Here is a 144,179-nt window from a genome sequence, read left to right on the forward strand (position 1 = left end):
AAAAAATATAGTAATTCATTGATGTGAAAAATAAGAAATGTACTCTTACTCTTACTTTTACTTAAAGTAAATTTAAAAGCACGTACTTTTGGATACATAAGTACCTTTAAAAGCAAGTACTTTTTTACTCTTATACTCGAGTAACATGTCGGCTGAGCTACTTCCACTTGTAACGGAGTAAATTTTGACCAGTAGTATTTGTACTCTTACTCAAGTACTGGGGTTGAGGACTCTGTCCATCTCTGGAACCAGGTGATGGAGAATAAGAGAAGGAGAGAAAGAGAAGGAGAGAAAGAGAGGGGGATGATTTAGATGATCCATCCTCCACTTCCCCTTCATGCTCTGATACGATGAAGTCCCAGCGGGGGCCGTGTCTGGGACTCGCCACGGTGTCGACCAGTGCACCCCAGCAGGAGGACTGAACTTGTGTGTAGCCTTTCCAGCCCATAAAGAAAGTCTGCATCACGACCTCACGACCTCATGTTTGAGGCTGGAGCTGAAACATCCAGTGGAGAAACATCTGTATCAGTCCAGTCTCTTTAAATGAGCATCTCCAATAACGCTGTCAGACTCAAACACCCATGATGCAACTGTTCAGATGGAGGTTCAGGTATCCGTGGCTCGTCAGTAGCCCGGAGCTGTTAGCCTCGCTGCTTTGTAACTCCACCTCCCTTGTATCTTCAGATCTTCACACAGCTCCCTCTGGAGCCTCCAAAGGCTTTTTACAGCTGTGTTTCACATATGCAGCCAAGCCGTGCTCCGTATACCAGTGCAAACACACTCTGATGTGTAAGAGTTCCTCGTTTTAAGTTTCTGGGGCTGAGTCAGAGACAAACCTACGGTCAAGTGTGAAATGAGAAGGCAAAGATGACCAAGTAGGTCTGATAATCAAAAAAAATCATTATTTTATATTGTTGTAGTAAGTCAATATATGAGCTTGTAAAGTAAAGTTTAAGGCCTTTAAATCTGAAGTCATGGATTGAATTCTCATATCAGCCCAAGTCTTAACTTTATCATATTCTCTATCCTGTAGAGATACTATATTGAAATGCATTGTAATCCTCCCCTGGGGATGAATGAAGTATTCAGACTCTTAATAAGATGTTTCATATAAAACATATATGTCATCCTCACAGTGAGGGAGAGAGAGAGCTAAAGGATCAGCACAGTCATTAGACGTTATCCTGCAGGGATCATGCATGTCTGCACTAAGACTCACAGCCATCCATCCAGTAATAGTTGAGATGTGTCAGTAGTGTGTGGATCGTACTGACGTTGCCGTGTCGTCCTCTCATAACTTGGCTGAAAAGTCAGATCCCAGTCGGTTCGTCCTCTCACTTCCTGACTTGAGGTTTCCTGGTTGGGAAAACGTTGCTGAGATTTACAAAGAATTATCATTTTTATTGAGTGTTTTCATATGTGTTTAAGTTGAAACCACATTTTCCACAGCAGTTCATTCGCGCCAAGCCGTGAGTGGCTGTTTATAGATTCCCTATGATATATATCTTATTTAAGTGCCAGTGACATATCGCAGTGATAAAAACGCAGTGGAAGCATTCGGCCTTTCTCTCGCTCTCTCTCTGCTGCTGTTATTGTTGGGAGCGAACTGTCTGAAGGTCAAACCACAAACCCAGTAAGCCTCCATTGATTTACAGGGGACTCTCCTCTCATCCCTGGCTGTAATAGCTCCTGTAATAGCCACTTGTGAAGCAGATGCCGTCCAATTTATTTCTTTTTCGCGTACATACCGTGTTGCTTTTCCTCGTTTTGTGGCCTCCAGTCGTCAGAGGTTAATGATTTAACGACTGGGACCTTCTGAAAAACAGACACATATTCAAAATAGAGCTGTAATTCGGGCCACTAGTGTGCAGTTATTTCCCCCTAATTGTTTCCTGAACTTTGCCCCTGAGGTTTCCCCCTGACCCCGGCGTATCCTGACAAGGCGGCGCAGTGACAGACAGGACTTGGAGTAGAAGATGGAAGAGGGGAGTCCTGGGAGTGTGTGTTCATGTGTTCATGTGTGTATGTGTTCATGTGTGTGTGTGTGGAGTTTAGTTGTTCAGGTCCAGGTGGCACTAGTGAAGCCAAATGTGGCTCATTTCCCTCTGACACACGGTCCTCCATCACCTCCACACACACGTGAAGTCTGGACCCATTCAGACCGTTTCTGAACCTTTCAAGTGAAATCGTTCCCACAGCGGCGCCGTGACGTCGTTGTAACGCTCGATCCACCGAGGTCATATCAGGAGCTCCCACATTAAACGCCGCTGTGACGGATAAGCATTTGATTTGGATTTTGGCCGATCTGGGTTTTGACTCGACGACTTGATTTCCATCCCATCAATCTGTCCTCCGACTCGTTTCTCCATCACCAGTCTGCCCAGACAGCTTTCTGCTTCCAGCTCCTCCTGGAGATCCACAGGCTTTATCGATCCCCGAGGGCACGGCTGGTGTGTGTAGATATACGGTAAATATTTCAACACAAAGTTCAACTTTCCAGATTTTACCAAGTTAAAACTGTGGACATTTCCAGTTCAGTGAGTGTTTTGACCCATAAATTAAAGCAATCCAAAACGCTCTGGTGGACAAGTTGTGACCTGCACATTCACCACGCTATGAGATAATAACACAACGTTACCAGACAGAGTTGTTGTAGAGGTAAATACAGAGACTGCTTGCTGAAAAAGTGTCCCTGAAGGCAACACGTATCAGCGGTTTTGCATGAATTAACCTCTAAAACAACTCTGTCTGGTAACGTTCTGTTATTATCTCATAGCGTGGTGAATGTGCAGGTCACAACTTGTCCACCAGAGCGTTTTGGAGTGGTTGGATTGTGTATTTGATGAGTTTGATGAGGGAAGCCAAGAAATCCCATGAGCCTCCGTAGTGTAGCTCTGAGCAGCTCATGGCTCTGCTCCGCCATTCTAAAAACAGCTTGCACCGACAATTAAAGGTAACAAACCTACTACTATGACTATAGGGATTATGGCAATGGGCCAATTTGCCAAAATGTTGAACTATCCCTTTAATGCTGGTGTTGTGGCTGTAGAGACACTTTACCAGCTCAGTGAATAAATAAATACTGGACAGTTTTATCATCTCACACATGCACAGACTGAGGAATCAGAGGAAGTAGCTTCACTGCTCCATTTAAAGGTGTTACAAGGTAAAATGTTCGGAGACTATATGTTTGCATTTGTTTATTGGCTGTGTCACATTAACATACTAATAGAAATCATTGTATATTATTGTATACACGACGTACGGGTCTGACACTGATACCATCTTTAACATTATATCTGCATGACTGAGTTTAATTGCGTGGAGCTGGATGAAGGCTGCAGGCATCCAGCTCCTCTTCCCTCCGGCAGCAGCAAAATGTACGGGCCGAGTGGAGGAGCCGGAGCTCTGCGGCTTGAATGACAACAACATAAAAAGGGGATGTAAAGAGGTTATTGGGATGCCAGGTGTGTAACGGCCGGGGAGATACGTGACGAGTCGACGACGGGCCGGCGCTCGCTGGAAAACAAGATAACGGAATAAACAAGAACAGGAAAGAAAACCATGACGGACGAATACAGATCATATGTTAGAATTATGGTAAATGTCTAAATAAAATGCACACACACACACACACACACACACACAAACACACGCATACAAACACAGACTGTGAAGGTTTATTTTGTCTCTGTGTAGAGGATTTCCAGGACATTAGCAACCAGCCATGTCCCCGGCTGAGTGAATGTGACCCCCCACCTCCCAACAAGGTCACACGGCCTTTGATCGCTGCCAATGAGACGAAAAGCACAGCACGGTATATGGAAAACGCAACACAAGTACACGCACCAAACAAACACAAACACACACATGCATGCATCTGTCGAAACGAACATCACGGAAGTTACTGAAACGACCAAATCGTGTAAAAAAATTCACATGCTGCACAGAAAGCGAAGTGAAGCTTTCTCATTTGAGCGTATTGAGCTGTTTGTGGAAGTCCGGAGGCTCAGGAAGATCACATTCTGGAAGTGAAGGATGCTGGGAGGAGGGAGGGGGAAGAGGATCAGGTTATCTAAGATTGCTATTCAATACCATCCAACCAGCTAATTGTATTACTCTCCTCTCTTTGCCCCGGCTGTCGATACTCATCCTCAGTCAACAGCTCACCTTTTTTTTTTTTTTTACTACCTTTATCTCCTTTCTCCTCCGCTTTGCTCTCAACGCCTCTTCTCAGCTGTTTCGATTCTGCTGCGTCTCTCTCCTGTCCAGCATCTTCTGCGTCCTCCGATGCTCCGACCAGACCAAAGGATGGAGAGAGGAGGAGGGAGGAGGAGGGAGGAGGAGCAGCCAGGGCCGTTGCTAGGAATTCTGGGCCCCTTGAAAGAACATTGAAGTGCATTCCTCGCCACTTTTTTCTTAGACAATGTATTATTTTATCATTTATTATCATGCATTTTTCTGTTACTCTTTGTTCTTGACAGTGCCTGATGCAATATACCCAATTATTATTATAGAATGAATCGCCTTATTGTTTACAACTACGTCCGGGTAGAAAACCAGCATGAGAACAATAGTGACGGACGAGAGTTTCGCTATATCTCATTTTTCATGTCACTATATCGCCGTTGAGTTTAATCTGATGTTTGTAAAGTTTATAAAACCAATGAATGGACAAACATTACTATTTATGTGTGCACATTTTTGTAATTAGTCATGGTTATCATAGATTAGCTGGGCTAACGGTTACCTGTTTAACTTTAATAACTCAGTGACTCAATAAACGGTCCATGAAAAAATATTTTCTCCATTTTTCTCCTCGTTCGTTGCCTAGAAATCTAGCTGCACCCTAGCGGCAGCAAATATATTTGCTCCGTAGGTGGGTCTAGAAACGAGCCATACACCGTTTGTGTTCACCAATCACAGCGCTCTATCTGTTTAGAGAGTCGTTGGGCGGCTTAACGCGATGACGACATACTTGCAACGGTGAAAAACATGACAAGAAGATGGCTTTGGCTAAGGAATCGTTTGAATCGGCGTTGGCATCAACTTTGAAAGAATTAAACTTGTCATTTTCTTTAAAAGTTGAGCAAGAAACTGAACACTGAAGTCATTCATTTCGAAGAAGGATGTATTTGGTGTTTTGCCGACGGGATATGGGAAAAGTTGAATCTACGTCATCCTGCTCTTTGCTCTGATTGGTCGTAGCGCTACCCTATTGCGTGCAGAGGCAGTTTGAAAGACAGCCTTCATCCCGCCCCCTGGATTGAGCCGAGGTCTACCGGTCGTTATACATTTTAATGATATAGTCTGGCTTGTAAGGGCTAGTTCGTTAGCCTACTACTTTTCTCATTCAAAGTGCTTCAACGTGCTGATTTTCTACCTGGTAGTAGCCTAGTTGTAAACAACAAGGCGATTCGGACTATTGCTTGGAAAATAAACGGTATTTCATGAATATTACATGTTTTGTGGCTTTGTTTTGATGCTGATGCAGCATTTGTTTGAGTTTTAGTCAGGGTTATATAATAATTTAGTTATATCATAGATTAGGATACTATGGGCCCCTAGAATTGTCATCACCCAATTACGGCCCTGGGAGCAGCACTAAGTCTCCTTGATCCCTGGACATGAGACATGATGAGTGTGTGTGGGTGTGTGTGTGTGTGTGTGTGTGTGTGTGTGCACGTCACGACGGCGAGAGTGTGTCCGCCTGCAGGCCTGTTATGCAGATGCTTCTTTGTGTAAACAACCAGAACAATAATTGCTGTCCTCACATTTGAATATATTTGAATCACAATTCATGCATGCATCACGACAACAATGTGACAGCGTGAAACAAATCTACATCCTGCAAGGTAAAACTGCTGCTGCTGCTGCTCGATGCGCTCTCTCTCTCTCTCTCTCTGTCTTTCCAAGAGCAGCAGCGTCTCCGATAGACATCGAGATTTAACATCACACCATCAATATTCCATCAACATCACCTTTAAGTGAAGCCGCTCATCCATTTGGCTGATTATAGTGGGTCGACAAGGAGGAGCAGGTTAGAAAGCAGAGAAGAATAAAAACTACTTCTCTTGATTACAGTGACTCATAAATGTTTTTTTTATTGAAGGCAGAGACTCTGTTATTTCTTACAGGCAAGAGGAAGCTCTCAAGGCCGCCGTATAAATGACTCCGACTTGTCATTTTTAAAAGATTATATTATGTTCGGCAAATAACAAACGAGACAATTACGCAATAAAAGACGACTGTAACGTTTGAAGCACTCAGTGAGAGATAAGGGAATGAATAGATGAGAGGCGGTCGTCTATTAAAGTATAAATCAACATCAGGAGCTCGTTTCCTGTCGGCGTCATCTAGTTTTTTTTTCTTTTTTTATATTAAAATTATTATTTCTTTTGTTTCTTCAAACTGAGCTGAGTTCAAAGACACACTGTCATACTGAAGAGATTCACTTCATGTTCATTTAGCTCAACTTGGATCTGTCTTTTTTCCTCTGAACAAAGACTTTATGAGATATTTTTATGGATAGTGTGAGCAAAAGGAGAGATGAGTGTTTTTTCTTTTAATATTGTTTGAGGATATAGAAACAGACAAGGATTCATTATTAAACTATTGAATTGTTAAAGTGTCTTTAGTGCTGTACTTGATTAGTCTCAACCCAGTTGTAATCTGATAAACAGTAAATTCAGACAGATGTTTTCTAAAAGCTGCAGTGGAAACTTCTCAGTCACCTTTTCACCTCCAACCCGGGGAAACTGACTCCAAAACTAAATAATGAAATTAAATGAGAGGTTTAAAATGGACATTTTTTGCACTGAGTGTGTCGGTAAAAATGACTTGTATACACTCTGTAGCTGTGTAAATCCTCCCTGTCTCTCAGCTCTCAAGCTTCTCCTGCGTGGGAACATCTGGGTCATGTGCTGGGAGAGGTCACGCAGGTTTTTACAGCCTGCTGCCTCCACCGTGCAGCGACAGCAGGGGGTCGGGGGGCTGGACACGCTCCGACCACCAGCCATGTGGAGACAGAGACAGAGACAGAGATGAAGACAGGCCTTTTCTTTTCTTTTCTGTTCCTTTTCTTTTGTTTTTATGACTATGCTGCTGTCCAGGGACGTCACGCTGCACCTGCACGTCTCCGTCTCCTCAGGTATGAAAGGTGTTTAGTGTTTGGTGTGTGTCGGGTCACTGTGAACAATCTGAACCATCTCACGACCGTCCTGGGTCCGTCTGGTAAATCCACCCAACCTGTTATTTATGACACACATGGCAGTTTGTCCCATATATCAACAGTGATCTATGGGATGTATTATTATCACATATACACATCCAGATGAGCCTTTTTTCTGTCTGCATTCCGGTTCCCCTCCCTTCCTTCCTTCCTTCCTTCCTTCCTTCCTTCCCGTCGTCCTTACTCCTTCTTCCTTCCTTGAATGAATCTGTTCCCTCCCTCCATCTTTCTTTCCTTCCTTTTCCCTTCTTTCCACAATCCTTTCCCCCTTCCTTCTTTCCCTTCTTCCTTCCTATAATGAATCTGTTCCCTCTCTCCATCTTTCTTTCCTTCCTTTGTCCCTTCCTTCTTTCCACAATCTATTTTTCCTCCCTTCCTTACTTCCTTCCCTTCGTCCTTACTCCTTCCTTTTTGACCCAATTGACCCAATCTGTTCCCTCCCTCCATCCATCTTTCCTTCCTTTTCCCCTTCCTTCTTTCCTCCCATCTTTTCCTTTGTCCTTCCTTCCTTCCTTCCTTCCTTCCTTCCTTCCTTCCTTCCTTCCTTCCTTCCTTCCTTCCTTCCATGACCCAGGAGGACAACAGGAGGGTTAAAATGTTCCAGTGCATTTTAGCTTGGTGCTTTTATTTTGACGGAAAGGCCTGTCTCTCTTGCCCTGGATCCGGCTGCTTACCAAAAATGCGAGTCAACGGCCCCAGACCACATCCAGATAAGTTCATAATATACACTGTAAGAAATGACAACTAGGATGGATTAATTATTGTGGTATTTTCATATGTTCACAAAGTTTATTAAAACGGCATGTATAAAACCTCTTTGTTGTTTTATATTATTAATTTCAAGTTAATTTTAAACACGTCTCTTTCTGGAAAAGTGTCTCAGGCTATTAAATTCTACTAAAATGAGTCTATAAAATAAGCAAACATCCATAAATGTAACATATTTATGTGGACTAGTCATGTATGTCAACATGTGGCTTTGCTCCAATTTGAAATATGTTTCAAGTTAAAGTTTAACATGTGTTGTTTTTTATTTAATATGCGCATATGTTTCATAAATGTAAATTCAACATGTGTGTATTGTGGATCGGAGTCATAAGCAGCATACTTTACAATCAGTATTAACATTCATCAGACCTGATCATGTGTATCTGTGATTATGTGACCAGATGCCACCTGAACACCGCACAACAGCAGGTGTGAATCTCAGAGTGTTTATTTTATAAGATTGATTATGGTCTCCAGTTATTATTACATGAGTTGCATTGTGGGTCCTCCTCTATTTTATTGTTTTCAACTTAACAGGAGATAAAGAGAGAGTTTCTCCTTCGGCCTGATCAGCACATTCCTCATGGAGAGAGAGTTGGATGCGAAATGTGTTGTTCTGTCCAAAAACCACTCTTATCTCATGCGTAAAAGAGAGAGAAGAGGACGATAAACTCTGGAGGGATCTGGTGCACAGTTGTTGGGCAGTGAATAAACTTCTCACTCTGGTCTGCATTATTGTCCTGATTAGAGAAATAACCTCCAATAAAAATAAAAACATTAAAGAGGAAATTAAGAAAAGACGAGATACATATTGTGTGTCATGAGAAACAGATTTCTAATGAGCTTGGCCTTTTTTTCGCTTGTGAAAGCAGGAAACTGAGTCACGGTTTTAACAACGGTTATGGGCCTGCAGGGTTTTATGTGTGTGACACATGGTAAAAAAAAGAGAAACTAACACCCTCACAATGCAGGTATAAGGTTGACTGAGTCCTGTCACGGCTCAGTAAACTGAATTCAAACGCAGAACAATATAAGACAGAGGTTCAAATGGCTTCACCTTGACTGAAGGTCGTCAGCTAGAGAGGAGAGGAAGGGGGATGCACGAGGACGACGTGGTGGTGGTGGTGGTCAAGGTTCAGGTTGGAAACAGGAAGAAGGAAATGATAAAGCTGGACGGATAGAAAAGGAAAGCAAAGGGTGAAAATCTGTCAGCAAAAAAGTCTTGAAACCTGCAGCGTCGTCAGTTTGGGAGCTGATGAATGAAACTACTACGATATAAATAATGAGTGGGTTAATGTGGGGCAGGTTGAATCACCAAGGTTACTGCAGTTTATTCTGAAGGGGACATGCAAACATCCAAGAGTTGTGGAAGTCAAGAGGAACATTGATGCCAACAGGATTTATCAGGAATAGGGTTGCAAAATTCTGGGAATTTTCAAAATTGTAAACTTTCCATGGGAATTAACGGGAATATATGGGAATAAACGGGAATAAATCCCAAATTTACAAGTTCTTCTCACAAATAAATCTGTTGAAATGTCATGTTTTTTAATTGTATTATTATGCATGGATGTCTGTTTATGACAAAACAAAATATTTACATTTATGTTCGGATATTGTTTAAATTACCCCCAATTTCCAGTTAATTCCCATAATTCCCATGGAAAATTTCCAATTTGGAATATTTCCAAAATTCCTCATCTTAACTTCCCATGGAAAGTTTCTGGAAATTTACCGGAAATTTACTGGAAATTTTCTGCTCCTTTGCAACCCTAATCAGGAGCATTGATCATCTGGTTAAGGTGCATTCATTTTCGACGTTGAAACTTTGACTTCCTGGTTCTTTTCTTTGGGAACTTGAAGGTTCCTCTGGTCTACTGCAGGTCTGCGATTATAAATCATCTTCCTCCACATAAACAGAACTGAGCGAGGCCTTTCCTTTCACCTCGGGGTCGGTCCATTTATCGTGTGGTTTTTCTTCTGGGGACTCCATCTCCAACCACAATGAAGAAACAGTTTTAAATCTAAAACGAAACAATCGGTCCTTGTCGACCAATCAGAAACGACGAGCCATTGGAAAGTACCACTATACATGACTGAGGAGTTTAAATCTAGACCCTGGTAAGTTCAAATTTAACCAAAATACACCTGATTGCTTCTTTTTTCATTCATTTTTACTTCCCGGTTTATCCTTTCCTCCCTCTCAGGAATCTGTGTGATGTATTGTAAAAATGTCTGTGCTGTTAATTCCATCTCGGCTCTCTCTCTCTCTCTCTCAGCTCTCTGATGTCTGACGTCTGCCCGGCAACTTGGCATCCCAGATGAGCGTTTGGCTGCAGGTCATCTCTCTGCACACTGGAAACAAACGCTTTGAACATCCAAGCACAACAGATGAGAGAGAGAGAGAGAGAGAGAGAGAGAGAGAGAGAGAGGGAGAGAGAGAGGGAGAGAGAAGCTGCTTGATGGAAAAACTCTGCAGATTTTTGGACTCCCCTGCTTTGATTTTGTGCAGAGCTGTGTTTCCAATAAATTGCTCTTGAACTCAGACATAAAAATCTGGCTTTGTAAAGAACGCATAGTAAACATAAGTCAGAGAGGAGCATTACTCAGGGGGACACTCACCCCCCCCCCCCAACAAAAACAAGATCACTCCCTCTGGATCAGGAGGAGAAATTCGTCTCAGTGGATGCAAATGGAGGAGAAGTCATAAATTACTCACCAGCTTTAATTAGCCAAACTAATGGTGCTCAAAATGAGAAGAGACAAACCAAGCGATTTACAAATAACCTGTTTTTAAAAACAGTAAAGTTAAGAACAGATTTAACAGATTTTTGAAATCTCACAGGAAGTCATGTGATCACGTGCAGCGAAAAACAAAAAAGAAAAGGAAAAAGAATATGGGTGAACTGAAGAACAACACTTGAAGATTATTTGGACAAAAAAAAAAAAAAATCATTTGGGACAAGCCACAAATTGGACCACGCCCCCTTTATCGACTCTGTCAATCAAGATTTGTTTGAAAACGCTGATACAGGAATGTTTAGCGACAAAGCTAACGAGGTAGAAGAAGCTGCTGCCTTGGTGATTTGTGTCTTCCTGCGTGAGAAACTTCTAAAAAAAATGAAAAAAGAGAGAGACAAAGGTTTCTTCTTCTTGTTTATATCGATCTTGACAGAAGGAAGAAGAAGAAGCATCAAAACACAAAACAAAACAAAACACCAACATGGCCGCCGTATTTTCTGTCATGGCGGCTTAAGAATCCGTGTCGACTAATCTGATGCGTTCAAGATAAACTCGAAAGTAACAGAGAAGTTGTAACTCCAACTCAGAAATGTCTAGCCTCCAACATAGAGTTGACTCTACAGCTTTAACCCGGAGGAGAAAAAAACATGGATTCCCAAAGAAGTATGGCAAATTGTGTCTAATTGAAAGATGCATGAAAACATCTACAAATAACTTTTGATAAAGGGATACTTCACCCAAAATTCACCAATTTTCTACTCACCGTCATGCCAAGGAAGGGTTTGGAGAACTTTCTGAGTCATCAAAACGCTTTAGGAGTTCCAGGGGGGGTCCGGCTGGCAACGGGTTTTCATGGCGGCGGATAGAGTTCACTTTTGAATCGTTCAGAAAAAGTTAATGTGATCTCTGTTTTTATCCTTGTTGTAGCAGCAGCTCCCAGTGGCTGCATGAGATTTGCTGTGAGATGTTCTTCCGTGTTTACATCATACATCCAATGGTTTACAACGACGAACGAACATCTCGCAGCAAATCTAGCGCATGAGCACAAACATCAACAGAGGAGTATCAGTAAGTCAGAAGACTCTGAGATGATACCTGAATTTCTGAGTTTGATGCTGTTCAATCCTTTTTTTCACAACTCGGAACTCATTTTTTCTGAGTTGCGAGTTGTCTTGGGATGATTGGTCGTCACTCACAATCATCACTGCACGATAAATGCTGCCTGACAAAGCTGAGATCCATGAAGCTCGACTCTAAAATGAGTCGTGCCACTCAAAAAATCAGCAAAAAATCATACGGAGCATGGCTCAAAAATCTGGCAGACCTCATTCTTCTCAATACTGTACATAAGAAAGAAAAATATTGCTCAATGCAGGAAAACCACAGGAAGGAGAAACCACTACCATCACCATGTTTGAAAAAGTCTAAACCGTTGATTACAGCCTGAAACTGTGGAAAGTTCAGGGTCAAATAGAAAAACTTGGGAATTTTCGGGGGCTCAGGACGGAGGCACAGCAGCTGGCATCTATATTAGGTTTTACATGAGTATGTGATATATGGAGGGATATTTATGTGAAAAAAAGATGCTGCGTCCTGTAATAACGCTGTAACGAGGTCGGTTGAACGGCTCCATGGGATCATCTGCTTAAAAATCCATCTTTTACTTTTTCCTCTTTGAACCTCTGATATTTGATCTTAACATTCAGGGACGTTAAGGGAATCTCTCAGACTTAAATTTAAGAAAAAAAAAAATCCCCGACCATGAGTATGACAGCATAAAGACAGGCTGCCAGGAGGGAAAGTGCACGTTCCTCCTTCAGTTCTGGCTCGGCTCCAGCTTTTCAGCGCGGACTTTCTGTGTTTTTTTTTTATATTTGCAAACGATTTGTGCAGGAGGGGAGGGGGGAAGAAGCATCTCCTCCTCCTCCTCCTCCTCCTCCGCTTTGCGCTGAACGGGAACCATAATTCTTGTTTTTTAGATGTTGTGTAACCAGTCACAGGTGAAGTCCTGTCCTGTGTTTGGCAGTCGATTCAGAACATGTGGAGTCCACCTCGCTCATGCTGGGCCGTGACTTCATAACAGTGGCCGCTCCCCGACTCTTCTATCCGCCCCGGCCCGTCGCCTCCGCTGCACAGAAATAAGAAATCACTGGGTTTTTGAAACGTCACACTAGAGGCTTTAAAACTGCAGCACAGAGGCCTCTTGTCTTAACTGGACTTATCTGCGTCTAAACTGCACAACATCTGTATTTCATAAGAAGGAGAAGATGTTCATTCCCACAGTTTGGACACTTCCTGGTTTCCTTTAACTCTCAAGTCACATTTCTGAGTTAATCAAGACGTTATTTATCCTCAGCTGATCAGCAATAAATCACGTAGCTTCTGTCCCCAGCATCAAAACAGACACATATGATCAATTGTTTTTAATATTTAGTTATAATTATACAGAGACACACTGTCACTGTTTCATTGTTTTGACTCTGCACACACACATAACAGCCAGTATGAAACAATGAAAACGACTTAATTTGAGGCTGAATCAGAGGAAGAGTTGATGAGCTGTTGTTAAGTGTCACGACTTGAAAATGGCTGCAGTCAGAAAACAGCACCAACAGCTGAAAGTCATCGGTTTAAACTGTCTCCTGTTTTTAATTTCACATGCACAGGACAATAAACAGAGTCTCAGATAAACATGCAGACAGTGAAACTATTTATTTCATTGTTTGATTTTATATCGGCCACGCAGGCTTTTAGGAATCTGAATCGAACTCTGAGAAATGTTGATGTTAGTGTTGCAAATGTATACGAGACCTTCTGAGATCAGCGTTATGTTATGTGATCAGTCTCAGGTGTTGACACAAGTCATTTAACTTCACTTCCTCAAACTGTGTGGGAATGGGAAGCTTTTCTTTTCTTCTAAATCACAGTTTTCTGCTCTGCATCTGCACACAGATGTTCACTGAAGCACTTCAGCGACAGTGTCCTCGTTTCACCTCAACACTTGTGTTTTTTTTTTTATTCAAATAGAAATTTTCTTCTACTCAAACACATTTTACATCCATCCATTGTCTATACGACTTAATCCAGTGGTTCCCAACCGTTTTTGGCTCATGACCCCATTTTGATATCACAAATTTCTGGTGGCCATCAATCAAGATGCGCCAGTTCAGATATTTTCATATGCTGCATTTTATTTGAACTCGATTTATATTTGAGAAAGTGAAAGTATAGAATACAGTTGTTTAAGATTGTGTGTGTGGTGTTTTTAATCATAATTTAAAAAAGAATAATAATTAGTTAAAAAAATGTTTAAATTTTTAAAAATCAATTACTAGACATTTCAGGTGACCCCACGTGCGGTCCTGACCCCAAGGTTGAAAAACACTGACTTAAAGGAATAGTTCACCAAAAAATGAAATTCAGTCACTGTATTGAATTTTCCTGGGGCAATACATGACTGTTTAGGCTGTGAAAATGTCCTAAATGACGTAGTTTTGGGTAAAATCTGTACTATATCCCTTTAGGACACTTGGATTGCAGTGGACGAAGATTACAAGGTTTTTGTGTAGTTTTTTGGATGTTTTTGTGTCAGGCACTCTTGACTTTCATATAAGGATTTCGTTGGACTACGAACCGGCCTCCCGGGTCTCCAGATGCACTTTGAGGAATAAAAAACTACTGCGGAGTATTCATCAGCATGAATTTCATTTTTTGGTGAACTATTCCTTTAATCTGTGCAGGGTCAAGAAGAGGGGGCGGAGCCAATCCCAACTGACACAGGGCGAGGGCGGGTTACATCACGAGGCCACTTGTGGAGGCCAACAACACACACACACACACACACTACACTAGTGCATGTTTTTAGACTGAAAGAGGAGAGAACCAACATAGACACATAGAGGGGTTTCAGACAGACACGGTTCTGGTTCCCGAACCCAATTTTGGTTCAGAACTGGCTCAGAACCTGAAAAGTCGGTCCTCAACAGAACCAAAAATAGTTGTTTTTTCCTTGACAACAAGCAGGAAGGACGAGAAGGCAGTGACTGACAACATGGAGGAAAATAATTTTCAGTGGTTTGTTGAGGAAATGAAATGTTTGGTGCCAATTTGAGTTCAAGAAAAGCTAGAAAGCAGCACAGGAAAGACTCGAGGTAGCTGTAGTGTACGCTGAAGATAAGAAAAAACATGCAAACTCCACCCAGAAAGGCTCGAGGCTAACCACCAAGACGCCGTGTCACACCTGGCCAACATTTTCCAGACTCACAACACTGGTAAATTATTCTGCAAAGAAATAAAACACGTGTTCCAAACAACAACAATACACAGACATATGTATGCAGCTAAACATATGAGCGAGCAAGGGCAACAAGATGGAAGAAAGAAAGAAAGAAAGAAAGAAAGAAAGAAAGAAAGAAAGAAAGAAAGAAAGAAAGGTAACACTTTACAATAAGGGTCCCTTAATAGTACATAATTAAATATTAATTAACTGTTTACAGATATATTAACAATCATTATTATGAATTATTTAGGATTAGGAAACACATTAATTAATGTAGCCTATTAGTAAGCAGTTAATGTTTACTACTCAAAGTTAGTTAATAAATTACAGTATTAAGTAATAATAAAAGTTGAATAATGTAATTAGTTTTCATTATGTATGCATTACTCAGCATTAATTAACACATTAGTTTATATATTAATGCTTAATAATGTACTAACTAACGTTAATTATGGGACCCTTATTGTAAAGTGTTACCGAAAGAAAGATCTGGCCTTCAACAACCATCCACTCTCTTACTTAGATACAAGAACGTGATAACATGATTCATCCTTGACCTGCAGGAAAGTGTAGTCTCTTTATGAAAAGAAAAAGAAGAAGAAGAAGAAAGGACTTGTCATAATATAGAATTTAGCCGTCAACATTTCAGATGCTCGTCTGACTTCCTCTGATGTTTCACACTTTAAAACATCTTGAATCCAGAGAACGTGTGAAGGAGGCGTCAAGGACTTCAAAACAAAACAGAATGACAAAGGCGATTTCATCCTTTTTCATTGCAGACATCTAAAATAAATCATTACAACAACATCAGATTTAATGTATATGTTTTACAAAAGCTGATTTACACCTTTAACTTATCAGAAAATGTCACTTTACAGACTCAAAAATCATGTAGACGCTAATTTGTTGGGTGTAGTCAGGACGATGACGGACGTCCAGATGAAGACACATGAGTGTAATTATACAAAAACGACTTTTCATCTCAGAGCTCCAAGGACATTTTACACCAACACTGAGAAACATGTGCTTCACAGGACGGCGCCGTGTGTTTTTCTGCCTTTGTGCTGCTCGTCTTCATCAAGATTGTGTTTTATCCGTGACCTTGCACACTGACATGACATTTCCCTTTTTTTCGCTGACGAATCATACGCGGCAGGAAACGTGATACGTGCAGAGAGAGAAAGAAAGAAAAAAACAAAAACACAATACGAGTATCCAAAAACCGAAGAAGGCCCGCTGTCAGCAGCACATTATATCATTATATCAATAACACTACTAATGTGGGAGCTCACATCCAGAGGACGTGTTTCTATTCCTGGGCTGCTTCATCGGAGAGTTGTCGAGCTTCTCTGTTTCCACTGAATCTGACAATCAGAACGACATGGCCGCAGCGTGTCGATATCAATCATGGGTTTTCAATAGACGGCTTTAAAGAGGCCGAGGCTGCTCTGCTCCGTTCGCCTGAGCTCACACCGGGGCGATTATGGATCAAGTAAATGCTGGATTCAAAAGGATTTAAGCAGGTGAACGCCGTATCAAATCAAAAAGGGGGAGGCTGCAGGCCGGCGACAGAAGGGGGGAGTCAGAGGTGCTGCTGCAGGGCCGATCTCCAAGGAGGATGTAGGAAGTGGGAGAATTGATGTGTCCAAGGGATCGATACTGGAGAGCATTCAGATCTCAACAGTGTAACTAAATCATCCTGTGGCTTTTGCTGCTGCTGCTGCTTCAGGGGCAGCGGCCTCTGCACCCCCCAGCTTACGTGGAGAAAGAGGAAGTGAAGAAGACGAAGAAGAAGAGCGGATAAAAGCGGCGACAAACCAACGGCTTCATCGCCACGTTGTCTCTTGGATCGATATACATCAACACCGGTTTCCTTTAAGTGTAAAGGCTAAGTACCTCACTGAGCCACGGTGCTTAAACGACGTGCATTAGTGGTTTTGAAGTGGTCTCATCAGATTTATTATTATTATTATTAGTATTATTATTATTATTATGGTTATTCTGACCCCAGAATACAAAAAGTGTTTAATGGATACATCATGGTTCAAACTGCAGAACCACAACAAAGTCTCTTCAACAAAGTGCTGCTGCAGAGTGAAATATAAATGCAGCACGGTGACGGTGGATGGACTTGACTCTCTGCAGTTTATTAGTAACACAACAACCTGTGAAAGCTGAGCTGCACGTATGTCAGTGAAGGCACCACGCATCCTTCACTGTCCAACTCCCACAAGATCACATCACACATCACACAGCAGCAGCTGGTCTGAGCTCAGCTGAGTGAGTCGCCCTCTAGTGGCGCCCGATGGTCATGGAGCTGCAGCTCTAAACCGACTCAGGCTGCTGCCTTCTCTTAGATTTGACTTGTTATTATTAATTATGAGGATTATAAAGAAGAAGAAGGAGAATAAGAAGGAAAAAAAAGCATGAAAATAGGATTTTATGCAGCAGTTGAATCACATAATGGATAAAAGCTCAATAGAAAGTGGCCAGAAAAATAAAAACACCTGTTCTTCCTTTAGTCCATATGATTTATTTTAGTTGTGTGTGTTTCTCTCTCTCTCTCTCTGTGTGTGTTGACCTAGTTCTGGTTCCAGGTCCTGTTTGTGTTTTTTTTAAGTAGGGGAGGAGCAGAGTGTTTCTAATAATGTGACTCCCTCATTTACATAAATAAATTAGAAACACACACCTAAAAGAAAAACTGCTTAATGCACTTCTCTGTGCGCAGAGTTTAACATTTGTCACAGTGGGACATGGAGAAGGAAACTCCAGGACCTCCAGGATGGTGTTGTGTGGACTTTATGATATTATAATCCACATGTCCCTGTGAGTGTGTGTGTGGGTGTGTGTTTGCATGTGTAACAGCCTCCACAGCTCTTTGCTTTCCTTTTAAAATAGAACTTGTTGTTTTAAATAATAATTAACCAGTCTTTTACCTCTGATTTATTTATTTATATGTATTGCATTTGCATTTCTACCTGTAGGTTTATTAGGTTATTTAGAGTTATAGCTTAATTTTATATTCAGCTCTGCAATTCTCTAGATAGAGCTGTTATCTTTTTTTTATTTTGTTATTTTTTTATTGATGCAATGAATGACATGTGAATGCTGCAGTCTATCTATCTATCTATCTATCTATCTATCTATCTATCTATCTATCTATCTATCTATCTATCTATCTATCTATCTATCTATCTATCTATCTATCTATCTATCTATCTATCTATCTAGTGTTGATGATGATGATGATGATGTAGAGTGAGTCATCATCAGGTGCTGCAGGATCATGATGGACCTGGAGGTTTTTTTTTTAGGACTGAGATGGATCAAGTCTCAGGTTTCCTCTTAGAGTTCAATCACTTTTGTCCATATAGAGTAGAGTATAGACAATAAAGATATAAAACAAGGGGGTGGAGGGGTGGAGAGAGGGTGGGGTTGGAGTGGTTGGGGTGTGGAGGGTAATATTACTAAATGCGTCAGACATTCATATTATGTGTCCTTTATAATAAATATAAATCATTTTTATGCCGCTTTTTGCGATCGAGACCTCACGTGAGATTAAAGCGCGACAGAGTTAAAGAGAGAGAGAAAGAGAGAAAGAGAGAGAGAGAGAGAGAGAGAAAGAGAGAGAGAGAGAGAGAGAGAGAGAGAGAGAGAGAGGAGCAGGTTGTATGGTCTTACTGCAGGAGTATCAGGGGTAATAAAGTGGAGGGTGGACTTGCCCCCCCTCCTCTTTCTCCCTCTCCTCTCTCTTCTCTCTCTCTCCTCCGCAGTGCACTTGCAGCTGAGCAGCACTCCGGACAGGACGGTCTCCTCCTCCTCCTCCTCCTCCTCTCTTCAGACTCTAGTGCTGCTGCTGCTGGTGTTGGTACAGTAGTGAAGTGCACGCACGGACCGACAGACTCGTGACTGTGCGGACTCATTGATAAAAACCAGTGGTGCTGGGGATTAAAATGAGAACTCCTGCTGAGCGGCTCTCCTCCTCCTCCTCCTCCTCCTCTTCTTCCTCCACTTCTTCTTCTTCTTCCTCCTCCTCCTGCTCCTCTTCCTCCTCCACATAGCGCTGCCTCCTTCTCTTCTTCTGCACAAGATCTGTTTTATGTGACTCCAGCAGGCGACGCAGGATGACTACGACCTTATCGCTGGTGGTTTTGAGCGCCTTGGTGAGTAACGAGCCGGAGCTGAAATGTTGCTTTACTGTAATGTAGTGCTGCTGGGGAAACCTTCTCCATCACGACTGTTCAGGAGGAGTTTCTATTTTTCTTTCTTTTTTGTTTTAAATGATTTGTTAACTGCTCTCATGCACTTTGTTATTTTATTTTTGAAAATATTTCCTCCCACTCTTGTGTTTCTATATTGTTCCTGTTTAGGGGTTTAGATTTCTTACTAAAAACATTGAATTGGTATAATTTCTCCTATATATAAAAACCTTGCAGGGACTTTAGTGGTGAGTTTTTCTGGACCTCAGAGTTCATGTTCATGTGTGATGATGACTGTGATGTACATTACACATCATTGAGTGTGCTGCTGCTGCTGCTGCTGTGGTGTTTCCCTCTCTTTTGATAAAACATACAGGTGCTGCATGTTGCTAAACTGCAAATATACCCAAGTTGTGTTATATTGCCCCATTCAGCTCTGCATCCACACACACACTCATGGTCATGCATGCACACACAGACTTACTCACACCTCCCTGTTGGTTTGCATCCAGGGAGGAAAAGTTAGAAGGAGCTGTTTTTGATTTATTAAAAATTAAAATTTGCTTCACAATGGGCTGATTGACGCCTTAGTCCCAGATGTAATAGTATTAATTAAGCAAGAACTAATTTATTTCTATTTTCTAGTTAAATTTTTTTGTGTGGATAATTAGGGTTTTAAAATACGAAGAGATAAAGATGCTGCAGCTTATGGAAAACTAAATGGATTCATTAAATCCTTCATCCGACATGAGCTTGCGTCTGGTTGTGACATGAAGTCGCTGGCTCCTCTGATAATATGAAAAAGTTGATTATGGAGGAGGGAGGGAGGGTGATTAAAGCGGCCAGGGCTGCAGAGTGCAGGGGGGGGGGCAGGGGGGGCTCTGGTATGTTCACAGCAGCTGGTCTAATTGGGCTGTGCAGCAGCAGCTCAGTCATCATGTGAACAGCTCTGTGTGCATGTAGGAGAGGAGACGCTCTGTTATGACAGCTGGTTGACAGGGCGGCGACGGGCGGCTGCACTTTGCTGGAATTAAATTTAGAAATAAACTCTCAGATTGACCATGAAATTGAGGGAAGAGTAGAGAGCAGCTGGGTCACCATACGTTTGCTTTTTTGTTGTTGTTGCTGTTGTTGTTGTTATTACTGTGTGTGATGCTGCTGCTGCTGCTGCTGCTGCTGGTGAACACATTTTCCCGCTGTATTTGTCATTAATCTGTGTTTGAGCTGAGGGATCCTCCTGGGAGGTGTCACAGGAAGAGAGGAGCTCTCTCTACATACCAGAGGAGACTCCTCCGAGGTTATGGACTCCATCCAAAAGTCATTTTTGCAGAGAGAGTCACAGAGAGAGAGAGAGGCTGTGTCTTGTCTGTCTCTCACCCTGAAAATGCCACTAAAAATAAAATAAAAAACCTAGTGTGGTTTGTGCAAAAATGTGGAGATAACAGGTTGTAAAGTCGAGAGAGGAATTCACCTCGAGAGCAAGAAAAAAAAAAAGTGGAGCGAGAGAGAGAGCTGATGGCTGCTGAGTACATCTGTTTCTGAATGAAAGCAGGGATGGCACAGAGGGGAGGGGGAGGAGGAGAGAGGGATGAGAGAGAGAGAGAGAGAAGGAGAGAGAGAAAGAGAGAGAGGGAGAATGACAGAAAAGACTGAATTGATGTCTCAGCAAATGTGAATTAAGTGGGAAATGAGCTTTTTGCTTGTTACATAATAAAAGCCACAGGACGTGAAAGTGAAAGCGATTCAGTGTAACGATTTTCTTTGTTCTGAAACGTCTGGGTATGAATTCCTTTTATTTAACGCTGCTGTGCACACACACACACGCACACACACACTGAGCAGTGACACAAGCCTCTGTTGTGTATTTATTTATTTTTGCCAGTGAAGCTGCCTGGCGTTAATATCAGAGAGCACAGGAGTGACAAAACGCAACAAGGGAGGAAGCAGCAGAGTGATAACTGGTGGAGATTAGACAGGATTATATATTATAGACTAAATTACCACGTGTCAGGGGAGAGAGAGCAACACGGCACAGTGCACATGTTTACAGGCCGACAGCTTTGGCGGCTGCTGCAGGTACGAGAAGTGACATGAACATGTGCAAATTAGGAACCGGTGCCTCAGAAGAAGTCTTTTGATCTTATTCAAACCAAACCTTATTGCCTCAGCTGTGATTCCCCCGCCCCCCTGAGGAACTCAAATCTGTTCACGTCATGTGGACTCAAGAAGCAAATAAACAAACATCAACCAGGAGAAGCTTTGAAATTTAGCTTAAAGACTAAATAAGTTAGGATCAGACAAACAGATTTAACAATCACAGTGGTATAAACTTCATACCATGACCGGGAGACCGACAACACTACAAAGTACGACCATCACGACAGATTATTATCGACCACCCTCGGTCATCAGGGAGGTGTGACAAGAAACAAACTGTCAATAATGGCGACCATAGCGCTGTGTGCAATGGTAGCGATCTTTAGCTCGGACACTGGTGGTAGAGAGGAGAGTATGGGTTAATGTGAGTGTTAATGTTAACATTAAAGCAACTACAAAGAACTTTCAGTTTGTGTTGATTTTGGTGCCCCCTGTGGACAAAAGCGGTAGTGTTTTTCCGAAATGAAGACTGCATTTCCGATGAACTCTAGCGCGTATTATCTGGCTTGCACGTGCCATCGCTTCCGGTCTGAGTGCCGTGAATCGTATAGGTAAGGTATAGAGTTAGACTATTAAGAAATTATCTTATCTTTCCACCACAGTGCGTTTACATGCGCAGCTTAATCGAGCAATGCTCAAAATTCTGGATTTTGGTGTCTAATCGGACTTGTGTGAATGTGCTCTATATGTTTTATGTTTTTACCTGTCTGCAATGCAAATTTCCCTTTGGGGACAATAAAGTTGAAGTTTGAGTTTGAGTATACATGCCGGAGAAAGTTGAATTCCAATCACATCATCTGGGTGTCTTAATCGCAGTTGGAGAACTCCGATATTAGTCGGACTAATGCACTCAGTTGTCCAGTTGTAGTCGGATAAAGGCCATGATTCGGTTTTCTCAAGTGTCATGTAAACGTACTGACTGATGGCCTCATTTACCATTGTAGCTTAAACAGAGACAACTGCAGAAACCAGAGACTTTCTGCATATCCAGAGAAAAGTTCTTTGCGGTTGCTTTAATTTACATGAAGCTAGCTAACGTATAGCTTCACTGTGTGTAAACAACTTTGTCATCCTATTGGTCAACGTCCAGGTTCATGTTGTTGGAGATGCAAACTAGGACTTCCAAATGCTAGACTTTTTGACATCGTTCTCCAGTTCTGTTACATCGCACCTCCGTTCGTCAATCACGATGTTCATTATTGGATCTGACGCCGAAAATTTGTCAGTCTTGACAAAATCGTGTGGAAATCGTCCTGAATTTGTGACGTCATGAGCAGTCAAATCAGATGGAGAGATGAGGTCTGTATAGTTAGAGTCTTCACCTCATGGTCCCCATTTGGACATGAGGGCTCAGGAGTGTGTTATTCCCACAGCGGTCCTCACAAGTGCAGAAGTACGAACATATGTGTGTGTGTATGAGTGTGTGTGTGTGGACGTTCACATCCTCCTCTCACCTCTGGACAGTAATGAGGACGGGCATGTGTGTAATGTCTCGCACACATGATTTTATGGTTCCTGCCTCGGCTGGAGCATGTCGTCGGTTCACTATTAGAGCTGATGTGACTCCAGGTGGGGGAGGGAGGGGGGGGCAGGAGAGGGGGGGTAGAGGAGGGTTATTATAGCAGATTGCCTTGTTCAAAGTGTGTCTTAATATAGGTGGAGACAACATGATTTACGATGAGTCCTGATCGCCGCTGGATTTAAGGAACAACTCCGACACCTGGCAGCAATTTCCATCAATTTGTTTTTTTGCCGTGAATGTATCGAGCGGCCGTGTGTATATGTGTTGTTTATGTGTGTGTGTGTTGCTCTAATGCAGCTACTGTCCCTCCCCCCTCCCCCTCTGTGATCCAGGTGGCGTTGGTTTTGGCGTCTAAGACGGAGCGGGCGGTGCTGGAGCCCTGTGAGTCGGGGCAGTACACCGATGGTGGGGAGTGCTGCCAGGAGTGTCCGCCTGGGGAGGGGGTGCTGAAGAAGTGTGGGGCCACGCAGACCGTCTGCACCCAGTGTCTGGACAGTGAGTTTATTATTCCTTTATTTATTTTATTTATTTACTTTATTTTACAGGATAGCCCCTTGAGATGTGCCATCTCATTTTCGAGGGGGTCCATGTTATCAACGGAAATACAAACATACTTAGTACATTATTATATACAAAGAAAGTAAGCAGAACAAACAACAAACAAACAAACAAAAAAGAGAACAGACACATGATACAATATAAAGACACAGACGCCCATTCACACACACTCACACACTACAATGCTCTATCGATCCTGAATCCCCCCATACAACACTCCAGTAAAAAATAAAAATAAATAGATGAAATAAAATAAATACAGTAGTTGATTTGATTAGTTACACTTCATGTCAAAGGGGCCTTACATCACAGACAGGAGCAGGGTGTTTGAAGGTAGGTAAACAAAGCTGATTTAAAAAGATGTAGAGAGAATATTATATATTATATATATATATAAAATTATATATATCAGCTTCCTGTTGCTACATGTCAACTTGTTATGCAGTAAAAAAAAGTACAATGCATTCACTACAGACGACATAAGACAGTAAATAAAACAACTAAAGGGATAGTTCAACATTTTGGCAAATTGGCCCATTGCCATAATCCCTATAGTCTTAGAAGTAGGTTCGTTACCTTTAATTGTCGGTCAAATACACAATCCAACAACTCCAAAACGCTCTGGTGGACAAGTTGTGACCTGCACATTCACCACGCTATGAGATAATAACAGAACGTTACCAGACAGAGTTGTTTTAGAGGTAAATTCAGAAACTGCTCGCTGAAAAACTGTCCCTGAAGGCAACGCGCATCAGCGTTTGCATGATTTACCTCTAAAACAACTCTGTCTGGTAACGTTCTGTCATTATCTCATAGCGTGCTGAATGTGCAGGTCACAACTTGTCCACCACCAATTGTTGGATTGTGTATTTGATGAGGGAAACCAAGAAATCCCATGAGCCTCCGTAGCGTAGCTCTGAGCAGCTCACGGCTCTGCTCCGCCGTTCTAAAAATAGCTTGCACCGACAATTAAAGGTAACAAACTTACTACTATGACTATAGGGATTATGGCAACGGGCCAATTTGCCAAAATGTTGAGGAAGACAATTAAAAGTGCTCCACTGCTCATCAAGATGCTAAAATACCCAACAGATACAGATAAAAAACCTTTCAAAATAAAAGCAGCAGCCAATAAATACATAAATAAAGACTCTTTTGTTCATGACATGACTACATGTGACCCAGAATGAACTAGAACCAACCACAGGGATTTTCTTTCCAAACTCCCACAGCCCATAATTTGTTTTTCTTATTATATTAGCTCATAACGTATCTCTAATGTAATTACGGTAAGTGACTTATTTATTATTGATAACGTGATTATAACTCCGATATCATTTAAGTCACAGACTCACATGCTCTCGTATTCACATTGTTTGTTTAAAGAACCTCATTTTAAAACCTAAATATTCGCAACGGTCACATTAAAAATGACGACATATTACTTACAATACAAGTTTAGGAGCAAGTCCATTCACTTCAGAAATAAGATCCGACCTCATAATGGGACAAACATGACTCTTATAAACCGGTTTTAAACTCATTTTCTATTGAAATAATACTTTATATTACGCAATTTATTATTTATTTTGCTTCCACTTCCTTTGCTGCTGCTGTAAAACATCATTTTTCCTCTCACACACAGACCACAGACCCTCCTTAAAATCTGCTCACACACGAAGGTCAAAACATGTTTTATGTTTTCAGTGATTCGGGGGAACGGACCTCTGTAATAGACGAGAATAAAAAGCAAAAAAAAAACAAAAAACTTGACTTTGCAGAAACTGTGTCAAATGTAAAAAGGATTAAACTCAGTGTGGAAACAATCACAATCAGATCTATTCAGGTGTGAACTGTTGCACAGCTGTCGTCCTTCTCCTCACCACCACCGGTACGCTGCAGAGTTTCTGCACTTACATCATCTCTTTTATTTATTTATTCACTCTCTTTGCTTTTAATAGAAGCTCAGGGCCCTGGACTCTGAACTAAAAAGCAGATCATCAAAGCCAAAACAAACGGCTATTGTCCAATTTGATCATTTGTATGAAGTGTCTGTTTTCTCTTTGCTAAGAGTCCTGAGAAATAAGGCAGGAATTCATATGTTTGATGCTTGTAAGTGGGTCCAAATGTGTGTGTGTGTGTGCGTCCTTACGGCTCTGCTCAGGCTGCGAACCATTAGAGCAGAGCCGGGAGAGGAGCCAACACTGCAACACAGAAGAAGCAGGAGAAGAGACGAAGCTGTGGAGATCTTCCTGCAGCTCACTTTGCCCTTTAAGATGCTGCTCTCTAACTTTGTCAGCGCGCTAAGGAAACGTCAAAGTATAGGTCAGCAGCGTCACCACCGGAGGAGCTGCAAGACGAATGTGCCACACCTGCTGCTGCTCTCCCCGTCCTCTACCTCTCCGTCCTCTACCTCTCCTCCCCTCCTCCTCTTCTCTCCGTTCAACAGCTACATTGCTACTAATAACGTCGGAGTGAGGGCCGACACAGAGCAGAAATCCTCTCGCCTCTTTCAAACAATGAAGTCAGTGCGGTGCGGTGCTCTGTTGTGCAGTGATTGATTGCGTTAATCCATCTTGACAATGTAAACACAGAGCAAATGCTGCCTGTAAACAGGAAGTGCTGAGTCTTTTAACACCAAACGAAGACGAATGGATGTTGTTGATGAAGAGAAGAAAAGATGAAATTCTGGAGAATTTTTTTTGGCTGACAGAAAAAAAAAAATCAAATTCTCTGCTTATCCTTGAACTTGTGACCTTCTCTTTGCACAACAGATTCAGATCTCTGTGTTGTGTCAAGTTATTTAAAAAAAGGAGAAAAATCTTTTCACCTCTTTGAAGCTTTTATTACTCAGAGCTGCACCCAAAAAAAAGAAAAAAAAAAAGCCACAAAGTGCTGGAAGTTTAATTTCACATAAACCAACTCTGTCAAACCGAGTCAACGTTAGAAAAAGACGAGGCGTGAAATTCATAGGAATTGATGTCAATGCCCAAAAAGAAAAAAAAACAAGTGTCCATGCAGTGTTGTTAAAAATCCAGTCACACCACCTGAGGTAATTAAGACTCATCATCATCATCATCATCATCAAACAATGCACTTGATGGACTGGAGCAGGAAATTGGTCGGCGTAGACAGAGGAGTGGAGGTGTCTGGAGTCTGTGCAGAGCGTCTGGACTTTTTTAAAAAATCTTTTGCTTTGACGTCACACAGGATTTGTCTTTGTCCCACGTCATATATATTCCTGCAGTAAACGGTGGCAGGCGACGCGTCGGTGCTGAAAACCGCAGACTCATTCTTCCTATAATGTATAATATGATCCGGCCCCTTTGGCCATGTAAATGTGATTCTGTTTTATGTTATATTTATTTATTTATATAGCCTATTCCCTCCACCACCACCACCACCACTCCTCGTCGTGTCTCCTCTTTTCTCAGCCAGCAACTACTCTCCACCCTCCACCACCCACTCCAGCACCTTACCACCTCTCCTCCTCCTCCTCCTCCTCCTCTTCCCTGTTGCTATGACTCATCGTCTGTATTAGCGAATAAAATGGCATTAGAGAGCCAGGCACCAAAGGGCAAGATCTGCTCGTTCATCATGCATACTCTTACATCAGTGCATCTTTTACACATTTGATCCAGCTAATTAAAGCTTATTGAAAAAGCCTCTAACGGCGAAACTGCTACAGATGGGCGGCAAATTAAAGGGGAGCGAAAAAAAAAGAAAGAAAAAAGCTGCATAGAGGTGACAAGACGGCGTGAACCATCAGAGCAGCTTCAGTGACGACTCTCCGGGGCTCTGAACTCTGCAGGAGCGATGGGCAGAATTATCCTGACAGATTTTTCCCTCCACACTGCTGAGCTTTTGTGTTTAAACTCGTCCTTTTCATGCATTTTCACCAAAAAACAGACTTTTAAAAACACTGCTGGACTCGTTTTTAGTTTGAAATCTCTGGACGACAGAAACTCAGATCTTTTCAAACAATGACGTCGCTCCCCTGATTGGATCTTATCAGCCTAATCCACCAGTGTTGAAAACAACACGATGATGAATCACAAGCGTTGGTGACCTTGTTGTGTTTTCAGCAGCTGTTAAATTCTGTATTTGAACTCTGCAGCTCTTTGCTGTTACGTTTTTCTTTTGCAAATACAATAGCACGCAAAAGTTTGGGTGAACAGTTCAGCAAGTGGAAGATGAAATGATCTCCAAATGGCATAAAGTTACAGATGACACATTCCCTTTACATTTTAAACAATATAATTTTGTTTTTATTTTCATCTTTTACATTTTCAAAATGACAGGAGAGGAAAAGGGCCCTCAGCAAAGGTTTTGGCCACCCTGCATAGTTAGTAGCTATAGCCACAGTGTGTAAATAGTAAATATCTTGTCTGATACCTTGGTCAAAGTTATCTGAGAGCTCAAGTCTCCTGGGTTTCCCATTGTTTTACAGGCTTCTGCTTTGTTTCCCTTTTTCACTCTAAAACTATAGAAAACTAAAATAATACACTGATATTGGTAACGTTCTGTTATTATCTCATAGCGTGGTGAATGTGCAGGTCACAACTTGTCCACCAGAGCGTTTTGGAGTTGTTGGATTGTGTATTTGATGAGTTTGATGCAGGGAAACCAAGAAATCCCACGAGCCTCCGTAGCGTAACTCTGAGCAGCTCGCGGCTCTGCTCCGCCGTTCTAAAAATAGCTTGCACCGACAATTAAAGGGAACAAACCTACTGCTATGACTATAGGGATTATGGCAATGGGCCAATTTGCCAAAATGTTGAACTATCCCTTTAAAATATTGCAAAAGAGTGTTTCATGTTTAACTTTATGTCTTTTGGAGATGATTTCATCTTCCATTTGCTTAACTATTCACATTAACAGACATTTTGACCACTGCCTGAGACTGAGACGGTCTACTTCCTGTTTACAGCGGCTCAGTGCTTTTGATCGTGTTTTCAGGTGTTTGTTCGTCCGTGCAGAGATCGATTCAGCCTGGAAACGCTTTTTGATTTTCCAATTTCTTTTTTGAGGAGAGAAGTTGAGATCTGGTGGCTGAAGGTCACAGAATATGATTCACATCATTTTTCACACACACAGCCTGATCATCACCTCGCTGCACCGACGACAGCTGAGGAAGAGGTGTTGCTCTGCTCTTCCTCATCTGTCACACTGATGCAGGAGCATCGCAGCATCACTGACGTACGTCGTTGGTTTTCTACCTTCTACAAAACACGACCGGGTGTAAACTCAAACTCCTGTCGAAACATCAGCATTTATTCCTTTGGTGTGAAGTTTCACCTCTGATAAACTCGACGCTGGAGCTCAATTATCCAAGAGATTAGATAAAATCTTGATCGAAGATAGAGGGGGATTTATGTCGAGCGACGAGTGGCCACAGGACTTTGATTCACTGCCGTACAAATTGGGCTCAAAATACGATGAGATGTATAGAAGTGAATGAGATGTTGAGATGAGGGAGGGATGTTTGATTCTTATTCCCAACGGCCCCCCCCTCCTGATACAGCAGTTGGACCCTGACGTTGACCTTTCCTGAAAAACTCCACGTACAAACACATTTTCTAAAGTGCAGAAATGAATAATTGAAGAGCAAAATTCAACACGTCCATTTCCTGCTTCATGGTAAATATGGGTGAATCTTTATTTACCACAACCCCCTCCCTCCATTCCCCACTTCCTGCCAGAGTAGCACCACCACCGCCGCCCACCCTACTCTTCCTCCTCCTCCTCCTCTTCCTCCTCCTCCTCCTCTTCCTCCTGCTCCTCTGGCCTCTCAATCCTGGTTTGGGATGAGTGCCAGCGTCAGCAGCGTTGAAATATTTATCAGTCGCCCCCACTTTTCTCTGCCGTCCGGGGAGATGAGACGGAGCCCGGACCTGCCTCACTTAGTGAAGCGTTCAGAGAAAGCTGCCCCGCAAACTGTCTGAGGATCTGAGAGAGAGAGAGAGAGAGAGAAGGCAGCGTGGTGTTTAAGATGAGCCGTCTGGAACAACGCGCTCACTGGGGATTTACAGGAGGAACGAGAAAAGTAGAATCACAGCCTCGAGAATCACGTCCAACTCTGGATCATGTGGGATGGAAGAAACAGGAAGTGGAGATTTTCCCTCCTGCAGGTTCTGCTGCGGTCGAGGCAGAGGACGTTTCTTCCTTACATGGTCCTCCAACTTAGATCTCCGTATGTCCTGCCCTCAGATACCACCGGCCAGCGGTGTAGCAGATGTATTAGGCCACATAACGATAAGAAACATGTGGTTCAAGGTTGTGATTGGCGATGAGGATCTGTCCATGTTCAAGCACAAGAACGACTTGAGATTAGATTCATGAAGAGATCCTCGTTCAGGTTACGATGAGTAGAGCATCTCTCCACCTTCGTCACCGTTGTTACTGTAACAAATGATGTGGTTAAAGGTCCAGTGTGTAAAATGGGGTAAAAAACCATGACATCCAGCGTTCAAATTCTAGTTTGCAGCGCTCTCTCGCTCGCTCGCTCGCACTCACCCCTCCCTTCGGCAAAGTGACGGTGGCCTCCGAGGACAAAACTACTTGGAGCATGGAGCGATGAGATGAAGATCTAAACCATTTTACCACATGTCTGCTGTTTCCTCCTCCTCCTTCGTTGGTTTATTTATGAATGCAAAAATTGCGAAACTCACTCTCTGGTTGGCTGGATTTTCCGTTCAGGCTGCCGTACAAACATGGCGGCGCAAGATGGCGACACTCTCTAAAGCAAGACCCTTGCTATATATATATATAAAAGAAGAATTATAAGGCTACGAAAACCAAACAAATTTTTATTTTATAGCGATTATACACTTATACAAATATATTCGTGGATAGTTTATCCAGATTTTGCCAGTAAACCTTGACTATTATTACAGACTGGACCTTTAAAGTTGTGGCTCGTTCCTGGTCGGAAGAATCAGTTTCACACGGGAAACGATCGGAGCTCTGTTGTGTGGAAATCTGTGTTTTCACGACCCGTCCATTCACCCCCAACTTCATCCAGCTGCTCCACAGTAAAAAAACTACGTTCTTCAACTTCCTCCTCCTCCTCCTCCTCCTCCTCCGCTGCGGTTGCCACGGCCACTGGAGGTCGCCGGACAATAAAATGTAACTGCAGGTCACAATAAGGAAGGAAGTGAAGTTCTCCAACCTGACAGGGCAGAAAGGAAAAGTCGAACAGGAAGCAGCAGCAGCAAATGCTGATTGTTAAATTACAGCTCGCCTCCTAATAATAATAATAGCCTCGGTATGGTAATATCCTTAAAAAACACCTGTTTCAAATCTGGAGGGAAACTAAATGGACCGATGAAGCGCAGAGAGATAATTAAACACAGAAATGTCTCGTGTTTGAAAAGACAATAAAAGCTGTCGTGCAGTTTTTTTCCTAAACGCTGATCAAAAAAACAAAAAAAGGGGGGGGGGGGGAAGAATAAAAGACGAGAAACGTGCGGCTTCGCTAAAAGCTTACACCTAAAGTGCTGATTGTGAAGATCATTGGGCAGCTTCAAGGCCGTTTCAGAGCTACATTATTGATGACGCTAATGGGGCCAAAAACACATCAGGAGGGTCTTCACGGGGCTGAAGTGACACACACACAAACACACACACAGTCTGAGTGCATCATCCCCTGGTACGTGGACACACTTCCCTTTGACCAATGACCCTCCATCTGAACACTGAGCTGCAGCCGATCATCGCTCATCTGGGAATAATTAGAAAGAAGATCATATTTTATTCAGGACGACTCTCTCTACCTGACTCCTGATGGCTCGGCACTTTTTGTACACAAAGATGAAAGCAGTGACACACGCACACAAGTACACAAGTGCCCAGTGGTGGACAGTAACGGAGTAAATTTACTTGAGTACTGTACTTAAGTACATATCCAGAGGATTTGTACTTATTTGTACACTTTGGTACTTATTACTCTTACTTGAATACATTTCCAAGACAAATATTTTTACTTTTACTGGAGTTAATTTCTAGGAAGACTGAAAAGTACTTGTTACTTTCAGGTCTGCCCCCCCCTTTTTAAATACTAGTGGACACAAGCTGTGTTTGTCAAAGAAGGAAACCCTAACCCCTAAAAGCAGCACATCAGTGCAGCTGGTTTCAAAGAGTTAATTCTCAGAAACAAGAGTTAAAAGGTCCTTACATTCATTTAGAAAAAATTATAGTAATTCATTGATGTGAAAAGTAAGAAATTTACTCTTACTCTTACTCTTACTTAAGTAAATTTAAAAGCATGTACTTTTGGATACTTAAGTACCTTTAAAAGCAAGTACTTTTTTTACTCTTACTCGAGTAACATGTCGACTGAGCTACTTTTACTTGTAACGGAGTAAATCTTGACCAGTAGTATTTGTACTCTTACTCAAGTACTGGGGTCGAGTACTCTGTCCATCTCTGCAAGTGCCACACTTTGTGCATATGGTCACGTTTAGATGTGTTTACACACACAAGGTCTCATGCACGCGGTAACAAGGTAACAGAGGTGCAGAGGAAGCCTGAGTCATAATTGAACCGAATGAGGAGGAGGAGGAAAGAGCTTCGAGCCCGACTGCAAAGAAAAACAAAAGGCCTCAAGCTCACAAATTCAAATAATCATTTACCTCAGAGGTCTGTTGTTTGTCTGGCTGCTTCGTGGCTCGGCCGGTGACGCTGTCCTCCATCACCGCCGCCTGCAGACAGCAACGCCAGCGAGGGGCGATGAAAGAAAGAAAGAAGAAAGAGTAGAGAGAGAGAGAAACAAGCTCTGGATCTGACGTGTTTACCTGAGGAGGAAACTCACTTACATCCCCTTCTGTTGCATTTCCCTCCTCCCCCACTTCCACACAAGCTTTGATCACTTGGTTCGGACCGGACCACCCGCGTTAACAGGCGGTCTCTCTGATTGGCCGATGTCAAACAGTGTCGAGATCCATTCGAGCTCGTCGAGCCGCCAGCTGCTGCTCCACCGGCCTCCATCGTATCATCAGGGACTTTAAACAACGGCCGATTTTACGAAGGATGACGCTGGCGCTGTAGCTGTCAAATCTATAGTAGTCATTAAAGGGAAAGTCCAACATTTTGGCAAACTGGCTCATTGCCATAATCCCTATAGTCATAGCAGTAGGTTCCTTTAATTGTCGGTGCAAGTTATTTTTAGAATGGCGGAGCAGAGCCGTGAGCTGCTCAGAGCTACACTACGGAGGCTCATGGGATTTCTTGGTTTCCCTCATCAAACTCATCAAATACACAATCCAACAACTCCACAACGCTCTGGTGGACAAGTTGTGACCTGCACATTCACCACGCTATGAGATAATAACACAACGTTACCAGACAGAGTTGTTTCAGAGGTAAATGCAGAGACTGCTTGATGAAAAACTGTCCCTGAAGGCAACGCGCATCAGCGGTTTAGCATGAATTTCCCTCTAAAACAACTCTGTCTGGTTACGTTGTGTTATTATCTCATAGCGTGGTGAATGTGCAGGTCACAACTTGTCCACCAGAGCGTTTGGAGTTGTTGGATTGTGTATTTGATGAGTTTGATGAGGGAAACCAAGAAATCCCATGAGCCTCCGTAGCGTAGCTCTGAGCAGCTTACGGCTCTGCTCCGCCGTTCTAAAAATAGCTTGCACCGACAATTAAAGGTAACGAACCTACTGCTATGACTATAGGAATTATGGCAATGGGCCAATTTGCCAAAATGTTGAACTATCCTTTTAAAGTCCCTATTCCCTCCACCCGGCCCCCGCGCCTGTGTCATGTGACAGCCTCCGTCCCGTCGTCACCGCGCTGCTGTTTACGAGGCTTCGCTCTGTGCCAGTGTGTTTACGTGCCAGTTCCGCTTACAACGTTAAAAAAAAAAAGCTGAGAGCTGGGACATTGCTGCAGGGCTCTTCACACTGACAATATGCTGTTGCTCAACAAGACTCCCACTAAGCAGTTCTCATGGATCACACACACACACACACACACACACTGAAACACATGCATATACTCAGTCCCGATGAGTTTGCAGTGTTAACTCCCGGCATGTGTTTGTGAAACAGAGAGTGAAGCAGGTGATGGTGTTTGGTGTCGATTTAACGCATCACAAGATGTTTGGACATGTACTCCTGACTCACCATCGTGTGTTATGAAATGTTCGTGCTGGATGAATGAACATTGAGTTTCCAGCGAATGTTTTTCTGAGAGCAGCAGCAGCAGCAGCGACGGTTAAACCAGAACTGCAGCTCTTGCAAAGGTGACCGAATTCTCACGTTAAAGACGCCAACAAGAGAAAGAAAAAACCTGTAAAATGGAATTTGAAGAAAGAGAAGAGTGAGTTCATTTCATTCATGCACTCATGTAAGAAACCCCTTCCTCTCACTGTGTGCATAAATCAGCAGGCCTCCGATTATATCAGAAATAATTCTATATGAACAAGCTAATATTAATAGATGACTCTGTGCTCCCGGCATAATAAACTAACTTGAGGTCACTTCCTTTAGACACGAACTCTCCCGAGTCCTCGCGATGCAAATGTTCCTGAAGAGCAAAATCTGTACTGAAGTGTTTGAAGTCATTGAAAAGCAGCTCAGGCAATTAGTCGGCACAGCTTTTACCCTCACTCTCTTCAATAAGGCTCTCCACAACCGGGGCCTGTGGTCTACTATCTCACACACACACACACAAAATCAATATAATGCAATAGAGTTGTCTTTAAAATGGGTGTCTATTTGACACATGCATTGATTATTAAAAAGGCTCTAGAGCAGAGAGAGTGAGGACACGGACATTTGAACACATATTACAAAAGGAGCTAATGCACAACAACACCGTGATGCTCAACGTCGGTGCAGCACTTTGGATTTAGAAAACTAAACATGCTAAATGAACTAATAAGTACGATGCGGTGCGATGAGTTTGACATTTGAGGCTTGTGGAGATGAAATGTTTTGACAACTTGTATAGATGGATGGAAGTTTGATTAGCACGAAAGCCTGGAGCTGGATTCAAATGCAACACGGCGATGAAAAGTTCAAACATTTCACCTTTTTATTTAAATAATAAGTAATGCAGGAAAAAGGGCAGATGAGGGTGGTGATGGGAGCAAGAAGAGGAAGAAGAAGGCAAAGTCCAAAAACAGGAAGATGGGAAGAGCTAATTAGCAAGCTAACTGGCTAATAACTTAGATGGTGAATGTGATGTTTTACCTGCTAAACACCAGGAAGTTAACATGTGTTTATCAACAGTGCAGATGCACAATTAATTAATGAACAAACGATGTGTTTTAATAAAATCGGTAGCCCTTTAATTTACAGGCAGTAAATTACGTGATTATGTTAAGAAAGAGCCAAGAAATAACAATTAATTGCGTCATAATGTCTAGAAATAGCCTAGAAATAACAGTCAATTTCATAGTAATGCCAGGAAATAATGATTGATTGTGTAGAAATAGCCCTGAAATATCATTAAAAGCATGTGTAATCTTTTGCCTTAATGAAATACATGACATTAATATGTAATTGACTGTTATTCTTAGGCTATTTCCTGACATTACGCCATTAATGGCCTGTAAATTAAAGAGTTACCCAAAACTCCTCCACTTTCTTTAGCTTCATTATCATTACCTGCTAATGAGAGGCAGAAGCTGAGTGGGGTTTTTATTGATCCTCTATAAATATTCAACATACTGTATACTCCCCTTTATATAAATGTGTTTCATATTAGAACGAGCAAAAATAGTAATTATGATAAATGTGCAAGTTTGAATACATTTGGATTAAGTAATGGGAATAAAATATTGAGAAGCGCTGCAACAAATTGACTGAATTCGTCGCTCGTTCACGTCTTGTGTGTGGATGCACGTGCACGTCGCCGTGTGCACGAATGAGATTAAAGACCCACTCCCGTGAAAATCGTGTTTTCTGAGCTTTTCACATGTTCCTGTGGCATTTTTCTTGTGTTAGAGCACTTATCAGCAGAGAAGGAAGTGCAAAATTGCATTTCAGAGTTTTTCTGCCTTCAAACTGCTGTGAACCAATGGCAGACGCGAACTGGCAGTTTCAGGAAGACTGGAGTTGAGGGTGTCACAGCTCCAGGGGAGGGCACTAGTGCTACAAGCTCCCGCCCCGCTCTGCATCTGGCTCAGAGGTGAAAGCCTTCACAGCTCGGTGTAGCTGTCAAGGTATAATAGGTATAGCTCACCTGGTAGAGCAGCTTGCACTGTGAGCAAGGACTATGTTCCAGTCTGGGATCGAATCCCAGTGTGGAGTTTTACGCTAAACGCGCTGAATCTGTAATTGTACAATGTCCAGCTGTCAGCAAGCGGGGGGGTGGGGTGCGAGGAGGTGGCTGGGCGGGTGCAGAGCAGCGCAGTCTCCGCCCACCCCCCAGAGGTACATTGCTAATGTGCATGGCTAATGAGCTGGTTTTAAAATGGCCGAAAAGGGTCGCGGGAGTGGGACTTTAAAGCAGTTTACTCAGTGCAGCACAAACACAATGAGATCGATAGCGTAATGAGCACAGCAGGCTTCAGACTCGTGCACCCTCTCCCCCCTCAACAAGAGCACCTTTCTTGTCCTGCAGCACAACTCACTGAGATCCCAGCGGATCGATGCGTCCTCCCCTCCGATGGATGTGCAGTAAACATGATTAATGTCATTAGTCTCACTGTTTATCCCTCGTTCATCTCCTCATATTTCCTTCTCTCTCCGTCTTCTAACCTCTGGTTCTCGTCTTCTCCCCCCCTCTCTAATTTCCTCCGTCTCACTTCTCTGTCTCGTCCCCTTCGACCCCTTGTCCTCTGATCTGCAGGTGAGACCTTCTCGGAGAACTACAGCCACACGGAGCAGTGCCGGCCGTGCACGCAATGCACGGGCCTGATGCGGCTGGAGACGCCGTGCACCGACTCCAACGACGCCATCTGCGTCTGCAACTACGGCTTCTTCTTCAGCCTGATGTCGGGCAGCTGCGTGCCCTGCACCGTGTGTCCCGTGGGAGAGGGCGTGTACGCGCACTGCGAACACAACCACGACACGGTGTGCGAGCAGTGTCTGGACGACACCTTCTCGGACAGGGAGAGCTCCCTGGAGCCCTGCCTGCCCTGCGCCATCTGCGACGAAGAGACCGAGCTGCAGATGTCGGAGTGCTCGCCGACCCAGGACTCAGTCTGTCGCAGTAAGTCTTTTCTCCGAGCTCAACTCCACCTCACACCTGCAAGAGACACTGTGTTGGTCCGTTGAACAGATCAGCGGTGAAATCCTGAGGTCACATGATTGACAGGTATCCGTTCAGGTTGCTGTATATCTGCAGGAAAACCTGTGTGATAGTTCGCAATAGGAATGCATCGATGCATCAGCTGCACATCGGTATGGGCCGATATTCACCTCGTTGACTGACATCGGCCATCGGAAAACACTGGTGGCAGTCGCCGATGTTTATCTGTTGAGTGGCATTTTGTGCTGACTTGGAGGAGAAGCCTGTTTTAACACATGCATGTTCAATTTGTTAAAGTCAAGTGAGCGAAAGTGACGGTTGTGAGGGAGCAATGAAGATTTCTTGGTTTCCTTTACACAATACAGGAATAAATGACCGAGAAAAACACTGGTACCAGTATGCAACCGGCCAAGTTGTTATTGGTATCAGTATCAGCCCAGAACTTCACAATCGGTGCCTCCCTTGTTCGCAAAGGAACTATAATTGGGTTTTAGATTCAGATGATTGGACAAAAGAAGTTGTTTCAAGGTGTCAAACATTTTGGCAAATTGGCCCATTGCCATATTCCCTATAATCTTAGCAGTTGGTTCGTTACCTTTAATTGTTGGTGCAAGCTGTTTTTAGAACGGCGGAGCAGAGCAGCGAGCTGCTCAGAGCTACGCCACGGAGGCTCATGGGATTTCTTGGTTTATTGGTTAATTCAAGCAAAACCGCTGATGCACGTTGCCTTCAAGGACAGTTTTTCAGCAGCAGTCTCTGAATTTCCCTCTAAAACAACTCTGTCTGGTAACGTTCTGTTATTATCTCATAGCGTGGTGAATGTGCAGGTCACAACTTGTCCACCAGAGCGTTGTGGAGTTGTTGGATTGTGTATTTGATGAGTTTGATGAGGGAAACTATGAAATCCCATTAGCCTCCGTAGCGTAGCTCTGAGCAGCTCACGGCTCTGCTCCACCGTTCTAAAAATAGCTTGCAGACCTACTACCTACTCCTAAAACTATAGGGATTATGGCAATGGGCCAATTTGCCAAAATGTTGAACTATCCCTTTGAGTTGCAGTTCAGTTCTCAGCTCAAATGACATTGTCACACCAACTTTATAATCACAGGCCGACACACCTGAGTTTGTTACAGCTGCACTGAGAATCTTAAATGACCCCACCCTCCACCCCCCCCAGAGAACACGAGTGTTTCCAGACCAGAAAGTGCAACCGGCTGCCAGCAGCAGCAGCATCATCAGAGCCGCCGTGTTGGTTGGAGGTATCATATATGTCTCAGTTATATTTGAACCAGATAGCGGGAGGGGAGGCGACTCTCACATGTGTGTGTGTGTGTGTAAGGAAGCGGCGAGGTCAGAGGTCGGCGCTGGTTAGATTTTCAAATGGCAGTGAGTTGAAAGCTTTCGCATTAAAAGGTCAAAGTCGACTGCAGTGTCAACACGGAGACAAAGACTAATCAGCTCTCCCACGGAGCAGGAGGAGCAGGAGGAGGTGGTGAAGTGGAGCTGTTTGTGTCCATGAGCAGAGGCAGCTCGCATCTGAGGAAGTTGTAAATTGTCTCATGTCGGATGAGCCATGAAATCGACCTCGTCGGGGGTGTGTGGGGGGGGTTACAGGGCTCAGATCTAATGTCTTAGGTGTTAGTGTTCTCTGTTTCCTCTCTAAAAATCTGCCATCTATCCTGACGGCGGCCTCGGATGAGTCAGTCCAGCCCAGTCCTCGGTGCTTATACTCTTCCCAGAATCACAGCCTGGTTTCTGGAGAAGTTTGTGGTTCTGGTTTGTTCCTTGGAAACCTCGAAAAAACAAAAAAAAACCATTTGTATTTTTTTCTTTTTTAATGCAAACTCTGACCAGCGGCACTGCAATCATTGAGTGTTTAAATGCTTTTAAGGCATCTCTTTAATAGCTGGAGCGTTTGCTAATGTGGGGCCTTTTATTGATCTCCTCTGTGCATTATCATTTCTTAAATGAAGATTTTAATGACAGTGGTTAATAGCAGCGTTGGGATTAAGTGCCTGAGCTGCAGCAGCGTTTGTCTCTGGGAGGAGATTTCAGATAAAAAAAACAAACACCTGTCAACACCTTTGTGGACGTGCTAACTAACACACGGCGAGGTGGAGACGGACTGAGGGAAGATAAGAGGAAGAGGAAGAGCAGATGAGATGGAAGAAGGGCTAATGACTTCACACCGTTCCTCCCACATGAACCAGACACCAGTCGGAGTGTGACCTCTGCTCTGCTCAGCTCTGCGCTGCGTTCAAAATCGTGGGTCGTCGGGTCGAATTTAGCAAGAAAATTTTACCAGATTGGTTCAAAACAGTGAGATCACATCGTGGCAGCAAAGGTGATGTTTATACAGATAAAGTGTGTTTTTTTTACGGCTGAATGTGGATCCACAAAGACTGAAGCAGCTTTGTACAAAACATTCACAGCCCTTTTGACTTGTTGCAAAAGTTTTTAAAACTTGAGCACAGTAAATTCTTTGGTAACACTTTACTTGACGCCTATCTCTATAACGCATTATAACCATACTTACAGTATAATGAGTTATAATGCAGTTATAGCACTGTATAACTATAGTTATAAATACTCATAAATGATCATAATGCTTTATGACAATAATCATAACACACTATAAAGCCTTTTATCATGACTCATACAGTAAGGTCAGGTATTATAATACGTTATAATTGTTAGTAACTCGCTGACAATGCCCACATTGATAATGCATTATAAATATAGTTATAAGTTACAGTGTTATAATTTAGCTTATAAACGTGTATAACTATCATTATAAACAATCATAAGTCTTTATAACAATAAGCACAACACATCATAGAGCATTTTATATAGGCTATGTTATTATAATAGAGTTATAATGCTCTATGATGTGTTATGCTTATTGTTATAAAGCCTTATTATAATTTACGAGTGTTTATGATGATAGTTATACATGTTTATAAGCTTAATTATAACACATTCTAACTATATTTATAATGCATGATCAATGTGGGCATTGTCAGTGAGTTACTAACAGTTATAACATATTATATTACCTGACCATATAAGTCATGATTAAATACTTTATAGTGTGTTATGATTATTGTTATAAAGCATTCTGATCATTTATGAGTGTTTATAACTATAGTTATACAGTGCTATAACTGCATTATAAGTCTGGTTATAATGCGTTATAGAGATAGGCGTGAAGTAACGTGTTACCAATTCTTCTTCCTACGGTGGCCCTGAGAGCTCAAAAACACACATGCAAAGACACAAACACATGAGCTGCAGGATTCATACAACTAAAAAAGAGATGAACCTGACTCGACGGTTAAAGACTAAACCAAACCAAACCAAACAAAACGTCCATCCTTGTCGACACTTGCATCACGTAGCAGACAGAAACCATCGATCATGCAGCATTAAGTCTTCCTCCTCCTCCTGCTGCATGATCGAACAGGTTGGATGTTGATCTTGTGACGGGAGCTTGGCAGAAGTTTGCAGGAGGAGGCATAAATTTCGCACGGCAAGAAAAGTAGGAACGACTGGATTTCCCTGCTTCCTGCCAGCTCTGCCTTATTCCTCCTCTTCTCATCATCAGGCCTCAGACTCCTGCTCCTCGTATGTAAACAAGACTTTTTACTGAGCGGCCCAGACCTCTGCTGTTTCTCAGCGAGCGTAGAGGAGGGTCGTGTTTCCTCCGACAGACCCCTCACGGCTCGACTGACAGGACCGACGGCCGACCATCAAAGCATCAAGCTGCCCCCTTTAACACCCCCATCGTGTGTAATCTACAGAGATCTGATGTACAGTAGGGGCCTTTTGCCCGCCGGCGCCCACCCATGCTGCTGCTGCTGCTGCTGCTGCTCTCACCTCTGACCTGGCCTGAGCCGTAGCTGCTGTTGCTGTAGCTGCAGCGACGGTGGCACCATGAGTGACCTCAGTGTGAAAGAGGAGCCCTGTGGAGTCGTTGCACCAGCGGGGGCTTGTGGGTAAACGGCTGCAGCCCCCACATCTGCCACATGTGATGATGTTTCCACGGGTTTTCCATGTGCAACGGTGGTGGTGGTGGTGGTGGTCGACTCTGCACACAGACTTGTTGTTAGCAGCAAAGTCTGAGGAAAATAGATACACAGTGTTGTGCAAAAGTATGGGTTAAATTCAATGTCTGTTGAAGGGATAGTTCAACATTTTGGCAAATTGGCCCATTGCCATAATCCCTATAGTCATAGCAGTAGGTTTGTTACCTTTAATTGTCGGTGCAAGCTATTTTTAGAACGGTGGAGCAGAGCCACGAGCTGCTCAGAGCTACGCTACGGAGGCTCATGGGATTTCTTGGTTTCCCTCCTCAAATTCATCAAATACACAATCCAACAACTCCAAAACGCTCTGGTGGACAAGTTGTGACCTGCACATTCACCACGCTATGAGATAATAACAGAACGTTACCAGTTGTCTTAGAGGTAAATTCATGCAAAACCACTGATGCGCGTTGCCTTCAGGGACAGTTTTTCATCAAGCAGTCTCTGTATTTCCCTCTAAAACAACTCTGTCTGGTAACGTTCTGTTATTATCTCATAGCGTGGTGAATGTGCAGGTCACAACTTGTCCACCAGAGCGTTGTGGAGTTGTTTGATTGTGTATTTGATGAGTTTGATGAGGGAAACCAAGAAATCCCATGAGCCTCCGTAGCGTAGCTCTGAGCAGCTCACGGCTCTGCTCCGCTGTTCTAAAAATATCTTGCACCAACAATTAAAGGTAACAAACCTACTGCTATGACTATAGGGATTATGGCAATGGGCCAATTTGCCAAAATGTTAAACTATTCAACAGTTCAGCAAGTGGAAGATGGAAGTGAAAATGATCTCCAAAAGACATAAAGTTACAGATGATACATTCCCTTTATGTTTTAAACTATATCTTTATTTTTTCATCTTTTACATTTTCAAACTGACAGAAAAGGAAAAGTGCCCACAGCAAAGGTTTTGGCCACCCTGCATAGTTAGTAGCTATAGCCACAGTGTGTAAATAGTAAATATCTTGTCTGATACAGTACCTTGGTCAAAGTTATCTGAGAGCTCAAGTCTCCTGGGTTTCCCATTCTTTAGCAGGCTGCTGCTTTGTTTCCCTTTTTCACTCTGAAACTGTAGAAAACTTAAATAATACACTGATGATATTGATTAAAATATTGCAGAAGAGTGTTTCATGTTTAACTTTATGTCTTTTGGAGATCATTTCATCTTCCACTTGATAAACTATTTCACATTTGACAAACTTTTGCATCAGGCCACTGTATATTTTGAATTCCTCCTGCTCTGATTCCCTGTCTTCTACATCACCAGTTCACATCCAGCTGTCACCGAGTGTCAATTACACGATACAATGACAGAGACAGAAAAAGACAGAGGGAGAAACAGAGATAAAAACAGAGAGAGAGGGGGAGAGAGAGAGCTGCAGCAGCATATGTGCTGTGCTGGTATTCTATGCAGAGGGGTCGATACGAGTCCTGGGATTTCTTCTGCTCGTGCTCAGGTTTCGCTGAGTGACCTCTATGAGACACACACACACACACACACACACAATAATCTCTCACAGGCTTCGTCCTCTTCTCCTGCTCCTTCTACAGACACACAAACACTTTTTTTTCCTTTTTCTTTTAATCCGAAATCAATACAGCAGATAGCAGCAGGGCTATCACGGGCTCGTCCGCCTTCTCCCGCCAAGTTGCGTTTTAACTTGTGCATATTTCATTAAAACCCCAGACACGGGGCACATGTGTGAAGCTCTTTGATGTGAAATTGAAAACACTCTGTGCAGCTCTCATCTCATCGAAAAGGTCTCCACTCCACTCGCTCGCTCTCTCCGTCCAGTTTTTGGCCTCGGCAGAATGAGTTGCGTTTTTTTTTTGTTTTTTGTTTCTAAAAAGGTGCCGTTCAGGCTGCAGCTGAGTAGATCTGCACTAAAACGTGAAGTGTTGAGTGACTGTTTGAGTGTTTGTCCTCGAGAACAAGAGAAGGAAAGATAAAAAAAAAACACACACACACATAGATAAAGGCTGGCTTCTTTTTCTTTTTATTACCCCGCTCATCTCTCCCCCCTCCTCCTCCCTCCTCCCTCCTCCTCCTCTCTATCTCTTCCCACACTGGCCCTCGAGTGGCTGGGCTACCGGAGCGGTGGAAGGTGGCCAGTGTGCATTCAGCGCCTTCACCGCTGCAGTATAATTACTCCTGCTAATCAGAGCACTTTACAGCAGCTCCTCTGTTCATCTGCACCCCCTTCCTAACTCTCAACTCTCCCCCCTCCCCTCTCTGTCTGCCTCCCCCTCCTCTCCTCTATTAACCTCCCCTATAACAGAAGACAGAGCGCTCACTTGAATAATTTGTAGTGTGTGTCTGTCTCTGTGTGTGTGTGTGTGTGTGTGATGTGTGAGGAGGAAGACGGAGATAGAGGCCGGGCGGGCTGAGACAGAGGCAGAGTGTTCGGCGGCTGATAAAGAGGTCATTGTACATGTGCTGAGCCTGATAGTTGCTCATCTCTCTCCACCCCTGAACTGGCAGCAGCCAAGACATCAACCTCCGCACAGGACCCTGGGGTTAACTCCACCATAAAGACCTCAATGGCTCATAAAAATTAAATCTTTCTTTTTTTTTTCCCCCTCACACACCCTGCTAATAAACACACACGCACACACACATACATACTATACTACTATGCAACCCCATGCTCATATAAAACCCCGGGCTTAGTTTTCCCTCCTTGTTCATGAGTGTCTTAAACTCACTGAAGCCAAAATGAAATTGTTAAAGCTCCACCGCCGCCTATAAGATCCCAGATCTGCTCCAGCGGAGGAGGAGGAGGCACGCACGCAGCCTCTGGAGCCTCACACATGTTCGTTCTTCTCGTCTTCGTCCAGAGTTTTCTGCATCAGCCCAGAGAAACACATGAGTTGTAATAAAGACACAGCAGCTCTCTGTCTGTCTGTCTGTGGAGGGACTGATGCTGTGTCTCAATATGAATACTTCCATACTTAAACTAAGTGTTTTGAGTTGGTTCAAGGGGGTCCCCAAACTTTTCTTGAAATTTTACCACTTTTTTTCTAGAATTTTTACATTTTGCACTGAATTTTTTTCTAGAAATATTTAATTTTTTCCGGAAATTTCTCTAAAACGTTTCCAAAAATTCACGCCATTGGCCCCCAATTTGAACGTACATTGACTAAAAAAGGAGCGTTATTCAGTCTCAGAACAAATATTTGTGTATTTCTGGTGTTTGTTTCAAAATTTTTTGAAAAAGTTCAATGGGAGGGGGTCCGTGGTCTTAAGTTTTCAGTCAGTCAGTTTAGGGGGTCCTTGATGTAAAAAAGTTTCAGAACTACTGCTGTACACAGCAAAAACTCAAAATCTTTCCAAGAATATTTGTCTTATTTGTTGTCAAAATGTCTCATTTCTAGTCAAAACTAAACTCTTTTCACTTAAAATAAGACTCATCACCTAAAAATGTACTTGTTTTTAGATCATTTTCACATGTTTCGAACTTTTCACTTGAAATAAGTAGAAAAATCTGCCAGTGAAAGCAGGTTTTTGTGCTTGTAATAAGAAAGAAAAACTTGCTCCACTATCAGATTCTTCTACTTATTTCAAGTGAAAGTATGAGTATATAAGTAAAAAAAAAAAAAAGTGTCAAAAACAAGCTACTTTTTATGTGATGAGTCTTATTTTAAGTATAATGAGATTTGTTTTGACAAGAAATGACATTTTGACTAAAAATAAGACAAATATTCTTTGTAAGATTTTGAGTTTTTGCAGTGTAAGTACCCGGATGGTTTCACTCAAAAAGTTCCAAAAGTTGAGTGTGGAACGATGGACACTTCACACCCTCAATGATTGATGATCAGCTACCTAGTGGAGTATAATATGTAAATCAACATACTGGTAGGGAAATGTTTTCCGGCAGTTAGAGGAGCCAGCTGACGCGTCGACGGCCTAATCTGCACCTCGCATTAAACAGGTGGTGCACACAAGCGAAAAAAAACAAAGGAAAGAAAAAGGACGAGTAAGGCATTCATTAACGCTAATTGAAATATCAAACAAAACAAACCGGTAGATGAGTTGACGGGCGATAACAGCGGTCTAAAAAAAAAGAAAACACTGCCAACCATTGCGATCGTTTGTTTCAGTATGTGCACAACGACAGTATTCGATTTGAGACGACATACTACATAAGTAGGTACATAGTGCACATAGTATACTACATGACATGGAAGTATTCGAATTGGGACACAGCATGAGTGTTACGTAAAGTTAAGCCGCCGTCCTGAAGTGCGACGGATGCATTGGTGCATCTGCATGAGGGAGAAGCTGCTGGCTGAAGATTTGAAAGGATTCTTTGACAGACTGCAGGTCGTCCGCAGACCCGTCGGCCTGCCTGCACACTTTCACACCCTCCATTCACAATTTATTCTATTTGCGAGCTCGTGTTGCATAGCTAACACCATTAGCCACAGGCGCTGCATTAGCCGGGGTGATGTATGGCCTGGCGGAGGAAACCTGACTACATCCCGGGAAAGGTCAAGAAATCCATGTAACACAGACGCCCGTGTTGCTCTGAACGCTCCCTCCTCTTTCAGACGGTTCCTGAATCAATAGCATCAGCTTTAAATAGGCCTCTGCATTATTCCTGTGTGTTTCTAAGTATGGCGTGCACATGTGCTGTAGTTTTTCTATCCGTGAAGGATATTTTGCAGTAAACCAATCCGCCCCTCGGGACGCAGGAATGCCCCGTCATCACCGCGCAGACAGACACACACACACACACACACACACACACACACACGGACCAACGCGGACTCCTAATGACCAACAGAAGTTTTTCAGATACAGTACGTCCACCTAAGTTGCCCATCGAGGTCCCATCGGAGTATTAAAAGGGAGAAACCGTGCGTAAATTATGCAACAAATCAATGTGGAGAAACTTGACTATCTGCCATGTCAGTGGAAAGAGAACGCCTCTGTGGCTGTGATGGTCCGCTGCATGTCTTGTTCCTCCTCCTCTGACCACATCAATGGTCACCACGACGAAGCACTTCATCAATATTTTCCTTCAAGAAATTAATTTTCTGGGGGAGAATCAGCAAAGCAAACAAGATGATTAGACACTAATTCTGTGCTTCTGTGCTCAGAAATAACATTTTCACAGGTGTTTTTTTTTTTGGATTTGCCTCTGAGCCACCGATGCCACGATCGAGCTGTTACTTCATCAGTAAAGAAATTCAAGACATTTATTTCGCCATTTTGTGCACAGCAAGCTGGGTACAATAGGTCAGACTTAAAAGATTATTAAAAAGTTTAAAAGACTTGTTAAAAATAGTGAGTCGAGACAAAAGTAAATAAGGAAAAAAAAAACATTTCAAACAATTCAACAAATAGCCTATAAAAAATAACATTGAAGGACAAAAACACAATTAAATAAGTAAAGCTGCCATATTGTTTAAAGTGCAAGAGTGATGTCGGTGCTGTCAGTGCTGTACCAGTTGTGTTTATTTAATATTTGCCAGGAGTCTGACTGTGGCTGGGAAAAAGCTATTGTAGAAATGTGTTCGGTGTGTGATTATAGTGTCTGCTCGGTTGTGTCTGAGATTGTATGTCGATTGTTTGTGTCTGAGTAGAGGATGAGTGGGGTGGGAGGTGTCTCTCATAATTTTCTCTGCTTTTTTCTGTGGATTGTTCACCGCATAAACAGCCGTCTGTAACTCATCAAATCCCCCAAATTGTGCATTATTCTACCACAATATTCTGCAAAGTGTGTAAACGGCAAAGTAACCTTGTTTTAATATGAGTGATGGCTGAGTGAACTGACATTTAAAAAAAAAACGACATGATTCAGCGGTTCAGGCTGAGAAACTGAGCTCAGGCTCAGACCAACTAACATTTAGAAATCCCTCTGCTGAGTTTATCCCTCGTAATTTGGCCCCAAAGAAGAAGACAGAAACAGAAACGGTTGTGAAGCAGAACGGCTCCTCAAGTGTCGGGAGCGATGGGACGTCTCAGAGTCTTTGGCCTTGAAGGAAGCCTCAGGGAGGGAGGGGAGGGGGGTTGGTTCCTCAGGGTTAATCCTGCGAGCGCAGGCATGGAGCTAATGAGCAGCAACCTCCGAGGTTTCTGCTGGGAATTACAGGCTGGCAATACAGATCTGAACCAACTGTAGGGGTGTGCCAAAAAATCGATTCACATAAGAATCGCAATTCTCATTTAATACGATTCAGAATTGATATAAAATGTCCCAAAATCGGTTTTAAAAAATAAAAAAAATGAAACAAATCTGCTGGCTGTCGGCCTCCATTTCCTTAGAATTTAAAAGGCTGCATGTTTAACTGCACTATTTTTTTTAATAAAGAGGCACTTTTAATTTTGTTACTTAAAGGGATAGTTCAACATTTTAGCAAATTGGCCCATTGCCATAATCCCTATAGTCATAGCAGTAGGTCTGTTTCCTTTATTTGTCGGTGCAAGCTATTTTTAGAACGGCGGACCAGAGCGGTGAGCTGCTCAGAGCTACGCTACGGAGGCTCATGGGATTTCTTGGTTTCCCTCATCAAACTCATCAAATACACAATCCAACAACTCCAAAACGCTCTGGTGGACAACCTGTGACCTGCACATTCACCACGCTATGAGATAATGCACCAACAAATAAAGGAAACAAACCTACTGCTATGACTATAGGAATTATGGCAATGGGCCAATTTGCCAAAATGTTGAACTATCCCTTTAAGCAATATGTGATATTGCTTTCATCCAACAGTTTTAACAGTTCCATCTAAGCGTGGATAAATGTTTAAAACTCAATAAATGTGAAAAAGACACTTTAGTCATTCTGTCTTGCAAAGCAGACTGGAGTAGATCATGAGGATCCTTTGCACACCGATAGACTGAAGCAGAAATCATTAGGAATCAAATCGTTTTGAATCGAAAATCGATTTTGAATCGAATCGTAGCCCCAAAACTCAGAATCGAATCTAATCGTGAGATAGTAAAAGATTCCCACCCCTACTGCACGGTCTCCATCTCCATCTCCATCTCCGGCCGGAGGAGGATGATCTGCCGACTGATCTGACAGGAATCAGCGTTCCAGTCCTCTTTCTCTGTCAAAACAAACGGGCGTCGTCGTAGGAGGAGAGACTTGACGGATAAACTGAGCCATGCCCATCAAGAGTGGACACGCCACGCCACGGCACGATACGCCACGGCACGACTCTGCTGCTGCTGCTGCAAAGTGGAGGGGAAATTACACTGAATCATTAATGGAGCTCACAAAGACAGGAGGAAATAGGACAAATTATGAAAATGACTCTTTCCACAGGCTCAAAGCTGTATGACACAAACCAGAGCCGTCCAGTAGCAGCAGCAGAGCTTTCCTGCAGCAACGTGATGACCCCCGTAAAGCCTCCGCTCTGTGTTCTCCCTGACCTTAATGTCATGCAATGAGGCCGATATCAAACAGCCGAGTGGAAACCAGGCGCACGGTGTGGGGCTGCCGGGTGACATATTGCTTGCCTCCTCTCAATGCATCATTGAGGAACATTCCTTTGCTTTTTTTTTTTCCACACAACAACTCAGCCAGAACTCACTCACTCACTCTCTCTCTGTGTGTCTGTGTATCAGAAACAGCTGCAGCATGTGTGCAGTGAGTCGAGGACATCTGGTCCGGGGGACTCGGTGCAAACAAGCTCTGGGAGAAAAAGATAACCAGAAATGTCTCGTCACGGCAGGATTCCTGTCGGAGGCAGAGCTCCGACTTTCAACACTTAGTTGAATGAATCTATATTTAAAGGTCCAGTGTGTAAAACGGGGGGAACACCGTGACATTCAACGTTCAGATTCTAGTTTGCAGCACTCGCTCGCTCGCACTCACCCCTCCCGTCGGCAAAGTGACGGTGGCCTCTGAGGGCAAAAACACGACGACTGGGAGTATTTCAGGAGCATAGTATATATAGCATGTATATGTCTGCTGTTTTCCTACTTCTTCACTTCGTTGGTTTATTTATGAACATGAAACTCTTGAAACGTGTTCTCTGACTGGCTGGATTTTCCGTTCGGGCTTCCGTACAAACATGGCGGCGCAAGATGGCGACACTCTCTAAAGCAAGACCCTTGTAATATGTATATCCTTCGTCTTGTGTCAGCTTTCTGCTGCCATGGTGTTAGGGTCAGTTTTGACCCGTGTTTTAAACCAGCTGTAAAACATTTTTCTTTTTCATCCAATTAGTTTTTCTTCTCTTGGTTACATCGTTAGGCTTCCTTATCCATTATAATATTGATTTTAATATTTTTTGGTGTGGGCCACTGGGCCTTTTTGTCAGTCTACCCCTTGGCTTCAATTTAACCTTCCTCTGGTAGCTTTCTGCTTCCATCTCTTGTGTTGGGATCGGTTTTGACCCGAGTCTTAAATCAGCTGTAAAACACACTAAAACAATTATTTATAATCGTATTTGTTTCTCATCTCTTGGTTACGTTGTTAGGCTTCTTTATCCATGAAAAGGTTGGCTTTGCACTTAAGATTTCAGTCTTAACTCTAATTATTGTTCTTATCGTTATAACCGAGTCAAAGAGCGAGTCAAAGACCAGAGCATTTTGAGAATTTTGTGCAAACTTTTTTTTGTGTGTTTTATTTTGTTTAAATAGAGGTTCCTGACAAAGTCAAAAAGTCTTGATGCTATAAACATATTTATGTGGTACTTTTATGCATTACTGTAAAAACCTGAAAACGGGTCAGTGGCGACCTGAACACAAGAGGAAGGATATATAAAAGAATAATTATAAGGCTACGAAAACCAAACTAATTTTATTTTATAGCGATTATACACTTATATGGGTTGTATATTCAGATTTTGCCAATAAACCTTGACAATTATTACACACTGGACCTTTAACACAGGCTGAATCGTGAATCGGTACAGTAAACGTCTGCTTGAGTTTCTCTTCTTCTCTCACAAACTTCTCTCACCTTCTCTCTCCTCACAGATCCCAACATGCCGACAGACGTCACCCCCACCTCGGACATGGACGTGTTCCCTCCCTCCCCCTCCTCCTCCTCAGACAGCCCCCCGCCCGGCCCAGAGACGACCACGTCGAGCGCCGGCTCTCCTCGCTTCCTCGGCCACGGCCTCAACGAGAACCTCATCCCCATCTACTGCTCCATCCTGGCCGCCGTGGTGGTCGGACTGGTGGCGTACTTCGTCTTTAAGAGGTCAGTCTTTGGGGAGGGTGGGGACAAAAGCACAATTGACCTCTGGCTAAGCCCCGCCCCCTCCACTCACTCGGACATACAGTCAACATTCGGTGACAGTTGCTATGGCAGCTGTCACAGTAGGAGACATTTGATTTCACAGGAGGCAATTGATGATTTTTGGAGACAGAAAGATTATATATCATCTCGAAGTCACCAAAACATAACTTAGCTTTACTGCTATGGCTGTCGGTTGCCGCTAAACGCCGATAGCGACAGGCTAATTTCTGTTAGCCTGTCTATGGAGTTTTACATTATACGTTAGCATTAAGCTAGCGGACTTTATGCTTAGTTGTGATACTGGCTAACATCTAAACATCTCTCACAATATGTTGCCTCAAATACGTTGTTGACTTAACTTAGAACAGATGTAGACATCCTTGTTAATTTTAGCCACGTTTAGTTGGTGTTGTGGTGGTCTACCGCATAACTTTATCCAGAGCAGACACTTCTCTCGGTTGAGATGTGGCTTGGGAAAAGGTAAAAAAAAATCCACCCCGTCGCCCAGCCTCTCGGGATACCTAGTGTCGGAGTTGCATGTACCCCATGCACACCGTTTGACCATTTTAAACTTAAAATGTCAAGAAAAAACATATAAAAACGAATGAAAACTGACTACCTGCAATGCATTTCAATGGACGTGGAAGCAGAGAATGTCCGAGTGTATGGGCCAGCTATGCGCACTGTGATTGGTTCATCGCGTTTGGGGGGCGTGGCTTAGCCATAGGTCAATTGGGTTTGACGTGGTGTGATCTGGGGCAGTGGTGGCGGCGGCGGTGTCTGTCTGTCTGCTGGAGTGACAGATGTGGCCCCAGGCTGCAGAACATCAGGAAGGTGGCTGGTGAAATATTCAGGCCTGTCTGTCCTGGCCAAAGAGGTCTGACCTATTTTTTTTTTTTTGTGTGTGCAGAAAATCACTCAATGAGCTTCAGATTAGAAAAATACAATAAAGGTCACAACTGTTAATGCGATATAAAGGTCACATACACTATAACACATTAGCGAGGACACGCAGCCATGCATGCAGGCACTCAGACAGACACACACACAGGAGCTTCGGCTAAAACACATCTGAAGCGAGTAAACAAGCTCATTAAAGGCATTGATTGTTTGAAAAGTGCCGACCAGGGGAAATTTGAGCGTCGGATTTATCAGCCCGCAGACGCACACATCTGTGCAAATACTCCTCATGCACTTACCGTCATGCATAAACACACTGCAAAAATTATGTGCATTTTCTTCCCAACACCCAATATTTTTAGAAGTAAACACTTAGAGGTGTTAACTGCACTGTACCGTACCACTCAGCCCCCCTCATGAATATTTTAATAATCGAGTCATGACTCATTCATACAACGGTGGAGAACTGTTAAAGCTTAAAGCTCCGAGACCTCCCTCCTTCATTCATTCATTACAGTTTCCTGTTTCTATTCTTGGGCTAAAACAAAAAATAATTGATCCCTCTAATGGAGAACATGTGGTTTACTGTACAAGACAGATTTCACATGAAACTCAGTCATTTCTACCACAATGACTCAGGTCGATTAGCAGCAACAGGGCGTTCGCTATTGTTGATTTGACGACTCTGACTGGCACATTAAAACTTTCAAAAGAGTAATTTTGCAAAAGGTCTTTGCTCTTTTTGAGTAACAACATTATATTGTTCTGCAAGAGAGTGAAGCTAAATATCTCAGTCGCATGAAGAAAATACACTGCCTTTGGATTACAGCATAGATTTTATTATATGAAAAGTCTGTTTTGCTACTTAGGGTTATGTATTTGATTTCATTTTATTTGTTAGAGATGCTCTGATTGTTCAGCTGGTGATTGGAAAAGGTGTTTTTTTTTTTTTGCATATTTGGCATCAAAGGTTAGGATTAAGGTCCAATATGGGGTTTAAAGTCATCTAGTGTGTAGCCAGCTGGGAAAGGTAAAGAGGCAATGTCATGAATTTAACGCTAAAAGCATCTAGGGCTGGCGTCCACACTATAGAGAAACACTGAGCAGATGCTAAATGTGGATGAACAAAGTTAGTTTATGTTCTGTTGGAGGTAACATTTGGTTAATTAATGCAGGTAATAGATGCTAATGAATGTAGCTAATGCTGGGACTTATACTGACAGATGAACTCATTCCTAACATTTTCGGTTTTGGTTTTGGTTTAGCATAAATGCAAACATGTTCCACTGATATTTCTGGTCCTATTGCCTCTGATTATATTTCATAGTCATTACGTTATCATCACTCAACTCTAGTTTATAGTTTCCTCCTGGCTCATCCGGCTCTTTGCTTTGATGCCACTTTCTCCACAGGTGGAACAGCTGCAAGCAGAACAAGCAGGCAGCCAATAACCGCGCAGCCACAAACAACCAGATGGTGACGCCGGAGGGAGAGAAGCTGCACAGCGACAGCGGCATCTCGGTGGACAGTCAGAGTCTGCAGGAGCAGCAGCAGCAGCAGCAGCAGCAGCAGCAGCAGCAGCAGCAGCAGCAGGCCAAGGCCGACGTCCAGACTCGGCCCTCCTCACACACACAGGAACAGATAGGTGAGCCCGCCTTAAACTAAACACACGCCTCAAACTCACTATTTTCACTTTTTGTCAACATGGATTACCGAACACACACGTTGAAGCCAATTTCATCCATTTAAAATCACATCTACGACGAGAGCCGAGCACTTTTCCCCCCAAAACCACCGTCTATTTGTCACAGAAACTTGACATGAGGTTTTCAGCCCAGACCTGCTTCAGCGGTGTATCCCTCCCTCTTTTCACACTTTTGGGATTCTTGCTGCCAAAGAAAGTCATAATCAATTACATCAAGATGCTGCGGTGAGATCTGGTGGGGGGGGGGCATGTGTAGTGGGGTTTTTCATCATTGTGCAAGAGTCTTCCTCGGAGCGAAGATCAAGATCAAAACAGATCTATCACGGAGCAGCAGGGAGCCAGCAGCAGATACTGTAGGTGAGGCCAAACCTTACGATGCATTAGGCTTCAGGAATGTGAGGCGGTGCAGTAACACGGATACGAGGCCTGCGATGAACATTAGACCATTAAACAACCCCTCCTTGCCCCCCCCACTTCAATATGAGGCAGAGAGAATCAGCGTTGACAGATGTTTGACACAGTTTCGACATATCACTATACACATAAGTGTAATGTATAAGGACGGGCACGCCAACTGTATACGCCTGATCTATATTTACCTTTACTACCCCTCACCGCTCCTCTGCGTCTATATCCGTCTCCTGGGGCTCATAAATTATTCCGGGTGGGGCTCTCTGTCTGCAGGACACATTTCACTTTCACCAACTACGTCGTCTGGAAGCTGAGAGGTTTTCTGTGAGATGAGCTCAGCGGATCGTGTCGGGGTGTGGCGTGGCGTTGCATGGCATGGCGCGGTAAAACCAACATTCTGCACGACCCGTTATAAATTATAATTCACCGTGTGTGTGGGCAATTAACGTCATGCAGAGCAATCCAGAGAGACAAACACGCAGAGGGAGGGTGTTAAGTTATACATTCTTTTCCACAGTTACCTTTAATTGCTGCACAAACAGAGGAGAAAACATAAATAGATATACTGTACAGCTCTGGAAAAAATTAAGAGACCACTCCGAAAATGATCAGTTTCTCTGGTTTTACTATTTATATGTATGTGTTTGAGTAAAAATTATGAAAAAAATGTTTGTTTTATTCTATCAATAATTTGTCATTTAGAGCTTTTATTGGCTGAAAATGACTAAACTAGTCTAAATAACAAAACATATCAAGTCTTTTCAGACCTTGATTAATAATAATGCAAAGAAAACATGTTCATATTTATTCCTAAACAACACAGCAAGAATATTTTAACTCAGGAAGAGTTTATAAATCAGTTTTTGTTGTTTAATCCCAGCAGTGGTTTTTATAATCTTCCAATAAAACCAGATGTAGTTCAGGTGATGACCTCATCAGTGTCTCATTAAGGAGAATGAGTTGTGTTTGTGTTGGTGTTTAAAAAAGAAAAGAAAAGAATGACTGTCATACATGTAGAGATGCTTTTAAGAAACATTTGTGAAAGTGGTCTCTTATTTTTTTTCCCAGAGCTGTATATAAGTGTGATTATTTATGTGTTTATTCATCTGTCAACACCTTTCTCCGACCTCACTGCTGCCTACAAGAAGATGCAGACGTTTGAAATGTGTCACACATATCTGTAAAGATGCTGCTCAGCTCATGTCTTCACACATCCGGGTGGTGCAACTTTCAGCAAATATTATTCAAACAGGAGATAAACAGTCGATGTTTGCTGTCTCCGGGAGATTTTATTACCTGTATTACAACTAATAATGATGCACTTTCCAGTAGAAAAAAAAGAAAAGAAAAAAAAACCAACCCAAGTGCCTCCACATGAGTCAAATACAGAGTGAGGCTGCACACATAGTACTTAGCGCCTGCAGAAAGAGGATAACCTTTAAACAGCCGACTGGAGAGTATAAAAGCAAAATGCTGCAGGAGTGAGACGTGACCTGTGCACACCAACAAAGAGCAAAGAGCCCCCCCCCACCCCCCCATTAATACTCACTCACATTAAAGAGACTAGAGATATACTCTCCCTCTCTCCCTCTCTCTCTCTCTCAATCTATTCGCATAAACCTCGCAGGCTTTTTACCTGAAGACGAGGAAGTCTCAAGTTCAGCCATGATCTTGTTACTCCTGCAGGATTCTCTCTCTCTTTCTCTCTGACTCAGGATTTAATTTTTCCTTCCTCTGCTTTTTGAGAGAAATCGCTCTACATGTATAATAATGTGCTAACAAGCTGCACAGCTGACAAAATCCTCCCTCCGACAATCCAGACAATCCACGGCGCTGGGTTTTTTCTCGTCTAGGATACCAATTACATCCTAATGAGGCTTGGGAAAAGCTTATTTTGTTTTTTTTAAACCATTCTCCCACTCACACACAAATGCAAAGCCCACTGCAAAAAAAAAAAAAAACACAAAAAGAAGGAATTTCTTTCTTTCTTTCTTTCTTTCTTTTGGGGTGGGCGAAGGAAGAGCTCGGGGTTGCGGTGCCACTGAGAGGATGACTGCTCTGTTAACCCTCATTAGCAGGTGTTGGGAGACGGGATCCAGGCCTCGCTGCTTTTCAAAAACCTGATCCGGCGTTCAGCGTTTAGCACGTGCTAATTGGCATTAACACTGTCTGTGGGGCGAGGAAGCTATTAAAAAAAACAACAAAAAAAAACGTGCCTCTCTCTCATGCAGGATCAGACTGTTGGTTCTTCCGCGACCAACTGGGACATGTTAAAATACGCAAGGGGCTGAGAAACTGCACAATAAATCCATGATAATCGCAGGAGGGGTTTCCTGTTTCCAACGAACCTTATTTTACTGGCGGCTAAAATAATGGGAACTCCTCCAGTCAAAACAAGTCAAATAAGCTTTAAAGACGTGTGAAAACGTCTCTGTGTTTTGACTGACAACATTCACAGAGAGAGGGTTTTCCTCGCTGCGGATGGAGCGCTCCTCGTTTCTCTCTGCTCATCTCCATTAAAAAGAGCCATCTATCTGTGCTGCCTCCCCCGCCCTCTCTCCCCCTCCTCCTCCTCTGAGTTGTGCATATTGAATGTGTTTAAAATTTAAACAGGACTCTCCACCAACCCACCCCTCACTCACGTCTCTGTGTAACTGTGCATCCCCTGCCCTGAGTTTGACCTCACAGGCTACACAAAATGGAGTGAACGCAACTGTCGGTCAAAGGAGGCTCAAGGGGTGGGGGGGTAAATCCAGATGAAGAGGAACAAGTTTGCCAGACGTCAGGGTTTAAAATCACAGTGACAGGCGTTTAAGTCCAGATTGTGAGAAGCAGAGTTTGTTATTCTGCAGAATAAAGAGTAAAAACAGTAGTTTTTGGTTCTCAGGCTGAATGTTTCACTGTAATCAACCAGCGTCGAGAGAGAGGTTCAGCTATAGTTTAACTAAATGTCTGTGATTTGTGGACCAGATGAGAGCCTGAAGGAGCTCTGTCTGTCTGCAGCAGTGGCTCTATAGCTACTCAGTGTGTAACAGTATACAGCAGTGACTTGCAGCGATAATGAGCTGAGTCATGTAACGAATTACGAGCTAATCCAGTTTCAATAACAGGAGGAGGAGAAGATGCCTGGAGGCTGGAGGCTGGATGATGTCGTCCTGCCTCATCAGGAAGTTTTAATAAACTACTCAAGTATTCTCAGAACTGTCAGGAGTTTACTGAGAAGGAGAAATAGAAGAAGGAAAAGAAGAAGGAGAATGATGACTTCAACGTTTGTTCATGCACAGCTGAGAGATAATCCACATATTTAATCCTCCACTGTTGCAACATCTCTCTTAAAAATAAACAAACTGCTCTAATGTTGCAGTTTGGGGAGCTCATAAAATATTTGCTGCATCCATCGTGGTAGCCATAGCAACAGAAACAGAAGATGGGGACTTAACATTTGCTGACTCTTAATCCATCCACTCATGGACTCTGTGGGGGTTTAAGTGGAATAGTGATAATGACACAAAATGAGAAAACAAGTAATATACTTTTCTAATTAGTAAAACGATCTCACTGTCGCTCTTTAACTTTTTTTTTTTTTTTTTTAACCCGGGGAGTTCTTGTGATTACTATGAAGCTCTGCCTCGATTCCAATCTCAATCAGGAGATTTCAAAGCTTTACCGCGGCTTAGGGTCCAATCAGGGCAGACCTGAAGGAGCTGATTGAAAAAGAAAGAAGAAGAAGAAGATGAGGAAGATGAAGAAGAAGAAGAAAGAGGTCGGTAACAAAGCGATCGCAGCGATTGGGAGTTCACATTTCAGAGCAGAGCTGACTGAACTGGTTCACTGACTGACAGCTCGTATTGATTCTCCCCCGGATGAGGCTGAACTCTATAAATCGTTGGACGGGCATGTGGCTGCTGCAGAGCGAGGTGCAGCGCTGCTTCAGAAAAACAGTTCAGTTGCATTGTTGGAAAAAAAGAAAGAAAATAACAGCGTTATAGAACTGGTAGAAAACCAGCACGTAGGCCTAATTCCAATGAGAACAGTAGTAACAAACAACGAGAGTTAAGCCATCCTATATATATCATATTTTTCACGTCACTATCACTGTTTAGACAAATCTGAAATGATTGAAGAAACATTACTATTTCTGTGTGTGTGTGTTTTGTGTTGCTATGTGTTGTATTTATTCAGTTTGGGGGAATCACAGTGTCTAGAAAGCATCAGTGGCTGCAGCTGACAGGGACAGCTAACGGCGGTAGCTAAGCTAACAGCGGCAGCAAAGCTACAGTAACATCAGGACGTCAGGCAGCTGTTAAAACCCTATCGTTGTCGGACACGACATGAAACTACTCCAGTTAGCTCAGTCATGTTGTAACTCAGATATCCACTGGAGAAAATATTTTTTCATGGACCGTTTATTGAGTCACTGAGTTATTAAAGTGAAACATGTAGCTAACCGTTAGCCAGCTAATCTATGATAACCATGACTAATGACAAAAACATGCACACAGAAATAGTAGCCTAATGTTTGTCCAATCATTGGTTTTATAGACTTTACAAATATCAGATTAGTCTAAACGGCGATATAGTGACGTGAAAATTAGATTTATATAGCGAAACTCTCATCTTGTTCTGATGCTGGTTTTCTACCTGGAAGTAGCCTAGTTGTAAGGCGATTCGTTCTATAGGCTACAGGTGCATGTGCACTGGACTCTGTGTGTTACAGATGCCTGAGCTCTGGTCAGCGTCAGTTTTGTGTCTCTGCTCTGTGTCACTGATGATGATGATGATGATGATGATGTCTCCAGAGCGCCTGTTTATACAGGAAGGAAGAGGAGAGCAGGGATATGGACCGTAGCCATCGCTGCACAGACTCACAGTGGATTAATGTGGCGAGCGCAGTGACCTCAGAGCGTTTTATCACTGAAATATGCAGAGAAGGAGGACGGTGAATAGAGATGGAGGCTGTGACAGGATACAACAGGAAGTGCCCCCCCAATCCCCCCACCCCCCGATCTGCAGCTTTAAAAACAAACCCTCTTGTCCTCCTCTTTCCTGGCACAACGCTGCATTGATAAAGATGATAAAAACACCACCACACACCACTACCAGAGCTAGGGGGGCAGGAGGGGGGGGGTGTCCTCTCAGGAACGCCTCTGCATTCCCGAGGCGTTTCCATGGTTTTCTTTCCAATTGACAACAGGTTAAAGAAGTTTGTGGGAAAAGAGAGCGTTTGTGTCCCGGCTAATGATTTCAGTTTAACAAGGTTTGGACGGGTGAGAGTGTGGGGAAGAGACAGTGAGGGGGGGGGGGTTCGTATAAGAATATGGATGGAGGTTGTGATGGAAAACATGTTGTTTTTTTCTGTCCATGAATGAGAAACTGACCTGTGAAGGGGTTTTGGAGGTGAGGTACCTTCACAGACCAAAATAAATCAAGAAAAGCTCCACGGTCAACGTGCTTCATCTTGGTCTCGACCTCAGACGATATAACTCCAGTGTCAGGGACATTGTGACTCTTCCTAAGCCTGAGCAAACTGTGACGAACCAAAAGAAAAAAAAGAGACATTTTTATCCTCTTGTTTACACAGTGGAGTGGAAAACACCATGATAGTATTTTGTACGTTTGCTCCCCCTCAAAAGAAATGCACGGTCCTCAGTTTTTTTTTAATGCTAAGTTAATTTTATAAGAGAAAGACAGAATATCAACCAAAATATCATCATTATATAAAGGTTATGTAATTTACATTTGATTTAAGTGAAATACGGCAGTGGTTTTCAAAGTGGGGTCTGGGGTTGAGAGGGTTCAAGGGGGTCCTCCAAATTTTACCACTTTTTTCTAGATTTTTTACAGCTAAATTTTTTTTCCTATACATTTCTCTAATATGTTTCCAAAAATTCACGCTATTGGCTTCAGTGACATTGACTAAAAAAGTAGAGTTATTCAGTTTCAGAACAAATATTGTGTATTTCTGTGTTTGTTTCTTTTAAATTTTGTTTTCCGTGGTCTAATTTGTGTCAGTTTAGGGGTCCTTGATGTAAAAAAGTTTCATAACCACTGAAATAAGGGATCAAATACTTATTTTTCCCACTCTTCTCTATGTACAGTATAGAGGATTCAGCAGCTGCTCGACTGCAACTGTACCAAAGTAGATGAGAATATCACAAAGCAAATAGATTTTATAAAGGTTTTAGTGGGGACAGCCTCTAATTTTTTAGAAACATTAGAAAGGAAATACCTCCACAGCCTTAAGGCATCTGGTAACACATGACGAAGAAAAAGAAATGAGAATACGTGTGAATAAGAAACAAATGTAAATCATGTGTGTCTGTTTTTCACTCTGTCCCTGCAGTGGTGAGGGTGGACGGCGGCCCCGAGCCCGACTCGCCTCCCCATGTGGTCTGAAGAGGAGGAAGAGGAAGTAGAGGAAGGGGAAGTAGAGGAGTGGAAGTGAAGGCTGAAGACATGGAGGGAGGAAAGCGCAGCAGAAGAGGGGGAACCTGAACCGTGGACCAAAAAAAAAGAAAGAAAGAAAGAAGCAAAGCGGACACATCGTAGAGAGAGTGTAAAAAAACAAAAAACAAACACAAACTCATCTCTGAAGTGGCCTCAGAGCAAAGACTGGACTCGACCTGCATCGTGGACCTCCTGGTTCTGTTTGGGGGAGGGGGAGTGGGGGGCAAAGTCTGACTCTTCATCCCTGCATTTATATATCGAGTCCAACTCTCCGCATCAGTGCCTGGACACGACCTGTATACGGCAATATCATCATCATCATCGTCATCGTAGACACGCCGGGTTTCATCCTCTATCACCTGAATATCTAATGTTGACATATGACAGCATCGTTCCCACTAACTGCCAGCTGATCTTTCCTCTTTTCCTCTCTTTTCTCCTGCTGTGAATCATTAATGTGCCTCAAAGGTAAAAAAAAAAAAAAAAAAAAAAAATCGGCAGAAAGCTTCTCCAGTATCTCCTCTTTTTCTATTCAGCCCCAACTCCCCTTCCCTCTCTCAGATAATCCTCTCCTCATAGGATTTTCTCTGTTCAACCCCCGCCGTCGTGTGTGATTCAAAAAGCAGCGAGAGGGTGAGGAGGAGGGGAGGAGGGGAGGGGGGGAGAGCTGTGAGTCACTCCCAACTTCTTCTGAAGTTTCTTCTCCTCTCTTCTCTTTATCATTTACCCACAGACGCGTCCCATGGCATGCTCTCTTGTTTAATGTTCGTGTCATCGGATGCGAGTGTGACTCATATTTGAGTGAAGGAGAAAAGAAGAAAAAAAAAAGATCAATTATTGCGGCGTCGCCCACTCGGTCATCAACCAGAGCGAGATGGATGCTGCTTCTTCTCCTTCTTCTTCGTGCTCTCCTCCTCTCTTCTCCTCTGACTTTGTTTTGTTTCAGTAATTTCATGCTCTGTAACATTTGTCGGCTGTTTTAGTCGAGTGTTTAACTTTCATATTGTGGAGGGGTGGTGGTGGGGTTTGAGTTACATCGCTGACTCAGCAGGGTGCAACATGATGAGAGAGACAGAGAGAGGAACCTCTGTGCACGGCGGTGGAGCTCTGCTGACTCACTGCGATGAGCCGACATGTCTGAAGGGAAGAAGATGAAGAAGATGACGAAGAAGAAGATGAAGAACCAAAAGAGGAGCGGTGGCGTCAGCGGTGACGCAGCCTGCAGCCCGCAGCCCGCAGCCTGCAGCCTGCAGAGCGGCTCATTAAACCCACACTTTAATGAATCTGGCGATGAAAAAAGAAAAAGAAAAATAGAAAGTGTGCATAAAAGGAAAGGAGGGGGAATCCCATCGATCTTAATTTACATTTAACTGAGTGGAAAATTGGGACACCCCTCAGAGGCTGACGCTCTTCTCTCTCTATCGCTTTTTCTTTTTTTTTTTTTACACTATCCCCACCACCACCACCTCCTCCTCCTCCTCCTCCTCCTCCTCCTCCTCCTCTTCTATGTGCACGTCCCCACCGGTGCGTGCAGCTCTGTCTGGCTGATAAACAGCGTTTCTGAGGCGCTAATGCATCGTCACCGGCGCTGCTGTCAACACGGGGCCCATTAGAGAGACTTCCTGACAGGCAGGTAGTAATTACCTCAGGGTTTCAGCTTCATTTAGCCTCCGTGCTCCTCTCCACTCTGCCGCCTCTCTTCTGGATTAATGCTGCGTGCGGACAACACAGAGGAGGAGGAGGGGGAGGAGGAGGAGGAGGAGGACCCCCCTTCTCTCTCAACTTCCCTCCATCGCCATCCTCTCCCTCCAAACGTCCACATTACACATCCACTGACATTTACTATATCGCCTTGGTGATATAAAAGCACTTCTAAAGCCAGGTGGCACCTTTTATCACACAGGACTTCTTTTATGTTGCCCCCCCGCCACCACATCCACACCTACGCCCACCCACTGCCTGCAGTAAAAGCAGTCGACATACAGTACTGTACTCTAGGTAGGTTGTTAAAAGGAATATACTGTAGCTGATCTGGACTGCGCTCACTCCTGCAGAGGCATGAACCGTCTCAGAGTTCCTGTTGCTGTTTCTGTTTGTGTTGTGCTAGGATTAGAAAAGGAAAGATCAGTGGTTGAACGATGTGTTGGGCAAACTATACCATAAAGGTTTGTGTGGCTGCTCTGTTTTTTTTGTTCCAAACCAAGCAACAGGCAACAGGCAGCACAGCAAACCAGACGTGACTCATTAAATCAACTGATCTCGGTCTTCAGTCGACAGCTGATTGGTCAAACTCTGTTGCTCCTGTGGAGTAATTTGCCCCCTACCTGCAGGAAACGCTCTATGTAAACGTGTGCGGTAGAGTAGCCCAGTTCCAACATGAATGCATCAGAAACTTGGTGAATTTAAAGGGATAGTTCAACATTTTTGGCAAATTGGCCCATTGCCATAATCCCTTTAGTTTTAGGAGTACTGTAGGTTCGTTACCTTTAATTGTCGGTGCAAGATATTTTTAGAACGGCGGAGCAGAGCCGTGAGCTGCTCAGAGCTACGCTATGGAGGCTCATGGGATTTCTTGGTTTCCCTCATCAAACTCATCAAATACACAATCCAACAACTCCACAACGCTCTGGTGGACAAGTTGTGACCTGCACATTCACCACGCTATGAGATAATAACACAACGTTACCAGACAGAGTTGTTTTAGAGGGAAATTCATGCAAAACCGCTGATGCTCGTTCCTGTTGGGGACAGTTTTTCAGCTAGCAGTCTCTGCATTTGCCTCTCCCTGGAACAAGTCATTTAACCATCACAATTACTCCAAAGCTGTTTAATTAAGATGAGAAATCTTGCATAGTTCCTCTTAAAAAGGGAATAGTTTGAGATTTTTTTTTGCTGGATAGGTTTTTTTTTCTTCTGTTAAACAGACAGCGTGACGTGTTTCCTCATCAGCATCAGTGTTTCTCCTGTGTGATGCTGCCTGGATCGGTCACATGGTCTCATCAGTGCAGCAGCAGCAGCAGAGACATATGAATGGGAGCTCTGCTGTATTTTACTCACATCTCACATGTGGCCATCTGGTGTGGACATGTGACCACACACACACACTTCCACACACACACATTTCTACACACACACACACACTTCCACACAAACATAACTACAGTGGATGATTCACTCCTCTGCTCAGAGAGCCAGTGTGATTCATCCTGAGCCCCGGCTGCGTCGCTGCTTCAGTCCGAAAAAACATGACAAAAAACAAAAAAAAACCCAACGCGCTCCTCCTCCTCCTCCTCCTCCTCCTCCTCCTTCTGCACCTCCTTCTGCAGCACACTCATCTTCCTCTAGCAGCTCGTTGTGAGGCGAGAACACACAATGTAAAGAATGTACAACCTGAACACAAACAGAAAAATATGCAAGACACATTCAAGGATCAAGGTTTTTGCTTTGTTTTTTAAGTTTGCCCGTTGTTATTTTTCTTTGTTTGTTTTCTTTGCCTTTACACTTTCCTGTTGGTTTATATTATGAATAGTATTACACTTTTTGGACTCAGTATTTTTTCTAACTGATATGTTATTTTGTAGCACTTATTAGATGTAATATGAATGCACTCAAAGTTCAAGTGCCTGTGTACAGTGTCAGGTTTTTAAGTTCAGATGTGTAATTATATTTTTTGCCTTTTTTTCACCCCCTTTGTGTATTTTTATGTTGTTTTTTTTTAAAATGTGCATTTCTTTGACATGTTGAGAGTTAATGAAGGATTTTAGTTCAAGTCTGGAGATGCAAACAAACTGTATAAACCTGGCACTGATAAGAGACATTAGAGACTTACAGTATAAACAACAGGTTGCCAGTGAACTCGACTCATACTGTATGTTATAACACGGCTAGAACTGCTGGCAACTCAATGAGGGTCATGTAGCATTGATATGAAAACATATAAACATGCCACTACTCTGAGACTCACATATACTATTAGTCAATAGAACTCAGCTCTACTGTGCAGATGTCTTGCATGTGCAGTAAGTTTCATCGTGTACCATGTCAGGGGCGGCGGCGGCGGCGAGACGTGCGATCTGCAGCAACATGAAAAACCCGATGGGGAGGTTCACTGTGATTCTCTGTGATATTGATTACTACAACTACAACAACAACAAACACTCCTATGGGATCGTTGATCCTGAGGAAGCTGAATGTCACCTTGTACTGACCTACTACTAATGTAAAAAAAATGCATTGTGTAAATGTGAAATTTCTTAGAGTTGATTACGAGATACAAGAAACACACTATAAAAATGTACAAAAACAAAAATGAGTGCAAATGATGATGAACATCTATAATACAATAAACAGAGATGTCATTGCAGCGCACTGTGTCCTGTTTGTCTGAATCTGATGCTACAATGACAGTTTGATGGGTTTTTGGGGGGAAATGTGCTTCTTCAGTTCCTTTTACATTCATGCATGCAAAAAATTACGACACTTACACTTCCCGTCTCCGAAGCGGGCGTAGTCACGATCACTTCGTCAAGACATAAAAATCTGCTACTGTAGCTTAATATCTGATCCGTGCACGATCATATCACTTTAATAATACTTTGTTTTTCTCTCTAAAGACAGATGATAATAACAGAAACACTAGTTTTACTTCAGTTTTACTTTTAAGTTCAGAGGTTTCCTGAACATTTTTGTGTTTGTGAAGCGTCGTCTGCAGCAGTGAAACCAAAGCGAACAGAAAGACGAGAGATGTCGTGAGACCGCGCGAGAGTTTGTTGCTGAGACAGAAGCCGCTTTTACAAATAAAGTGAATTTCCTCTTGATCTGTGGCTTGTGAAAAATGGCTCTGGTATTTAATTTGGTGACTAAAAGGCAAAGGAATCTGTGATAATCTGTAGCACGTAGACGCTGACACGTAGAAACTTGTTACTCAATGTTTTTTTAGCTTCAAAAGTCACAACTGGACATCGAACAGACAGCTCCTCTGTCAATGCAGCAGTGGGTTCACGATTGATGGATATAAATATATATAAAGATGAACAGAGCGACCTCAGCGAGCCCCTGTTGTGATAATAATAACCAGAAACATCTTAGATTATTCAAATTATTCCCACAGACGACTTTGCAGGCCTCAGACCTGATGTTCGGCTTGCGAAATTCAGTATTTCCCCCCCGTTCCCCCGTTCACAGAAACACCCACAGGGATTTGTGAAAATTACCTCAAGCAAATGAAAATAAAATGTAGAAACCAGAAAGAATGGAGCGGCGGACCAGCAGCCAAACCACAGCCAAAAGCAGGACCATATGTGGAGGTCCAGCGGTCCCCGACGCCGTGTTTCCCTGCAGTCTTATCAGCACTTAAACATCCCGAGGAGGTTCCTCCTTCAGCCCCGTGTCACCGATGAATCCTGGATGATTTATCCTCCACACACACAGACATGACATCAGCAGAGAGAAGTCACGGAATAACACATGTCTTAAACACGGAGAGTGACTCTCTTGGCTTAAAATGTCCCCATGGTTTCTATACGTGCGCCTGAACGCAGCACGGCGGTGACAGATAGACTGCAGGATTTTAATTTCATCAGCAGGGAGCACTTAAATGGAGACGCTAATCAAACTAGGTTTTCTTTTTTTCCCTCTGTCAAGACTAATCAAGACTGCAAGTCAGCAGAAAGGACAGAAGAAAGAAAGAAAAGAAAGTCTTGAATAGATAAAAGGAGACAGAGATGCCTGAAAAGCAAAGGATGCATTAAAATACGCTCAGGGCGATATGAAACTCCAACTAGACGACCACAGCACTGACTCAGAGAGAAACAGCTGGAGGAGGACGAACGTCTGGTCTGAGCTGCAGCTTCCTCTCTACAGAGGCTTTTATTAGTTATTCTAAATCAGTGAATTATTATTGCAGAGACATTAGAGTCCTCCACCACCTGCTGCACTCAGGTCTTCACATTAAGACTAAAACATATCCGTCCTGTCATCGTCACACCCTCGGCAGCTCAGATCAAAGCAAAGTAAACTGCACCATCATCATCATCATCATCATAAACCACTCGGTGTTCAAAAGCCCTAAAGTCGTTGTTTACCTTCACCTGAGCTCGTCTCAAAGATGTTCACACTGATGAAGTGACAGTGACATGACAGACTCAAACAAACTTCAGGCTGCGTCACCATCAAAAAACAAAACATCCTCTTCTATAACATATAATACAATATAATAATACTGTTGTTTCAAATCTACGTTTCTGATGCCTGTAATGTTTCTACTTTCTTTTTGAGCTGGACTGAATCACATATTCAGATGTTTCTAATATATAAACCTTGTCAAGCTAATGCTGAACAATAACTCTGTTCAGTTGTACTGTATTATGTTGCAGGTGTAGAAGTTCAAGCTCTAGGAAATCCAATTTCTTATTCTGCCAAGATTAAGAAAACAAATTGATTGCATGTTAATATGATGTGGATTTCCTTTCGTTCATGACCTGTGTCTTTGGATGGATGGATGAATTAACAAATGACTGGAGCCAAACTCCATTCATTTTCTTTCTTCTTCAAACTTCCTTTTCTGGAAACTGACAAGCTCAGATCCTAATTATTTTCAGACTCAGTCAGACTCATCCACTTCTTGACCAAAATTTCCCATTTGTTCTAAAAATAAATGATCTGTTCTGGTTGTCTGAGAATAAATAAACCAAAATCAAAGTCTTTCCCTCTCTCTGTGGTTTGACGTCTGAGCAGCTGCTGTGAAGAGATTCTGGTTTTAGAGGAGGAAATAGTCAATAAAAATGATTTTTGAACACTGTTTTAACTACAGTAACAGTGTTTTTAATTTTTACTTCAGTTAAAGTCGACTGCTTGTTATTTCCCACTGTGTTGCTCTGTTTCCTTCTCTCTTTAGTATCTTTGCTCAGACATATTGGATGATGTTGCTTCACCTGAGGCTCTGAGTGCCTTTTCTCCCTCTCCTTCTCCTTTTTTTTAAACTTTTGTTTGTTTTCCACAGAAATTAAACACTGTCACAGCCGCTACCTGCCTTGTTTACCGTGTGACAACACCTTGAGAAAATATGAATTGTTTTGTGTGGGCACAAAGTGTCATACATCACAGCAGAAAGTCTGAGGTGAAAATAAAATCTAACTCTGTCCTGAAATGATCCATCTGCAGCCCGATACGAGATCCGACAGTGAAGATGCAGCAGCGGACAAACGGAATGAACCAACGAGTCAGTCGTCGATGTCGTCGGCGGCCATCTTGTCCACACCGCTCTGTATCACAGCGGAGAAATCAGAGAAACCCAAACACATGCATGACAATTCATCACGTTAGCGGACGGAGGTGTTTCTGTGACTCTAAGAATAGATGTTTATTTAAGAAGCCATTCATCTGGCTGATTAGCTGTCACCTGCACACAGCCGAGCCGACCCAACACTGGTTTTTATCTTTTCCCTCCTCTGAAGGTGTAAATGGCTGCAGCAGGTTTCTGTTTACATGTGGCTTAGATTAATGAGTTTGTGCCGATGTGTGTCAGAGACAAAACACTCGGCCTTTTGTTTCTCTTTGTTTGCAGCTCATGTTCCTGTGCAGCCCCACAGCAACAAGTGCAGCGTGATAAATCACAACAAGTCTCATTGTTGAGAGTTTTTTTGGGGGGTTTTGTTTGACTTGGTTGTGCTGGGAGGTGTCGCACAGCTGGACGCCATCATCCTCCTGCTGTCCTCCTGGGTCAAGGAAGGAAGGACGAAAGGAAGGAAGGAAGGAAGTTAGGAAGCAAGGAAGGACAAAGGGAAAGAAGGAAAGAAGGAAGGAAGGAAGGAAGGAAGGATAAAGGGATAGAAGGAAGGAAGGACAAAGGGAAAGAAGGAAGGATAAAGGGATAGAAGAAAGGAAGGAAGGAGAAAAGGGAAAGAAGGAAGAAGGACGAAGGGATAGAAAGAAGGAAGGATAAAGGGATAGAAGGAAGGAAGGAAGGACGAAGGGAAAGAAAGAAGGAAGGAAGGATAAAGGGATAGAAGGAAGGAAGGAAGGAAGGACGAAGGGAAAGAAAGAAGGAAGGAAGGATAAAGGGATAGAAGGAAGGAAGGAAGGACAAAGGGAAAGAAGGAAGGAAGGATAAAGGGATAGAGGGAAGGCAGGAAGGACGAAGGGAAAGAAGGAAGGAAGGAGGGATAAAGGGATAGAAGGAAGGAAGGAAGGACGAAGGGAAAGAAAGAAGGAAGGAAGGATAAAGGGATAGAAGGAAGGAAGGAAGGAAGGAAGGAAGGAAGGAAGGAAGGAAGGACGAAGGGAAAGAAAGAAGGAAGGAAGGATAAAGGGATAGAAGGAAGGACGAAGGGAAAGAAGGAAGGAAGGACAAAGGGAACGATGAGAGGAAAGAAGGAAGGAAAAAAGGAAGGAAAGATAGATGGAGGGAGGGTTGGCTCAAAAAAGAAGGAAGAAGTAAGGACGAAGGGAAGGAAGGGAGGGAGGCAAAAAGGATTGTGGAAAGAAGGAAGGGAAAGGGAAGGAAAGAAAGATGGAGAGAGGGAACAGACCAGAGAAAGAAGTAAGAAGTAAAGAAGTAAAAACGAAGGGAAGGAAGTAAGGAAAGAAGCAAGGGAAAAAGGATTGTGGAAAGAAGGAAGGGAGAAAGGAAGGAAAGAAGGAAGGATGGAGTAAGGGAACAGATTGGGTTAATTTGACCCAGGAGGACAACAGGAGGGTTAAGTCTGTTCCTCTTCCTGTTCCTGCTCTTGTTCGTCTTTAAATCATCGTCCTGCTGCTACCAAACGTGAAGCTGTGACTCGGGACAGGGTGGTCCCTCTTACTCTTACATGGGGCTGCAGGCGGACGAGGACGGCTGGCAGCGTGTGGGTGGGTTTGGGGCGGGGTCGCTACATTTAACTGCTGCTGCACCGATCGGATGGTTTCCTCATGTGCTCCACACATTTCTTCAGAGATCTGTGTGAAAGGGATAGTTCACCCAAAATTGAAATTTCACTCATTATCTACTCACCCTCATGTGGACTAAGGGCTGGGAGAAGTTTCAGAGTCCTCCGTGGCTTCTCTGAGTTACAGGGGGTCTCGGCGTAGCAGTGCATGTCCATATAACGGTTGCAAATGGATACCAACTGTCTTCGTAACAAAAAGACACACCAAAAAACATCCAAATACCTCCATGCTGCTCGTATGTAATGTCCGTCTTGTATTAAATACGTCTATATTTCAAGCTTGTTTTGTAGCGGAAGATCCTCTTCCTGGTTCGTCAAATTTGGAGAGGTGAATTTGGACGAACCGGGAAGAGGACAGACCCTGTTTCGTCCAAATTTGACGAACCGGGAAGAGGAGCTTCTGCTACAAACAAGCTTGAAAACTAGACTTATTTAATTTTTTTCGGGACAATTTCCCATGTTGGGGCTTCAATACAAGACGGACATTACATACGAGCAGCATGGAGGTATTTGGATGTTTTTTGGTGTCTTTTTGTTACGAAGACAGTTGGTATCCATTTGCAACATAGACTGTAAAAAGAATGGACGTAGCGTCCGTGACGTCACCCATTGGTTTTGGGGAGTCGTTTTTGTGACTCAAATATGGCGGCCTGAACAGCGCCATGTTGGATTGGCCGGCCGAGAACCCGCCCACTGGCCTCGAAGCAGCTGTCCACGGAGCTGCTCGGACCTGTCACTCAACGTTTCCGCGCCCTAATTGGCCAGAATTTTAACCTAATAACAGTAAAACGGTAGAGTTAAAAAAAAATTCACCCCCCTCAGAGTGTGTGCGGGGGTAGAAACTATCGATTGAGACGAAAAAACACCAGGCTTTTAACATCTTTACTGAGGATGTATGTATTTTAACATGGGGGTCTATGGGGAATGCTCCCTTCTGACACCAGCCCCCAGAGGAATTCGAGGGGATTGCAGTTTTTTGAACGCGGAAGTGAGCTTCACTTCTCTGACCGACAACTGCCCCCTTGATTTGCAACCGTTATATGGACATGCACTGCTACGCCGAGACCCCCTGTAACTCGGAGAAGCCACGGAGGACTCTGAAACTTCTCCCAGCCCTTAGTCCACATGAGGGTGAGCAGATAATGAGTGAAATTTCAATTTTGGGTGAACTATCCCTTGAACAACACACAGATGAAACACGAACACGATGGAGATCAGGAGTGTGTGCTGCAGCTGCGTGTTGTTGTTGTATCCCTCTGTGTCCTGTATATTTATTTGTCAGGTGTTTGGACATCACAGGCGCTTGGATCCCGTTGAAAGAGACTCCCTCCTCGCTCTCTCTTTCCTCCACAGTGTGGAAAGACGCCATTTTCCAAAAATATCCCGGCTCACGTTGAGCACAGATGCAGCGGATCGACCGAGGCCACGGTCCAGACCGTCTCTGCACAGATCAGATGTGTGTCGGCACATCCGTGTTTTGATTTTCAGTACAACCTGCTCGGCTTGTACGGAGGAACTCGGAGTTACAGAGAGAGGCAACATGTCGAGTTTTTATGTTTTAAAAATGAGAAACACATTTTCCATTTCCCATGAATCTGAGTGCTTCCTGTCTCAGGGGATGGAGCTACTTCTCCGTCCTGTTGTCACTGCATAAAAGCAAAAAGGGAAGGATGAAAACTAGAACCAGTAGATTCACAATACAACATAATTTTGAAGTATGCAGTTGGAATATGGAAAATATAATAATGGAAAGTGTTGTAACCAAATCTCAGTGTTTTGGTTTCAAGCGGAGAGAGAGAGAGAGCCCCCGCTGGCTGGAAAGTTTGCACTGAATGATGGGAGCTCTCGTCACGTTAGATTTACACAATGCCGTCTCCAAAGGTCAGAGAGAGAGAGAAGAAAGAGAAGAAGAAGAAAAGAAGCACGTCGACACATATCCATAAAAAAAGTATGAAATCCTTCATGCAGCTTAATCCACAAAGACGCATCCTTCACATCTCGCTATCAGGAAAAATCTCTGAAGCCGCAGCAGCAACAGAGAGACTGAAAACATGAAAACAACGTGATTCATGAGGTCAAAGTCTGCATGGAGAACTTGGTGAAGAAAAGTTTGTTTTTACTTTCACAATGCCTCTGTCTCACTTCGGGGGTTTCATCCTTCAGAGGACACATTTGAAGGCCGATTACATCACAGCGTCGCAGAATACAGTAAGGCCTGTCCCATTTCAGCTCCTTCAAATCCGGCCTTCTCCTGCCTCCCAAGATAGCTCTAATAGCACTTTAACATTTACTAACTCTTCAACAACATTGAAGATGTCTGCTTGTATTCAATAATTTTATTGCCTTTGTGTTTGTTTTCTTTCTTTCTTTTTTTTTTTTTTTAAATCTCCTTCTTCATTAACATTCATCTTACTGTTGTATTTTTCTATGAACATCAACCTGCCAGTGGGACAGGAGATGGATATGAGCCTCAGCTACGATCTCATGCATATTTACATGGAAATGTTCATTAATATTTATGTCCCTTTAAAAACAAAAAATCAAATCTCAAGATTCTTCACATGCCATTAATTATTAGCCACCTAGCATGATAGCTATCTAAATCAGCAATCAGGCAATGCTCCAAAGACTAGACCGTCCCATTTACCAACAGTTGACGTGTCCTCCGAAGCTCTGAGCAGCTCGCAGCTCTGCTCCACCGTTCTAAAAATAGCTTGCACCGACAATTAAAGGTAACGAACCTACTGCTATGACTATAGCCAAAATGTTGAACTATCCCTTTAACAGTTTTTCTGTTGCCATAACTTTTTGGTGCTGAACAACAGCCTGGTCTGGTCTGTGAAAACGTCACTGTCCTTAGACTTCCAAATCATTATACAGTATGTAATCACAAGGTAACACAACTTAAACTGTATAAAATACTCTATAGAATTACACATTGAACTCATCTGGTTTTGCCATATATGTGAACCTAAACCTGAAGCTGGATTTTATCATTTATCCTGCAACACGTTGGCCAAACTCTCACTTTCCCTCCTCTCACAGGCCGTTGCTTGCATCACATGATGAACTGCGTATGGACACACAACTGGAACAAAAAGAGCATAGCGGGAGCGTTTCTTCATAAATCATGTGAAACTATAGACTTCTTGGCCTCGTTACAATCAGAGTTTTTTTTTTTTTATTTGCGTTTAGTATTCCAGCTTGTTGTTTTTTGGGTGCAGCCGTGGAGCTCAGCTTGTAAAGCTCAATGAAACATTATATGTGATACTGAGACGTACAAATAAACGTGACTAACTGTATACACCCAGCAGAGAATACAACCTCCTTATTCAACCAAAATCACAACACTGCTCCATATGTTTATCTATGACACCCACAAGTGGCGTTCCCTAAACGTAACGTACTGTTAAACCACAGGTTCAGTCCACATATACAAAAGCAATTGTTCCAAAAAAAAATAATGTTTTTTTTCTCATTATTTGTTTCCTCCACTGGTTTCCTTTGCTCAGGAAACTGATCAGACAGCGAGGGAGCGTTTGTTTGACACACCTTCTCCTCCGGTGGATTCAGAGACAGGATGATGATTTCTCCTCCCTCTAATCATCCTGATGGGACGCCAAACAGATAAACAACTCACACACATGCACGCACTGACATGTAGTTAAGCATATGCACAGACAAATGAGTAAACTATAGCTCGGGGGCGCTGGGACTGATCAGAGGCATTGCACATTTTTGATCATATGTAGAAAAAACAGTGCGAGGTAAAGCGATCTGCTGTTGCGACGCCGTTGTTGATATCAGTTACATGTCAGAAAACAAACAGCACAGTCGAACTCCTGCCTCCAAAACTCCTCTTAAACAAAAACAAACAAGGGGACAAACGAACAAAATCCGACTTTCAAGTGAAGCGAATGTAACAGTCATGTTTTACTCATTACTTTGCTGTTCTCACCTTGATTTCTGTCAAAAACAATTCACTCAGAGATGCTGTAAATATGCAGGATAAGAGAAGAGAGACAGCGACAGAGGGAAGGGGATGTTTGTGGAGATAGGAGACATGGACGGCAGCCAGCCTCGGTTGCTATGGAGCCGTCTCCTCAGGACCAGAGATGCTGGTGGTCGTGCTGCATTTACACTAAGCAGTTTATGCAGGTGATGTTGAACAGACGCTCCGCTCTGCTCCACAGCACACCTCACCGCTGCAGATGGACCTGGAAATCTGTTTTTTTTTTGTTTGTTTTTTACGATAAAGCATTATCTCTGGTGTGCGTTATGGCCGAGACTATTAAACTAGAGACAATAAAGTGTGTCTGCTTCACAGAGGGAGGAATTATTTCCACTTCGCTCTGTGCTCTTCTCTGAATAAACTCTATTTGTGGGAAGTCATCATTCATAAAAGCAGAGAATAGGAGACGGCCCACAGCGTCCCGCCGCCCATGAACCAAGTTTTTAATTCTGAATAGTCAAGCATGCAGAAAATACAGGCACTCTGCTTTTTAAAGCAAGAGAAAACAAACAAAATAGGAAAAATCCAGGATTTTCAAAGGACAACCTTTGTTGGATAGTCAAAGGTATTAATAAGCCTACTGTAATTTCAGACCAGGAACAAAGAGCATGCCTTATACTCAGTTCACTTCAATTTCCTGTACCTTGTGGTAATTAAGGCGCTCAGACTCTTAACATGCAACATGCCTCTGATGCTAATTATTTTTCTTTCCTCCTTAAAGGAACCACAGAGATGAAGTCAAAACAACAAGACGGCTTTGCTTTTATTCTCCTCAACCCTCATTCATCGATTCAACCCTTTCTTAATCAGTGCATCACATTTGTCTGGATTGAAACATCTCAACATGTACTGGATGGATTGAAATTGATTGATTGGGATGATTCTCTGACGCCACAAGAAACTCACACATGCACTTGAATGATTGATGATTGGCATCTTATTTAGTGCAGATACTCATGATGACTTTTAATCTTGTGCAACAATAAGGTTATGAAATACTGCAGGTTTCATTTAAGTTAAGGGAGGAAAATGACAGTATCATCTGCATATTGGAGACACAAACTGACAAGAGATGAGCCGAGTCGAAGAAGGAGTTTGGTGATGTACAGTGGTGTGTTGGGCCACAAAGGCCATGCATGATATCAGATGTGGGTCATGTACATAGATAGGAACAAATGAACTTGTGACGATTACAGGAAGTTTAAGATGCAGAGGAGACATCATACTCTCGCCTGTTTCTTAAAAATTGAATAAGAACAGATGTAATACCCAGACTTAGGCAGGTTTGTTTACTAAAATGGGAAAAAATATTGAAATACTCTACTGTTTTATCTCTTAAATTGTAGAATACATGACTGCAAATGCAAGTGAATTAAACGCAGCAAACCTGTTTATCCAGAATTATACTGACTATCTAACATTTGTGTAAAAGTTTCTGTATGAGTTGAACCTAAAAAAGGCACTGAGACTTTGACCCATGACCCCCCCCCAAAAAACATGGTAGAGTAGGTTGTACAGATGTGGCATATATAGGAGCACAAAACAAATTAAAAGTAAATACAAATGTTTGACGTTTAAGATCAAAACATCACCCTTTCAAGTGATTCATCACCGCTGCTCTTTTTTCTTCTAAAAGGTTTTTAGTTTCTAGTTTTTTTTAAGCACCCCCATAAAAGTTGAACATTACATGCAGTCTGAAGAATCTGACTCTGGACGTATGCTGCTTTGATCTCGTGCATTTCTGTAATTCATTTGTTTTGAGTTGCTCTTGTACGCTCCTATGAATGAATGAGTGAATGAATAAATGGCATGTGGACAGTTTAACATGTGGGCTGTTGATCTGAGAATATATAAATTCCAGAGCCGAGTCGAGCTGCGCATGTTATCAATATTTTTTGCGGCTTGGTTGATTAGCTGTTGGAGGCCGGGGTCTCCTGCTGTTGTTGTTCAGCGAACCGAGAACGCATGACAAAAGACGTAATGCGAAAAGCACCAGGCGGCTGCAGAGCCTAATATGTCAGGACAGTTTCATGCTTTTGAATAAATATATACTATATGCGATGAAAATGAGACGTCCGACCATATAATAATATATTGATGAGTGAGTAACCACTTGAGGAGGGGAGACTGTGGGTGCTGAAGACAGTTTATTGATTTGAACTTCTTCCTCCTTCTTCTTACCATCAGTCAGGTCACGTACTAAAGCTCATTACCTCTGATCGTTATGGGCAGACATTCAGACAAAAATCCCACACATGCATTTTAGCTGACCGTCCGAGACAACATCTAATACATCTGACACATCTAATGGATAATTACCTCTCATGAGCAAAACCACACTGCAACCACAGTAGCTTTTTACAGTTCTGAAACAATGCTGGATTTCACAACAGGCTTGGCACTTGGAACATATCGCCATAAAAAGGAAAAGGCTTTATTTCTCCACTAAAAAACCCTCTCTGCAGGCCGAGCCCCGATTGCTGACTCCTCTTAATGAGACATAAAGTGGTGATTAAAACAAGGAGAGACTGTGAGATCCATTACTGTGGAGAAAGAAACGAGACTGAGGTTAAAGATGCGAGAAGAAGAAGACTTTTTTTTTCTCCAACTTGAAAAGAAAACACCTCCATAGGTGTGTGTGTAGGCTACTCCCTTGTGTCTTTGCAGGAAATGAGAGGTTTCACTCAGAGGACACCCACACATACTGTATAGGTGAACCCCAGAGCACCGGAGTGAATGTGGAGTCATCAATCAGAGTCCTACAGCTTCATCAACACCATGAGGATGTGGGTGTGTCGAGGAGTGATGGGACTGCAGAGCTGCAGCCGCTCCTCCGCTGAAAAACCCCACAGAGTCAAACACAGGACGTTCTGCTTTTTGACAGTATTTATAACCTGTTACTGCGCCAAAAAAGAAAAAAAAAAGAATTAAGTGTCTGTGTCTGTTCACCACATGAAGTGTGACAGAGGGTCGACGGTTTTTAAAAGCTCAGGTAACAATGAGAGGAGCTCGGCGGGTGAAGTGATGAATGGTTCAAGGTATCGAGTGAAAAAAAAGAAAAGGACAATAGAGATCTCCAGTGCAGCCGCCGCCGCCGCAGCCTGAACACTTGACACAAAGTGTGTCATGTTAAATCCCAGATGAGGTCATCAATCAGCGCCGCAGAGCGAGGGGGTCTGACAGCTGCTAATTCAGAGGGAGGGAAGAAGGGATCATCTGAACGGGAATATAAGTGAGCTGCAACCAGAACTGAGAGGATTATTTTTTTATCTCCATCAATGTCTTGTTTTTTTGCCGCCTCCTCCTCCTCCTCCTCCTCCTCTTCCTCTCACAGCAGAGTCACACTGAGGAGTTTCCTTCTGAGGCCTTATCAACACATCTGTCTAGAGAAGTTAGTGTTCCCATCCATTTTTTAACACCGTGTTTTGCTAAAGTGCCACTGGATCCCCGAGCAGCTCCGCTAGTCCTCTTGCTTTCCTGCAGGCCTCCTCCAGGAATAACTAATCCAGGGGTGTGAAACCGAAGACCCCCGATTGACCACCACCGCCTCGTATTAACCTGCCGAGACACTGTGGAATTACAGCATGGGAACTAAATGAGTGATGGGTTTCCTTTCCACTGCTGCATCCTGGCTCGTGCATGAGCAGGTTGATTATAAATGGAGTCGATGAACATCTGTAAAAGTCTAAAGTTGGAGGCGGAGAGCTAACGGTTTCCAAATAGCACGACGACGACGACATGACCTCTTTGTATCTGCGCTGGTAAAACTGTAAATTACTGGTGAAATCGGTTAAGTTTTATTTCATAACACGGTCACGGTGCTGTAATCTGATATTACAAAAACATCTGACCACAGTTTCTCTGCAACAGTGTCTTGTGCTTTCCTCGGGAAAATAAAGAAGCTGTTTCCCATCCAATACTCAGGGTGCAGGGTGAATATATTACGCTGTCTGATCGACATGTTGCTGCCAAACGTCATCTGAACTATGAAATGAAATGAATACAACCAGTGTTTTTCCTTCCTTAAAAGAAAAACAGAAAAATGTGCAAACTAAGAAGGTAAGACCAGGAGAAGCTGAACCAGGCCAACGCAGATCACACATTCATTCTCTACTGAGCCGAGGGAATGGGCGAATTTGCAGATGCAGCTGTGCTCGTCGTTAGTCGGCCCACGTGGATCCACTCACTGTCTTTATGGAAGTGCTCCTGCTAAATTGTATTATATTAGACTCCAGCGTTCCTCCCTTCCCTCCCTCTCTCTCTCTCTCTATCTCTCTGGTCTCACACTCCTTCTCTCTGAGCAGCACTTGGCTGTTCCTTCGGCCTGCATTTCAGGAGGACAACACTTTTAGCAACATCTTGTCTTCGATGGTGGCGGAGGAGGGAGAGCATGCAGGGCTCCTCCTGGACAAACCGGGGCGTCTGCATCCAATTAAAAAGGTTGTATCTGGCCTCCTTTGTCAGAGTAAATACGCTGAAATACCCAGAGCACAACACACATCCAGTTAAGTTGTGTTCCAAGAGAGTCATTAAAACTGCATTATCACACTAAGCACCATGAGGGTAAGTAAATGAGCTTGTTAGGTAGTATGTACATTACACTGGTGGTATGAGAAAACCTACAACCGTAAAGGATGGTGTGAGCTTCATGGTCTCAGGAGGTAAAAAAAACAACAACATTAAGTCAACGAGGGTGGATGTGTCATGCAGGAAAGTGGTGATTTCTGCCACTAACTCGATAATGCACAGAGCTGGAGCACGATATTTCCACTGAGCTGCTTCCACTGCTAGTTCGGAGCCAGAGTCTGACTTAGCACCAGCTCTTTGCTTTTTGACCGACTAAGCTCCGGCTCCTGGCTCTCAACACTGGTTTCAGACAAACACAGACTCCTTGAACCAAGAACCGATTACGCCAGGGGCTGTGGGCGGGGATACCTGACCAACAGGACCACCGCAAAGACATGATCAATATCTAATCATCTTTGTTTAACTGCTAATTGATGCATGCACAGTCGAAGCTAAGTAGCCGAGCTACCGGCTGTGTTCATTTAAGAACCAAAACATCTCATCATCAAAATGTAGATGACGATGACAACGGGTAGCCAAGCCAGTAGCCTAATAGTTGTATTTTCCGTCTCTGAATCGCAATGCAGGCTGTACAGTATCAACTCTCAATGGGTCGACCAACCTGAGTGGATTCGCTGGTTCCAACACATACATATCAACACTCATACACATGGACAGACCAACACATACACATGCATTGCTCACAGACATGCACATGCACATACATACAAACAGACCACCTTCCACCACAACATCAATTCATATCTATACATGTACAGCACTGTTTGCACCAGTATAGCATTTGTCTTCGTTTATTTGTCTTGTCTAACCCTTAAATGGGTTGGGTTTTTTTTTTGTCTTCGTATGTTTCTGTTGTTTTCCACTTGTCTTGTATTTGCATCGCTAATATATAAAATATCTATAAACTCTAGTAGGCTTGTGAAGACAGAAGCAGCACCTGTATGTGGAGTGTGGCTCTGACTCAGCTCGTTGCCAGTGAAAAAGCAAACTGGTTCTTTTGTTGAACCAGCTGAGCACTGGCACCAGCAACAGCATCGAACCAGCACCAGGTTTCTTTTTGGTGGAAAAAAGGGTTATAAAGAAACTTCTAAGACTCAACTGGCTTCTCGCCCTTTACCATCTTTCCAACGTAACAGCTGTAAAACCGTGAGAGCAATGCGGTGAAAAATTTCTCCCAGAATCAGAAAATGTTCAAATTTTTCTCAGGTCCAGGATCTCACAGTGTGGCTGTGACCAACGTCTGCAAAGCAAATAATGCGAAGAGAGCATGAAATGAGTCATGGGAGGAGCGCTCTGGTTAAAGCGAACGACCGGGGCAAAGACGAAAACCACTGTGCCTGGGTGTGCATGCCTCTGGGCTGGTAACATATACACAGTCTGACAGACTGCGAGCAAGATTTGATTAGAGCCTTCTTGCACGGTGCGATGTGCTCTGGTCCTGCATGATTACAGCTAATGTAGAGGAGAACAATGGTGTTTAAACATGAAGAAGGAGGAGGAGGAGGAGGGGATGATGGTTTTTTGTATTTTTTTGTTCCCCGTGTACTTTGCAAAACCTCGTACAGACACAGTTCAGACTTCATTTGTATTCATCATAAAATGCAATAACATTATGTGCTGAGGGCAACGTAATGCACCACTAATGCACAGCATCATGGTAACAGTAATAAGTTACTGTCTGCCTTTAAATGTGTCTGTGGCTTAATGTACTAAAGAGTCACAGTGTGCAGTGCAGGGAGGAGGAGGAATGTATAGGGCCAGGTTTTTTTTTCTTTCTCTTTTACAATGAGCTGCTCCTCAACATGAAAAATGAAGTGACTCATTTATGAGTGCATCTGCTGAAAGGAGTTAATGCATCAAGCGGCCGAGGGGGTAGTGGGGGGTTATGCGTGGTTGTGGCGGGGTAGAAGATCAAAAACAAAGACCTGAGTTCATCCCTTCAGGCTCGGCCATTATGAATGCCACCCCTCTGGATATCACTCAAACGCATCACAACTCCACATCAGCTCAGCGGTACATCTATAGCGAGCTCGGATAGAGATGCAAACGGTGCATTAATGTGTTTGGATGAAAGCATCTGTGCAGCACAACGCTCTCTATTTCTGTCCGTAATGAGCTTGGTGATGGCAAAGTTAAGAACGTTAGTTATGTAAACTGCACTTTGAGTTTTAGAGATGCTCAGCTGTTTGTATATTAGTGCCGTCGCAGCTCTATAATTAGGACGGTGTAGAAAATATAAAAAGGTCACAGAGGATTTAGGAGTAATAAACTTTAAACAAAGAGAGAGAAAGACAAAGTCAAAACAAAACAGCAATGTTAGCGACACGCTCTCGTTTTTTCTTTACCGTATCATCCAAAGCCAGACCATTTTCAAGACCATCACTGTATTCAGTACCAGCGCTCATAATAACTATGTGGCCTGATATCCTCCTCAGCTGAAAAGAAAAGATGATTTTATATAAAAATCTAAACCATATTTAATTGAAACAAAGTTTGGATTGAACAGAAGAACACAGCAGAGAACCTACGAGGTAAATTCATGCAGGAAAGTGGTGATTTCGCCCCCCCCCCCCCCCCCCCAAAAAAAGATGTCTCTTGAGAAAAAATCCCAAATCCAGCTCAATGGAGACTGAGACAGGACCAAGACCTTGTCTCCAGACCGGTCTCCAGTACCACAACACTTGTGTCTACAATGTGTTTCAGGTGTGCGCCGCCTTATTCTACGGGTCAAAGGTTCCTGCGTCCAGCGCTGTCATCACCGAGCTGATGTATTCTGCAGCTCCCAGACAGCAGATGCTCTCCTCTACGTGGTACGAGCTCATCTTCGCCCTCACTGACATTGTCCACCGACTCGAGTCAAACCCGTGAACCGAACGCGATCCAGAAATGCATCATTTCATGGAGGAGCGCCTGCTTTGAGTTAGATGATAGCAGTGGTGGTGATGATGTGACCGATCGTCCACGAATGGTTTGAATTCTTGAAGCTGCAGATTTATATAAAGAAAAAGAAAAAGAACTGAAGCTCAGTGAGAAAGCCAGGTGAAAATAGTGTTGGGTATAAAAATGTTCTCCACCACAACTTATTTACAACAAAAGTAAAGTTTTTACACTAATGAGGAAACTCCTCCAAGTGAAACGCCTTCATGTGTGAACTCACTCTGCCTGTAAAAACCACCAAATAAAAGTCCTAACCATCCAGAGAGAAATACGTTCACTGCAAAACAGATCTACGGCCTTGAAGCTACTGCAGTGCAGCTTTAATGGAATAATGTCACATACCTGCGCTGAGCTTTATGTCGTTAAAAGTCAGGTCTTTTCCTGATTACACACTCTCCCACTGAGATCTTTAATCCCACAACTGTTACAAGTGATATCACGTTTTAAAACAAAATGTGAAAATAGGCTGTTTGTCGTCAACAGTGGTTTTGTTACCGCCTGATTTTTAAGACTTATATCAAGCACAATAAAAACCTGCCGACTCTCGCTCTTCAAAGGTGCGACACCCCCTGAACCTGTCTGGATGCAATTTCAAATCAAATAGTTTCCGAATCGTAAAAAAAAACTAAGAACGATCGTCGAGGGTCGAAAAACATGAGATGAGCGTCAGGTGCAGCCGTGGAGCCGCGGGGAGAAACCGCAGGCCTTTCAACTGGTCTGGAGGTGGATTCTTCTTTTACTGCAGATCAGGGAACAGTTAGCGGAGCCACAAACGGCTGCAGCACAGAAGTATTTACTGTAAGAGCTCTAATTGACAGAGGAGCAGCAGCTGCTGCTGGAGGCGCTGAGAGGATGTTCAGATGGTTATCTTAACTTTTCCAGATAAACACGATGAATTCTTTCGCTGTCGGAGTCGAGCACAGTTTATTCTCCGTCTGTCCGTCCGTCTGTCTCTGGTTATTTCTGGACACTCTCCTAATTCCTCCTCGCACGATTCCTCCATCACCTTTTCTCACTTAGCTGCCATTAATTAGCTCATCAAAGCAGATAAAGCATCTGCACCAGCTCCACTGTTTTTTTTTACTGTCATCACAAAGGCTGCTTGGATCGGTTGCAGAGGAGTTGATGGTCTTTATATTTCTCGATGTCAGTAAAATAATATTGTCTCAATCAAAAATCTAAGTCCTCTCTTTACCTCTCTACTTTATTCTTCCTCCCTCAGGATGGAGGTACAAACTAAAACATGTACAAATGCTCCTTCATTCGATGTGCACAGTTCTTATTCTGCACTTTCACATGTTGCACTTGATGAAACTGTTCTTATTGTTTTACCTCAAGTTTGGTGGTCTTATGTTCTGAGTGTCCTCCTACCACTGTAAAACAAATGTCCCCTCTGTGGGACAATAAAAACTCTGAATCTGAGCCTGGATCTGAATCTGGGGCCAAAAGTTCAACAAGATGAGATGAAGCTCAAGCTGAAGACGAGACACGTGAAGCTACAGAGATGCAACGTGTTCGCAGAGAAAAAAGCACAGCTGCGGCTGAGAATGATGGGAAATACGTTTGTGAAGTAAAATTATTGGAGTATTAAAGGTCCAGTGTGTAATAATTGGCAAGGTTTTTTGGCAAAATCTGAATATACTACCCATGAATATAGTATTAGCCTAAGTATAAGTATATAAGTGTATAATCGAATCTTAACGCTGGATGTCACAGTTTTACCCCCATGTTTGGACCTTTAAGTATTTTTGAATCATCTGATGAAGGAACAGGATGAACCAACCAAGCAATTCATAAAGACCTGACACATAAGTATCAATAAATATACTAAATGTAATACCAAATCAATCAAGTAGGTATTCTAGTAATAAAAAAAAGTTGAAAAAAAAAAAAAAAAGAAGAAAGGGGCTCAGAGTCTCACTGGTGTCTCCTCTCACTCTGGAGCTTCACACTAACTAAACACAGCAGCCGACAGATGAGTCTGCACACACACAGGTCAAAGGTCACACACCCTCATGGAAACATGTTTGACATGAAATTAGCCGTCGAGCAGAGACCTCGGCCTCCTGTGTGGTGTTGTGACAGCGGCGCTCTGCGTCTGGATGAACTGACGTGGGACCAGAACCACGGCAGGTGTTCCAGCTCGCCGTCAGGTGTCGACCTCAGAAACAACACGACTGTCACGTCTCCACCTTCCTCTTCTTCTGTGGTTCTGCAGCTGTGCACGTTGATTACAATATGGTTTTAAAATAGGCACCAGGTGGCACGAGGATGAATATGAACATTATCAAACTTTTTTTTTCCTTTTTCTTTTTTCTGGAGAAGCTTAAAGGGATAGTTCAACATTTTGGCAAATTGGCCCATTGCCATAATCTCTATAGTTTTAGCAGTAGGTTCGTTACCTTTAATTGTCGGTGCAAGCTATTTTTAGAATGGCGGAGCAGAGCCGTGAGCTGCTCAGAGCTACGCTACGGAGGCTGATGGGATTTTTTGGTTTCCCTCATCAAACTCATTAAATACACAATCCAACAACTCCACAACGCTCTGGTGGACAAGTTGTGACCTGCACATTCACCACGCTATGAGATAATAACAGAATGTTAGAATGTATTTCCCTCTAAAACAACTCTGTCTGGTAACGTTGTGTTATTATCTCATAGCGTGGTGAATGTGCAGGTCACAACTTGTCCACCAGAGTGTTTTGGAGTTGTTGGATTGTGTATTTGATGAGTTTGTAGGGAAACCAAGAAATCCCATGAGCCTCCGTGGCGTAGCTCTGAGCAGCTCACGGCTCTGCTCCGCTGTTCTAAAAATAGCTTGCACCGACAGCCTACTGGTATGACTATGAACTATCCCTTTAACACCAGTTTTCCCCTCAGCTTTTCCGTATTTTTAGGGAATTTATTTGTCTTCACCATAAATACAAAGCACATTCCGGTATTAGTGGTTCTTTCCTGTGTTACGGCATCGCTGAATTCACCCTATCTCATCAGAACACATGTTGTCGCTGTGGTTTTTTATGTGTGTTTCTGATCCGGCACAGAGGCTGGAGGTTGTTTCTCTCAGTTGCAGACGGGAGGTGGAGGAGGAGGAGGAGGAGGTGGTGTAGTGGTGTGGAATAGAGAGCTTTTTAAAAGCCAGTGAATAAAAGCTTTGACATCCCCTCTGCCCTGTAGCCACGTCCCTGCGGCCACTCCCGTCTTCTGTTTCCTCCCTCCTCCTGCCACCGTTTCTACTGGAGCACGTTTGAGACGCAGCAAGCGAACACAATTAAGGCCGATGTAATGAAATCACACCGGGCTCTGGTTTATGATGGTGAACGGGGTCAGCAGCACGCGGGTGGATGACGGCGATGGCGGATGGCTGAGAGCTGAGCAGCTGTCAGGACCACCAGTAAAAAAAGCAAAAAAGCAAAACAGTCCACCGAATAAATATCTAAGTCAAGGATCTCCGCTGAGTGCAGTGTGTAAAATCCTCTCTCCCACTCAGATCTGATGTTATCTCTGCGATGTAAAAGGTTTATTTGACAGAGATATTAGAGTGGATCAGAGTGTCCCCATAGCACATTTTCTTGATGAAGCTTATAAAAAAAAAACCGTCTGAGTGTTTAGTCTGGCTGATGGACAAAGAGAAGTGATTATATCTCAACCTCTAACGCGCTGCCAAGAACAACAGCTAAGAAATGACTAAAGAGTCACAGTTATTGCAAAGTTTTTAATCAAGGTAGAAAAGAAATCAGCGCTTTGATAAATGATAAATGAAGTTGTAACGTCTCGGGGCCAAGTTGCCCCGCCGCTGGAGAGCAGCCCACTAAAAAACACATTACGGCGAACATAACACTTCATTACGCTCCACGCGACCTTCTCCAAGCAACACCTCGCCACAGATTAAATACTCATTGACATTTAATTCCTGGATCACATCGTATAGCGGCAACCTGCAGACCTGCAGCACCAGGCAAAGATGGCGTCTCATTATTCTCAGAGCTGTAGATGTCAAAGTGCACACACACACACACACACACACACACGGGACGGAGCAGCAACGGTGTGAAGTGGGAATCAAACTCCTTCGAGTGGCTCGTGCAGCACAGTGATGCCGAGCAGTAAATCAGCCAGATAATGAAAAAGACGGGTTCAAGCAGCAGCAGAGGCAGACGACTGGATTAACCGGCCTAATGAGGAGGACGAGAGACGCGGCAGATACCGGGACAAAGAGGCTGTTTGGGGTTTTAAGGACTGAAGGTCAGGCTGTGAGTTTCAGTCACAGAAAACTGATACATGAACCTGTATCAGCAACAGAAGTGTGACAACGGTTTGTTATAGCAGACAAGACTATGACTATGTTTACATGCAGTCAATATTCAGGTAAAAGTAAATATTCCACTTTAACAGGGTTATTCCTATATACATGGTAATTGTAATCAATTGGGATATCCCAATCAAAACAGCGACGCACGAAGAACGTCATGATGCAATGCACGTCATTTCAATAACAGCAGCAGCACGGCGATCTCGCTTTCTAGATCTACTTTCTACCGTCTACAAAAGACATGACGTTCACCACTTATGAAGTGATTTGTTTCCTATCCACAAGTTTCCGAACGTCATCTATGGTCAAAACTGGCTTCCGGTTTGCCGGTTTGGTGGAATTTTACGTTTACGTTTCCATGGTTTTCAGGCGTTGTCATAGTTGCGGTAAACGCATGGATCTATTAACGCTGGCTTTTAACACGGATGTCAATTTGTGTGATATCCACTGTTAAAAGCTGCTGTGATGATCCATGCGTTTTACAGATTTTCATTGGGGAAAAAAAAAAAAAAATCCATGCATTTACCGCGGCTACTGAAACCATGGAAACGTAAACATAACATTCCAAAACCGGCAAAACAGGCTACGTTTTTGACGTTCGGAAAAAGGTGGATAGCTCCAAAAGTGTAGTTCCTGTACTCAAAGACCAAGATTCCTTGCAATAGAACATGGGCAGAACACAAATGAATGTTCCTTTTGATGGGAATATCCCGATAGGTGTATACATGACCAAATATTCGGGTTAGAAAAGTCATTTTTGGGTTTTTAAAAACCGGAATATGAATATATAGGTTTTTCAAAAGATTTATTGGTATGGTGTTTACATGGATTCACACAGGTATTGATTAAAGATAGTGTGTTTCCAATGAGCTGTTATTTTGTTTGCAGATAAAAGATAATATTGAAAGATTCAAAGTTTGTTTTTTTCCCCTAGTAAATACAAAAGTAATTGCATTTAAACCGACACAACCTTTCCCCTGTTTTTCACCTGAGGTCAAACTCCACTGAGGAGATTAAGAATTAAAGAATCAAATGAGAAGAGACGGTAACATCACCAAAACACAAAACCTGACACAACCTGTGATGTCATCACATTTCCCATCACAAGGCTTTTCACCGCTTGATTTGTCTGGCATGTTACAATAAATAACATTGTCATCATCATCTTCATCTTCTACGACAGTTTAATGTCTCACAACGATTTGTTTTCAGTGAACCAGGTCCTGATGATGACGACAGCTGATGACCGAGTGTGTTTGGATGGAAACTTTAGACTTTAGGTCCAGTTAGTGGTGGGACTCAGTTTGTCCATTGTGGGTCAGTGGTTGGTTACAGTGTATGTGTGTGTGTGCTGTGGACGGAGGTGATTTATTGTAGCTCATCCACTGTTCAGGTCTCTATCCCCCCCCCTCCCCTCTCAGACAGCAGCAGCAGCGGTGGTAATGGGCCGGCCCCTGGTCAGCGGCTCCTCTGGGGTATTAATCAGCTAACTGCCTCCCATGGAGCTGGGTGAGGCTGCTCACACTGATGCACGCTGAGGCTTTTTAATCAAAACTTCCTGCACAAATTGCCGTGTGTTTGAAGGACTGATTAAATTACCGCTTTGATACCTTGAAGCCAATTTAGCTCTTCCTGCCAGATCGTTCTTGTGTGTGTATATATGTGCGTGTGTGTGTGTGTGTAAACAAGTGGCTACAAGTGAAAAATGCACAATCGAGCACATCGACTCACACTGAGAGCCGCACAAGGCTCCTAATAGGTTGTTAAAGTTTACGATTCAGGAGAATTTATGCAGCACGCAATACAACTTTGTTCTTCTTCTTGTTTCACAACAGACCACAAGGATCGTTTCCCCCAAGGGGCAAAACACTACGGTGGCCCAGAGAGCTCAATTCATTTCAAAAAACAGACAATCTTTGCTCAATTTGACAAAAAGCCACAACACATGCAGATAAATAAACTCACTTCCTGTTGTGTTGTGTTGTGTTGTGTTGCAGAGCAGAACTTGCAGCTCATTAGTGTCTTGTGTGCATGTGTTGCACACTGAGCCCTCAGGGCCACCGTAGAAACCACTTATGCTGCACTTTCATCTGCTCACTCACTCAGGTGCATCTCACAGCTCCAACGTTGGCATCGGCCCAACTTTATTATTGTTATGAGTGTTATTATTACAATTATTGCTGCCTTTACATTTACAGCCTCACATATGGTTTCAACATGGAGTGATTTGTGTGTCTGCTGGTGTTTGGCACTTCACAGCTCTGAACACTTAAAAGAAATAATTCAAGGAGATTTTCAAAAAGCCCTACTCACCTTGGGGGGATTGAGAGCAGGAAAAGCAGGAGTCCTGGATCACATGACACCGCAGAAGTGAGGGAGCTGATGGAGGAGAGGGTGTAATCATCAGACATGTGATAGGAGCAGGAAACATGGCAGCGGTGTGTGGTGTGTGTGCTGACTGCTGCTCTTTCTGTGCAGCTGAAATAGTGATTTAAAGGGGAATTGCCGTTTTTTAACATTCTGGACCTTATTTCTAGCATAAAATACGATCATTTACTCACCCAGATAACTTTGGTGTCATTACAAGTCGTCGTATATCCATATAATGTGAGTCTACAGAGCAGCAGAATGCAGCCTCTAAATAACACATTATCTGCTGCAAAACTCCTTCATTTCACCAATATTTTGTTATGATACGCTAGTGCTATTCCCCTCTGAGTCCGGGGTTAGCTGTTATCAACATCCGGGGTCTGTAGGTTGACCTACTGACCTCTGACCTGGATGATGTCATCTCTGAGCGCTGCCCGGCTCATTCTGATAATAATCATTCCACTTTGGCATTCGGGTCCATTTTTAGTGCAACTAGCTGGAGCTTTAGTGAGTCCAGGTTGAGGAGAGGAAGCCTGTGGAAGCTGAACTTCATCCAGCTGCTCATTTTGTTCTGACAAGTCGGAAACACACAGAAGTGTAGGTCAACCTACAGACCCCAGATGTTGATAACAGCTAACCCCGGACTCAGAGGGGAATAGCACTAGCCTATCATAACTAAATATTGGTGAAATGAAGGAGTTTCGCGGCACATAATGTGTTATATAGAGGCTGCATTCTGATGCCCTGTAGACTCACATTATACGGATATACGCGGCTCTCGGCTGGAACAAATTTCGACCAAAGTTATCTGTGTGAGTAAATGATCGTATTTTATGCTAGAAATAAGGTCCAGATTGTAAAAAACGGCAATTTCCCTTTAAAACATTTATTTTTCTGACGATTCTCAGGTTGTTTCAACGAGGGAACTCGAGATAAGAAAGAGAAAAAAAACAACAACCATGCACCGACTTCCTTTCTGGCACCTACGCAGACCGCAAAATGTATTTGCAAATGCAGTGTCACCCAGGTCGTTTGTGCATGGCTGAAACTCATCTGTAGTCCATTAGACGGCTCCGTTCAGCAGGAGTGCTTTAGTTTCACCCAGAGCTTTTTCTGTCAGGTCTTGTTTGCTGTAAACTGACGACCCCCCCACCTCACCCCCCCACCTCCCTCCTCCTTTTAAGGATTATCCAGATTTTTTACCGAACACATTTCACATATCAATAACGCAGAGAGTGGCCACACTTCCAACAAGCAAATGATGCAGATAAATAGGATCAAAACCAAATTAGGGGCGAATTCAATCTCTCCTCTAGAAGCACTTTGTACTGCAGGAATCCAGGAAGCACAACACTTAAACAGAAGGAGGGAGAGAGCGAGCGAGGTGAAAGAGTGGATGGAGGAGAGATAGTAAGAAGAAGGAGGGGTGCAACGCAGGAGAAGATGGCACATGGAGGAGAGAAGATGCTCCTCTTCTCTCTGTGGAGAGAGAGCCTGTCCACATGAATCATGGGATGGAGTGGACCGAAGGCATCTTCAACTAATGGGGAGGGAATTTATGGTAACACTTAAAGAATGAGATCAATAGGAGGAGAGGAGGAGGAGAAAGAAGAAGAAAAGGAGGAGGAGGAGGAGGAGCGGTGGTCCAGAGGAGGGTCAATATCAGGCGAACAGGATCAGTTACAGCTCCTTTATGGGAGGGCAGCGGGGAAATGAAGAGGTCAATACCAGTTATCAGTGACGGGTCTGATCAGTGTCACAGCGTCAGTCAGCAAACACTCACAGACTGCTGCACATCGTCAGTATTAAACAGAGACAATAATCTCTCATTTATCTCAAGTGTCACAAATTCATCCTGTTGTTCCTGACACATTCAGTGCAGGGAAATTAATGTGTTTTATTTTCATCGTATTTTTAAATTATTGAACGTGCAGCAGGTTTTTATTTGCAGAGATTAAAGTTTGATTTAATTTTGGATCATAAAAAAGTGGAGCCAGATTAATATTTTTTAGGAAAAACTAAAGCAAAAGGTGAAAACTGTCCACATTTTTGGACTATTGAGTTTGTGTGTGTGTGTCTGCATTTATATGAATGACCATGGAGGAAAATGCAGAGATTGGATAATTCTGAAAGATTAGCTCAACGGAGTTCATTATGTCTGCAAATTGAATTATGTATCAGACAAGAGGAGGTCGTAGGATGTATAGGACACGTCACACCAACACCTCATTGCTTCCTTGGCCAGGACGATCTTGTAAAAGAGATTTCTAATCTCAATGAGTCTTTTTTCCCATGAAATAGATAAAAGGCGACACTTCTGAAGAAGACGGAAGAATCCGTGGAAACATGATGCAAAGGTGTGAAAAGAACAACCTCTTCTTGTCTGATACATAAGAAAACCGAGCTCGACTGGCTCACAGTCTGTGTTTTAAATTCACATATTTCTACAACATCTGTGCACAGGAACACTGGATGATGCAGCTCTGTGATTAAAATCTAATAATTAAACAACACAAACATCACATGCTGCAGATGACAAATGATAAATACACTGATTCTAATCACAGCATCAAATGATGAACTGTAAATATGAAGAACATTGTCTGTTTGGTTTCTTAAAGAGCTCGTAAACAAGGACGTGGTACATCAAGTGAAATATTATCAGATGTTGCTGCTGCTGCTGCAGTTTGAACAGTCAGTGTATAATAGAAAAACCTGCACAGTGTCGGCTGGCTGGCTGGTTTGTTGGTGGGTGTCCGGACGCCAGGACGCCTCTCTCTGCCCCTCAGAGAAATATTTCAGCTCTTTATGGGAGCCGCAGAAATTTCCAGACACACAGAGAGAGGGAGGTGAACTCTAAACTGTTTTCTCCTTTTAAATGCTAAGTTTATATAATTGCCTTATAAAACGTGGCAGACAGACCAACGTGCAGCCGGCGGTTACAACTGTGTTAAACCTCAGCTAAAGGCTAACGCTGCTTCATGTCACACTCAGACCTCCTCCTCTCCTCCTCCTCCCTCCTCTCCCTCTCCCTTCTGAATCTGATTTTCTCATGACCCTGAACTGTATTAAAACGCTGCTACGAGACATTTAGCTGCTCTCAGGACTCCGGGATTTTGAGGAGTAAATTTTGTGGCGGTTTTATTATTTCCATTAAAAAACAGTTGCACACGACGGAGATAGAGTATACTGTTCTGTTTCTTTGTTGGGTGGGTGTTTGTTGGAGACATAAGACTGTGACATTTAAACTTTAAACATGCGGGTTAAAAGATTTGGACATGAACGAACAGCTCCGTTTGGTTTTATTTTGCTCTCTCTGCTCTTTCCAACAATTGTGTTTTGTTTTTCTTCCTTTTCTCGTTTTACCCACTGTGGACATTGAACTCATCTCTGCAGAATCTACATCCAAGATAAACTATAGACTGCCCACGTGTTTTAAATCAGCCAGTATCTACCCCCTTTTTTTTTGGCGATTGATTGTGAAATATTTCAATATCTAGTGTGGGAAAATGTCGGAGCCAGGAAAAGATCCAGAAATCTGGACCACCAGCCAAGGTGGCAGCAGCAGCAGCTAAGGATTCTGGGAATGTTTCTCTACCTCCCTCCTTCCCTCATTTTGCTTTTAACTAAGATAATCCTCCTGGCATTTCTGTGGCTGATCTCCAGCTGTGGGCACCAAGAGTCACGACCACCTTCCTCACCACGGCCACCAGTGTGTGTGCGTCTGTGTGTTTGTTCTGCAGCTATAGCATGCATAATGTCAAAATGTACTTTCTATAGCACACAGAAGCAGAAAAACAGACATAAAAGGACGTTCGCTGCTTCCTTTGCATTAAATATCCGTCCGTCTTTGAGTTAAAAATGAAAGCCGTTTTTTCTCTCTGCGCAGCCACTTTCCATATGTTTAAGTCTCTTTCTGCGTCACGACGTCAATGTCATGTCGCTGCTATGCAATTACTGTACATTAATACCGCCCGAGGTCTGGTAACGTGCTGCAGAAAGAAAGAGTCAGCGAGGTGAAGCCGGAGGTGTGAAGAGCTGAAGACGTGAACAATATGGCTGCAAAAAGGAAAAGCACCGGCTCCGAATGTTTGCACTTAACGGGTCACATGAAATGAAAAGACCCGGGGCCGTTATTGCGGTCAGGCACCAATGGTTCACTACACTTTCATTTAACCTCCTCCTTTTTCTTTTTTCTTTTTTTTCTCCCATATACTAGCCTATATATATATATAAACAATTTTAATAATAAGTTCCTGGTACAGAGCCTTGTGATCTAGAAGGGAACAGTTTAATTTATGAGGTAGTTTGATGGGAGGTCAATGCCTTCCATACAGAGAAATGGTAAAGAGTCCAATAAAGTAAAATCCAAATTGCTTTATCGTGTGTAGAGAGGGAGGGGGTTGGAAACAGGATGACATATGCAGCGTATCAGAGCGGGGTTACCTGTCTCTCTGTCTCTCTCTCTCTGCAGCCTGGAATGTGTTTGGCTTTGTGTTTGGGAAGACTGGGACCTGCTGTCGGTGTGATGGAGTGCGTGGAGGAGAGGGTGATGACAGTGTTTAATCCCGGCCTGCTGTCCACCTCGCCACCCCTGTGGTTACAAAAAAAAAAGAGAGAAAAAAGAGAAAGGTTGGGTTAGAACAGGGGTTCCCAAACTTTTCATCCCCTGACCCCCGAAGAGACACCATGCCATAGACTGTGACCCCCACTATCCCTGGAGCTGACATGCACACAGGGCACACGCACTAACAGACGTATCCAAACACGGGTGAAACAACTACACAAAAGAACAGAACAGCCTTACAACAAGGATATAATTTCACATAGAGCTATTTACTCTAAGATAAAAGCAGAATACCTCAGTCCATGTAACTTATAAGTGAACATTGTTGCTTGTCATGTGCAAACTTAAATTAGACACATGACTTTAGAAGAAGCATTATTTCAGTTTCAGCGTTAATCTCTCCTAATGAGATGGTTACATTTTGGAGACGGCCAGTCAGGGATCATCTTCCATGTTTAAAGGGATACTTCACCCAAAATCAATAATTCACCAATTTTCCTCTCACCGTCATGCCAAGGAAGGGTTTGGAGAACTTTCAGAGTCATCAAAACGCTTTAGGAGTTCCAGGGCGGTCCGGCTGGCAACGGGTTTTCATATAATGGCGGCGGATAGAGTTCACTTTTGAATTGTCCAAAACACACACTATGAAACATCCAGATACCTCCATACTGCTCGTCTGTACTGACCCAAGTGTCCTGAAGCCGCCACATGGAAAAGTTGTTCAGAAAAAATGTATTTGATCTCTGTTTTTATCCTTGTTGTAGCAGTAGCTCCCAGTGGCTCTGTTGATGTTTGTGCTCATGCGCTAGATTTGCTGCGAGATGTTCGTTCGTCGTTGTAAACCATTGGATGTATGATGTAAACACGGAAGAACATCTCGCAGCAAATGTCGTGCAGTTTCAGGACACTTGGGTCAGTACAGACGAGCAGTATAGAGGTATCTGGATGTTTCATAGTGTGTGTTTTGGACGATTTAAAAGTGAACTCTATCCGCCGCCATTATATGTAAATCCGTTGCCAGCCGGACCCCCCCTGGAACTCCTAAAGAGTTTTGATGACTCTGACAGTTCTCCGAAACCTTACTTGGCATGACGGTGAGTAGAAAATTGGTGAATTATCGATTTTGGGTGAAGTATCCCTTTAACACAAAAGCCCCTGGGTTAGTAGGCTACATGAGGATGAGGATGAAGATGCCTGGGACCCGGGAAGCAAAGTTCATGTGTGCGGGGGTTGAAGCTCTGGGAGTGGGTTTCTGGACTGACACCAGGTTTCTGTTCTCAGGAGCTTCTCCCTGCCCCCCCCCCCCCCCCCAATCCTCCTCTGCATGTAAGTGTCAGTCTCACTGAGCCGCTCTACATGCTCACTAATCCACCACGGACCCCTGGTTCCTCTCCTGCGGTACCGTACAGGCTCTGTGTGCCCACAGCTGGAGGTCTATGGCAACGTCTGTTTCATTTTAAAGATCCAAAAAACCTCTCTTATTATTACGAGGGGGGGGGGGGGGGGGGGGTTCGGCCCCGCTGCTCTGGGAAAGCTATTAGGAGGTGTGTGTGAGCCGGGCCAGCCTGGGTTGCAGTTACAGTAGGAGTGCAGCGGGCTCTGTCTAATGACTGGAGAGCGGCCTGTCTGTGCACTGTAATGAAGCAGGAGCTACTTAATCTTCAAGCCTGACTTTATAAGGTGTTCTTTCAGCCCCATTGGAGCGGGGGGGATAAGTGCAACACAAGAGACAAATCCTTATAAAGAACTGTGGCAAGTTTTCGCTGACAGACCGCTGACGTGCCACAACTCGTAAGGTCAGACCACTTGTGCCTCCATTATGAAAACGACTGGTTTTATTGTTGCATGAGATGTCGCATGCATTCCACGGCAACAGTGATTGGGCTGTAAATCCACCGATGATGAGAGGAATGGTGAAGCTCAGAGGGCCGGGGAAGGGTATGAGGGTATGGGTGGTGCAATTAGAGGAATGACAGACCACCAGGGCGGCTGCTGCCCAGAGCTCTCAGCTCAGCTGCCGTGGATTTGGAGAATTAAAGAAAACAAAACAGAAAAGCAGCAGCAGCAACAGTAGTGACAGTGAGTGAGAGTGAGAGCGAGAGGCGGACGGTGGCACAGCTCTGCAGACTCACTGGCTACAGGACGACACACAAGCCCAGGCTTCACTTTGTTTACTGACATGCTGCGTTACTGTTTGTTGAAACCGCTGAGGAGAACTAAACTGTTAGTTTTATCTTCTCAACTACGGCTCAAACACTTGTGCCAAATCTGTGTTTAACTGCTTCACAATAAATAACTTTGATTATTCCAAACGTCCTAAGTGCAAAGCCTCTGATAAATAATTGCCCACTTTGTTTTTTTTCCTGCAGTGTTGCGTGGATTAAACCTAAAGACATGAGATCAAACCACAAACTGAGTGAACAACAACACTAACATTATTTTCCCCTGGTGGATCAACCAATGACAGGACGTCATTTCTAGGACGGTTTGGAGTTTGAGCTGAGTTTTTAAACATTGAACATTAGCCCTTTGACTTAAAGGAGCTGTGTGTGTAAGACTCCACACATTAACCTCTGCCCTGCTCCAGCTTTGTGGCTCTGGTACCCTGAGACTCACTCACACAGTCTAAGCCACCGGAGCTCAGACGATGTAGTAACAGAAGGAAATGAACTGGATAAATTTGCATACATGCACAGGGAAATTAGATTATTGTGCAAAAAGCTCAAAGGTGTGTGTGTCCAGGAGAAAACTAGCCACTCCTACACCTGTCCTCAAGTTCTTCTCCACTTTCAGCCGTCTCCATCTTTCAAACTCATCTCCTGCTTTTTACTTTTGTCAAGACATTTCTGAGAGTTGTAGCGAGGTCTTTTGATGTTAGTAACGTCAGATATACTCCACTGTACTTGTTGTAGCTGCAGCTCAGTGGGAACTGGCAACTTGGATGATCGGAAATGTTACTGACTGGGAGACTGAGCGGTGGGCGGAGCAACAGGCCAAAGCACAACATCAAAACATAAACATGATCTGCGTATTGCAAATAAAATGTTTAAGTGTGAATATTCTGGCTGTACTATTGCTCAAATTAACATGATTTCTTAGTCTCTGGTGACATATCGGGTGATTTCATAATTACTTGCCACACATTTCTCACATATAGCGCCTTTCAACATGAATATTTCCAAGTCGAGAGCCACGATGCAAACACTTCAAATCCCCAGATCTGCAGCCGACTATGTGAAACAAACCTTTTTACAAATGAGCTGAGATTGAAACAAAAGGACGACCTTCCTCCCTCTTCCTCCTTGCCTCTCCTTGGATTCCTATTTCAAGATACAGTCTTCATTCATTCATCAACCACAGAGCAAAGAGAGAGAGAGACGGTGAGTCTCTGCCTCAAAAACTCCAAACCACACATGGCGAGCTGCTGAGTGGCCCTGGGGCTGATTGAAACAGATACGTCGCTCCTGAGAGCCATCCGGGCCACGACAACCTGTTGTTTCTTGTCTGGATGGAAGGAAGCAGCAGAAGAAAAATGACGGAGCTGTTGTTTTTATTGTTATTCTGTTGCATTGCAGCGTTTCCTTTAATGATGCTTCTGCTGCTTATTCAACTAATTCTAGTGTTTATTTAAGGAAGCAGCAGCCCTGCCCCTCGGTTCAGAGCCTCATCCTCTCCTCTCAAACCCACCGGTGACCTTTTTTTTTTTTTTTTTCCCTTTGGGCGCCAACGGGGAAAGCTGAAAACTAAAACGATTAATATGTTTACTTAAAGCACCCAGCGCTGATTGATACTTTGATTGATTGGCTCGGTGAACCAATTACATGAATCAAAAGATCAGTGCTTTCCAAAAATAGTGTAAACAAGCCATTAACCACTGAGTCTTTCCTTCCTTGTAAAGCCCCGAGTACAAATACAGGTAAGAGCTCCCTCTCACATGTCCTGCCGGCTTCCCATTGGTCCGCTATCTACCTCTGTCGCCCGCAGTAATGACCTGAGGTGACCTTTCTAATGGGCGAGGGCACCGAGGAATGGACGCAGCCGTCGGCTCTCCATCATGTCAGAAGGCAGAGAAAATAAAGAGGAAGGAAGTGACAAGTTGGAAGAGGAGAGTTGATACTTCCCATATGTCAGCGAGAGCGGCAAGAGGCTCTAATCAAGTCACAGAGCTGCCCACGAGACTGATAGAGTAAGACAAACTTTAAAATAAACCAATCACTGGTTTTTATTCCCATGGTGGCGATTAATCTGTATGCAATATGATAATAATGATGATGATGATGATGAAAGTCGATACGATTAGATGAGACCTCTCACCCTCAGGGAAGAGAGAAACATTAACGAACACGAGGCCAAGAAACACACAGAGAAAAAAAAACACTGAGTTTGTCAGTGCAAATGATTTTAGAGGATTTACACACACACGCACACACACATACTCCCTATGGTCTCTCCTATTCAGATGAAGCTGCAACACAACACGATGTTATGATCAAATCTACGGTGGCCCAGAGAGCTCAAAGCACAGTTGAGACTTAAGAAAATGTGCAAAAACAAACTGAAAATGTATAAAATATCTTCAGTTTGACAACAAACATTATTTTTTCCTCTTTTTAACTTATTTCTGGACTGAACTGAGTTGTGTGACTGAGTTTGAAGCACATTCGTCTGATTAAAGATAAAGATGCCGATTAAAGCTCAGAAGTGGTCGCATCTTTATTGTCATTATCTACAACCAGACGACAGCTTAACGAGATTTAAGCAGCACAGTTGTAATAAAAACATTGTAAGACAATTAAAAACAAGTTAAAACATTAACAATAATCAATAAGGGCAATAAATTGCAATATGCAATAAAAAAAAAAGTGCAAACACAGAAGCGAAGTGTGTAAACTCACACTGACATCACCCATCAGCACTGAGCATGAGCTTGAGTTTCCAGCTGTGTGTGTGTGTATGTGTGTGTGTGTGTGTGTTTGTGGCCCTCAAAGTCAAAACACAGAAGTGGAAGACGTCGCCGCGGTGACACAAATTAAAGAGGCAACCATCTTGTTAAACCGACCCAGGAGCGGCGCTCTGAGTGACGAGGGTTAACCGAGCGTGAAGAGACGATCGCAGGAAGGAAGGAGGACGAGTGTGGAGTGTGTTTTCACAGCATCAGTCAGTCCTCACCCCTCCCTCACACCCCTTGCCCCCCCCCACCCGTTGAGCCAGAACCAGAAAACTCCTGTTTAATAAAGGACCCACTTATGGGAACATGAGCGACTTGTTGATGCAGACGATTCATAACAAATCTAGAAGCTCAACGATGCTGACATGAGGACTTAATAGAAGGAGGATAAATTAATTTTACATGTAATCCTACAGCGTCGACCATATGGAGCGTGTAGGAGAAGTCATTCTTCATTGTCAGGAGCCTCACAGCAGTTTTTTTTTCTTTTTTCCACTGGATTGCAAATAATCACTTCCAAGGGATATGATGAGCCCATGAACACATGTCGTATATGGCTGTAACGCTGCACTCATCTGTGTGTAGCTGAACAACAGGAGATCAGTCAGAAGAGTCACAGATCAGTGCGACGCTCTGGGACAGCTGGCACACACACACACACACACACACACAAACACACGGAGCTGCATTATGACTCACTCACTGGGTTATAACTGTGTCTCCTGAGACCCAGAGGCCATCAAACCTCACCTGTCTGCTGGCTGGCTGAGTGGGGAAACTAAAAAAACCCTTTTAGACGCTGTCACTGTGGATTCTGCAGTCTGACAGACACTGGACAGGCTCCCACCACCTCCTCCTCCTCCAGCAGCAGCCTGGTTAATGACTCATCTCCTGTCGGCCGGAGAACGAACGTCCACACTGACCTGCAGGAGCTTCTTGTCTGTTAAAGGTCCAGTGTGTAATAATTACCAAGGTTTATTGGCAAAATCTGAATATACCCACGAATATATTGTGTGAAGTGTATAATCGCTATAAAATAAAATTTGTTTGGTTTTCGTAGCCTTATAATTATTCTTTTACATATACATATATAACAAACTTCTCTGTGCATGTTTGAGTAGCCATCTGATGCTGTCTGTGGAAAAAAATTGTGGCTTTGAGGGATGTAAACAGCCTAAGCAGTGGAACTTGCATCCGCTGCTCCCATTCATCGCTGCCGTGGCGATGCGGGGACAGATAGCCTATAACTACCGCAAAACAGGAGCAATTAAACTGAAAATCTTCACATTCCTTCTTTTAGACCTAAAATGATAGTAAAATACAGCCCAGATTTGAATTTGCCCGGAATTGCCCTTTAATTGTTCAACCTGAGTGCACCTGCGTGCAACCTGAGTTTTGTTTCTTTGGCGTGCTTTGTTGGAGCTCATGGTGGTTTTCTGTAGTGACTGTGAGTAACGTTACCTCTGTGTGTTTGAGAAACCAGCTGAACCAAGCTGCGGATGCCGAACCACTTCTCCCTGTCCTGTCTGTCCTGTCCGTCCGTCGCATGGATGTATTATATTAAGGTCCGTCGTGGCAGCTCCCTCGTCGGCGACACTCCTCCGTGGCGGCTCGACGGTCCTCGTTCCGTCCGTGCGAGCGAGGCGACGATGGTGACCATGGTGACGACTGTGTAGTTAGCTTAGCAACTAGCTCTGACTAGCTAACTCGGCTGAACTTTCTTCGTCTCTAATAAAACACTCAACTGTGCTGGAGAGTTCAACTCACACACTCACAGCGTGATTTCCGACAACAGTTCAGTTCCTCAGGATTAAAACACGACACAGAGACGAGTCGACACACACACCGGAGTCTCTGCTCTACGCCATTAGCCCGTTGCTCCTTCTTCTTACTCCAGTCTCTCCCGGAAGTGTAAACATTCTAAGGTCATGAACTCACGCACGTAAAGGCATTCACACACCGTGAAATTATATTTTTAAAGCCACTTATTTTAAATATAAATTATTTAAACATTTTAATATCTACAACGGAGTATTAGGGCCACATTGACAAATAAAAAAATCAAATAAAGTCGTACGACTTTATTCTCGTAATGTTATGACTTTTTTCTTGTATGAAATGTACGACTTTATTCTTGTAAATTATGACTATATTCTCGTAAATTTACGACTTTATTCTCCTAAATTCACAACTTTATTCTCGTAATGTTATGACTTTTTTCTCATAGGAAATGTATGACTTTATTCTTGCAGTCTGTGTTTTTTTTTTCTCAATGTGGCCCAACTACTCCATCGTAAATATCTTAGGGGCTATTTATATCAAATAGTTATTCATGTCAATTTTAACTTCACCATGAACTGGCATTTTATCCTTAACTTATTCCCATGAAAATAATAAAATAAATACCACTGATATTTATCAGAGAATTACACAAGGTTTTGAGTTTTTTTTTGCAGGTTTCTTTGATTGGACCATTTTTATCCTGATAGATCCAGTTCAGAGAGAATATGATTCTGCAGATGGCCGTAGACCTAAACCATTTCATTACATTTCAGTCGTCCTGGTCCATGAGGCCTTCAGAGGTCCTGACTTCTTGGACCGTGTCCTAGCTATAGAGTGCCGAAGCAGAAGCAGCCCCATGGGTCCTCAATTCGAAAAAAGTCTCCATACAAATGAACAGGACTTGAAGATTTATTTCGTGATCCGTTTGAATTGTGCCATGACAAAAAAATATGACCTCTACCTGTTTAAAACATCACGTTTCATGCCGAGAAATCAGCAGTTTGTTGTAAACCTATTGTAAAATAAAATTCCGAAGAGTCCATAACCAGAAAGACTACAGGTCGCGTAGGTGACGTCACACACCAAATGCCGCCCATTCCCGTGTCAGTTGGTGACGTATTTTTTGTGGGACACCAGATTTGTAGTTCGCAGAGCATCGTCACACAAAATAAATTCTTCTGTTTCTGTTTTACGATAAACTGCTGATTTCTCGGCATGAAATTATGTTTTCATGATGTTTTAAACAGGTAGAGGACATATTTTTTTGTCATGGCACAATTCAAACGGATCACGAAATAAATCTTGGAGTCCCGTTCATTTGTATGGAGACTTTTTTCGAATTGAGGGCCCATGGGGCTGCTCCCGCTTCGGCACTCTATATGAGAGTCAGGTTTTCACCGGCCTTCAAGTGGAGCTTCCACAGAGAGCAGAAGATCAAACTGTGTCCAAGTCAGGTAATAGGAAAGAAAAAATATGAATCAAGCTGCCAACATGAAATGAAATGTTCACCAGTGACACTAATTGCATTAATTGCACTTGTCTGCACTTTACCAGACGTTTCTACTGAATGTACTGTTCCTTTGTTTTAAGAGTGTGATTACCTGTTTTTATTTGTGTCTCTATTTTACCCAGGGAACATCTGCTATAGGGACAACAGATGGAAATTAGCCCATGGCTACAATCTGGCATGTTTACATTATCGTATACACGGTGATATCCATTAACTTACACTGTCCCTTTCAAATAAAAATGAACTGAAATGACACCATGCAGCTCATCCTGTACAGTAACAACGCAGAGATCCTCATTTAACGACAGAATAGGAGCCATAAATTGGAAGACTGTAACTTCCAGTTGAGTTACAGTCCTGAGCTGGAGAGGAGGAGAGGAGAGGAGAGGAGAGGAGAGGAGGGGAGGGGAGGGGGGCAACCACAGTCAGTGGAGCCCAGTAAACTACTCTCCCTCCCCACAGGCCGGGGGTTTAATGACAGAGGAGGGAGGGGAGCGACCCGGTCCAGAACTACACCCCCGGTTTCACTCCACAGCCGCACGTGGGCGTTTATGATGCTTCACAACATCTGTGAGAGCGAACCCTCGTTGACTCCACTCGTGTGTTGACGCCGATGAAGCATCATATCAACACAATGTCGAAAATCTCTCTGCATGTGTGTGTGTGTGAGTGTGTGTGTGAGTGTGTTTATTGTTGAAACCAGAGGTGATGGTTGGTGTGTCGGATGTTTATTTCAGCGGCGCTGTGGGTATCCCGCTGCAGAACACACATGTTTATGTGACTGTGTGGACAGAGGTAGCATTGATAGTTCTGACTGTACAAATTACACAACAGTCGTATGGACACACAACTACACAACTACACACATATACGCTGCACCGCTGGTCCTGTTCCTCATTAGTACTCTATATCAATTGCAGTTGTCTCATCTCTGTTAAAAGGGAGAAGAAAAAGACGGAGGAGAAGAAAGCCGAACGAAACACAACTGTCCTGGGAAAATTTAATCAATGTTTGTAAATGTGGACAAATCTCTCCCGGAGCTCAGCGCTGTCAAGATTTACAGCCTGGAAAAGCTCCACTGACAATACACACCACACCACAGCAGAGCAAAGAGGCGGCCTCTTCCACTTCAACCTTCAACGGCGATTGTTTGAACAGAAGAGAAACAACAACGATGAAGACGACAAAGGAAAACAAGGATCCACTCGATGCCGTTTCAGCTTTAGTCTCAGCGCGTCAATGAAAAAAAAAAAATCTTTTTTTTCTGTGATTCATGGGGTTTGTTATTGATCTCTGTGGAGAGATTCACTCTGCTCCTGCACGCTTTTAAAAAAGACAGGTCAAAGGTCAAGGACGACTCGGTAAGATTTAGTCAATTTGGTTTAATGGGTGGAGACGTCAGAGTCTTTTACAGATTCATTTGAGTTAAGGACCCCCTCCCCCCCCCCACGTCACATAAAACAGATCAAACTGTAGGTCGGTCGATAAAGGTTTAAAACATTTGATGGATTTGAGCTAATTTGGTAAAAGCAGAGTAAAGTGTCCTTATACTTGACCTCCGGTGTTTCTGAATACACAATGAACTGAGACCATTAAGTTTAATACGACACATCTGTGTCACAGTGAAGGGAAAACACTTTCAAATTGGTTTTCAAACTGAGAGATGATTGTTTGGAACAAATGTGTTTGTATGTTTGCATCCTTTCCTTTCCTTTTCTTTCCCACTTTAATTTCCCCATTTTTCTTTCCTTCCCTCTCCTCCCTTCCTTTCTCTTCCCACTTTTCCTTACCCTTCCCTTTTCTTTCCTTTCCCCCTTTGCATTCCATTCCATTCCTTTCCTTTCCCACTTTTCCCTTCCCACCTTTCCTTTATGGGGGCGGGACTAGATAAGCTTTTGCTTCTCCCGCTTTCCCTTTCGGCCATGTGTATTTTATTATTTGAACGAAGATGAAGTGTGATGATGATGATTTAAATTGACATGCCCGAAATAAACAAATTGATTGATTGATTCCTGTCCATTCCTTTCCTTTATCACTTTTCCTTTCCCTTTCCACCTTTCCTTTCCTGTCTGTCCTTTCCTTTTCCTTCCCACCGTTCCTTTCCCCTTTTGCATTCCTTTCCTTTCCATTCCTTTCTTTTCCCACTTTTCCATTATCTTTCCCTCCCTCCTTTCCTTTTTTCCTTTCCTTTCCTGTCTGTCCTTTCCTTTCCTTTCCTTTCCCAAAAGGTGGGAAGGGAAAGGAAAGGTGGTAAAGGAAAGGAAAGGAAAGCAGAGAACAGAAAAGTGGGAGGAAAGGAAAGGAATTCTCCTTTCCTTTCCTTTCCTTTTCTTTCCCCTTTTGCATTCCATTCCTTTCCCACTTTCCTTTTTTCTTCCCTTCCCACCTTTCCTTTCCTTTCCTTTCCTTTCCTTTCTCTTCCTTTCCCACCTGTCCTTTCCTTTCCTTTCCTTACTGGTGGATCAAGTAACTGAACATACTACAGTATATCCTCCGGGATTCAGCTGAAGGTTGTTTCCTCGGATCATCCTGAGGAAAAATCAAATCATCAATCACAGAAATATTAGAAATCTTGCTCCTGGTCAGATTTTGATCTGTCTGGTTTCCTCACTAAACCTTGTCATGACTGTATTTACTGTAAAGCTCCTGAGATGGCTCCATGTGTCGTCCATCAACACCCCCATCACTCTTCACCGCCAGCTCTTCCATACCATAACTCCCAGTTCAACTGACAGGGTCACTATGGAAACTTACCTGAGAATGTGGAGAAGCGGAGAGGAGGCCTCTCGGTCTGAAAGCACTTTACAGCACTTCCTTTTATAGACTGTCACACGGTGGAGGTCAGCCCTTCACTGGGGTCAGAGTATCTAAGGTCCTCTAAACTGTGTCACATATATTAGTCCCAGATGATCAAGGTGAGTGACGGATAATTCATCCCACAGGCTGCGTTCAACTTAAGTACAAAAACAACTTTTCTGTTCTTTCACTTCTGTTACTAAAACCTTTTCTTTTCTTTTTATTATAGGAGGAGGGGAATAAAGTTTCATACCCGACTCAGGATATCAACCACCACTCTAATGCAAAATAGATGAAGTTAAACTGTGAAATATTATTGAAGTTATACCTTTAGTCTCCTCCTTACACTGTGATGTCGTTACTGAGAATGGGCTCATTTGTATTTTTGAATTATGTCATGAATTATAAAGCAACTTTTTTCCTAAAGCATTTATGATTTTCAGACTCCATCACAGAATCTCAGCCACGGCCCAAATTATAACATGATTTATTCAACGCAGAAGCCAAACTTCATTCATTGTTTTAAAACCTATGCATGAAACTATACAAAGTAAAAAACACACAATAAAGACAAAAGCATATTTTGGCAGAAGGATGCGGCTGTCACCCTCACTCCTGTCTAGACTGTTCTGAAGTGACAGGTGAGCTGCAGCGCCAGGCAGCAGGTAGAATAAATCAGAAAAACACAACCAGACTGGCAAAGGATGAGTTATTGTGCCATTTTTTGTGTTTCAGTTTAACACAAAAGCTGGAGCTGGTTTGACACATGTGGCCCCGAGACAAACATGACATGACAATCACTTGCTCTCCGTCCAAAACTGTGTCAAGACTTAAAACCAGATTCTCACGATGTGACAATGACTTCATCCAAAAATATGTTGAGTTGAGCATCATTTCTGAGTTTTTCTTTCTCAAACTACCTACGTCGGATGGAGGCCCCGGCTCCTTTTCTCCCTTCATATAAATGTCAGCGCTTGTTTAATGTGTTTCTACATTTTTCACAATGTAAGACCGTATGCACATATGGACCACGGATGACGCAACAGTTTGTGCAGCCGTGACCCATGATCCAATTCTGTGCTGCACGGCCAAGATTTTTATTAGAGCCATCTCACACACGATAAACTTACACAACCAATTGTTGTTTTCATGCTGCAGAGCCGAAGGCCGCGAGTTTAAGACTAAGTGGTCAGGTGTCCGCTCACTTTAAAAGGTCACTGACAAACGAGGTCAAGGTTGAAATCCGTCTGAACTTTTGAAGTGAAGCGGTGCAGCACGAAATCCGAGAGAGCACACGACAGCCATGGCGACGATGCATCTTCACCGAATCCAAAGGAAAACAATGGTTTAATGCACTTTTACTGCAGATTGTATGTGAGATGTAGGAATAAATAAATACTGTAAAGCACTGAGAAAAGCCTCTGTGACTTCATGCGATTATTACTAGAGATTAAGCACGGAAATTGACAGAAAACAAAAATTAACAACCTCTTCTCTCGTTTCTCCTCTTTCTGATTGGACGAGGAGCGTCTGCATGTAAAATCCGTCCTGACAACTTCCCTTAATCCACTGTAAAATGTGACTCATTAACATTATGAGCCTCTTTGGAGAGGAGGATAAAGATTTGTTTGTTATAATGCCATCACTCCATAAACAAAGGAACCAGTTCAACTACAAACTATATGGGTTACAGTACTATTGTTACCGACCATGTGTGACAATGAAAACAAAGGAGAAGAAAAATGTAATTCCCCTTTAAAGTGGAAGCTTTCTGCAGGACTCACAGGCGTCTCATTGTTGGAGCTTCTCTATCTCAGATCATCGCGTTTCTTCAAGAGGCTCTGTCTTTGTTGTCATAACTGCTGTCATTAAGACAGAGAGGCTGCGTCTCTCCGCATCCTTGAGTATAATAAGAAGCAGAGGACCGAGCTCTCCAGGACTACTGTTCTGTACGGGGACGTGATTCATCACAGACGCTTAAGAAAAGGAGAAAAGAAAACACACACGTGAGGGAGAGAGAGAGTACACACACCGGCGATTCTCATCTCCACTGTCAAGTTTCACCTCCCAGACAGCAGCAGCTCTCAGCCGGGTGGGGGTGGGGGGTAAAAAAAAGAAGGAAACACATTCATCTGCTGCTTAAATGAAGACGTGGAGAAAAAAAAGAAGAGGGAGATAAAGAAGCGCTCTCACCCCGAGGACTTGATGCATTTAGACAGAGAAAAGTGGATTGTGCACAAACTCCTCTTCACTGTGAGTGTGCAGCCTGGATTTCCCAGAGCGCAGTGCATGCATATATAGTATATATATAGTATATACATACTGTATACACAGCACTGGAAAAAAATTAGAGACTACTCCAATATTTTCTTAATAAATCAGCATCTCTATATGTATGGCAGCCATTTGATTCCAGTTTCTATTAAATTCCAACACAAGCTCATCTCGTTATACTTAATGAGGCACTGATGAGGTGATCACCTGAACCAAATAGAAGTTTATAAAAAAAACTAGAAAAAAAGCATTTCCTGCATTCACTTTCAGCATTTACACACATTAAATGCTGAAAGTGAATGCTGAGAGAGTTAGCTGTAGAAACTGCTGAGGCAATTTTGAAAAAGGCTAAAGCTAAAACATAAAACTTGAAGGCTGAGAGATGAATGTCTTTCTATGGGCAAAAGAAAGAAAGAAAAACACTACTGCGAAAAAAAATTGGGGTTATTCCACCAATGTTGATTTCTGAACTCTTCCTAAGTTAAAAAAAAAGAGTGTTTTCTTTTGCATTATTATTCAAGGTCTGAAAACCAGTTGTCATTTTCTGCAAATAGAACTCTACATGACAATACTTTTTATTTCAAATTTGGGAGAAATGTTGTCAGTAGTTTATAGAATAAAACAAAAGTGTTCATTTCAATCAAACACATACCTACCTACCTATGTATAGTAAAACCAAAGAAACTGATCATTTTGAAATGGTCACTTCATTTGTTCCAGATATATATATATATAGATAGTGTTTTTTTCCACATACATGCAGCTTTCCAGATACCTCCACTGAACCCCGCTGCCTTTGAGATGGAGTGAAGCATAATTGGATGTGACTACATATGAGGGAAATTGAGATGGATTGGGACGCGGATCAATATCAGTAAGTGACCGGCTGCTGCTGCTGCTCCGACCGACACATACTCTCTCATTTTCACCACAACATCATAAATCCAACCGGTTGGTGTCTACAAAGGCTCATTAGCGGCTGATGTTTGAGCGGTAGGGTGGGGGTTAATGGTGGCAGGAGAGAGGGAGGCAGAAAGACATTAGAGGAACCACCTACCTCTCTCTCTCTCTCTCTCTTCATACACACTCCATACCAACCTCAGTACCATCCACTTAAAAGCCCTCTCACTCTCTGTATCACAGATCCACTTTTATAAGATTAAAGTGAGGGAGGCGGACCAGACACCAGCACACAGGAGATAGATGAAGGGGGGTGGGGTTGAAGTGAGGAACACAGTGGCCTTGTCATCATCTACACTGAGTCTGTGGAGGAGGAAGAGGGAGAGGAGGAAAGGTGGAGAAAACCAGAGAGACAGGGCGGTAAATGAAATCTTCATGAGAGCTGTGACGTTGCCGGATTTAATATTTAAAAGCTAAATTTGACTATCCGTAATTAACACTGTAGATATCAACAACGTCTTTCTGACTAGTCGTAACTACATTTTGAATAGTTGGATTTTTCATTCAAGATATCTGTAAATCAGTTTTGCCTCTAGTCAAAAAGAACATTTCAGATATTTGCAACTACATTCTTCCTGTCCACAATTGTCATTTCAGATATCGACAACTATATTCTATTGTGAAAGTTCATTATGTCCGACTGTCATATCATACCAATTGTTAACAGTTTCGGCGTGTTCTTCCGCCTTCTTCAGAACACGCCGAAACTGTTAACAAGGTATGAGAGACAACTTCTTGTCTTGGAAAAGAAAAAAGGAAAACTAAACTATATTCTTCCTTGGAAAAATGACGTCACTGTTGCCATTCATGTGTATGGGGTTTGTCATTACAGATATCTACAATTCAGTTGCAGGTCCACTATGTGAACTACAGATATCTGTAACTGAATTATGACTATTTCTAATTCCAGTTTGAGATATCTACAATGTCACTTCAACTAGTCAAAACTTAATTTAAGATATCTTGAACTGGAATTATGACTAGTCAGAATCAAATTGTAGATATCTCAAACTAGAATTAGTACTAGTCGTAATTCAGTTACAGATATCCGTAATTCACATTCGGATATCTGCAACTGAATTGTAGATATCTGTAATGACAAACCCCATACACATGAATGGCAAACGTGACGTAATTTGTCCTTTAGGAAGAATGTAATTGTGGATATCTGAAATGTTCTTTTTGACTAGGCAAAACTGAATTACAGATATCTGCAACACATATCCAGTGTGGCTTTATATGGCTTGCCATACCTGTGTGGAGACGAGACGTCCTCCTGTAGGTTTGTAGGGTTGAAAATGTTTTCTCCGACGTGTCCCTGCTAAAAAAACTTGAGCGTCAAAACTCAAACGTGTATTGAGCATATGGTGGGCACATTTCTTCAACTGACCATGAAATGTCATTACACATAAAAAAAAAACAAGAACATGGGTAAACAATTAGACTTCTTATATGGTCTACATATGGTCATGTGATACTCGGCTTCAATCACACATGAGCGAGGAGAAGTTTGAATCAACCCTGTTTGAATTAGCACGGCCGCTCCCAGCACAAACGGTGATGATTGGAAAGCGATGCCATGTTCAGCTCTGGTAGAAATCGACTGTGACGTTTTGATCAAAGCCGTTAGAGGTCACGTGTTCGCCATGTGAGAGGGTGAGAAAGGTGAGATTAAACCGATACGTATCATCTCTTCTACTCCTCCTCTCTCCGTGGAGCTTCTCATCGATCAGGAGCAGATCAGAAAAACTGGAAGAACATCAGTTTTCCAGCCGTTTTCCTCATGAGGAATAAGATGGATGCCGTCTCAGTAGTGTTCTTAATCCCCCACAAGAGCAGAGTTTAAGATGGAAACACAGATGCGGTTTCACTCGCTAATGAGTAGCACACACAAGTTTAGCCCCGCGGTGCAGCAACATACAACACACAACACAAACCTTCAGTGTCTGGTCCTTTAACGCTCCGCTTTTGTTCGGTGTCCGACGCTCAGTGGGTTTAAGGATGTTCGTTTCCAACAGCTGCAACTGGTTCTCAGGCCTTTTTAGAGATGGGAAGGATCCTAATGGAAGCTGCTCAGAAGCTGTGAGCAAAGGTGGATAGTAACGAAGTAGATTAGATAGAGTTTTTTTTTTAAAATCAGGACTTTTATTTTTACTCTACAACATTTAAAAGTTAAAAAATATACTTTTACTCCGTTACTTTGACGTTTGCCACCTCGTTGCTCGTTACAAATTAAAATAGAAATATAATTAATTATCAAAGGATTATCTGGATTGGGCGTGTCAGAGAGGACGAGAAGAACAACGCATGGTACTCTGGCGAAGATTAGACATAAGGGCGGGATGCGCGGGGCGGCGGAGATCAACATGGCTACCTTCACAGTTAACGTTGATGAGGAAGACATGGAGGAAGATGTTTTTTTGTTTTATCATACCACATCAATTTCATTCACCTGAAAGTGAAATAAAGAGAACATGGGGAGAACCATTTTTGGTAGTTTTGTTTCTGTTTATGCATACTATAAAAATACTTTGTACTTTACTTTTGATACTTGAGTAGCCTATATATTTTTTTTTACAAGGGGTGACCTTAACTTTTAACAAAGTCATTTTCAGTATGGTATTTGTACTTTTACTTAGTTATTTTTCCCCCAAGTACTTTATACACCTCTGGCTGTGAGCCATGGACATGCACTGGATTTCTTGTTCTGCAAGATCCAAGATCCATATGCGTGTGTGTGCATTTTTTCACCCCATTCCCATTCGGTCTACTGTATATTTCACTTGTCTCCATTTTTACGAGACACACTCACACTCACTGTTTTCCTCCGTGTTCTTTAGACTTTTTCTGATCCGACACGAGTCGATCGGAGCGCGGCACAAGGCGACGCTTCTTCTTACTGGATTCACGCTTTCTGCACATCACACTCTCAGACAAAAGGCGTCATTCTCACTGCTGGATCCTGAGGCGGCACATTCATCCTTGTCCATCCCCAGCCCCCCCCCCCCAACCCCTCCAGTTCACCATCACTGAGTGCCATGGGAGCTTTTATTGTGCTCGGTTTTGAAGGAGAAAAAGAAGAAGAAGATGTACAAGAACACACTGAGAGAGACCTTTTATCTTTGTGTCTGGTCGGGCCGCGGCCGGTCACAGCAGGTCAACCATTATCCCCCGGAGGGGACGGGAGGGGTCACAGAGGACGGTCTTGTACTACTGTATTATTGTCAGTTAATTGAGCAAAAAGTAGTAAATGTACGAGCCTGTGATGGGGCTAATAATGCGATACTCCCTGATATCAAACAGTCGATCTTGCAGCAGCGTCCCCTTTTTTATCTACAGCCACTGGAGCACAGAGACAATAACAGTAACATCACCACAGCACGGAGATGAAAAAGAGAAAAAAGAAAAAGAAAAAAGAAAAAAGCAGCAGCCTCATTTTCAGGTTTCAGGTGGAGGCTGTGGTGACGGACAAGCAGCCGAGGTGCAGGAGGTGCCAGCGCCACACGGCTGATGAATGAGTCCTGCGGTGCGTCGTGACTCACTCCGCCTCAGGCAAGGCACCGTGCCCACACCCACCCACTCCACTCCTCCACTCCTCCACTCCTCACTCGTCCTCCTGCAGCAGCAGCAGCGGATGAGTCAGAGGCTGTTACAGTAGGAGACGGCCGAGCAAGGAGAGAGATAAAGGGGTGAGAAGCCTCTCATAATTAGACTCAAATGTAACTTAAAGGGATGGTTCAACATTTTGGCAAATTGGCCCATTGCCATAATCCCTATAGTCATAGCAGTAGGTTCGTTACCTTTAATTGTCGGTGCAAGCTATGTTTAGAACGGCGGAGCAGAGCCGTGAGCTGCTCAGAGCTACGCTACGGAGGCTCATGGGATTTCTTGGTTTCCCTCATCAAACTCATCAAATACACAATCCAACAACTCCAAAACGCTCTGGTGGACAAGTTGTGACCTGCACATTCACCACGCTATGAGATAATAACAGAACGTTACCAGACAGAGTTGTTTTAGAGGAAAATACAGAGACTGCTTGATGAAAAACTGCCCCTGAAGGCAACGCGCATCCCGCGGTTTTGCATGAATTTCCCTCTAAAACAACTCTGTCTGGTAACGTTCTGTTATTATCTAGCGTATCTATTATTATTAGCGTGGTGAATGTGCAGGTCACAACTTGTCCACCAGAGCGTTGTGGAGTTGTTGGATTGTGTATTTGATGAGTTTGATGAGGGAAACCAAGAAATCCCATGAGCCTCCATAGCGTAGCTCTCAGCGTCAAAGTGTGATGTTAGTATACTTTTTATATATTTACAAAAAGTACAATTTGTGTAAGTACATTTTCTAATATACTATTATAAAATACGAATATACTTGAAATACAATCAAGTACTTTTTTTTTTCACCAGGGCTGCCATTAGGGACCCTCCCCTCCCCTGCACGGCACGCACTGATGGCACACTTGATTTAATTTAGAGGTTTTAATCTAAGAAGGGGAGTTCTGCTTTTATATCTCTGTCTCTCTCTTTCTTGGCAGCCACCCGGTTCTGGAGTCTTCCAGGGGAGTTGTAATTGTTTTAAGCGCTTCCTGGGCAGGTGTCGGCCATGACGGCCTCGCTGCAGGAGAAGAGAGGAGAGGAAGGAGGAAGGAGGGAGGAGGAAGGAGGAAGGAGGAAAAAAAATCTGTTGGACTGGTTGTCCTTCTGTTTCCTTCCTCCATCCTTCCTTCTTTCCTTCCTTTCCCCCTTCCTTCTTTCCACAATCCTTTTCCCCTTCCTTCCTTCGTCCTTACTTCTTCCTTCCTTTTTGACCCAATTGACCCAATCTGTTCAACTATCTTACCTTCCTTCCTTCCTTCCTTCCTTCCTTCCTTTCCTGACCCAGGAGGATAACAGGAGGGTTAATCTAAGAAGGGGAGCTCTGCTTTTATATCTCTGTCTCTCTCTTTCTTGGCAGCCACCCGGTTCTGGAGTCTTCCAGGGGAGTTGTAATTGTTTTAAGCGCTTCCTGGGCAGGTGTCGGCCATGACGGCCTCGCTGCAGGAGGAGAGAGGAGAGAGGAGAGAGGAAGGAGGAAGGAGGAAGGAGGAAGGAGGAAGAAAGGAGGAAAGAAAAAGGTGGTGGGCACAGAGTTGTCTTGTGTTATAAAGCATGTGAGATGTGAAACATGTTGGGGGGAGGAGGAGGAGGAGGAGGAGGAGGCTGTAATGTGTAACACCTGACATCTATTCAAAACAGACCAGCATCAGCCAGGTTGTCTGTTTTAGTCACAACGCTCCACACACACACACACATCCACCTGGCTCACACACACACACACACACACACACACACACATCAGAGGTGTGGTGTTTGGCTTTGCGGCCTGAGTCTCTCACTACTGAACAGGTGTTAGATGGCGACCTGCGGAGACAGTCGGGGTCACGAGGAGGAATTTCTCATTTCACCGGTGTCGACTGAATGACAGAGCCGTCCTCTCGCTGACACTCTGATGAAGGAGGAGGAGGAGGAGGAGGAGGAGGAGGAGGAGGAGGAGGAGGAGGAGGAGGAGGAGTTGTGTGCTGAGATGTGTATCGATGGAAAACACACACACACACACACACACACAGTTATCTAGGTGATGACCAGTGTTGGGCAAGTTACTTTTAAGAAGTAATTAGTCATAGTTACTAGTTAGTAATGGAGTTACTGCATGGTAAAAGTAATTAATTACCAGGAAAAGTAACTATTGTGTTACCTTTTTTAAATGAAATGCTCAAATATGTCAAATTAGTAACTGTGCGTTCACACCAAAAGCTTCCAAAGCACCAAAAACGCCAGAAGTTAATTAATTTTCAATGAGAGCCCGGCGACCTGAGCGACCAAAGCGTCAACTGCCGTCACCGCACTTCCAAAGTGTCGCCAGACGAGAAGTTGAGTCTTGGTTAACTTCATGGTAATTAGCTATGACGCGGTTTGGCGGCAACCTGTCAGAATAGAGACGTCCTTCGGCTCCTCAATGACCAGCAGGATCAAACTTTGCTGAAAATATTTGCCGTTTTGGAAGCTGTCTTGTCTGAAGCGCACCCTCAAGCGTTTTTGACGCTTTGGAAGCTTTTGGTGTGAACGCACAGTCTTCTCACAGACTTCTCTCCCTAACCCCCGTTTATCTGGAATTAAGCACCAGACAGGCTCCACGTCGCGCTGTATCACTCCGCCTATCAGCTGTTTGGATCAGCGGTGTGTGGAAGAGGTGGAGTGATAAAAACCTTTTTTCCGACCAGTTGATGAACTGAAAGTAATGTGTATCTAACGTACACTTAAAGAGGAACTAAGCATATGCTACATTTTTACCTTAATTAAAAAGCTCTGGAGTAATTGTGATGGTTAACTACATGACTTGTGACTTGTTACAGTGAGAACGGAGGCTCTCTGTCTTCCAGCTGGCGTCTGGTACTTCTTGGGTCAAGTAACGCTGAGTAACGGCACATCTTATTGTCAGTAACGGTAACGCCATTGTAACGAGGGAAACTGTTTGTTTTTTTAACTGTGTTATTCCCATCACTGGCGATCACAGTCACATCCAGTCATACTGTAACAACTGTTTTCCCACAGCTAAACATTATTATATAAATGTGAAAACTTTTGAAGAAAGAGGAATCACAGCCGACGTGGCTCCTATTAGGTCGTACGAACGCCAATCAGCCATTTCTTTAAAGCTCATACAGCCATTCATCAGTTTATTAGCTACAGCTGGACAGTTTAATTCGATCCAGCGCCACAGTGAGAGACGGTTCCAGTGAGTTTTTCCCTCTCCCACGTTTATATAGAGAGAAGCTGGGATTGGACGATGCTCTCACATCTTGTGTTTCTGTCGGTATCTCATGTCTCACTTCATATGTCGTCTCTTATGTTATTGATATTTGCGTCTATAATGTTAATCTATAATGTTTCATCACATCATCTGTCGCCTCACACCGACCCTGTTATTCATTAACATCCCACATGTGTCCATTCATACAAATCCAGTAGACCTCAGGGATCTATATGTTATTTCTTTCTTACATTCACCTTTTAAAACGTTACATAAAACATAATTTTGTTTTTACTGTGCAAAATGATAATGTGACCCAAGTGAATTGAGAAGAAAACTGATTTGCATCAATAGAAATGGGTTCAACAGAGTCGTGGGTTCATAAAAACTTGTGCAATATATGAGCAGAAGAACAGATAAATGTAAAACAAACAGCAAGGAAGAGATTCTGTTTTATCATTAAGTCAGAACGTTGTTGGTTCCTCTGGTTTTCCCGAATCAAACATCTTGTTTTATTGCACATCTGATCAGAATGTGATCTGACTGTGAGTCCACATTACATTACATAGGCCTCTTGCAAGTGATCAGATCTTTGCGTGTGTGTTATCCATGTTGATTCCTATGGTAGGAGGCTACACCCCCTCAAAAAACAAACAAAACGGACGACAGTGAACTGTGCTTGTTTCTGTCCCAAACTCATCATGTGGAGCTGCAGCGCAAATATTCTGCTAATTGCAACAGACTGCTGAGTTGTGCTGCCATCACCACTGGAACGACAGTGGAACAGGGCTGTAGCTGCTGTCTTTTGTCCGCCCAGTAGCATACTCCACATTTATTAAACTTTGCAAAAGGCTTGACATGAAAATATTTGCCGAAACTGTCTTGCTCCTCTGGCTGCTTAACCTGGACTGAGAGCTAAGTGGCTGTGATGTCATCATTTTTAAAGGAAAACTACAAAACCATTATTAGCAATATCAATATAGCTCTTACAGGGGCGTTTGGTGCAGGCAGACCAATGATGCCTGGTGGAATTGTATGCTCTGGACGCGAGAGCAGGCGTAATCTACCGCTTCAAAACCCTATTTGAGCAACAGAGCCGTTCACATTGAAATCAAACCAGAATTGCATTTTAATCCACCTTTGTGTGTGGTCTGAATCAGATTTGTAAAACTCAGATCTCATGATTTTTCGCTGTTGAGACTGTCAAAAACTGAAACTGGAAACAATCTGGATCTGATAAAGGAGTGGCAGTGTGAACAAGGCCTCAGAGGTCTGATTTGAGGCCTTCTGGCTCTGGATATAAGTCATGTAAACGAGAGTATGAAACAGAAAGTTAAAAGTCCAGAGACTCTAACAACATTCAAATCATATTTCTAACCTTAGTGTTATTGTAAAGATCTAAACAACAGAAACCCCTCGAGGGTCAAACAGCGCTGTAATTCCCTCCTTTCCAGCCACCGTATACTACAAACTTCACGACGTCTGACTTTAGGTTGATAGAGGTCCACACACAGGGATGAAGTTATAGGTTTCTCCTTTTAAAACAGAATCAGGGCGAGACCGGGTGAAGCTGCAGTAATGAGCCATCCATTACGCTCCATCAGCTCATTAGAGCGGAGCTGCGTCTGACGTGGAGCTGAGCTTTCATCTGGATGTTTGTTTAGAGTTTAGTCAGTGTCAGGGGAGAACCAGTGTTACTGCATGGTGAGCTCGAGGTGGTAATTGACTATATATATACTATATGTGTGTGTGTGTGTGTGCTCACATGTGCACGACTGGTGGAATGAATTACTCTGTGTGCAATAAAACCAATGACAAAGTGTGCGTCTCAGTGAAAGTGTGTTTATTTTCCAGGATGTTTGATCCATCATGTCCAATTGGAAACCTGCTCAGCGGCTCCGACATGTAGGAAAATAAACCTGGAGAAACCTCAGCAAAAAAAAAGAAAGAAAAAAACGTCTTTTCCACTTCCTCCAGGTCCTGCACGCCGCGCTGCGCTGACCCATGTCAGAGAGAGACATAGAGAGAGAGAGAGCACCGCACCGGGCCGGACTCGAACCTCTTCCTCTCCCTGCACAGCGGCAACAGACCCTCCCTAAATCACAGCCCCTCGCCCTCGACAGCGTGCGACGGCGCTGAAAACATCTTTCCCAGCTTGTGATTCGGACGGATTAGCCGCCGCATAAATCACACAACAAGAGAAAAAGAAGGTACAAGAAAAGGTACGAGACGAGAGAGAGACAGAGTGGGGGAGAGAGGGGGGAAGAGAGGGTCTACACCAGGTTTCATTAGTCAAACCGAAGCCAGTGATGAAACGAGCCTGTTTTTCAATTTCAGAGGAAATCTCAGTCTTGCTATAAATTACCTGCAAAAGATTCAACCCCAATCTTTAAAATGGACACCCCTCCTCCTCCTCCTCGTCCTCCTCCTCCTCCTCCAGATGGCTAATTCCTGATGCTCCCCATAATAAAAAATGAGATATACATCCAGGACAAAGGTCAGCATTACATCATCAAAGTCATGAAGGGATTTCATTGGCTCTCGTCCATAAAAACCCAGAGGACCGACACAGAGAGACAGACAGAGAGACCTACAGAGTGGAGACATGGAGTCGTATTTGACGTTTTAGACAATAGATGCAAAGTTTCTGAAAACTAATTAACAGCAACAACAACAACAACAACAGGTTGTAAATCATCCTCTGTCTGCGCGGCTGTTTCCTCTTACCGCCTCTCCGGTGGCGTTGCTGCATGTGAGAGACAGAGAGATGAAGAGATAGATGGTCTGTGTGTGTGTGTGTGTGTGTGTGTGTGTGTGTGTGGGTGCTTTCAGGCATTCCTGGAGATATTACTGAAACTTTAGTGAGAGCGTCATGAGAGCGAGTGGGAACAGCGGCGCGAGGTGCTTATTGGCTACAACAAAAACAAAAACGGACGCAGAGAATTGAAGCAGGCTGTTTCTTTAGGGATCAGTTCATTCCCACTCCCAGTCCCTGACCGGGCATGAAACACATGGAACCGATAAAAAAAAAAAAAAAAAGGTGAGGGGGGGTGGGTCGTATACGGTATTGCCGAACAAAATACGTTGTACTTGGATATACAAGCAGGGAAAGAGAAACAGAAAAGAGAGATCACAGAGGGAGGTGGAGGTGGAGAGGGAGAGAAGTCCATTATGGTGCTTTTCAAAAATGGCCGGATTGTCTTTCACTGATATCTCACGCCAACAATCGAGTCTATTCTCTTTATCTACCAAGGGAAATAAAGGATGATGAAGGATGAAGCCTGTGCTGTGTTGTGTTGTGGGGGGTCAGTGAACGCATCGCATGCAGCTTCCATATCACATCGTTTTACACACACACACACATCGGTTACCTACCGTGAAAGGTTGAATTTATGAGAATGAAATTAAAAACAATCTAAGTAGCTGATTAGAAGGCGCCGCAATAAAACTGAAAGGGCAGTGTACTCGGAGCGTTATATAGGCAAAACACACCACTAATAAAAAATGTGTGTAGGGGAATTCGGCGTATTACTTCAGAGAGAAGCTGCCATGCGTTCGCTCCTTCGCCTCTCACCCGTGCAACCCTGGTAGAACGTTAAATATATATATAGTGTATTTAAAAAAAAAAGGTTTCACTGCTCCATATGGTAAAACAGTTCAGCCAGAGTGCGGCTGCAGAGTCCAATCAGGCTGATGTGTACTGTAGTTTATCTTACAGAGCCGGCTGGTGTCACAAATGGTGTCCTAATGCTGTCAAGGCAAAAGCACAGAGACATAAAGTTTATTCTGCAGGGAGTTGTCGGCACCACCCATCTGACAGCGCACAGGCATCCATCACAGACAACACCCACACTCATTTGCCACAGTGCACTCTTTAACTGGAGTCACATTGCATGTTTGGAGATGGTGGGAGCAGAGAGAGACCTTCATCTCATCCATGACCGATGGATGAGCGCCGCTGTGGAGGCGGCTCAGCTCGGCTACTGGTCGCAGGCCGACAGCTGCTGGTTAACACAGGTATCGTGTCTCAGAGATCAAACACAGAGGTGGAGGTGAATGGAGAGAGCCAAACAAAGGGAGCACACTCAACCTCAACCTAAGCGCTGGAAACTTTGCACATGCACAATGACCAGTAGCAGGGAGGGAGGCAGGGTGGGGTCACATGGAGCCCAATGATCGTTTTTACACTAAAAGCACTTGAAGGGACACGACAGCTGCAGATTGTTCAAAGATTAGTTTTCTTAACCCCGAGGGCTCCGAGTCTATTTGGCTGTTTTTGACATTTCCAGCACAACTTCACCTCTATGATCTGACACTAATTCTTTCTCACTTTAAGTCCTTTGTTAACATATTGGGGCCCAATGCACAAAAAGTAGAATCAGCTAATTCCACCACTTGACCACAACAGATTAAAACGATCATATCTGTGGTATCAGGATCTGTTACTGCAATGAAGAGAGAGGAGCCGTCCACCACCATTACTTCTTTGGTCCATCAAGGTGTTATGAAGTGGATGATCCGTGTTGTTCAGGACGGCCTCCACCTTCCTCACTGTGTATCTCTCCGCCACTTCCCCCAGAGAGTCCATCACAGAGCCAGCCTTCTTGACAAGCTTATCCAGCCTCCTTGCCTGCTTTTCCCCCCAACACCCATCCCAGCAGACTGCAGCATAAAATAAAACACTTGCCACCACAGACTGATAAAACACCTGCAGCTTCTTACCACAGATGTTGAGAGATCTGAGCTTCCTTAGGAAAGAGACGTGGATCTGCCCCTTTTTGGAGAGTGCATCTGTGTTGATGGACCAGTCCAACTTGTTATCCAGGTGTACACCTTGACATTTATATGTCCACTCCACAAGTGTTCACTGGCTGAAGACACTGGAGTTTGGTTCGCCATACCCTTCACAAACCTGCATGGAACATCTCTGTAATATCTCTGCTTTTAAGCTACCTGGTCTATCAACGTCAAACAAAAACTGGGGGAGAGTTTTAAAGGGATAGTTCAACATTTTAGCAAATTGGCCCATTACCATAATCACTATAGTCATAGTAGTAGGTTGACGTTACCAGGCAGAGTTGTTTTAGAGGTAAATACAGAGACTGCTTGCTGAAAAACTGCCCCTGAAGCCAACATGCATCAGCGGTTTTGCATGAATTTACCTCTAAAACAACTCTTTAACAACAATTAAAAGTAACAAACCTACTGCTATGACTATAGGGATTATGGCAATGGGCCAATTTGCCAAAATGTTGAACTATTCCTTTAAATCTGCACTTTCCACTGAAGTTGACAGAAGCTCTCCAGATGACCTTGTTTATATGTTACGGCGCTCGACTCCCTGATGAAGGTCTTCAAGGCTGAAACATTGTCACCTTCAATAAACTGTATGCAAGTATACAGTGTGCGGGAGTTTTCTCTATTGTTACGGCGCTTTGAAAACGTCACATGATCTGATTCACACTGGAGTGATCATAGTAAAATTAGAAGAGAAACACACATTTTGCAGCTTCTTTTAAGATTCATGCAAGTTTTTACGCAGTCTGACATATTTATATCATATTGTCACAATCAAAGGAAACTTTTTTCTTTTTTTTTTAACCATAAATATGTGCTTGTTAGCCACAGATGTCAGCATCCATGGTTTTTCTCCAGTAGGAAGTATTTTCAGTTTTATAACACTGTGGGCACCAGTGAATTAAAGTAAAGTCCATTCACTCTCATTCACTTACTCACTTACTCACTCACTCACTCTCTGCTGCTAAAGCCTCAGAGATGAATATCTTCAAAACTTGGCAAACCCAAACCTAAACTATCTGTGTGGTTTTCACTGAAGGGTAAGTGGAAAAATATGTTTGTGTTTTTTCAGATGTGGGTGAGCTGATTCTTTACAAGTGTTTAATAATAAGACTTTTTTTCTTCTTCTTACCATGACATTATATTATATTATATTATAAGATTTTTCTACTTGTTTGCAGACTTGGCCACATCTTACATGGTTTGCTACAGTAGAAGATTCATAGATTGTGATGTGATGTTCACATCTGTTTTTTTTTTTATATCTCTTATTGTCTCACTGATGAAGACTTTTGGAGGAGCTTGTGCTTTGTATTCAGTGTGTGTGTGTGGGAAGGGTTATTGTTTGTATGACAAAGACAAAGCGAGCGATAACGCACAGTGAGCTCATTGAGTCGATTTCATGACTATTTGGAAAACAGAGAGAGAAATTGACCCAATCTGTTCCCTTCCTCCATCCTTCCTTCTTTCCTTCCTTCCTTTTTCCCTCCCTTCCTTCCTTGAATGAATCTGTTCCCTCCCTCCATCTTTCTTTCCTTCCTTTTCCCTTCTTTCCACAATCCTTTTCCCCTTCCTTCCTTCCTTCCTTCCTTCCTTCCTAGAATGAATATGTTCCCTCTCTTCATCTTTCTTTGCTTCCTTTGTCCCTTCCTTCTTTCCACAATTATTTTTTCCTCTCTTCCTTCCTTCCCTTTGTCCTTACTTCTTCCTTCCTTTTTGACCCAATTGACCCAATCTGTTCCCTTCCTCCATCCTTCCTTCTTTCCTTCCTTCCCTTTGTCCTTACTTCTTCTTCCTTCCTTGAATGAATCTGTCCCCTCTCTCCATCTTTCTTTCCTTCCTTTGTCCCTTCCTTCTTTCCACAATCATTTTTTCCTCCCTTCCTTCCTTCCCTTCGTCCTTACTTCTTCCTTCCTTTTTGACCCAATTGACCTAATCTGTTCCCTCCCTCCATCCTTCCATCTTTCCTTCCTTTTCCCCTTCCTTCTTTCCTCCCATCTTTTCCTTTGTCCTTCCTTCCTTCCTCCCTTCCCTCCTTCCCTCCTTCCTTCCTTCCTTCCTTCCTTCCTTCCTTCCTTCCTTCCTTCCTTGACCCAGGAGGACAACAGGAGTTAATCCATCGCCCGCCTGCAGGTCGGAGGCCTTTCGCTGCTGCTGCCGTGTAGCTGGAGCAGGAGCAGATCTCAATCGATGGCAGCACCCTGGATAAAATTACAAATTGAGTTTAGCGGGGGCTGCTTTCCCCTCTTTATTTCTGCAGTGTCCCCCAGTGCGGCTCCACTGCAGGCTATTTAAGGTGCCCTCTTCCTGGGTAAGTTAATAATGCGAGCCCGGCCTGGACGCAGCTCCACACACACACACACACACACACACACACACACACACACGGATCGCTGCAATGAGTCATTTGGGCTGGACTTACTCCGACACACCCAATCAATCACGAAGTGGGAAGGGGTCATCCCCAGAGCGGCCCCCCATCCCCCCTCACGGCGGTCAATACCAGGCATTATTCTGATCATAATTGCATTAGATTTTTCACAGCATGCAGCCAAAAAAAAAAAAAAAAGCACACCATCCCCTTGGACCCACTTTACTGGCAAGAGCTTTAATACGCTATTGTTGATTCATGTATTTGGCTAAATTGCCTTATTGACCACGCTCATCGACTTTTTATTAATGGATTCAGTCTGTTGCACTTATGGACAAACACACAGACTCTCCACAATCAAAACATCTACTGATTATGAAAATGAGGGATGGGATGGACCCATGGAGGAGGAAGATGAGGAGGAGAAAGAGGAGGAGGAGGAGGAGGAAGAGGAGGTTTGAACAAAGCCAAAGCCGTGAGCTCAATAAGGCGAAGCCACTATAAGCCTGCAGGTGACCCGGCACGAGCTGGTCCAGGATCTGCAGTAAACAAACCATGCATCAACGTCAACAACACAAAAGCACACACACACACACACACACACACACACACACACACACACACACAGACTCAGGAAACGCACACAAATAATTCTGTGGTGCATCTCCATTGTCGTCTGGCCCGTGGTATTTTGAAGACAATTGCAGGCTACTGTATATGTGTCGAGGCGGCGATTTCCAGACGTTGTCATTGTAAGTTACAGTAGATCTCAGTGAGCGGGGGCACCGAGCTGCTGCTGCTGCTGCTGCTGCTGGCAGCTCATGAGAAAGAAATAAGATTCTTACTGTCATGGTGCCAGGACCGCTGGGTAAAAATAATGAAAGCACGGTTCACAGACTCTGAATCTGATGTGAAAGCATTTTCGTCTTCTTCATCTTCTTCTTCTTGCAAACCTGTTCTTTAAAGAGGAACTACAGTATGCAGGATTTTTAGCTTAACGTTTTTACCTTAATTAAACAGCTTCAGAGTAATTGTGATGGTTTATTAAAGGTGTTCAGAAATGGCAGTTTATTTATTTTATTTTAATGTTTATTTTGCAGGGACGATACATACAACATTGCCACAAAGAATGAAAAATGCGATGCATACAAGACGTCTAGCTTCAGCTAATTTGCAGTCTTTGTCCCTGGTCAGGCTAAAGAAGGATAAAAGATACTGAATACCGTTACAATAAGTGCAATAATACAATTGTCCTGTTTGTTGCGCCTCCTTCCATGAGTTTCCACGAGTTGCCGCATGAGTTTACCCGAGTAAGGAAAACAAATTTGATTGGTCGTTATCGAAGTCGTTATATTCAATGTTTGAGGTGGGACCGAGCTCGGTGTGTGTACTATGTGTGTACATGTGTGTGTGTGCGCGAGTGTGTTTAGCTAATGTATAGCTCGTAGGCTTGCTACATTATAGCTTGCTAACTTAGTGAGGCTAAGAGATGGAGCGCAGGGATCTGGAGGAGGAGAGTGGAGTAGAGACGGAGGAGCGTTTGTGTCGGTGGTGGCGGACGAGTCTCCTCGCTTTTCTCAGATGTTTGATTGACGGATGATGGATCCAATATCATTGGCTGATGAATCGTGAGCAACGTGACACATAATTCGTGCACCTGCATTATCCAATGCGAAAAAAAACTACCCCACTTTAATCCTGGATTTACTCGAAAATAGATTTTTGCACAAAGTTTGGGCTACATCGTCTGATAGATGAGTGATTACACTAATGTTAAGACCCATAGTGGGATCAAAATCTATTTCTGAATACCTTTAAATGACTTGTAGCTTGTTCCAGGGAGAATGGAGGCTCTCTGCCTTCCACCTAGCGTCTCTTGGCTGAAAACCAACCTTGTAAGATCAGAGCCTCCGACCCGGTGTCCCAGCTCTCGTCTCTGCGGCACCGCAACACAAACGTAACACGCTAATCTCTTGTTTATGACAGATCAGACTACACAGATATACACATGGTAACATGGTAGATGATAAATAACGTTATCCACCGCTCCATGGATTGATTTCTCACCGGCTTCGTCGTTGGAAACAAATGCACATGGAGGAGAGACCAGACTTGGAGACTTCCTCTTTACAACTGGGTGGTAGTGGGTTCTTTCTTGCTAATAGCTGTGTGATGTGTGTTTAGGTTATGTGTGGGTGAGGTGAGGTCCACGGTGAGTAGAGTCTGCAGCTGTTTATGGGCTAAACCACAGGAGTCTAATGAGGGAGATGCAGTCAGAGTAAATTACACTTAAAGGTCACGTCTGAGTAAGAGGTACAGAGTGAGTGAGTGAGGGGAGGTCAGGCGGCTTCGGGTCGTCGGTGTCTGCGTGAGTCAATTCTCTGTTCGCATAGACTCTTCACCACGGCCTTCACTTCCTCCACTTTAGCCGACGACGCCCACGCTGCCTGGAAATCACATGACAGGACGGGGCTCTCGCTCCCTGGATGTCTGTGGGCTGAAACCACATGAGGCTGAGGCCGCTGCCGCTGCTGAAGAGTGGTGGTGGTGAGTTGTGAGTGGCAGTCTGGTCCCAAACACAGAGTGAGTGATGAAAAGGAGGACGCAGTGAAAGCGTGAGAGAGCCGCGGGAGCATGAAGAGACCGGTTTGTCTGCGAAATCTGGACTGTGTGGAACAAAGAAGGGGATTTCTCAGCGTGACAAACAAGAGCAGAGTGGACGACGCTGTGGTTGGACTCTGTAGGTTACAGTACAGGACAGGATCTGTAGTATTGCATATAGATGATACAGAAATATACAGCAGTCATACACTGTGTCAGCCTTTTCCTTTCCTTAAAGGGATAGTTCAACATTTTGGCTAACTGGCCCATTGCCATAATCCCTATAGTCATAGCAGTAGGTTTTGTTACATTTAATTGTTGGTGCAAGCTATTTTTAGAACGGCGGAGCAGAGCCGCGAGCTGCTCAGAGCTACGCTACAGAGGCTCATGGGATTTCTGGGTTTCCCTCATCAAACTCATCAAATACACAATCATCTTGTCTGGTGGACAAGTTGTGACCTGCACATTCACCACGCTATGAGATAATAACAGAACGTTACCAGACAGAGTTGTTTTAGATGTGAACTATCCCTTTAAATTGTCTAACCTAAACTGCAGCTCCTGCTCTCAGACCTGAACCTGAACCGACCTCTTCGTTCTCTTCACTCTGGGAACGTTTCAGGTGCACTTACTTTGTATTTACGTCCAAATCCGTCACCACAGCCCAGTGATTATTTAACTAAATGTGATGATGTTTTCATTCCCCAGAGAAACAAGTTGTGTTAAAACAGTTTTTTTTAAAATTGTGAAGCACTTTGTAACTTTTGTTTTGAATTAGAGAAAAAAAAAAGAAAAGAGAAAAGAGAAAAGTTCAGTATAAATCAATTTGTACTTTCTTCTCACAGAGAGACCGCACCGACGTTAACAAGACACGGCTGTGCTTCATTATGCAGCACTGACTCAGTCCAGTAATGGATCTGGATCTGGATCTGGATCTGGAGCTCCGCTGTTGAACACGCAGCTATAAATCTTTCAACCTGAGCTGTGAATTCCCAAACATCTGCCAAAGCTCTGCCGACTCAAGTGCAGAAAAACGTCTGTGTCATCATCATCATCATGAGCGTCGGTGGGCGCTGAGGTCTGAGACCCCCCCCCACCCCCCACCCCCTCAGGGTTCAAGCTCCACAGCCACAGTGTTGTTGTCAGAGAACATAAAGACGTGCCAAAGGTCAAATGTGGACACATTACGACGAGAGCGAGCCCCCCGACTCGAGATCTCCTAAAATCAATAACGCCGCTCCTCACTCCTACTATCGCATATACTTTGATGTTTATCTTAGAGAGAGTCGCCATGGAAACCAATAAATAACACCACGGCACTCGTCGTGCGTAATTGCATGAGAAAGCTGAGGGGGAAGATGGCAGATCAGTGAGAGCCGAGGGGGTAAACTGGAGGTGACGGAGGAGGCGGAGGCAGACAAATTGAGCTGCAATTACAGTGGTAATCATGATTAGAGATTTTTGTGTTTCATCTGACTGAGGACGACAAAACCTGGCTGATAGGCTACGCACCAGAAGAGGAGGAGAAGAGGAAGAAGAAGAAGAAGAAGGAGAAGAAGAAGAAGAAGAAGAAGGAGAAGAAGAAGAAGAAGAAGAAGAAGGAGAAGAGTTGTTTTTGAGGTCACGATCACAGTGTCTCCCATTTTCTACCTGGGCCACAGCTGTGGTCGTCCCTGTGTGTGTCTGATGAGTGGAGATCATGACAGAGACAACGATGACTCACCGCCTGAAATCCAGTGGTGGACAGTAACGGAGTAAATTTACTTGAGTACTGTACTTAAGCACATATCCAGAGGATTTGTACTTTACTTGAGTATTAGATTTCTTTGGTACTTATTACTCTTACTTGAATACATTTCCAAGACAAATATTTTTACTTTTACTCGAGTTAATTTCTAGGAAGGATGAAAAGTACTCGTTACTTTCAGGTCTGCTCTTTTTTTTTCTTCTTTTTTAAAAAAAATACTATTGAACAAGCTGTGTTTGTCAAAGAAGGAAACCCTAACCCCCTAAAAGCAGCACATCAGTGCAGCTGGTTTCAAAGAGTTAATTCTCAGAAACAAGAGTTAAAAGGTCCTTAAATTCATTTAGAAAAAAATATAGTAATTCATTGATGTGAAAAACAAGAAATTTACTCTTACTCTTACTTTTACTTAAAGTAAATTTAAAAGCAAGTACTTTTTTACTCTTACTCGAGTAACATGTCGACTGAGCTACTTTTACTTGTAACAGAGTAAATTTTGACCAGTAGTATTTGTACTCTTACATACTGGGGTCGAGTACTCTGTCCATCTCTGCTGAAATCAGCCACAGAAGAAGAAAGAAGAAGAAGAAGTGCAGACAGAGAGCTGCAGACGGAGGCCGGGGTTCCCACCTTTGGTATTTCCATGAATCAGACGAGCTGAACTCAAACTGCAAACTAAAAACAACATTAAAAAATGGAAACGAGCCAGAAACTTTTTTTTTTTTCCTTTTTTGCTTTAAATAAATTATGAGTAAACAGTTATTATATGATGAAGGCAGAGCACAATCAGCAACAGAAACAAACAGCTTCATACTGCAGATGGATATCAGTCCTGCATTGTTGGCTTTGGACCAGAGACCATTGGCACAAACATCTGCAGAACATCAGCTCGCTGTGACCCAGAGTTGCCACGACGACGACGCTGATGACGATGCTCCTGCTCTTGCTGCTGTTGCAGTTGAGCTGAACTTCAGAAAAAGTGAAAGACGACAAAAGTGTTGAAAGAAGAGGAAGCTCGACTCGACTTCCTCGCGATGTGGCACCATGAGGTCAAACACAGGTGAATGCCGACCGTGCCGTTGCCGCAACAACGTCTATAAACGTGGATGTGGTTATCTGCAATACCAGCCAGTATACAGTACAACAGCCACTGAATATCAAAGAGATCCATCAGATGATATTGTGTTTAAAAGGTTAATTTCACACTAAGTCCAGTTTAATCAAAGGCAAATAAAATCACCAGTTCCCTGTTTTGATTGTTGAAAAGGTTTTTATTCCTCCTGATGTGTTTCTAACGAGAGTAATGCCAAACTAAGTCCTTCGTTGTGAGATAACACACAAACCAACACAAGCTCTCAGGAGGATAAGAATCTGAGTTACAGGGGTTTTAACCAATTTCACACCGTTTTAGTGAGAAACTCCACAGACACTGAGGAGGCGAGGTTCGTATACCACAAAAAGACAGAAAAAACGTCTGAATTTAAAAGATATTAACTCGATTTGCACGTTAGGAAGGAGTTCAGTGTGAACAGGAGGAACCATCACCTCAGGTCGAAGTCATTGAAACAACCGAAACAATAACAAATGACAAAATTCGTGAAGTTTTTGTGAGATCATAGGAGCTCGTCACTGCGGTTAGCGAATCCTCGTTAGGATTACGTCACTGTTTATCGGTTCTGAATGATCCTAAATGGACGAGGCCTCCAGAACAAATGGACCTGGTGATTAAATCCATAATAAAACAGTTTCACCTGTACAAATCTTTGTTTCTTTGATGCATTTCTGTGAGTTGAAGGTGCATATTATCCAGTCATCTGATGCCTTTAGTGCTTTTAATAGTTAGAATATACAGTTCAAAACAACCAATATCTGAAGAGTTTATCTTAAAAACTGGACATAAAGTCGGTGTTGATCACTCCTGGCAGACGAGCGCGTCACTGACAGGCAACTAAATGAAACGGACCATTACCTTGATTAAAATTACGTCTCTCTCTCTCTCACTCTGGGTTTTGAAAATGGCCTAAAAACATCTGAGATAATGTTGGTACACAACTCAAGAAAATATACAACACGGCCTTAATTGCTTTTAGACATTTTAATGCGGAAAAGTCGCATTAGACCTCTTAAAGTTTACTATGTTTCTTTTCTTTCCTTGGAGGCTGAGCTCAGTGTGCCCCGGCTCACATTAACGCCTGCAGTGATCTAACTGGACCTCGAGCGTTACATTAAACACATGAGGTGAACTCTGGCACTCACACACACACACACACACACATACGGACACACTTATTCGGCAGCGGACAGACACATGCACACACGAGAGCGAGGAATCGATCCGGTATTACATTACGGTAAAACATTACCTTGATATGTTAATATCACATGATGGATTATGCAGTTATGTTGACATTTCCCTGACTAATAGAAGTCGACCCTGCTGCTACATGAGGAGGAGCTCTGCTGCATCTGAGTGCATCTGAATTGCATCAACTAATCCAATCACTGCTTCAAGTGTATTTCAGATTAATGCCTCAGATTTAAAATTTTTTTTTTTTTTTAAAGAGGATGTTAAATTTTAATATAGTATAGCATTAAATAAAATTAACATGGCCATTATACACTACTGAAATTATGAACTGAATCGAGTGAAGATGATATCATTTGCATGCATACATCTGCACAAATAGAGCTTAATTGCTCTTTAACACTATCACTAAGAGAAAAATGGGAGCGGCCATATTGGACCGGTGCCACCCTACACCACATGCTGCACAACTGGCCTCTGCTGATGTGATTATAAACCACGATAACATCCAAGCTCTCAGCCAGCGGCGGCGGAGGAGCACTTCATGCGTGAACATGTGTGTACGGCACACTCTGCTGGCTCGCCGCGGCCCAGATGGATCCCACTAATTACCATTGATTAACACACAGAGCCGAACCTCAGGAGATCGACGCCCAGCGGGAGCCGGCATGCAGCAGCGATGGGAGTCTGATGTTTCCGCCTCCAGCTGCAGCAGCAAGTGGTTTGCATCGTGGTCGAAAAAACCTCTTCAAACCACCGGTGACAACCGTTTACATAGCGACCGCATCGGGCCACCGTATCAAAGGCACACGCTGAACCTGGACGGACAGCTGTTGTGACAACCTGCAGATGTGCTGTGTAAAGGGAAAGAAATGGCCGAGGGTAAAATAACGATGCAAAGACTGTGGAGTCAGGCTGAAAGAGGAGACTTTGAGGCTTTGACTTCTGCCTCCTCTAAGTTTGACCTTAATTTCTTTTCTTCACTCATGCACGGACGGACGGACGGACGAGGAAGTCGGCCTGCAGAGTCCAAACAACAGGCTGGTTCACTGTGACACAGAAACACAGCCGGAGCAGCCTCAGGCCTCAGCCCGTCATTCAGCAGCTCAAACAGACCCACACTGAAATATGAGTCATGTTTAAGAGTCATGTTGCCCCATGTGTCACCATATAGTTTATCATTTGAATGAATTAGGATCTTAAAGGAGAATTCCGACCATTTTTGACTGGAAATCTAGATAGCCTAACTCTGAAACATCTTGGAAAGACATTACTATCCAATCGCAGAGCGCCTGCTCTCCCCGCCACAGAAACAAACACTTTTTCCTTGATAAACGGTGGAGCAGTGCAGTGGTAATGTCCATAATATCTCAGACTGTTTATTTTTGTAAAGAAATCATCACGACAAGGAAAAAGTGTTTGTTTCTGTGGCGGGGAGAGCAGGTGCTCTGTGATCGGATAGTAATGTCTTTGATTACATGCAAAAACACAAAGTTTATACTGTTTATACTGTACACTATATGAGTTCAGTGGTGTCTCTAAGGATTCCAGTCATGTACCAGAGATATTTGATTGTTTTCTGAGTGTTTGTTGTGGTTGAAAGAATTTCCCCCATGTGTTAGCGTTGTCGCTATCCCTAGCGCCGTCTAGCCATGGTGTAACTCCGATTTGCCTGCATCAATTTTAGTCGCGTTTTTGAAAATGGGCGGAATTCTCCTTTAAGTTTGTAGGAAATACATATTTTTAGGTATAAATCATTATTTTTTACATGGTAATCTAAAAAAGACAACAACATGTAGCACTGTATTTATACTTTATTTACTATGGAGCTGTGGGTTTCATTTATTTGACTGGTTTTACTATTCCATGTGTATTGTGTTGAAGTACTGTGTATGAATGTTATAGTATGTGTCTTGTACGTATTGTGTTTACTGTGTTGTGTAATGCAGTGGCTCAGAGCCCAAGACACTAAAGTACAATCGGATCCAATCCAATATCAATTCATATAATCCAATTACTGTATCCATGTTCCATATCAACATATGGTGATAACATATGTCTACAATAGCAGCATTCATATGTGTAAACATATGTACTTCTAAGCATACTGTTTTTAATGATTGGTATATTATATTTAGATGCTATTTCCATTCATATGTGCTTCATATTTAAATGTGGGGAGGATTTGAGTGTTTTCACACTCGAGCTGATCAGATGCGGCTCCATTCAGGATCACTTGAGACGTGTTTTTTTTTCTTTTTCCTCTCTCTCACTGTCGCAAAATTGCTTCCATGCATGCAGGAGTAAATTGCTCTGAACCACAGCGTGTTTTTGTATATCACTCCATATCAACAACTCTCTCCGATTCTTGTAATTTCAGCTTTCAGACACTTAACATCTCTGTTTTTTAAGCTTCGCCACAGTTGATTTCTTGAAGTGCGTTTTTAGAAAAGTGGAGCATGTCCTCCACCAGAACGTTAAAAAACTCTGATACTTTACTACCTGTTGCAGTATAATCACATTTATTCCTTCGCTGCTATGGCTACAATAGGTTTGGTTTAAGAAAAGCTTGTTATTTAAGTTAAATTAGTGCAGCCTTACATTTTAAGGTTGTTGTAGAATAAGGACAACAGCGGTCATGGATATAAGCTGCTATAGCTTCAGATTGGGACATAAAAACCTGTTACACAAATGCCAACATGTGTTTGGAGGATAATGAATGTGGAGGAATGGAAGAAAATGCTCGTCTTTGTCCAGAGATTCATCGCCTCCCCAAAAAAAACCAGCCGGTTACACGGCCTCTATTAAAAATAAGTCAAATTCTCTAATGCATAATGCAGCAAAGCACTCACTTGATTAGTATTACACTTCAGTGAGAGCGGCTCGCTATCCATTAAAACAGTCCCTTCTGCATAATTAATGAAGCACTTGGTTCCAAGTACCAATTACAAGGGGGGTTGGGGGGTGGGGGGGGTACAATGGCAGAGTCCAAGTGAACACTGCAGCCATCTGCTCCAGAGCTCGGCTGCCTAACCAGCAGAGAGGCGGCCGCATGCAGACCAGCACCAGCTGTGTCTTTGTCAACACGCAGCCATGAACAGGATGTTTCCCACTCAGATGCAGAGACAGCAGGGAAGAAGAAGAAGAAGAAGAAGAAGAAGAAGAAGAAGAAGAAGAAGAAGAAGAAGAAGAAGAAGAAGAAGAAGAAGAAGAAACAGAAGCAAGAAAGAGAGAATGAGCTTCGGAAAATGTGAAGGAAGTTACTGAGAGAAGAAAAAGTTTGATCCACAAGTTTGGTGCACAGCTGGATTGAAACAGGAAGTAGGTATGGTTTCTACAGGAAGTAGATTTTTTTTGTCAAAAAGTGTTGTTGCTAGATGAGACAGGACGTAAAAGAACATTGGATTAAAGCCGCTGTACGAAGGTTTTAACTGGATACGCAAAAGTCTCTGGTTTCTGCTGATGTGTCTCTGTTACCTACAACAGCAAATGAGTCCATCAGTGTGAAGATACGCTATTTCTAAGTAGTCTAATTCTATACCTCTGGAAGGCATGGTCGGGTCCGACCACTGACGAATGGATATGAATATCGGCAGCATTACGCTGCTAAAAAAAAAAAAAAAGCAAGTCCCATCTTCTTTCCGACGTTTCCAAAACAAATCTACATGCACCAGCCAGACAAACGTCTTCATTCCGCTGCTTTCGTCCACAAGGGCCGCCAAAATCACCACTAAATGAAAAGTCTGTACAGGGGCTTTAAAAGAATAGTTCACCCAAAATTCAAATTGCACTCATTATCTACTCACCCTCATGTGGACTAAGGGCTGGGAGAAGTTTCAGAGTCCCCCGTGGCTTCTCTGAGTTACAGGGGGTCTCGGCGTAGCAGTGCATGTCCATATAACGGTTGCAAATGGGTACCACTTTTCTTCGTAACAAAAAGACACACCAAAAAACATCCAAATACCTCCATGCTGCTCGTATGTAATATCTGTCTTGTATTGAAGCCCCAAAATGTGAAATTGTTACGAAAAAAATTTAATAAGTCTATATTTCAAGCTTGTTTGCAGAGGAAGCTCCTCTTCCTGGTCCGTCCAAATCTCGCGAGATTTGCGCCGGCGTCAGTGTGCGAGATTTGGACGGTTCGGAGCAATTTCGCATTTCGGGGCTTCAATACAAGACGGACATTACATACAAGCAGCATGGATGTTTTTTGGTGTGTCTTTTTGTTATGAAGACAGTTGGTATCCATTTGCAACCGTTATATGGACATGCACTGCTACGTCGAGACCCCCTGTAACTCAGAGAAGCCACGGAGGACTCTGAAACTTCTCCCAGCCCTTATTAGTCCACATGAGGGTGAGTAGATAATGAGTGAAATTTCAATTTTGAGTGAACTATCCCTTTAAAGGAAGTTCTGTTACAGTAATTCTGACAATGGAGAGCTCATCAAAGCATCACTTTGACTTCTAAACCTCCTGCCAGACCTGAGCCTTTCACTGCACCGTTACTAATTAACACCTCCTCCACCCATGTGACACAGCGACAGACGAGACACCACACAACACCACATGGAGCTGGACGGAGCTGAGACACTAGATAAAACTCAAAACAAGCAAAAAAAAAAAGTGCTTTCCTTTATTTACACATGTTCAGATTGTGGCTCGGTCCCATTTGGAACAATCAGTAAAGATTTTAAACAACAACATAAAGCGGCTGTGTGATGCATAAACTCAAACGAGGGGATATTTTTTGGCAAGATTACAACAAACTGCCAAGTTCGAACCACAACGTTTCATAAATCAATTAATTTCTCCGACCAGTGTAACTAAACTAAACCCACGTCAGAGAAAACAGAGAAAAACTAAAACTCTGCACTGCAAAAACTCAAATATCTTACCAAGAATATTTGTCTTATTTCTAGTCAAAATGTCATTTCTTGTCAAAACAAATTAAAATTATACTTAAAATAGGACTCATCACATAAAAAGTAACTTGTTTTTAGACACTTTTTACTTCTTTCAAGCATATTTTCACTTGAAATAAGTAGAAAAATATGATAGTGGATCAAGTTTTTCTTGCTTATTACACGTACAAAAAACCTGCACTGGCAGATTTTTCTACTTATTTCAAGTGAAAATTATCTAAAAACAACTTAACTTTTAGGTGATGAGTCTTATTCTAAGTGAAAAGAGTTTAGTTTTAGTTTAGTTTGACTAGAAATTTGACATTTTGACCAGAAATAAGACAAATATTCTTGAGTTTTTTGAGTTTTTGCAGTGTGGGTCAGAGCAGCAGAACCGATCAGCGGCACCTGGATGACGAGATGAGGCCGAAACAACAACGGAGGCTGAAGCCTTCATGTTCCATCATGTCAGAGAGAAAGCAGCTGAGGAACGAGAGCGTGCAGGTCTGTTGTTGGTGTGGATCCGGACCGAGTGAGTCTGGCCGGTGGAATGTGTTTGACAGTAAATCACTTCCTGTGACGGGAAAGTGAAAGCAGTGCGCTGAGGTCGGAGGAGAGGGGAGGCAGCTGGGGACGGGAGGGGAGGGGAAGCAAATCAGAACCATCCTCTGATTACTTCACTTCTTGACAAATGTGTGTGTGTGTGTGTGTGTCCGCATGTACAGAGAGAAACAGGATGGTACAGTGGTTTGAATTGCAGATAATCAGCTGTAATCAGTGTTCAAACCTCTTTGTAAGCTTATTCATCACACAGCTACCTGAGTCATAACACTGCTAATCCGCCCACAGCAGCAGCTCCTCTCAATCAGCAGCACACACACACAACCCAGGAATTAAAACAATGGGACGCAAACGTCATAATATCTATTATTCTGCTGCAAACTTGGCTCGGCTGCAACACCGAGGGGCGCTGACCGCGGTAAACAGACCTGCATGCGCACAATTTGCCAAAAACCCATCCCACGCACAACGCCCGCCCGGCCATTGTGCTGCAGCATCAGGTATTTATACCCACCGTGAGCTTATTATATGGATTACAGAGCGAGGATCTATGCTGAGACGACTTTGCAGAAACACACACACACACGATAGTCGGCGCTGCCAGCCGACGGTTTTGTTTTCCCTCTCTCCTGCTCTGTTGAGTCTTGGACAGACGCCTGGCTCAGTCTAAACAGAAACACAAGACAGTAATGGAAACTGGCTGCTTCCTCTCTAAACAACGGCGTGAAATGAAAATAGTCTTGTGTCTTTTCTTTTCCTTTTCTTTTTTTTTGATCAAATGCTGACAGATGATTTTTCACACTTTGCTGTGTGTGTGTGTGTGTGAAAGATGGAGAGGACCATTAAATGCTCTAATGCGCGTCCTAAACCTTATTGTCTGGGCCTGATCACTGTTCACTCTGATAGCAGAAACTCCTGAGCCTTTAAAGGTACATTGCGTAGGAATTACTCCCATCTAGCGTTGCGGTTGTATATCGCAAGCAACTCAATCGTATTTTTCATGCTGCATTCACGTGAAATTGGGCAGACGGCAGACGGACGACAGCCGCTGCACGTAACGGCATAAACAAGCCTCTATGTAAACAAGTGGCCCGTCAGCACGAGGCAAAACAATACACGTGGCAATATGTTGTCATGGCGATGTTGGCTTTCTCTGGACTTCTGTGACTAAAATGACATCTGGTTTGTTAGCGACGGCCGTCTGCCCGACTGCAGGTGAATGCAGCATCAGTGTAACGCTCCATTCCTCCTCACTGCGTTACCGCGGTGACTTTTCACAGACGCCACCTCGACCTGAGCCGACAGCTCCGGTGTCTCTGCTGAGTTTCCGTGGTTTCCTACCGTCACGCTGCCACTGAACGTAAAAACATGGCGACACCACATGGCAGCCAGCACCGAGCTTACCCGCTCCATGTAGATATGAATGATATGAACGGCTAATTCAGAGCTGAAAGGAACACTTCAGTTTGTTGATGGGGGGGATTACTGATTAGCCTGGGGCCGTTGACTCCAGGGCGAGAGAGACAGGCCTTTCCGTCAAAATAAAAGCACCAAGCTAATAAAATGCGGTGAAACTCTTTAATTTAAGGAATATAATTTACAAGAAAGTCCCAGAGCCATTAAGTTAACATTTTGCTTCTATTGTATTACAAATGAATGTCTATGTTATAAGTTTTATGTTGGTGAACACTTTTACTTTGGTGAATTCTGTGATTTGAGTTAATGCCTGGTGACGCGAGGCTACAGTAATTACTGATTAATGAAAAACATACTTTTGAGTTAAATAATTGATTTTCGTGAATAGATAACAGGAGAAGTTACACCAGTGTTTTTCAACCTTGGGGTCGGGACCCCACGTGGGGTCGCCTGAAATTTTAAAAAGAACTAATTATTATTATTTTTTATTTATTATGATTAAAAACACCACACACAACCTTAACAACGGTTTTCTATACTTCAAATAAAATGCAGCATGTAAAAATATGAGCTGGCACATCTTGATTGACGTGCAGTCACATGATTGCGGGGTCGCCAGAAATTTGTCATGTCAAAAATGGGGTCACAAGCCAAAAAAAGTTGGGAACCACTGAGTTACACAATGTCCCTGTGTAACAGATTATTAAAAATCATTTTTTGCCCCCCTCCCTCCTCTGACAGCAGCCTGGGAGGCATCACAGCGGGTTCAACCCCGGACGACCTGCAGCAGCAGGATTAGCAGCATTAACCAGACAAATTAGGGGCCGTGCGCCTCCAACAAAACCCAAAGAGAGAGAAACTCTCTCCCTGACATCCATAAACAAATCTCTGGTTGTTAATCTAACTGCGATCCCACTTACGAGGCCACCCATGCTCGCCGCGCTCCGATTGGCCCATGCAGCTCGGTGGAGTCGAGGTCACGCTCACCCGGTTTTAAGTGATGGAAAAACAAACAGGTGAGTGAACGAGCACTGAGCAAAAAATGGGTGTGAAAATAAACAACAACAACAGATGTGGCGCTTCATGTGAGGGAGGTCACAGAAAAAAAAACTCTCACAGATGTGACTTTGATAAATCTGGAGCTCACGGTTTCGTTCTCATTTACATCTGCGATAAAACATCAGCGTGAGTAACGAGAGCTTGTGTTACACACCAGATCAGAGCTCATTAGCTAATGCGACAACTCCAAGCTCCGCCCCCCCCTTGTGGTGGAGTACTGGCGCCGAAGGAGGAGGAAGAGGAGGAGGAGGAGGAGAGAGAGGAGTAGGAAGAGGAAGAGAGAGGAGGATAGAGAGGAAGAGGAAGAGGAGGATAGAGAGGAAGAGGAAGAGGAGGAGAGAGGAGGAGGAGAAGGAGAGAAGAGGAGGAGGAGAGAGAGGTTGTTTTTTCAGCCTAGAGATGCAAGGTGGAAGGAGAGCCTCTATTCTCCCTAGAACAAGTCATTTAAAGGGATAGTTCAACATTTTTGACAAATTGGCCCACTCCCATAATTCCTATAGTCATAGCAGTAGGTTTGTTACCTTTAATTGTCGGTGCAAGCTATTTTTAGAACAGCGGAGCAGAGCCGTGAGCTGCTCAGAGTTACGCTACGGAGGCTAGTGGGATTTCTTGGTTTCCCTCATCAAACTCATCAAATGCACAATCCAACAACTCCACAACGCTCTGGTGGACAAGTTGTGACCTGCACATTCACCACGCTATGAGATAATAACAGAACGTTACCAGACAGAGTTGTTTTAGAGGGAAATTCATGCAAAACCGCTGATGCGCGTTGCCTTCAGGGACAGTTTTTCAGCAAGCAGTCTCTGTATTTACCTCTAATACAACTCTGTCTGTTTGTTTCAGGGAGTTTGTGTTACAGCAGATCAACAAGCCACAACACTGCTGCACCATCCATCACAGGGAGGGGGCAGGGGGGCCGCCCGCTGGTCAGGGCCTCGACCCAGATACCCTCAGATAAGATAAGTACAGGCAGCGTCCGTGGTGATGGATCACCACGACGATGGAGGAGGTGAAGAGAGGAGGCGCTGCTCTCTGATCTGTAGATAAAAACTTTGCATCTCACACTGTTCTCCTCCGGTCTTCAGTCCATTCATCATCGGCCGTGTGTAAACTTCAGCGGGGGGTTATTGTTAGCGTTGGCTCCTTCACAGGCCTGTTGGAGTGAGTAACTCAAGTCTGACACCAGTTATAAACTTATCAGAGTGTTTCATGTGCACAATAACAACTGTAATCTCATCTTCATGTTGTGGTGGATGTTTCTCACTGACCTGGATCTCCTCCTCCTCCTCCTCCTTATAAAACATTCAGGTGTTTTCCATTTTTAGTTTGACTCTCAACATACACAAAGCTGCTACGGCTGCTGAGGTCTCTAATGACGCTGCTGACACATTCAAATCTGAGCGTTGTGATGTACAAGTGACTCAGAATCCAATCATGTCCCATAATCCCGTGTGGTCCAGATGAGGGGAGTGGGGGGGGGAAGCACCAAACGACTGAATGTCACTTTTTTAATTAGAAATGGAAAGAAAGGCCGTGTTCACGTCAAAATCCTGTCACCAGTGATGACAGCACGAGATCACACTCTCTACTCTCTACACACATCATGAGTGAAGTGGACGAATCACAGCACATTAAAGGGTTAATACTAAACGCTCTGCCTCTATCTATTAGGGGTGTGCAAAGCAGCCGGTATTTCTATCTGTATTTGTATTTGTTGAGGGGAGAAAAGTATTAGTATTTGTATTCGAGTAAAATTCAAAATAGGCGTAAAAATCCTTTTTTTTTGCGTTACGCTTTTAATTTACGTTATAGTGTAAGTATTTTTTAATCATCCATTATAATACATTATTATGGATATGCAATATTGGTTGATGTTTTTCCATAAATCCAGCAATGAACATGTAACAAGGAATGTCATTGAAAAGAAAATATCTATCTATCTATCTATCTATCTATCTATCTATCTATCTATCTATCTATCTATCTATCTATCTATCTATCTATCTATCTATCTATCTATCTATCTATCTATCTATCTATCTATCTATCTATCTATCTATCTATCTATCTATCTATCTACTAGTAAACTGTGCAAACTGCAGCCGTGCAGAAGTGTAACTGAATTTCACATGAAATAAAAACATAACTTGTAATTCAATATGATATTGTACATGTCCAGCTCATACAAATATGTCCATCCAAAAACCAATAATATGTTGATATGATATACGTAAACATTACAGTAATGATGGACGAATGGATTTAGAATTTAGAGAAGAAAAACATATAAACCCTGAGAATTTGTACAACAGGCCTGAGCTTGGTATGGGAAAAAAGTTAATATGAGTGGAGTGACATCTGGAATGTAAATCTGTGATTCAAACGCTCCTAAACGTGTCAGACTCGTGTCGACCACAGAGTCCAGATTTGTTGCAGGAGATGTGAAAAGCAGCGAGTGACGGACAGAGGAGGAGAGGAGAACAGAGAGTCGAGTCTCCTGATGTGGAAGACGACGTGTCCAGATGATGTTTCTCCTGCCAAAGCCTGAGAGCTGCTGTGTTGTGTTGTGTTGTGTTGTGTTGTGTGCAGAGAGTCCAGAGCCACTTCAGCTCCTTTAAACATGTCCAGACTTCAGCTGATTCCACTACCAGCAACAATCAATCATACTTGTGTGAGTCAGCGTCAGCGTCGTCGTGAGCTGCCGACGACTCTTCAAGTGACAAAGAGTCTCGCAACAACTTCAACTTCAGCTCCAATCAAACAGTCGGTCACATGCAACGGCTCCTCATTAATCACCGCATACGCCTGGATTAATCAGCAGCGCCACAGGCCTTCATTTACACACACATACACACACACACACACACACACACACACACACACACACACACACACACACACACACACACACACACACACACACACACACACACACACACACACACACACTAAAATAAGCAATCATTTCAGAGGAGTGGTCCTCCATAATGAGTGTGATGTGTGTGGTGCAACAGCTCAAGTATTTCCTTTCCCTTCATGCTGCAAAATCACAGGAAATCCACCTGCGATCACATGCTGAGAACCATCAGGAGGGATTCTCCTCACCATCTCTGCAGGATCTCTTCACTGTCTCTGCAGGGTGTCTTCGTTGTCTTTTCACGATGTCTTCACAATCGATTCACAATTTCTTCATGATCTCTTCACAATCTCTGCAGGAACTCTTCACAATCTTTGCAGAATCTATGCAGGATTTCTTCACAGTCTCTTCACAATCTTTTCACAATCTCTTCACAATCTTTTCATGATCTCTTCACAATTTCTTCATGATCTCTTCACAGTCTATGCAGGAACTCTTCACAATCTTTGCAGAATCTATGCAGGATCTCTTCACGATCTCGTCACAATCTTTTCACGATCTCTTCATTATCTCTTCACAATCTTTTCATGATCTCTTCACAATCTTTTCACGATCTTTTCACAATCTTTTCACGATCTCTTCACTGTCTCTGCAGGAACTCTTCACAATCTTTGCAGAGTCTATGCAGGATATCTTCACGATCTCTTCACAATCTTTTCATGATCTCTTCACAATGTCAACAGGATCTCTTCACGATCTCTGCAGGAACTCTTCACAATCTTTGCAGAATCTATGCAAGATGTCTTCACTATCTCTTCACCATCTCCACACTCGTCATTCCCGCCTTTATCCTTCCAGTCTCTTTCATGTCTGCCATGCTGTGGAACGCAGAAGCAGCCGGTCATTCCCACAGTCAGCAGCAGCAACAGCAGCAGCAGCAGCAGCAGTTTGACCCGAGCACATGTAGAAAAAAGGCTAAAAATAGTGCAAATGATGAATATGAGGAGCTCATCATGTGGTAGGATAAAAACCTGCCTATTGATTCTTCATCCACTGTAGCGGCGGCGCGGCTGCTGGACTCGCTGTGTTTACCCAGAACGGGTCTGAGAACAGTTCAAGGGCAAAGGTGTGGAGTTTAAAATAGCTGCCAGATACAGTTTACACATGGTCAACATTAGTCTGAGAGCAGAGTGCGTGTGTGTGTGTGTGTGTGTGTGTGTCAAATACAGAAGAGAAATGGGGGAGACATGATGACAATAATGGCAGTAATGACAGAAAAGGGTCATAGTTCAGCAGACTTTCTTCCCAGCATGCATTATTCTAACATTTCTGTAGGCTGTATTAGTGTGTGGTGGGAAACACAACACAATAACCCAGTGCACACAAACCCAAACACACACACACACACACAGAGAAGTGGAAAGAGGCCGAGCAGCTACTCGAGGAAGTGACGTCCACATTTTCTCAAACTAAGTGGAAACTAAGGAATCTGGTGCTCTGGTGTTTTGACAGTAAACTGCCGACAGTGTGATGATGTGTTTCCCATTACGCTCTGTGTGTTTTGGACGAGCGTTCACAGAAGCTAAATACCGAAACGTTAAGGAGTTCTTGCTTTCTTTGGACCCGCCGTTCCCTCGCCGCCGATGCTTGGCTGTTTTACTTTCTCACATCACTTCCTGCCAATAACGCAGAAAAACCCACACTTCACCTCGGCCCGGAGAATCTAACCCGCTACCCGCAGGAGTCGGGTCAGCGTCGGCCAAGCAGCGTTTTATATGAAACAAGAGGGTTCGATATGCGGCGGCGTTTGATAAAACAAACAGCTGGATGGAGACAGATTCACTCCTCCAACAACGACAACACTTCCTCCTGTATAAACACTAAATATATTCTTAATAAATCAAGCAAAAATATACAACATGAATTAACGTCTAAACACCACAGATGTTATTTTATAAGGTGTCAGATTTGGTTTGATGGCAGTTTCCCCACACTCTTGTGGAATGCTATGAGAATATACACAATATTTTTTCCTCATAACAACAATAAAGACAGAAGGACTGACTGACTCTGCACAATGATACAAGAATAAAACTGTGACTGCGTCACCAGCTTCAGCTGAATTAGACATGTGGACGTTAAGTGTAAAAGATTCTAGTCTTAAAAACCACTCAGCTGAAAATACTGAAGTCTGCAACGCATAGCTTAAAGAGGAACTGTGCAAGATTTTTTAACTTAGTAGTTGTGATGGTTAAATTACTTGTTCCAGGGAGAATGGAGGCTCTCTACCTTCCACCTAACGTCTCTTGGCCGAAAAAAACAACCTTGTAAGATCACAGTCTCTGACTCGGTGTCCCAGCTCTCGTCTCACAAGAAATATGGACTGTTTTTCGGCACTACGACCATAGGTGCCGATCCCATTGAGAAAGCGAAGTGTTTTCACACTACATTTCCCATGAGCCTCCGCGCGCACGGTGAAATTCTTGGACCAGCGCAAGACGGACAAAAGCGAAAACATTTGCCAAGAATGTTTTCATTGATCAACAATGAAAGTCGAAGGTTCGAAGACGATCAGATACTGTCATAGTTCCGACCATAAACGATGCCAACTAGTGATCTGGTGGCGTTACTCCCATGACCCACCGGGCAGCGTCCGGGAAACTGAAAGTAGGAAATGCTTAGTGAGCCGACCACTAAATAATAATAACAAAATAACTATAAAGACAAAACGATATATTTATCGAAAATGGACCCATTAACAAGTGGCTAACGTAGATTCATCCACATTAATATGAGACTTCTTCATAACCAAATACAAACTCCTCGTTGTCCGTTTAAGGGCTAAATTAGACTTGCCGATCAGAACCGGTTCCTATTTGATTGGATCTGGGACCTTCTCTGTCAATCAGAATCTGTAAATAAACTTTAAGTAAGCTCTGTCCTTGTTGTTACTCATAAATCTCAAGTTTTGGAGGCATTTTAATCTGAGAACAACAAACAGCAGGAAAGACAGTTTTCAATCATCAGGTTAACCCATGAAGAAGCCAGTGAATTTTGGATGCAAATAAGGAGGAAAGCAGGAAAAAAGAAAACAAAAGGAAACTACAAAAGGACATTGAATTTCTATGAGTTAAGTAAGAATACAGGAATAAGGAGGCTGAGGGTCATGTGGATGGTTTGTGGGCGAGTTTCAAAGATAAGTATGCGTTTTATATTGTTATATCTGTTTTTCAGTGTGCTTTATCTGAAAAACATCTGACAAGAGAGAGAGGGCTCCACAGGTTTAAAATATAACCAACACAGAGGTTTTTGGTTTTCTTTTAGTTGTTTTTTATTAGTGCAGCTTCCTGCAGGTCGAACACACAGAGAAGATGAAGAAGTTGTTTTCGATCGAGTGCTGAAACATCATCATCATCGTCGTCGTCGTCGTCATCTCATCACTGGTTGGTTGCCAGCGTCGTGTCGAGGTGCGGGAAGTCGTTCAGGCAGATGGAGGACGTGTCCTCTCCACCACCCACAACTCCACAGGACTCAGAGCAAGGCATGCTGGGACAAGGTTTAAAGTCACAGCTATTCAGAAAAAGAAAAAAAAATACAAACTTTGACAGTTGTGTGTGTATTCTTGAACTTTTTAATTTCCAGCTCCTCTCCCCGGCCTTGTTCTGTTTGGCTGCTTCGCCTGCAGAATAAATAAATACACTTCAGCGCTATCGGTTTTCGGCGCGGCGCAGCTCCCCAGGTCGGCAGAAACATGTCAAACCGCGCAAATAAATAGCTCCCCTGTAACCCAAATAGTGTAATTGCTCAGATCCTGTGCCCCCCCCCATGCCTGCTCCCTTCCTGCCCCCCCTCCTCCCCCTCCCACCTGAGGATGGAGACCGAGTCTGTCCCGAGCACTTTAACACCTCCGCCCGTCCAGCCACCCATTTCCCATTTCTACAGCATGACATGAGGGTCCGGTCCAGTCAGCTACACGTCAAACACTGTACAACAACAGTTCAAGAGAAACTTTAACGACCCCCACAGGGAGTTATAGGGCGACTCCATCCAGCAGCAGATAGTGGGGTTATTATTTAAACATATACCCAATTTAAAGAGTGGGACAAACAACTATAAATAAAACTAACTGCCCAAATTAAATGTATATACTGTAAAATATGATGTGCTAATTGGAGACGCAGTAACTGAAAAACATAAAACACATGCAGCATCATTATACCTTACTCTCTTTATGCATGTTAAATCACATCACAGCTGCTTTTATAAGGTTGCCAGGTTCAGTTTAATGTAAATAAAGTACGAGTCAAGACAGTCGGAGGAGATTTTGACTGTTGACCTTTCTCTTTCCTTTCAGTCTGACCTGCATCTGAACCCAGAACTCACACCTTCTACCTCTGGGTGCAGCAGTAAACTGAGCTATGTTTCCCCTCTCTCCCTCCCCAGTCAGGACCAGTGGAGATAAGCTGTGGGCCACAGTAGTTGTGTGCATTGGTGCTCAGGGGCGTTTAACTCTTTGACCTCCGCTAGACGACCCCCAGAGGCCTCAGAGGAGGAGGAGGAGGAGGAGGAAGAGGAGCCGGCCTTCTGGGAGAGAGGATCACTATAACCTGCCATCACTGCAAGTGAGAGTTCACATCAACTTCTCAATAGCTACGCTTATATTTTATTTTTCTACAACATTATTATAATCATTCTGATCGGAAATTCCAACTTCACTAGCTGGGTTTACAGTACATGGAGCCAAATGTTACCATTAAATCGGTTTAGATGTCCAAACCAAATGAAAATGCTCCACATAAACAGCTCAATCAGAATGAACAGGACCAAACCGAAGGAAATGTCATTCGGTTCCAGAGAGGTGGAATAAGCCTTTTCCTAAACAAAAATAAATGAAAATTGTGTCATGTAAAAGTGAAACAGAATCTCGTCTAGTTACGTTCTTTCTGCTCCGTGTCGACGTGAATGTGTAGTGACGTTTCTTCACTTGCATATGCTTGTCCCGTGATGTTTTGATCTCTAAACCCATCTACTATTTACATTGACACAAAATAAAGATTAAAACTAGTGTGTACATGCATCAAACAATTAATCATAATAAATTCACAGTGAAGTCTCCTCCTGCAGCCACGCCAGAACCAGGAGCCAGTGGATGAAGGTCAGAAACAGCAGAGACGACTTTGATCAAATTAACAGTTTACATGGATCCTGATCTGAAAATCAACCGGCATAAAACACCCATTACATCATGATCGGAAAGACTTCTTCGTATTAAAATTTTCCAATTGACATGTTAACATGATGCAGTTATTCGGATCTGCATTTATTCCTATTTTATTCTGATTATTTGTGTCCATGTAAACATACAGTACCGTAGCTATTGTTTCCAGTGACTCAACCTGCTGCACCTTTCTCTCTAGAGGTCAGACAACACACAGCTTCACCAGGCCCGCTGCATGCTGGGAGATCAGATCTTCCAGCATTTGTCAAACACGACAAACTATTTAGTCTGACAACTGAACCTCTTCATCTTCAACCTTTAAAAATGTTGGTTTGACGTCAAACTATTAACGCACCTGACGATCAAACCACGTCTCACTGGAAACACTTCATCCTTCTCCTGCAGCCTTCCCACCCTCTCCTCCTCGGAGTGCTGGAGCTGTAAGACTATCCAGTGGTGCAGCATCTGGTTCAGATCTGGCTTTTTTTTTTTGTTACCTGCACACAGCATCAAATCCAGACCTGAGCTCGGTGTGTGCCCTCGTAGTGTGTTATGGGATGGAAAAACCATGAGTGGCAGAAGTTTAACGGACACATGATGTTTCAGTTGACTCTACATTACACTACTACATTAATACCCACTGGGAAACACTGCACACACACACTGTATATAACTTACATACTGTCGCTGCTTTCACAGGCTACGACCTCGAAAAAAACAGCATTTACAAATAAAACCAATAACATGCCTGAAAAGACATTTACCTGAGCGATTAAGTTCACTATGCATGTGCAACAGGAAAAAGACTGTCTTCTCTGTAATGAATTTATTTTTAGTTATAAGAAATAAAGAATGCATTTCCTGAAGGAAATACGTGGGGGAATGCTGAAAGCTGAATAAATTGTTGAAACAAAGAAACTGCTGAACCAATCTTGAAAAGATGAAACAATATCTGAAGAGTAAAACTAAAACATGTAAGAAGGAGGCTGTGTGAAATGGTTGGAAATAACTTGAATTATTGAAGATTAGTATGAAGAAATTGAAAGTATACTCAAATATATAAAAAAATTGACAGCTCAAAAACATTGCTGAACCATTACTAATACAGATGAAACAATATCTGAAGAGTAAAAGTAGAACATGACATGACATGTGCAACAAGAAAAAGACTGTCTTCTCTGTAATTCATCTATTTTTTAGTTATATTTAGTTATAAGAAAAAAAAAATAGAGAATGCATTTCCTGAAGGAAATACGTGGGGGAAAGCTGGAAGCTGAATGAGCTGAATAAATTGTTGAAACAATGCTGAATTAAGTGAAGAAACTGCTGAAGCAATCTTGAAAAGGTGAAACAATATCTGAAGAGTAAAACTAAAACATGTAAGAAGGAGGCTGTATGAAATGGTTGGAAATTACTTGAATTATTGAGGATCAGTATGAATAAATTGAAAGGCTGAAGTATACTCAAATATATTTAAAATTGACAGCTCAATTGTTCAACCATTACTAATACAGATGAAACAATATCTGAAGAGTAAAACTAAAACATGTAAGAAGGAGGCTGTATGAAATGGTTGGAAATTCAATCAGTATGAATAAATATAGAAAATTGACAGCTCAATTGTTGAACCATTACTAATACAGATGAAACAATATCTGAGGAGTAAAAGTAGAACATGACATGACATGTGCAACAAGAAAAAGAAAAAGTCTTCTCTGTAATTAATTTATTCTTAGTTATATTTAGTTATAAGAAATAAAGAAAACAAGGGAGAGCAAAGACCTTCAGGGTTTAACTGAATAACAGCTGCACCACTGGTGGTCGAGGCAGGTACAGTAAGAACCAATCAGAGAGCGACCGTCATTGTTTCCAAAGGTTTTTCAAAATAAAAGAGGGTCAAGCTGTGTTTGCAAAATTCTCAGTTTTCTGTGCTAAAAAAAAAAAAAAAAATCCTGAGTTGTGTGAACAGGAGGTTAAAAACGTAGCTAAAAGAGATTTAAAGTGAAAACATGGCAGTGTGGACGTCGCCTCGGCAACACAACGTTGATTACTTCCAGAACATTTTTTCTGTCGAAGCAGGATGTTCAGATGTAGAAACAATGTTGGGAGTCTGTGAGTTTATGTCTCTTTGACTTCAGCTCTGGGAGCGACTTCCC

At 43.1% G+C, this 144,179-nt stretch overlaps 1 protein-coding gene and 1 long non-coding RNA gene across 3 annotated transcripts; one reads left to right on the forward strand and one right to left on the reverse strand.

The window, feature by feature from the left end:
- Positions 1-7,111: 7,111 nt before the first annotated feature.
- Positions 7,112-97,615, reverse strand: LOC146982414 (uncharacterized). Of its 2 annotated transcripts, XR_015036254.1 has the most exons (6): positions 97,533-97,615; positions 91,003-91,150; positions 86,500-86,565; positions 12,740-12,869; positions 9,057-9,168; positions 7,112-7,230 (listed from the first exon to the last, which is right to left on the reverse strand). It is a non-coding gene; the product is annotated as an uncharacterized LOC146982414 (long non-coding RNA). The 2 variants fall into 2 exon arrangements; XR_015036255.1 differs by lacking the exons at positions 7,112-7,230; positions 9,057-9,168 and adding an exon at positions 10,164-10,367.
- ngfra (nerve growth factor receptor a (TNFR superfamily, member 16)) lies at positions 19,068-63,778 on the forward strand. The gene is made up of 6 exons (XM_085783400.1): positions 19,068-19,183; positions 23,231-23,393; positions 36,264-36,626; positions 49,688-49,913; positions 52,265-52,497; positions 59,312-63,778. The coding sequence occupies exons 1-6, from the start codon at positions 19,145-19,147 to the stop codon at positions 59,362-59,364; spliced, it is 1,077 nt and encodes a 358-aa protein (XP_085639526.1). The 5' UTR covers positions 19,068-19,144; the 3' UTR covers positions 59,365-63,778.
- Positions 97,616-144,179: the final 46,564 nt, after the last annotated feature.

Source organism: Trachurus japonicus, chromosome 8 (assembly GCF_045865225.1).
Source record: "Trachurus japonicus isolate A0001 chromosome 8, Traja_1.0".
NCBI lineage: Eukaryota > Metazoa > Chordata > Actinopteri > Carangiformes > Carangidae > Trachurus > Trachurus japonicus.

Excerpts from the sequence above, each read along its gene's own strand:
- ngfra (XM_085783400.1), top strand. The coding sequence starts at position 19,145 with ATGACTACGACCTTATCGCTGGTGGTTTTGAGCGCCTTG. Across the intron at positions 36,627-49,687 it reads CCAGGACTCAGTCTGTCGCA|ATCCCAACATGCCGACAGAC; the intron begins GTAAGTCTTTTC and ends CTCTCCTCACAG. Across the intron at positions 52,498-59,311 it reads ACACACACAGGAACAGATAG|TGGTGAGGGTGGACGGCGGC; the intron begins GTGAGCCCGCCT and ends CTGTCCCTGCAG.